Here is a 108,455-nt window from a genome sequence, read left to right as displayed (position 1 = left end):
CCTTGGAGAAAATAGCCCATGAAAGGCATTGTGACTGCGGAATATACAACCTGCCCGCTCTAAGTGTTCATTGGCACCCACTAATCCAGTTATACATTATTTAAGAGTAATCCAGATCATATCCATAATGTATGACTTTTTGGATGATACATATCTGTAGAGGAGATTTTTGAGGATGTTGCCTGGATTGGAGTTATGATGAGAGACCTTGGTCAGACCCCACTTGGAGTTCTGTGTTCAGTTCTGGTCACCTCACTACAGGAAGGATGTGGATACTATAGAGTACAGAGGAGATTTACAAGGATATTGCCTGGATTGGAGGGTTTACCTTATGAGAATAGGTTGAGTGAACTTGGCCTTTTCTCCATGGAGTGATGGAGGATGACAGGTGACCTGATAGAGGTAAAATGATGAAGGGCATTGATCATGTGGATAGTCAGAGGCTTTTTCTCAGGGCTGAAATGGCTAACACGAGGGGGCATAGTTTTAAGGTGCTTGGAAACAAGTACCGAGGGGATGTCAGGGGTAAGTTTTTCACACAGAGTGGTGGATGCATGGAATGCACTGCCAGCAGCAGTGGTGGAAGCAGACACAACAGGGTCTTTTAAGAGCCTCTTAGATAGGTACAAGCTTAGAAAAATAGATGGCTATGTGCTGGGGAAAATCTAAGCAGTTTCTAGGGTAGCTTACATGGTTGGCACAACATTGTGAGCTGAAGGGCCTGTAATGTACTGCAGATTTCTATGTTCTACAAGAGACTGGATGAACTGGACTTGTTTTTGCTGGAGTGAAGAAGACAGAAGGGTGACCTGATAGCAAATATATTAAACTATAAGAGGCACAGAGCAGGTATATAGTCAGAATCTTTATTCCAATAGCAAGGCAAGGTATCGAAAGATGCAGAACTATACCAGATAAATGGGCAAAAAAAAGGTCTGCATGGTCATAGAGGGTTGACGCGCCAGTTTCTGTGTGGTTCAACTCTGACTGTTACCTGGATGGAAGATGTATGCCTTATATTCTAAATGGAGCCATTTATCACTGAACCAACCTCAACACTTGCCTTGGAAGCCATACCTGTGATTCTTGGTCCTATACATGAGTGAAGTCAAATGAGCTGTGCCAATACCAGGCATTTCTTGCAGAGTCAGTCAACTGTTTACTCTTTTCTATAGAAGCTGCCTGGCCTGCTGAGTTCCTCCAGCATTTTGTGTGTATTCCTATCAGAGTCACGCCTATGACCCATGCATTCCCAGAAGACGCACCAGTAAACTGTACGTTTCCAGAAGACTCACACCAATTAAAATGGCTTGCAAATTTGATGCTGGTTTGCAGTTCTGACCTAAAATGGCTCTCTAATCCAAAGGTCTCATTTATATACTGCTTCAAAAGAACAGGCCAAATGAAGTAGGGAGGTGGTGTTAATCAAAATATTTCCAGAGCAGATATAGAAGTAGTGGAAAGTGATGTGGAATTGATTGGATTTAAAATCATGAGCAGCAGGAAAAGAAAGATAAGTATGGGAATAATTTATAGACCACTAAAATAGGACTTCTCAGCAAGGCAAAGCACAAATATGGACTACCAAGGACACCTTTAAAGAGCACTGCAATTATCTTGGGAAATTTTAATCTACATGCTGATATGATGAAACTGACAAAGACATAGTAGAAGAATTTGTGGAATGTATCATGGACTGATTTTTAGAGCAGTACATTGTGGATTGTGTCCAGGGAATGGGATATGTTTGGCTTGGTCTAATTTTAAAAAGGGATTTTCTGGTTAAAAAGAAAAAATAAACTCTTGACCTCACAATCTACCTTGTGGTTAGTTCTTGCACCTCATTGTTTGCCTGCACTGCACTTTCTCCAACTGTTACTGCTTTTCCCTTGTCCTACCTTGATGTACTTGTGTTTTGAAATTATCTGTGTGAGTGGCATGCAAAACTAAAATTATCACTGTACCTCAGTATGTGTGACAGTTAATAAATCAATTACCAATTAAAAGATCCTTCAGGAGGTTTGTGACTACAATTTGATGGAATACCAAATGAAATTTTAGGATGAAGCAGTTTTCAAAAATGGTGTGCAGGCTGGAGTTGCCTAAGCTGGACTGGGTACAGACAAATCAGAATCAGGTTTATTATCATTGGCATGTGACGTGAACTTTGTTGACTTAGCAGCAGTAGTTCAATGCAATACATAAAATAGAAGAAAAAATAAAATAACATTAATAAACAAATCTTATTCAGTATACCTAATACTATATATATATATATATATATATATATATATACACATATATTGAATAGATTTAAAATAATGCAAAAAACAGAAATACTATGTATTTTTAAAAAGTGAGGTAGTGTCCAAGGGTTCAATGTCCATTTAAGAATCGGATGGCAGTAGAGAACATTGGAAGACATTCAAACAGTTGATCTATAACCGAGACCCAAGAGACTACAGATGCTGGAATCCAGAACAACGAATAATCTGCTGGGGGAACTTCAGTGGGTCAAGCAAGAATTTATTGGGGTGGGGGGAGAGAAGGAATTGTCAACATTTCAGGTCATAATCCTGTATCAGGACCCTGCTCAGCAAGGGGTTATCTCAATTCTTATCAATGCACTATCTTTGCTGGATGCTTCATAGCTTGATATGTCAACTGCTCTACACGTGACCACAAGAAACTGCCGAGTTGTTGACACAGCACATCACAGAAATCAGCCTCCCTTCCATGGATTCTGTCTACTTCTCTTGCTGCTTCAATAAAAAGGCCAGCATAATCAAAGACCTCACCCCAGACATTCTCTCTTCTCCATTCTCCCATAAGGCAGAAGATACAAAAACAAGAAAGCACATACTACTAAGCTTAAGAACACCGTTATCAGGCTCTTGAACAGACCTTTGTACGATAAGATGGATTCAGCCTGACAATCTATCTCATTATTATCTTGACCCTTATTGTTTACACTATTATTGATTTACCTTGTTCTACCTCCAAGCACTATATGATTTGATCTGTATGAACAGTATGCAAGAAAAATTTTCTCTATATGTTGGTACATATGACATTAATAAACCAATGCAATGCCAATCAAAAAGAGCAATTCCATGAGAAAGAGGTACGATCATGTTAATAAAAACGTGAAATTGAAAAGTGGGCATACAAAGTGGGTCAAGGGTTTGTCGTACACCAAGGGGTCTAAGTGTTCCAGAGAATGAATCATTAAAAGCTAGATGTCAGGTCCAACAAGTACTCTAAGAAGACAATCAGCATCTTGGCCTTCATTGCAAATGAGTTGGAGTTTAAAATTAGGGAGATTTTGTTGCAGTTGTACAGAGTGTTGGTGAGGCTACATCTGGAGTACTGCAGTTGGTTTCCTAATCTATAAATAAAAGATTTTAAAATAAAAAAATAAGCAGTCCAAAGGAAATTCACCAGAGTAATTCCTGGGATGAGAGGTTGCCTGAGCAAGACAAATTATACATTTTGGCTTTGTATTCATTGCACTTTCAGAAGAAAGAGGGGTAACCCTAATGACGATGAAGAAGTATGGTACCTTAACCTTTATTGGAAAGAGCATTAAGTACAAAGGTCAGGAAATAATGTTTCAGCTGTACAGAACATTGGTAAGATCAGATCTGGAATATTTTGTGCAGCTCTAATCAGCATACTATTGGAAGGATGTGATTAAGCTGGAGAGGGTGCAGAAAAGATTCACAAGAATGATGCCTGAATTGGAGAGTTTGAGGAATAAGGAGAGGCTGGGTTGGCAGGAGGATGAGGGATGTTGATCCCAGGGGATCATGGGTTTATGCTTGCGGTGGACTGTGACCTCTCAAGGGCACAAGCCTGGGCGGGAAGATTTCAAGAATCAGCTGTTGCCTATGCAGCGGGTTCCTCCTCTCCACGTCACTAATGTAGTCCAAGGGAAGGGCAAGCGCTGGTACAGCTTGGCACCAGGGTTGTTGCAAAGGTTGCCAGAGTGAGGTTGTAAACAACATCAAACTGCCTTAAGGACACCAGCTCCGGATTTTCCTCGAGGTTTATTCCCAAAGCCTTTCCTTTGGGCGGAGGTTTAAAATCAGTTTTCCTTCTCTAAGGCTGATGAGCCCCACCTGCCTGAAGCAACTGGTTTTGAGGCTTCAGGTGACTTGATAGGGGTTTATAAAATCATTAGGGGCATAGGTAAGATGGATTTACATCATCATTTTCCAAGGGTAGGAGAGTATAAAAGCATAGGTTTAAGGTGAGAGAGGAAGGTTTAAAGGGGGCCTGAGGAGACAGGCTTTTCACTCAGAAGATGATGGATATATGGAATGAAGGGCCAGCAGAAGTGGTAGAGGCAAGTACTATTAAACATTTTCAAAATACATTTGACAGGTACATGAATAGGTAAGATTTTGCCTACAGATCAAATGCAGGCAAATGGAACTACATTAGAAAGACTAAAGGGAAACAGCAAACACTAAAAATCTGGAACAACACACAAAATACTGCCTGGAGGAACTCAGGAGATCTGGCATCATCTATGAAGGGGAATGGACAGATAGAGACCCTTCTAATGGACACCTCTCAGAAAGACACTTTTGAAGGGATGGATGAGGTATGCTAAAGAAACCTTTGACTCAAAACATGAGGGCTTGGGTAACTGTTGGGATGTTTTCGCTGGTCTCAATCAAGGAGGTATAACTACAAGATATGGAGATGGTCATTTAAAACTGAAGTACATTGAAACTTATGGATTCTTTGCCCAAGTGTGTGGGTGGTGGAAACTGGATCATTAGAAGTATTTAAAATGGAGATGAATAAATATTTGATAGTTTGAGGAACAGACGGGTATGGAAGTAATGGCACCGAAAAGGAGCTGAGGCCAGTAGAGAAAACCATGAGAGTGTTGAATGGTGTGGCAAGCTTGAGGGGGCTGACTCCCCTCTGTTCCCGTGTCCTTGTGTTCAGCCTCCCTGGGACAGAAAGTAAAACTTCAGCCTGTATCCACTTCTGGAGGTTATTGAGGGGAGAGGAAGAGGTAGTTGTTGTCGTTGTCCCTGGCTCTCAGGGTTGAAGGGAGCGGTGGGCAATGGCCATCCTTGGGGGCTGGTCTCACAGGTGTGACAGGAGGGGGTGGTGTCCACGGGAAGTGGGGTTGGTCGGCGTCCACGGGGTGTCTGGGAGGCATTTGGCCACGCTCTGGAGCGGGTCCACCGGGTGTGAGGTTGATCGGCCACCCTGGGGTGCGGGTCCCGGGGTGGGCCACGTCACGTTTAAAGTGTCCCCTGGGGAGCAGAGACAGTGCTGAACGCCGGACAGCACCTTACCGACCAGCACGGAGCCAACAGGCCGAATGGCCTCGATAGCTGAGCGACCGGCTCCACGGAGCGGTCATTCGGTGCCAGAAGAAGGCCAAGCTGGAGCCCGGGGCTCGGACACGCTCCCGTGGCAGCAGCGTCGGCCCCGGGTGGGGCGCCGGGAGCGGGCGCGGGCGCGAGCGCGACGGCGCCTCTTCAGCCACGCTCGCTGTGTGAGGCCCGGACGCGGCCGCCGGGTGAGGGCCGGGGACGGGCGGAAGGGTGGGGGGAGCGCGGTGAGGGTAGCCGAGGCCCGGGGCTCCGGCTGGCTCCGCGTTGGCCTCCCGTCCGTCCAGGTACCGTGTTTAAGTTGGCGAAAAGCGGCGGTCGCGGCCACGGCCTTTCCTTGGCGAGAGGCCGGCAGCTCCCAACTGCTTCGGGGCCCGACGGCGCCTCGGCCTTTCGTAAGCCGCGGTGCCTAAGAGGATCAGGACAGCTCCGTCCCCTGGGTAGATATCGGCATCAGTCAACGGGTCCAGTCCGGTCCGGTCCGAGAGCGGGGGTCAACGCGTTAGGTCAGATGCAGATTACTTTGACCTATTTGGCTTATTTAATGTGGGCTAGTTAGTATTATGGATAGGGACTGGTTTGATCTATCAGGTCATTGGGACTCGTCAGGTCTTTGGGTCTGGTGTAGGTAACCTTACAGGCAAACCTGGGGGGTTGGGGGGAGGTTCGCACTGTGGGCTCAGCAGGTGGACTTAGCTTTGTCTGCCCGAGACCACGCACAGGATTCTGGCTCTGGAGTGAAGGAGCTCTGTAAATCTTCGTGCTCCGAGGGAACAGACTCGTGTGAAACTGTCTAGGTTATACAGACCTTGTTTTTATCTATTTTTCATTTGGGGACATGGGCTTTGCAGGTTGAGTCAGCCTTTAATTGTCAATTCCTGCCATTGCAGTGGTGAGCTACCTTGAACTACTGCAGTCTTTGAGGTACCCCAGTGCTGTTTGGGGTGGGGGGGGGTGTTCCAGGATTTTGACCCAGTTGCAGAGAAGGAACAGCAATGTATTTCCAAGTCAAGATGGTATATGACTTGGAGGGTCACTTCCAGGAGGTGGTGCTCCCTGTGCTTTTCCCACCCTTTTCCTCTCGGCTGGTTGAGGTTGTGGGTTTGGTAGGTGCTATCTAAGGAATCTTGAGAATTGCTAATGAGCTGCTGCTATTGTGTGGTGGCGAAGTGACCAGATAGTTGTAGATGGGTAGTTTATCGAATGGGCAGTATGATATTAAGCTTCTGAAGTCTCTGGAGCAGCACTCATCCAGGCAAATGGAGAGTGTTGCATTAAGCTCCTGTCGTGAGCCTTCCCGATGATGGACAGGCCTTGGGGAGTTAGGAAGGGAGTTGCTTGGGCAGGGGGACCCAGGAGTTGTTTGATTGCCAGGTATTTACTTGCACTGAGCTTGTGTGTTTTGCCTTTTCAGTCATTTCCTCGCCGCTCTGAGGAGAGCAGAACTGGGACAGTAATGGCCACCGTAAATGGGACATCAACAGTTTCCTCCTCCGTTCAGCCCATCACCATCAAGGAAGAGCCTGGTATGGTCTGGTGCTTCCATTTTCTAAGGAGGGCTTAGAGTAATTTTCCAAGTAACAACCAGGATGAGGATTGGATGGAGGAGTAGGGCAGGTAGACTTTTACCTCAGGTAGGGGAGGTTTAAGATAAGAGAGGAGAAATGTACCAGGGGGCATAGGTTTAAGATAAGAGAGGAGAAATGTAAAGGAAACCTGAGGGGTAACTTTTTCACCCAGAGGGTGGTGGGTATATGGAACAAGCTGCTAGAGGAAGTGGTAGAGATGGGTACATTACAACACTGAAAAGGTATTTGAACAGGTACTTAGACAGGAAGCAACTTGAGGGACTCCACCATCCAGGCCATGCTCTCTTCTTGCTGCTGCCATTAGGAAAGAGGTACAGGACCCTTAGGTTCCACACCATCATGTTTACAAACAGTTAGTACTCTTCAATTATCAGGCTCCTGAACCAGAGCATATAAATTCACTCACTTCAATACTGATCTGATCCCACAACCTATGAACTCACTTTCAAGGACTCTACAATTCATGGTTTTGATATTATTTGTTATTATTATGCTAGAAGGTGATAAATGAAGCAAGGTGGGTGGGAGAGGTGAGGGGCTGGAAAAGAAGAAATCTGATTGGAGAGGAGAGTGGACCAAGGGAGAAAGGGAGGCGGGGCACCTTGTTTTTCTGTTTTGTATTTGCACAGTTTGTTGTCTTCTGTACCTTGGTTGTTTGGTCATCTTTGATTGTGTGCAGTTTTTCATTGATTCTTTTGTGTTTCTATGAATAACTACTGTGAATGCCCACATGGAAATGAATCTTTGAGTAGTATATGGTGACATATACGTACTTTGAAGTTTGGATAGGGGCCTAATGCAGGCAAGTGAGATGAGACATCATGATCAGCAAGGACAAGTAAGGCTGAAAGGCCCTTTTCTGTGCTGTAGAATTCTGTGATATGGTTTAGATACCAAGCTTTCAAATCACATGATAGGGAACCTGGAGGTGCAGGAGTCTTGGGTCCTATGCCAGCAAATTCAGAATCAGTTGTTGCCATGCAGTCATTTGGTTCCTTGACCAGCTTCATTTGACTCAGCACCAAACTAACTGTGCTGCTATGGAAACACAAGGAAATTTGCAGATGCTGGAATTTCAAGCAACACACACAAAAGTTGCTGGTGAACGCAGCAGGCCAGGCAGCATCTCTATGAAGAAGTAGAGTCGACTTTTTGGGCCGAGACCCTTCGTCAGGACTAACTGAAAGAAGAGCTACTAAGAGATTTGAAAGTGGGAGGGGGAGGCGGAGATCCGAAATGATAGGAGAAGACAGGAAGGGGAGGGATGGAGCCAAGAGCTGGGCAGGTGATTGGCAAAAGGGATATGAGAGGATCATGGGACAGGAGGCCTAGGGAGAAAGAAAAGGGGGAGTGGGGAAGCCCAGAGGATGGGCAAGGGGTATAGTGAGAGGGACAGAAGGAGAAAAAACGAGGGAGAGAGAAAAAGAATGTATATAAATAAATAACGGATGGGATACGAGGGGGAGGTGGGGCATTAGCGGAAGCTTGAGAAGTCAATGTTCATCCCATCAGGTTGGAGGCTACCCAGACGGAATATAAGGTGGTGGTCCTCCAACCTGAGTGTGGCTTCATCTTTACAGTAGAGGAGGCTGTGAATAGACATATCAGAATGGGAATGGGACGTGGAATTAAAATGTGTGGCCACTGGGAGATCCTGCTTCCTCCACCATCAACTCTGCTCTCAAATGCATCTCCCCCATTTCACGCACATCTGCTCTCACTCCATCCTCCCGCCACCCTACTAGGAATAGGGTTCTCTGGCGGACAGAGCATAGGTGTTCAGCGAAATGATCTCCCAGTCTGCGTTGGGTCTCACCAATATATAGAAGGCCGCATCGGTGCACCAGACGCAGTATATCATCCCAGCCGACTCACAGGCGAAGTGTCACCTCACCTGGAAGGACTGTCTGGGGCCCTGAATGATGGTAAGGGAGGAAGTGCAAGGGCATGTGGAGCACTTGTTCCGCTTACAAGGATAAGTGCCAGGAGGGAGATCGGTGGGTAGGGATGGGGGAGACGAATGGACAAGGGAGTCGCATAGTCTGCTGAAAAGCCGGGGGGGGGGGGAGGGAAAGATGTGCTTAGTGGTGGGATCCTGTTGGAAGTGGCGGAAGTTACAGAGAATAATATGTTGGACCCGGAGGCTGGTGGGGTGGTAGGTGAGGACCAGGGGAACCCTATTCCTAGTGGGGTGGCGGGAGGATGGAGTGAGAGCAGATGTGCATGAAATGGGGGAGATGCGTTTGAGAACAGAGTTGATGGTGGAGGAGGGGAAGCCCCTTTCTTTAAAAAAGGAAGACATCTCCTTCATCCTAGAATGAAAAGCCTCATTCTGAGAACAGATGTGGCGGAGACGGAGGAATTGCGAGAAGGGGATGGCATTTTTGCAAGAGACAGGGTGAGAAGAGGAATGGTCCAGGAATAGCGAGGGACTACTGCATCCGGTGCTCCCGATGTGGCCTTCTATATATTGGCGAGACCCGATGCAGACTGGGAGATCGTTTCGCTGAACACCTACGCTCTGTCCGCCAGAGAAAGCAGGATCTCCCGGTGGCTACACATTTTAATTCCACGTCCCATTCCCATTCTGATATGTCTATCCACAGCCTCCTCTACTGTAAAGATGAAGCCACACTCAGATTGGAGGAACAACACCTTATATTCCGTCTGGGTAGCCTCCAACCTGATGGCATGAACACTGACTTGTCAAACTTCCATTCCACCTCCCCCTCGTACCCCATTGGTTATTTATTTATTTATATACACACATTCTTTTTCTCCCTCTCTCTATACCCCTTGCCCATCCTCTGGGCTTCCCCCTTGCTCTTTTCTTTCACCCTAGGCCTCCTGTCCCATGATCCTCTCATATCCCTTTTGCCAATCAATTGTCCAGCCCTTGGCTCTATCCCTCCCCCTCCTGTCTTCTCCTATCATTTCAGATCTTCCCCCTCCCCCTCCCACTTTCAAATCTCTTACTAGCTCTTTCAGTTAGTCCTGACGAAGGGTCTCGGCCCGAAAGGTCGACTGTACCTCTTCCTAGAGATTCTGCCTGGCCTGCTGCGTTCACCAGCAACTTTTGTGTCTGCTGCTATGGACTCACTTTTGGGGACTCTGCAGTTCACGGTCTCGGTACTATCTGTTTACTTTTATTCGTATGATTTTTTTCTTTTCTGCACATTGTATGTTTATCAGTCTTCGGTGTGTGTCATTTTCCATGGATTCTATTGTGTTCCTTTGTTTTGTGGTTGCCTGCAAAAAGATGAATGTGAAGGTTGTATATGGTATATATATTTGGATAATAAATGTATTTGAACATTGAGTTTTAAAACCAGGTTACATCTGCTGAATGTGATTCCTCAGGTTATGGTATATCTGATAATCTGTTTACGGTTGAGATGAGGGGAAATTTCATTATTCAAAGAGCTGTGAATCTTTGGAACTGTCTACGCTGGAGGGTTTGGGAGATCCAATGACTGAACATTATTCAGGGCTGGGATTAATAGATCATGTAGGAACATTGAACAGCCCAGCAAAGGGAGCTAGAGGAAGTTGATTCATCATCACCTTATTGAATGACAATACATTTGTTGGCAGGGAGTGTAAATACTCCAAGTAATAAAAACTACAGATTGGTGAGCCATGCAGAGCAACCATGACTCTGAGCTTCCTGTTGCCTGCCAATTTATTTTGCCTTCCCCCTCTAATCTCTCTGTCTGTGGTCTCCTGTCTGTTAGAGTGAAGCCCACTGTAAATTTGGGTCAAAGCAAGCAAATGTTGCTAGCTTAGATTGGCATCTTGGTCAGTAGGGACAGGTTGGGCCAAAAGCCCTGTTTCCTTGCTGTATTACCCTGTGACTCTGTAACTTGAACAATATCTCAGGATTTGTCTGGGCGTGTTGCAGCCTGCAGGACTCAGTGTAAACTTCTCTAGCTTCACATGACTCACTCGGTTTTCTGTCTTTATCAGGACCAGGCATTTCTGCTTACCATTTCCCATTTCAGGTTCAAAATCAGATTCATTTATCACATGTATATCAAAACTTTCAGTGAAATGTGTCATTAAGGTTAATGTTCAACCAACGCAACCTAAAGTTAACCCACTGAGGGTAACCCGCAAGTGTTGCCACACATTCCAACAGCAATAAAGGATGCCCATAATGTTCAGCAGAGCAACAGAAGACTTCAACTCCAGGACAATAAACAGGCCTCCATCCCTGGAACAGGCCAGGCCACCTCCAGGCTTCCAGCCCTTGGTCCGAGACTCTCAGACGTGCAGACATCAGGTCTCCAACCTCCAGTCCCTGGCTGTAGCCATAGACTCACAGCCATCCAACTTCCAGACAGGTTAACTCTGGAGTTTCAGTCTTCTGGCCTCAACCTCTAGACTCACTGACTTCAGTTTTCCACCTTTGTCAATTTTAAAATTTATTTGTATGTTCTGGTTTTGGTGTTCTAGGCTTATCTTTATGAGCTGGATCATATATCATCCAGATTTGACCATTTAAACAACACATTTCACAGACAAGGACTATACTGTCCATTTGCTGGTGACAATATTTCACCCTAAGACAGATATTAAATTTTGTTTTACCTATGGCAAGTAGCTGAAAGCCACATCAGATACAATAGACTGACTTTTCTGAACATCACGAAGATGACATTCACCCACAAAGCGCCACCTTTTCTACACTGGGACCTCCTGCTTACACAATCTTTGGGAGGCTCATTTATTACGCCGCCACTACCTTGGAAATGGCGCTGGAGGCGAGGTTGAGCTGGAGGTGTTCTGGTGAGGTTGAGATGGTGTGCTAATCGGCCGCTGCTCCCTAGCATACTCCTGGCTAACATTCAGTCCCTGGACAATAAGCAGTATGAACTGAGAGCCAGAATCTCCTATCAGCGGGAAACAAGAGAATGTAACATTTGTGCTTCATGAGACGGAGGAGGAGATACCGGAACATGCCGTTGAGCCCTCTGGGTTCTCCCTGTTCTGGGTGGACAAGTTAACAAACCTCTCTGGGAAGAGTAAAGGAAGTGGGGAATGCTTCATGGTCAATAATGATTGGTGCGACCCCTGGAACGTACATGCCCTCAAATTCTCTTGTTTCCCAGATCTGCAGCACCTTGTGCTGCTGTGTAGACCTTTCTGGCTGCCCAGGGAGTTCACGACTGTTATTATCACAGCTGTGTATATTCCGCCGCAGGCTGATACTGACCTGGCTCTCGAGGAACTGTATGAAACCGTCAGCACCCTGGAGACTGTGCACCCTGGAGACTGTACACCCAGAGGCTGCCTTCATTGTTGCTGGAGACATTAATAGAGCATTGCTATCTAAAGTCTCTCCGAAGTTTTGTCAACACATCCAGGTGAGTGCACAGGGTGATAGCATACTTGACCACTGCTACTCTCCATTCTGCTATGCTTACAAAGCGCTCCTCTGTCTGCCATTTGGAAAGACGGATCACTCCTCCATCTTGCTTTTGCCAATGTACAGGCAGAAGCTGAAACAAGAGGCGGCCATAGTTAAAACTGTCCACTGTTGGTACGACCAATCAGTCCTCCATGCTACAGGAGTGTTTTGGTAATGTCAACTGGAATGTCGTGATGAGGATGTCTGTGAGTTCACAGATGGGGTTACGAGCTTCATCCGGAAATGCATCAAGTATGTTGTCCCCCAAAAATTGGTTAGGGTCTATCCAAACCAGAAGTCCTGGATTAACAGTTCTATGTGACACAGAGCTTTCACTGCCAGTAACCAACAGGAACTCAAGAAATGCAGCTACGATTTGCGCAAAGTCATCAAAGCAGCGAAACGACAATACAGGGACAGGATCCAGACACAAATCTCCACCAACAACACATGCAGTTTATGGCAAGGTCTGCACACCATCGTAGACTTCAACATTGTGGCCTCTCTTCCTGATGAGGTGAATCTTTATTATGCTTGGTTTGATGTCACCTACACTGAGCCCCCGTGGAGAGCACCTTAGTTATTTCTAAGGCTGAAGTATGCAGGCGTTTCAAATGGGTAAACAGTTGCAAGGCTGTGGGACCGGACAGCTTCTCAGGGCGGGTACACAGTGTCCTCCTGCTTCAAAACATCCACCGTTGTTCCTGTACCTAAATAGACCAAGGCAACATGTCTGAATGACTGGTGTCCTGTTGCACTCACCTCAATAATAGGCAAATGCTTTGAGAGGCTGGTCAAGGACTACATCTGCAGCATGCTGCCACCCACACTGGACCCCCTACAATTCACCTACCGACACAACAGGTCGACAGATAACGCAGCAGCCACAGCTCTACACAATGCCCTTACATATCTGGAGAAGAAGGATGCTTATGTGAGAATGCTGTTCTTGGACGACAGTTCAACATTAAACACCATAATTCCCTCCAGGCTTGACAAGAAGCTCAGAGACCTCAGTCTTCACCCTGCCTTATGCAGATGGATCCTGGACTTCCTGTCAGATTGTTGGCAGGTGGTAAGAGTGGGCTCCTTCACCTGTGCCCCTCTGACCCTCAACACAGGTGCCCCCAGGGCTGTGTCCTAAGCCCACCTCTTTATTCTGTTTATACCCATGACTGTGTCGCCACCTACAGCTCCAATCTGCTAATTAAATTTGCTGACAATACCACATTGATTGGCTTTATCTCAAATAATAACGAGGCAGCCTACAGAGATGAAGTCATCACCCTGACACAGTGGTGTCAAGAAAACAACCTCTTCCTCAATGTCACAAAAACAAAGCAGCTAGTTGTGGACTACAGGAGGAATGACTACAGACTAACACCTATTGACATCAGTGGATCGGGGGTTGAGAGGGTGAACAGCTTTAAGTTCCTCAGCTTACACATCTCGAGGATCTCACTTGGTCTGTACTTCTATCACGTGTGGTAATAGAAGTACAACAGCGCCTCTTTCACCTCAGATGGTTGAAGAAGTTTGGTATGGGCCCCCATATCCAAAGAACTTTCTACAGGGGCACAATTGAGAGCATCCTGACTGGCTGCATCACTGCCTGGTATGGGAACTCTAATTCCCTCAGTCGCAGGACTCTGCAGAGAGTGACTCAGACAGCCCAGCACATCTGTAAATGTGAACTTCCCATTAGTCAGAACACTAACAGAGAAAGGTGCGTAAAAAAAGGGCCCAAAGGATCAATGGGGACCTGAGTCACCCTAACCACAAACTATTCCATCTGCTACCATCTGGGAAAGCCAAGACCAACAGGCTCTGGGACAGCTTTTTCCACCAGGCCATCAGACTGATTAATTCACATGGATACAATTGTATTTCTATGCTATATTGACTGTCTATAAATTGCACATTTAGACAGAGATGTAATGTAAAGATTTTTATTCCTCAGGTATGTGAAGGATGTAAGAAATAAAGTCAATTGAAATCCTCCTTTCTGCTTTTTTAGACTAACTTACTGTCTCCCTTTCTCTCTTGGAGACTGCAGATTTTGGAATCTGGAGCAGTAGACAAAGTGCAGGAAGAACTCAGTGAGTCAGGCAGCATCTGAGGAAGGAAATGATCAGTTTTAGGTTGAGATCCTGTATCTGCACCAGATGCAGGATCTCAACCCCTAATACCGACTCAACATTTCCCTCCATAGATGCTGCCTAACATACTGAATTCCACCAGTATTTTAAGTGTTGCCCTCTGTCTTTCTCAGTTCTGAAGAAGAATCGTTGTCCTGAAACATTAACTGTTTCTCTCTCCACAGATGCTGCCTGACCTGAGTTTTGCTAGCATTTTCTATTTTTATTTCATATTTGCAGCACCTGCAGTTTTAAATTTTTTTTATTTATAGTTGGGTTCAGAGCAGCATTGAGATTGAGAATTCATGTTGGGCAATGGGGTGCTGGGACTACATTAGTGGACTGAACAGAGGTGTTCACAGTGAGTGTGTGCATCTGATGAGTGTGCTGCTCATCAGCTCTGTAATTGTTTCAGATTTATGGAGTAAAGATGACCTGCTGTGGCTATTGGATCGAATAAAAGGCCTCATCCCTGAGGGAGACTGCATGAAGTACAAGACCACTGAGTCTCACTTCAACTGGGAGAAAGTCGCATTTGGACCCTTCACAGCAGAAATGTGCCGTTTGAAATGGCTGAAACTGGCCTGTGAGGTTAGTATGCATAAAATGTATAACAGGAAAACTCAGCTGGCCAGCTGTTTAGGGTTTTAGTAGGAGAGCATTGTAGGAACAGTGATGCAGTAAAGTTTGTTAGTGCTACTCAAGAGGCAATGTGGCAGTGGGGAGGGAACTAAAGCAACAGTTTAGCAGGTGACAGGATAGAGGAGAAGGTAGGGGTTAGGCAAAGTAAGACAAACAGGTCCAGGGAAATGAACACAAAGGGGTTGATAGGCTGCAGTGTATTTACTTCAGTGCGAGTGGTACTAGGCAGGTGAACAGAGCAAGGAACTATGATGTTGCAGCCATAACAGAGACTTGCTTGAGAGAGAGAGAGAGGGACTGGCAGCTCAACGTTTCTGGGTTCTGATGTTTCAGATGAGATAGAGAGGGATGTGAAAGAGGTGGAGTTGCATTACTAATCAGGGAGCATGTCACAACTGCACTCAGAGAGGATATCCTGGAGGGTTTATCCACTAAAGCATGTAGGTAGAGCTTAAAAATAAGAAAGGTGCAATCGCTTTGATGGGTTATACTACAGGCTGCCAAATGAGCAGCAGGTAAAGGAACAGTGATGTAGAGATTACGAAAAGATGTAAAAGCAACAGAGTTATTGAAGTGAGTGACTTTAACTTCCCCAATATTGACTGAGACTTCCTTGGTTCAAGAGGCTGAGATGAGACGGAATTTGTTAGGTGCATCCAAGAGTCCAATTGTGGATAGTCCAACTAAAGAAAGGGGCAATACTGGACCTTGTACTGGAAATGAGACTGGTCGGGTGGTTGTGGTTTCAGTGGGAGAGCATTTTGGGAAACGTGAACAGTAAGTTTTAAAATAGTTATGAATAAGGATGAACCTGGACCTTGGGGTGCAGGGGAGAGGGGAAAGGGATTGCTAAATTGGGGAAGACCAATTGCAACATTATTGGGCAGGAGCAACGGCGGGTAAATAGGGAGCAGCTGTTAATGGACAAGTCCACATACAACGTGGAAATCTTTTAAAAACCAGCTGATCAAAATTCAGTACCAACATGTTCCAGTGAGGACGAAAGATGAGGATGGCAAAGTTCAGGAACCTTGGCTGATGAGACATTGTAAGTTTAATCAAAAAAGAAAAAGCAGGTATGCGTAACATGTGCAGGGTTGAGGGAAATCCCAAACCATTTTATATGAACATTTAAAAATAAGAGAGTATCTGGGGAGAGAGTAGAACCACTTCAAGTCAAGTCAAGTCACTTTTTATTGTAATTTCAACCATAACTGCTGGTACAGAACATAGTAAAAATGAGACAACGTTTTCCAGGACCATGGTGCTACAGGAAAACAATACAAAAACTACACTGAACTACGTAACTACTCTGACGGTGGTGTCTGAAAAGAGGATGCTGTCCAAGTTGCATGCCATCTTGGTCAATGTCTCCCATCCACTACATAATGTACTGGTTGGGCACAGGAGTACATTCAGCCAGAGACTCATTCCATCGAGATGCAACACAGAGCGTCATAGGAAGTCATTCCTGCCTGTGGCCATCAAACTTTACAACTCCTCCCTTGGAGGGTCAGACACCCTGAGCCAATAGGCTGGTCCTGGACTTATTTCCTGGCATAATTTACATATTACTATTTAACTATTTATGGTTTTATTACTATTTATTATTTAAGGTGCAACTGTAATGAAAACCAATTTCCCCCAGGATCAATAAAGTATGACTATGACTATGTAAGAAAAAACACAAAAACTACACTAGACTACAGACCTATCCAGGACTGCATAAAGTGCACAAAACAGTACAGGCACTACAATAAATAATAAATAATAAACAAGACAGTAGGCACAGTAGAGGGCAGTAGGTTGGTGTCAAGCCAGGCTCTGGGTATTGAGGAGTCTGATGGCTTGCGGGAAGAAACTGTTACATAGTCTGGTCGTGAGAGCCCAAATGCTTCGGTGCCTTTTTCTAGATGGCAGGAGGGAGGAGGGTTTATATGAGGGATGCGTGGGGTCCTTCATAATGCTGTTTGCTTTGCGGATGCAGTGTGTGGTGTAAATGTCAGTGATGGTGGGAACAGAGACCCCGATGATCTTCTCAGCTGATCTCACTATCTGCTGCAGGGTCTTGTGATCCGAGATGGTACAATTTCTGAACCAGGCTGTGATGCAGCTGCTCAGGATGCTCTCAGTACAACCTCTGTAGAATGTGGTGAGGATGGGGGGTGGGAGATGGACTTTTTAAAGCCTTTGCAGAAAGTAGAGACGCTGCTGGGCTTTCTTTGATACAGAGCTGGTGTTGAGGGACCAGGTTAGATTCTCCACCAGGTGAACACCAAGAAATTTGGTGCAAGAAATTCTTAGTAGAATTAATGTAATTATGATGCTATTAGGCAGGAACTTGGAAGTGTAAATTGAGAATAGATGTACTCAAAGCAAATACACAACGAAAATGTGGAAGTTATTTAGGGAGCATTTGTACGGGTTTCTAGATAGGTTTGTCCCATTGAGGTAGAGAAATGATGGTAGGGTGAACACTACCCTAATGATAGGTTGACAAGAAATATGGAACATCTAATGAAGAGGAAGAAAGAAGCATACTTAAGCAAGGATCAGACAGCTTTTGAGAGTTATAAGATATCTAGAAAAGAGCTTATGAAAGGATTAAGAGTGAGAAAGGAACATGGGAAGGCCTTGGAGACTAAGGTTAAGGCAAATCCCAAGGTGTCATATACATAAGTGAAGAATAGAACGATGACTGAAGTGAGGGCAGGACCAATTATGGATAAAGAAGAAACATGCGCCTGGAAGCAGGGGAGGTCCGTAATGAACACTTTGCTTCAGTTTTTATTGCACCGATGCATGCATGCACTTGTGCAGATGACAATAAACTTGACTTTGACTTTGCCAACCCTCCCCCAAATCTGTTTCCACCAGTTATGTCACCCCTTTACCTATGTGCCAAGCAATAACCCCAGCTGAAAATGTGATGTTTTGCATTTTGAGAGCAACAAGAAGGTTTTCATTCACCCTGTAGCACAACTCTGACTCTCATTTCTCCAGATCAGAAAATATCGCACGCTGAGCGAACTGCTGGATGATGCAGAGGAGCTGGTGAAAAATCCATATAAGGGCAAGAAGTTGAAGGTATGTGTGAACACAGAAATATTGGCACAGAATCTGACACTGACAGGTACATGAATTAGGAAGCTTTTGCCTTGGTGTTGTGGTAGAATTAGTAATTAATAATCTACACGCCATCTTGGTAGTTTGAGAACTTGAGCACGGTTGAAGTAAAAATCCTATGCCAGGAAAAGTGATGGCAAAGCAGTCAGAGTGTGTTAAACACAAAAAAATCACTGTTACTTGGGTAAAGAAGTAGTGTCCTTGCCTGATCTGATCTGTCCTCATAGTTTAGAAGATGAAGTGATCTCGATGAAGGAGTGTAATAGGGTTAATAGAGGTATGTTCTTTCACATGACTGGGCTATCTAGAAACAGGGATCACTCTCACCATTCAGGATTTGGACATCATTGATGACGGGGTGGTGATTATTTGGAATTCTCTAGGCAAGAGCCCAGCGAGAAGCACAACTATTGAGAACGTTGGAGACAAAGGTTGTAAATGTTTTGTTGAATAGTGAGGGAATCAAGGTATGTGTAGCTACTGCAGAAGATTGGCTCTGAGGAAAAATCAGCCATGATCTCTCTGAATGGTGGAGAAGGCACAAGGGGCTGAATGTTCTACTCCACTTGTGTATTTTGTGAAGAGTAAGGGTAAGGATAGGGGTGTTGACTTGTAGAGCAATACAGCACAGATCGGCCCAACCTGTCCATGCTGATCACAGTACCCACTCAGCTAGTCTTAATATCCTGCAATTAGACAATATCCTTCTAAGCTCCATCCCTTCATATATTTATCCAAGTGCATCTTAAATGATTGTACCTATCTCAACCTCTTCCTCTGGCAGCTTCTTCCATACACACACCACCCTCTGCGCGGAACAAGTTGCCCCTTAGGTCCCTTTTAAATCTATCCCCCCTCACCCTAAATCTATGCCCCTAGTTTTGGACTACTCCACCCTCAGAAAAAGACTGTTTCAATCCACTTTATCTATGTCTTCCGTAATTTTAAACATTCCTATTGGTTGCCCCTCGTGCGCTTACATTACAAGGAGTGAAGACGGAGCCTGGCCAACCTCTCCCTATAACTCAGACACTGATCCTGGCAATATCCTCATAAGTCTTGTCTGAACTTCCAGCCACTGCAAGGGAGCACGAGTCCACAGTGAACACATCAGTGCATTAAAATGTCAATCTTTATTTCAGACTCATCCTGATTTTCCCAAGAAGCCACTGACTCCATACTTCCGATTCTTCATGGAGAAAAGAGCCAAATATGCCAAGATTCACCCAGAAATGAGTAACCTGGACTTGACAAAAATCCTCTCCAAGAAATACAAGGAGTTGCCAGAGAAGAAAAAGGTGTGAGAAGTCACTGTGTGATCTGGTATTAGAGAGCCATGGCATTATGAGTCCCTTAATAATCTCATTACCTCATGGTCTCCCCACATCCTGTATCAGTCCCACACTAATACTACTGCCTTGTGTTATCCTCACTGTCCTGGATCAGTCCCACATTAAACACTGTCCCACTCTCTCTCCATAGTCCCCTATCAATCCCACGCTATCCCACTGCCTCGCTCTCTCCACATAACCTGTGCCTTTGTGACTCTCTAATCCCCACTTCCATCCCCACCCATTGCTTTATGGACTCAACTGGCTGAGGTGATCCTGAGATTCCTATGGCCTCCACCTCAATTCAGAGTATCCCTCCCATTCTGAACTGCCTGTTGGCCTCCTCCACTTTCGCTGTGAGACTCAACATAAACTACCAGAATTACATCTTATCTTCTATTTGCCAATTTTGCAACTCTCTGGAATGAACACTGCAATACCAAACTTCAGGTTTCCCATTGTTCTGCTAGTGTCCTTCTCTCACCTTGTTCCTTAAATCTGCCTCGCTATTGGTCAAATTCACCTGCTCTTTACCATCTGACCTGCCATAAGCAATCTCTGTATGGTCTTGAGTCTTCCATATTACTCCAGTAACCCCCTAAACCCTCCATTCTCATTTTCCCTGTCCCTCCTCCAACACTCACTCACATCTTCCAGTGTTTTTGTTTTTCTTTAGATTCCATCGTCTATAATTTGTCCCTTTCCCTGTGATTTCTAACACTGCTTCTCTTCTTGTGCCTTTTCACAGCTCAAGTACATTCAGGATTTCCAGCAGGAGAAGGGGCATTTTGGGCAGGCAATGGCCAAATTCAGGTACCTTTATAGGGTTATCAACATCCTCTGCCTAATAGCCTACTGTTCCAATCTACAGTGACCTTGGTGCTAGACTGAATGATGCAAGCAATCATCGCATTGTCAAGGGGAAATGAGTATATGGGACCCATCTCCTAGTGAGAGTCAGTGTGTGTGTGAGACCTGTCCCGCAGTGAGGATCAGATGATGTGTGTGACCCATCATGCAGTGAGGTTCAGTATATGTTGGACCTGTTTCATTGAATAGGAGCCGGGATTTGGAATGAGAGGTGTAAGAGTTTTAAAGAGGGAGGTCTTGGAACTTGCTGATGGGTTAAAGAGCACATTTGCAAATTATTTTTTAGTCATTAGTTGATTGGTTAATTAACAGCAGCCAATAAAAAGAGGTTAGGGTCAAATAGAGTGGCAGTTCACTGAGCCTAATTGAGCCTGTTGGGAGTTTTCTGAGGCAGGAAGCGACAGAGAAGATGGAGGCAGCGAACGGGAGGTGGTATTGGGTGATGGGAGTTGTATGGAGGAGGGTGAATGGCAGGTTTCTGGGAAATGGAGAAATAAGCGGCTGATTGAGGATTGTAGTGGCTTGTCCTCCAGTGATGAAGGCAGTAAACGTGGTTTAAATAAAACAAGGAGTGAAGAGTTTAAGGTATTGCTGAGTTTTGAATGTGAACCTATTTCTGATATCAATCCAATTAGATTAACAAGGGATTTGAAAATAGCATTATGCGATATTGTAGGTGCAAAACCTTTATGAGATGGGGCACTCTTAGTGTTTTGTAGAGATGGTAAGAAATGTGAGAAAGCTTTGGGGTTAAAAGCTGTTGGAGGAAGGAAAGTAACACTAAGAATAAGCTTTTCTCGGGCTTCCAGCCGGGTACGAGTATTGGTAATGAGCTTTGCCATCTGCATCCCTGTTTATTTGTCGTATATGCTGGGAAAGCACTAGATCCTTTTTTTAAACAACAATAAATGATATTGAGCAACAGTAGTTGTAGTCTTGGGGAATAATCTCGAAGTGCCTCTAGATGTATCCCATGACAAAGTTGAAAATCAATTCTGTCGAGGGAAAAGTTGAGGCACTAAACATTTAAGGGGGTTTTGTGGTGGAGTTAGAATAGATAGCTTATCAGTGTTGATTAAATTTGATGGAAAACAGTTGCCGGATAGGGTTAATTTATGTTATGTGAGTTATGTGGTTCGAGTCTATGTGCTGCTCCCTCTGTGATGTTTCCATTGCTAGAAGTTTGGTTGTGTAGCAGTGGTGTGTAAGGGTAGGTATTGGTGTGGTAAATGTGGTGAAGAGCATGATTATGTCAATTGTAGAGAAGGTGTTAGGCTAAATTGTAGCAACTGTGGAGAAGAACATTGTTCTGCTTATGCAGGATGTTCTGTAAGTACAGAAGACAGTGTCAGTGGGACCTATTAATATCCAGAATACAGATAGTTTGACAGTGTATAAAGTGTATGTTTGTATAACAAAAGATTCTCTGGTTGTTGATAAACTAAAGTTTGTCACTTCCATGACATCATTATGTGTCATGTCATATGATATGGGCATTTATGGTCAAAAACCATGATTGTTCTTGGTAAATTCCACAGAAGTGGTTTAACATTGCCGTCTGAGCAGTATCTTTACAAGATGGGTGACCCCAGCTATTATCAATACTCTTGGTGCCTGGTGTCAGTGGTTGCATAACCAGGACTTGTGATATGCACCAGCTGCTCATACGACCATCCACCACCTGCTCCCATGACTTCATGTGATGCTGATCGGAGGCTAAACAGGTGCTACACCTCGCCCAAGGGTGACCTGCAGGTTAGCAGAAGGAAGGAGGGCCTTACACCTCCTTTGGTAGAGACATATCTCCACCCCGCCACTCATGGCAGATGTGGTAAATTGTACAGCGCAAAAAATAAAAAATATATTAAAAGCCAAAGAAAAATATCTAGAGATACAAGACTTAACTCTAGAAATTATTAATGATGCGTTACAAGGACAGGTAAATGATGTTCAGGTTTCAAAGGAGAGTTGTTATAGTTTTTCTAACCTTACAATAGAATGCTAGAAGCCTGTTAGCTAATTCAGGTCCACAATACCTTACCCGAAATCCTTGCGGCCAGTTGCATTTCGGAATTCAGAATTTTTTGGATTTCAGAAAATTAATAATTATATTGATAATTAACCTGTCTCAGTGCGGGTGGACTTTCGGACCCAAGGGAGCTCCGGACCTACGCACATCCTCCCGTACACCTTAAATCACCTCTAGATTACTTATAATACCTAATACAATGTAAATGGTATGTAAATAGTTGTTATACTGTATTGTTTAGGGAATAGTGACAAGAAAAAAAGTCTGTACATGCTCAAACAACGAGTGCTGGAGAGAGAGCTCCTGGGTTTTCCCGATCCGCACTCTTTTACAAATACTATTACAGTTTATTTATAGAGTAATATACTGATAAATGAAATAGTGGGATAATTATAGACCATAAATACACTAGTACATTTTATTTCCAAACAAAACATTCAATAAAACATAAAAATATACAGCTTCAAACGAACCGAATCAAACACATGGTAAATGACTTACTAGAATAAATGTAGAACGTAAATACTCTAGGACATATACAGGTTCAAAGTAAGCTAAGTACGTACAAGTGCCTCTAGTTGAGTTGCATTACGTCTGGCAAACAAAGTTAAATACTCTACAGGTACCTGATGGGCCAGGAACAGGATTCTCAAGTTATGAAGCAGCACTACAACAGATGGCGTTTTTAAAGACTTCTTCAAGTGTCATCTGTCTCATTAACATAAGATTATGCCTAAGCAATCTCTTTTTAACTGAGTAAACTGCCATAATCTCTTGCTCACTGATAAAGGCACGTTGTTCAAGGCTAGCAATTAACCGATCACGCATTTTCACCATATCGTCTATGGGGATTTTTTCACCTGTGTTCACTGTCGTCATCATCATCATCATCACTACTGTCTTCATGCTTATCTGCATTTAACACCATTTCAGCAATTTCCCCATCACTCAAGGAATGCACAACAGGTGCATCATTGTCAATACTGAGCATTTCTTTGATGTCAGCTTCCTCTAACTTATTTACACTTTCGTTCCATAACATTTTAGCATAAGTTACGAGGTTTGATATCATCATCTTCTCATTAGTGATACGAAATCCTTCAAAGTCTTGATCTGTAGGTTCATTTACATCAAACATCGTTGTAGGCCAAAGTCTGTGCCAAGCATTTGTTAATGTTACTTTATCAACATCATTCCAACCATTAGAAACTGCGTAAATGGCATCCTTAACATTGAACTCTTTCAGGAAGTCTTGGATTTCTACTCCTCTGTTGACTGCAGAAAGCATACAATTCAAAAAATAGTCTTTATACTTGCTCTTCATGGAGCGTAAAATTCCTTGGTCACAAGGCTGTAATATAGATGTCACATTGGGGGACAAGTAAATTGCGAAAACATTACTTTTCACAAGAAGTTCGGCGGGGGGATGTGCAGGAACGATAAAATTTTACTGTTTTCTTCCAGTCCAGCTTGCCTGCAATGAGGTCATGCAGCTTGTACAAAGTGGTTATTGAACCAGTCAGAAAACATTTCTCGAGTTACCCTTGCTTTCTTGTTTGCATAATAATGCACAGGGAAATTGCGTACACCTTTCAGACATCTCGGATGTTGGCTTTTTCCAGTCACTGTCAACTTCACCTTGTGTGTGCCTGCTGCATTGGCACTCCCAAGAATAGTTAACCTGTCCTTAGCATCTTTAAAACCTGTTGGTGCTCTTTCATCAGCCGTTGTTAATGTTTTTCTAGGGATGTAGCGCCAGTACAAAGCTGTTTCATCAGCATTGTAGATTTGTTCAGGGCTAAGGTTTTCATCAGATATTATTTTGGCAAATTCGTCAATGTAATTTTCAACACAAAATATCAGCGAAGAGCAAATGCACGTGTAACCAGTACGAGCACTGAGCCACAAGTGACGTCTGGCGGCCTCTGCTAGCGCTGCCACGTCACACCTGAGTGACGTCAGCTGTTAGCGCGTCAAACAAGCCTTGTTACGGCATGCTCCACACTCCACGAAAAAGACCGGTTTTCGGAGCTTTTTGGATTTCAGAATTTCGGATAAGGAATTGTGGACCTATAGTCAAGAGTTTTAAGAAATTTACTGAAGACTTACCAAATAATCCTGATGTTATATGTGTACAGGAAACCTGGTTGAAATCTTGTTTGAGTCTAAAGATACAAGGTTATGTTGATATAAGACACAATTGGAAAAGGGGCGCTGGATGAGTAGTGGCTACCTTTGTCTTAAAAATGGAATAGTACATTGTATTTTGGAGATTGGGATTGTTTATGAGTCAATTATGGTTGAAATTTGGGGAAAGAATAGTAAAGTACAGATAGGAAATTTTTATAACCCTTGTGAAAAGTCAACACCTGATGTATTAAAAAGTGTGGGTGGAAATGGAAAAAAATAGCATCATGTGATGTGGGTTAATGCTCACTACTATGGGGTAGTAGAGACACGAATGTGAAGGATTTTCTGGAAGAAAAGTGGTTCGTGTGCTTGAATGATAGAAGGAGTACAATGATAAATCTATTTAACAACGATGTTTCTACTATAGATCTTACAATGGTTTCTGAGGATATAGCAAGGGTGTGTAACTGGGAAGTGTATAAAGATACAACAGAGGGGAGTGATCATTTCCTCATCATCTGTACAATGGGAATAGATAGTTTTCAGGGGAACGGTACTCTATCCCCAGATGAAACTTTAAAAAAGGCAAACTGGGATGAATTTGATGATTCTTATTTGGAAATAGATTTCTGATCATTTGGTTTTGGAGGATATCGAGTTGAGTAATAATACCTTGTTCTCTGTACTGAACTCAATAGCAAAGGAATCAATTCCCAGATTATTGAGAATACAAGGAAAGTTGTTCCTTAGTGGATGGATGAATGTAGAAGGAGCAGAGTAAAGCTCGTAGGAAAGTTAGGCAGTGCTACTCCTATTCATATCTCATAAGCTCAAGCTATAGTTAGAAAAGTAATGAGAAAAGCAAAGAAAATGTATTGGAGAACACAAACCCGAGGAATTCTGCAGATGCTGGAAATTCAAGCAACACACATCAAAGTTGCTGGTGAACGCAGCAGGCCAGGCAGCATCTCTAGGAAGAGGTACAGTCGACGTTTCGGGCTGAGACCCTTCGTCAGGACTAACTGAAAGAAGAGATAGTAAGAGATTTGAAGCTCAGGAAGTTCAGCATATATGCAAGGCAGACATTATGGATTCTTACATATTATCAGACAAAGCATCAGTATTCACGTCTGGTGTTTGTGAAGAAATGAATTTCAGGATGTATATTGTATACAGTTCTCTAACATTAAATGTACCTATTGAAACCTATTGAGATGGTTGCTATCATTTTAGCCTTGGAACGGGTTGAAGAATTACAGCTTGATTATGTACTTCTGTGCTGTTATTCGTTCTCAGTCTTGACATTTATTAAAACAGATACTTCTAATTGTAGGCCAAGCATTCTTCTTGAGATTGGACATGTGTTGAGGCTGTGGGGTTTAGTCCTGTGTATATATTTCATGTGGGTTCCTGCCCATGTTGGGGAGTTGAAGGTGACAGACATGCCAAGCAGTCACTTAAAGTTAAGGAAGTAAATGTAGTGATTCCTTTGCTTAAGAGGAAGCTGAAAGCCATAATTTAAAAAGTCTATTCCATCACTGTGGCAACAAAGTTGGGATAAGGAAAAGAAAGGACGGCATCTATATATTTCAGAGGATGGTGGGAACTCAACTGGTAGATGAATATAAGAGGATGGAAGAAGGTAAATTTACACATCTACTTTTTGGGCATACAAGGTTGAATAATTCCCTGTTCAGAATTAATATGCATGATACTGGCATCTGTAGGGAGTGTACTTGTCAAGAAATGGTGTAGCATATATTGTTTGAATGCAATTCCTATGAGGTGCAAAGGAAGCATCTAATTGCTAAATTGAGATCTTTGGGACAGACACAATTTAGCATGGAAAGTTTGTTCAGATATCACTGCCGTTGTAATGTATACAAGTGCATATTTGACTTTCTGAAAAGTATTAAACTTTGTGATATTATTTTGAGTTTTTGAGAAGGAGGGATTTAGTGGCTATACTTTCTGTCTCTGTTCCACACTCCAATTCAGTAGGTGGCGGTAATGCACCTAATGTTGTTCTGCCAACCACCATTAAACATTACAAGAAGTAGCAGTAGTGGAGTGGTCATTTTGCAAAGAGTTGCTGTCCGGTCTTGTCAAAGCACTGCTGGTTGTTTAAGTGTTACCTTTATGAGTAAGGTGAGGAAAAGCTCTTTTCCTTCAAAGCTTGTCACAAATAGATGGTGAACTCAGACTGTCATTAGACTCCGCTTGAATGTGGGAACGCAGAGTCCCCAGTGACTACGTGTGCAGGAAGTGTCAAGTTACAGCTCCTGACAGACTGTGATAGTCCTGGAACTGTGCATGGGTTCACTTTGGAGCATCCACAAAGCTGAGAATGTTGTGGAAAACATGTTTAATGAGTTGGTCAGATTGCAACTGAAGGGTCTCAGGAAAGGTGGGGAGTGAATGACCAACAAGCAGAGCAGTAGCAGGAAGATAGTACAGGAGATCCCTGCAGTCACCTCCCTCCAAAGCTTTGGATACCACTGGGGGAGATGACTTATCGGGGGAAGGCAACATAGCCAGGATCATGACTCTATTGCACAGGAGGGCAGGAAAAAGAGTGGCAGAGCTACTGTGGTAAGGAATTCCATGGTGAGGCAAATAGACAGGAGTTTCTTTCGCTGCAACCAGTTGCACAGGTCAGGGCTGTCTCAGCAGCTGCAGGACATTCTGAAAGGAAAAGGTGAATGGCCAGTTGTCGTGGTGCCTGTAGGTACCAGTGATGTAGGAGAAAAGCGAGAGGAGGTCCTACAAACTGAATTTAGGGGCTAGGAGATACTGTCAGTATAAAAAGTGGGCCCTCAGAGGTAGAGATCTCATGATTGCTACCTGTGCCACGTGCTAGTCTGTGCAGGAAAAGGAGAATAGTCAGTATGAATTTGTAGCTTGAGCAGTGATGCAAGAGGAGAGGTTTCAGATCCCTGGGGCATTGGAACCGGTTCTGGGAGAGGTTGAACCAGTATAAACTGGGTGGTCTACACCTGGCCAGGACCAGGATCAATGTCCTAGGGGGTGAGGAAGGGGAATCCATACAGAGAAACAGAGAAATAATGCAGAGACCAGAGCAAAATTTAGAAAAAAGTAAGATTGGAGTACAGAAAAGTCAAATGCTAAAAGATATAAAGATTTCTAGATTCCAAAATGACTCTGAGTATAAGAGCATTTTATCTGAATGCCCTTAGTATTCAAAACAAGGTCAGTGAACTTGTGACACAAATGAGTATAAAGGGGTATGATTTAGTGGTCATCGAAGAAACGTGATTGCAGGTTAGAGATGATTGGGGATTAAACATCCAAGGGGATCAAGTAATACAGGAGGATATGCAAGAAGGTAAGGGAAGTGGAGTAGTGCTCTTCATTAAGGCTGAGATCAGGGGGATAATGAGAGATGATCTAAGCAGAATGTTTAATCCATCTTGGCGGAGATTAAGGAATAGTAAAGGGAAAAAAATCGTTGGTGGGAGTTGATTTATAGGTCGCCAAATAATAACAGACAATAAACCAACAAATATCTAATATATGTAAGAATGAAACAGCTGTTGTCAAGGGTGGGGAGAGCCAGCTTGGGAATCTAAGGAAATAAAGGCATCAAACTAAAAGTTCATGGATACAAAGTTACCAAGAGTAGTGGCAAGCTAGAAAATTGGGAAGACTTTAGATAGCTAAAGTGGACATAGGTATCTTGAAAGGTGAGAAGGGGAATTAATTTTTGGTAATACAGAAATTGCCAAAGCTTTGAATGATTGTTTTGTGGAGGACACATCTTACAGGACATTGGGCAGGTCCTGGCTGAATGGAAGATGGGTGTAGGCAAAGGTCTGGTAACTATAGGCCAGTTAGCTTAATACCTGTAGTTGGGAAAATGCTTGAAGCTATCTTTAAGGAAGAAATAGCGAGGCATAAGACTATAAGATATAGGAGCAGAATTAGGCCAGTTGGCCCATCGAGTCTACTCCACCATTTCATCATGGCTGATTCAGTTTTTCTCTCGGGACCCAGTCTCCTGCCTTCCCCCGTATTTCTTCATGTCCGGTCCAATCAAGAATCTATCAACCTGTGCCTTAAATATACATAAAGACTTGACCTCCACAGCTGCCTGTGCAAAGAATTCCGCAGATTCACCACTGTCTGGCTAAAGAAATTCCTCCCCATCTCCATTCTAAAAGGACAACCCTCTATTCTGACGCTGTGTCCTCTGGTCTTAGACTCCCTCACCATTCGAACATCCTCTCCATATCCACTCTATCCGGGCCTTTCACCATTTGATAGGTTTCAATAAGGTCACCCCTCAGTTTTCTGAATCCTAGTGAATACAGGCTCGGAGCCATCAGACCCTCTTCATATGAAAGCCATTCAATCCTGGAATCATTTTCATAAACCTCCTTTGAACCCTGTCCAGTTTTAGCACATCCTCTCTAAAATAAGGGGCCCAAAACTGCTCACAATATTCCAAGTGAGGCCTCACCAGTGCTTTTTAAAGTTTCAACATTACATCCTTCCTTTTATATTCTAGTCCTTTTGAAATGAATGCTAACATTGCACTTGCCTTCCTCACCATAGACTCAACCTGCAAATTAACCTGTAGAGAATCATGCACAAGGACTCCCAAGTCCCTTTCCACCTTAGATTTTTGTATTTTCTCTCCATTTAGAAAATAGTTAACCCTTTCATTTCTTCTACCAAAGTGCATGACCATACATTTTCCAGCACTGTATTCCATCTGCCATTTCTTTGCCCATTCTCCTAATCTGTCTTAAGTCCTTCTGTAGCTTCTCTCTTCCTCAAAACTACCTGCCCCTCCACCTATCTTCATATCATCTGCAAACTTTGACAGAAGTGGTTCCATCAGGCAGGAACAAAGGACAAGTCCTATTTGATAAATGTGTGAAATGGTGAAAGATTGCGGCATGCTGCTATACAAAGAAACTTGGGAGTTATTGTGCATGAATTGGGAAAAGGTTGGTGGAACGGGTTATGCTGCAACTGTACGGGTTACTGATGAGGCCAAACCTGGAGTCCTGTGTACTGCTCTGGTCTCTTTACTTGGGAAAAAACATACTGGCCCTGGAGGCAGTGTACAGGAGATTCACCAGGTTGTTTCAGAAGATGAAGAGGTTAGCCTGTGAGGAGTGATTGAGTTTCCTGGGACTGTACTCATTGAAATTCAGAAGAATGAGAGGGGATCTTACAATGCTTTTCCCAGAGAGTGGTGAATCAGTGAAATTCTCTGCTTGGGGAAGCAGTAAGGGCTACTTTATTAAATATATTTAAGATGGATAGATCTTTGCATAGATAGATGGCAAGAGAATTAAGCACTATGGGAACAAGGCAGGTAGATGGAGCTGAGTCCATGGCCAGATCAGCCATTCAGCCATCATCTTATTGAATGGCAGAGTAGACTTGACAGGCCAGGTGACTCTTAGTTTTTATGTTCTCGTGCCGTGTGTGTGTGTGTGTGTGTGTGTGTGTGTGTGACCCTATCCCAGTGGTGTGGGACCTTTTAACTTTAGTCAATATAGAGCAGGACCTTCAGCCTACACCACGATGGGTGTGTCATGCATGGCAATTTAAATGAATCCCATCTGCCTATATATGGCTTATACCCCTCCATTCCCTGCCTTTTCATAAGCCTGTCTAAATGCTTCTTAATTGTTGCTGTTTCAACTACTTCCATCATTATCTCGTGGCAGAACATTCTGGGCACCAACCACTCTCCCTATATGGAAAAACTGCATTGCAAATTTCCTTTATACTTTCTCCCTCTCATCTTATATCTATACTCTCTAGTCAAGAACTTGACTTTTTCATGTTGGAGAAAAAGACTCCACCTACCTATGACTCTCATAATTTTATAGATTTCTGTCAGGTTGCCTCTTAGCTTCCGACACTCCAGAGAAAACACCAAGTTTGTCCTGCTGATTCTTATAGCTAATACTCTTGTGATGTGATCCTGAATTATCCTTTGTGGACTGTGCCTTTAAAAAGAGAGAGAAGGTGCAGCTGTACAGCACAAACAGCTTGTTACCGAGAGAGAGAGGGGCGAAGACTGCTCACAGTTTGTTTGGGATTTCTGCAAGGACACTGCCAGCTTCCGAGTTCCTACAGAGAGAGAAGGGAGGAGCTACGTGATGGACAGCTGGTGTTCAGCATGCAGAGATAAATACAAGGTCAGCTGGTTGTTAGATACACACATGGTTTTGGACACTGGATGAGCTTTGTTGTATACCTGCAGAAAAGCGGGTTTCTGGAGGATCGATCAGGAGAATCGATCAGTGGCTCTCGCAGTGTGAGAAAAGGGTGACCGGTGAGAAGTTGTTAGTGTTTCCAACCCTAGCCTGGGTTGATAACTCCACTACAGAAGACTGTCCCCTTGTGGTCACATTCGGTGACTTCCAAAGGATTTCAGAGGACAACAAAGAATCAATGGCATCAACTTACCTGAAGAACTAAATCAATCCCTCTCCTCCCCCCCCCCCACTCCCTCCAACACTACCCAACTCAATAATCCGAACTGAACTTTACCCATCATTGTATGACTGTATCCATTTACCTCCTAAGCTTGAAGAAGCTTGGCTCTTATATATTTCCACACTTGTATATAATCTTTCCTAACCTGTTTGATATATCTAAATTTATATTACTGTATTGCATAGTTACTAATAAACGAGCTGTAGTAAATAGCAATACCAGACTCCAAGGTGTTTTCCATTTCTGCTGGTTCTTTAACCCGTTACGGGGTACATAACACTCTGCAATCCAGTCAATATTCTGATTAGCCTCCTGTAGATGCTTTCCAAAGCCTCCACATCCTTACTACAATGCTCCGGAGGGCCCTGCTGTTTACTTTGTTCTTTCCTCTTGCATTGGATCTACAAAATTCTTTCCTATCCAGTCCTCTATGCTCTCTCCTTTGGCAGAAGAGTGTTCAAAGATCTCTGTCAAGGCACCAGCAATTCCCTCTCTTGTCTTTCTCAATAACCAGTGTTCTACCCCATCAGATCTTGTGGACTTATTCACCCTAATGTTCTTCAAGAGACCCAACAGCACCTCTTTGATAACAAACATGTCAGAAAATATCATTATACCAGTCCCTGATCTCTTTAGTATCCTTCTCTTTAGTAACTAACAGTGCAAAAAAAACTCATTTAGTACCTTGCTTACTTCTTTAGCTTCCAAGTATATACTCCCTCCTTTGTAGTTCATTGGTCCTAGCTCTCTTGTTTTAATGTATAAAAAGCCTTGGTATTCTCTTTAATCCTACTCTGCAAAGGTATTTTTTAGCCCCTATTAACCCCCCCCTCCCCACCATATGAGTTCTTTCTTGTTCCTCAGTGAACCTGTCTGATTTCAGCTTTCTCCCTAGAGCTTGACCCCAAAGCCTTTTGGAGGAATATTTAAAAAAAATAATCTCTCCCAACCAGCCTGATGTTAGATACTGCACTTTGGGAGATTAATTGTAAAGGAGCATGACACTGTTCACAGCAAGGTCTTCAAACAGTGTTGATGTACAAAGTCCGTACCTCCTTGAAAGTGGCTACACAGGTTGATACGGTGGTAGAGAAGGCATATGGTATGCGTGCCTTTATTAGTTCAGCCACTCAGTTTGAGTTGGGATGCTTTGTTGCAGCCTTGTTATGTTATGCCCCAACTGGAGTATTGCAATCATTTCTGGTCACCCCATCATAGCAAAGATATGGATCTTTGCAGGGAGTCCTGAAGAGATTTATCAGGATGTTGGTTGCATTAGCGAGCATGTACTAAAAGGAGAGGTTGGACAAACTTGCTTTCTCTGGAGTGGCAGAGGCTGAGAGGAGATGTGATAGAGGTTGATAAGATTAGGAGAGGCATAGATAATCAGTATAATTTTACTCGTGTTGAAATGCCTAATGCTAAAAGATATGCATTTAGGGTGAGTGGGTACAAGTTCAAAGGAAATCTGTGGGTTACATTTTTTTACACAATGGTAGGTGCCTGAAATGCACTGCCAGGGGTGGTACTGGAGATGGATATGACAGAGTCATTTAAGGGGCTCTGAGATTGGCGCATGTATGTGCAAAGAGTGGACGAATATGGACAGAAGGGATTAGTTTAATTATTGTGGGCCGAAGAGCCAGCTCCTATACTGTTCCATGCTCTGTTTTGGTGCTGGCTCTGAATTTAATAACTGCTCTTTATTTCCAGAGATGAACACCCTGATCTTCTTGCTGAACGCAAAAAGTCAGATATTCCAGAAAAGCCAAAAACGCCACAGCAGCTGTGGTATAATCATGAGAAGAAGGCTTTCCTTAAAGTCCATCCTGAGGTAAAGATGGTCAATGGGTTGGGATTGTGGCCTAAACAGAAATGTCCTTGGAAAGTGGCTTCATGGTTACATTTATATCTTTCCCTTTAGTGGTATTTTGGGCCCTGGGTGGAAACCCTGTTGAATTGGATTGGAGTGGTGTGTGTAGGCAGTGTTAACCCAATTGGAACTGCTTCACAGTCTGGCACTTTTCATGCAGGCCTGTCTTGCATGATATGAAGTCATAACCCCTATGATTCCAACCATGGTCAGAGAAATTGGTTATCTCAATTGATCCTTTTGCATTCATTCCCATCCACCCCCACGCCCCTCACCTTGCTTATTCTTGCCTATTTCCTTCACCTTCCATTCCTGGCAAACTTCCCCCTATCTAAGCCACTTCCTAGTCTCTCTCTTTATCTTTCCTTTCTTCCCCTCTGCTGTTCTCACTATAGCCCTCTCCCGGCTCTGGATTAGTGATGTTTCTTTCAAACTGGAAGAGGTAGAGTTAACAGTGATGGGGGGATGTGTGGTGGATAGGTTAAGAGGAAAGGGAATGCATGTGATAGGGTGGTGTTTTGGAGAGGCTCAGTGGAGAAGGGCATGAAGGTGCAGGGAAAATCAGTATATTTCTGGTCAGAATATTGCAAGAAAGATGTAATAGTGCAGGAAAAGGTGCAAGGAGGACACAGAGTAGTACAAGCCCTTCGGCGCATGATGTTGTGCTGACCTTTTAATCTACTCTAAAATCAATCTAATCCTTCCCTCCCACATAGCCTTACATTTTTCTTTTATCCATGTGCCACATCCCATGGGCCAACTACCCTATGTTTTATATTTTTTAAAAAACTACCTCTGACATCCTCCCTGTACATTCATCCAAATGCCTTAAAACGGTGCCCCCTCGTATTAACCATTTCTGCCCTGGGAAAATGTCTGGATGTTGCCAAATGTGAAGAATATTAGCCACGAGGGAGACTGCTTGGCCTGGATTGCTCTCCTGGAATAGAGGAGATTGTTTACAATTATGTGAGACTGAGAAGTGATAACTGGGCTTGAGCTACTTCCTTGGTGTTGTTGTCAATGATGGGGGGGGGCAGGGGGACATCAAGCTGGAGAAATGTTTTCTCCAAAGTGAGGTGGTGTAGGAGAAAACCGCAGTAGATGTACATAATGCTAAGACAAAGACATGAAAAGATTTGGCCTACAGGTCATGAAGAGAATTCCCTTTAAGCCAACATGGGGCAGGATTTTAATTCCCATTATTTGATGACTCTGCAGAAGACTCTTAGATCACGTGTGTGAGAATTTACAATGAATGGACTGTTTGTTTCTATCTGCAGGTAAGTCCAAAGGAGCTGAAGGACGCCTTGCGCAGGCAGTGGTCTCAGCTGGCCGACAAGAAACGTCTCAAGTGGATCAGCAAAGCCCTGGAGTTGCAGAAAGAATACGAGGCAAGCAATGGGTGGTGACCACACCAAAAACAGACAATGGTGCCAAGGGAGGACTGGTACTGTGGGAGGGCCGTATTGTTATGAAACATAGAAACATAGAAAATAGGTGCAGGAGTAGGCCATTTGGCCCTTCGAGCCTGCACCGCCATTTATTATGATCATGGCTGATCACCCAACTCAGAACCCTGCACCAGCCTTCCCTCCATACCCCCTGACCCCCGTAGCCACAAGGGCCATATCTAACTCCCTCTTAAATATAGCCAATGAACTGGCCTCAACTGTTTCCTGTGGCAGAGAATTCCACAGATTCACCACTCTCTGTGTGAAGAAGTTTTTCCTAATCTCAGTCCTAAAAGGCTTCCCCTTTATCCTCAAACTGTGACCCCTCGTTCTGGACTTCCCCAACATCGGGAACAATCTTCCTGCATCTAGCCTGTCCAATCCCTTTAGGATCTTATACCCCTCAATCAGATCCCCCCTCAATCTTCTAAATTCCAACGAGTACAAGCCTAGTTCATCCAGTCTTTCTTCATATGAAAGTCCTGCCATCCCAGGAATCAATCTGGTGAACCTTCTTTGTACTCCCTCTATGGCAAGGATGTCTTTCCTCAGATTAGGGGACCAAAACTGCACACAATACTCCAGGTGTGGTCTCACCAAGGCCTTGTACAACTGCAGTAGTACTTCCCTGCTCCTGTACGCGAATCCTCTCGCTATAAATGCCAGCATACCATTCGCCTTTTTCACCACCTGCTGTACCTGCATGCCCACTTTCAATGACTGGTGTATAATGACACCCAGATCTCGTTGCACCGCCCCTTTTCCTAATCGGCCACCATTCAGATAATAATCTGTTTTCCTATTTTTGCCACCAAAGTGGATAACTTCACATTTATCCACATTAAATTGCCATGAATTTGCCCACTCACCCAACCTATCCAAGTCACCCTGCATCCTCTTAGCATCCTCCTCACAGCTAACACTGCCGCCCAGCTTCGTGTCATCCGCAAACTTGGAGATGCTGCATTTAATTCCCTCATCCAAGTCATTAATATATATTGTAAACAACTGGGGTCCCAGCACTGAGCCTTGCGGTACCCCACTAGTCACTGCCTGCCATTCTGAAAAGGTCCCGTTTATTCCCACTCTTTGCTTCCTGTCTGCTAACCAATTCTCCATCCACATCAATACCTTACCCCCAATACCGTGTGCTTTAAGTTTGCACACTAATCTCCTGTGTGGGACCTTGTCAAAAGCCTTTTGAAAATCCTAATATACCACATCCACTGGTTCTCCCCTATCCACTCTACTAGTTACATCCTCAAAAAATTCTATGAGATTCGTCAGACATGATTTTCCTTTCACAAATCCATGCTGACTTTGTCCGATGATTTCACCGCTTTCCAAATGTGCTGTTATCACATCTTTGATAACTGACTCCAGCAGTTTCCCCACCACCGACGTTAAGCTAACCGGTCTATAATTCCCCGGTTTCTCTCTCCCTCCTTTTTTAAAAAGTGGGGTTACATTAGCCACCCTCCAATCTTCAGTAACTAGTCCAGAATCTAACGAGTTTTGAAAAATTATCTCCAATGCATCCACTATTTCTTGGGCTACTTCCTTAAGCACTCTGGGATGCAGACCATCTGGCCCTGGGGATTTATCTGCCTTTAATCCCTTCAATTTACCTAACACCACTTCCCTACTAACATGTATTTCGCTCAGTTCCTCCATCTCACTGGACCCTCTGTCCCCTACTATTTCTGGAAGATTATTTATGTCCTCCTTAGTGAAGACAGAACCAAAGTAATTATTCAATTGGTCTGCCATGTCCTTGCTCCCCATAAACAATTCACCTGTTTCTGTCTGTAGGGGACCTACATTTGTCTTTACCAGTCTTTTGCTTTTTACATATCTATAAAAGCTTTTACAGTCAGTTTTTATGTTCCCTGCCAGTTTTCTCTCATAATCTTTTTTCCCCTTCCTAATAAGCCCTTTGTCCTCCTCTGCTGAACTCTGAATTTCTCCCAGTCCTCAGGTGAGCCACTTTCTCTGGCTAATTTGTATGCTTCTTCTTTGGAATTGATACTATCCCTAATTTCTCTTGTCAGCCACGGGTGCACTACCTTCCCTGATTTATTCTTTTGCCAAACTGGGATGAACAGTTGTTGTAGTTCATCCATGCAACCTTTAAATGTTTGCCATTGCATATCCACCGTCAATCCTTTAAGTGTCATTTGCCAGTCTATCTTAGCTAATTCACGTCTCATACCTTCAAAGTTACCCCTCTTTAAGTTCAGAACCTTTGTTTCTGAATTAACTATGTCACTCTCCAGCTTTTTTTTTGTAATATAATTTTTATTGAATTTTCAAAAGGAATACAAGAAAAAATAGAATCTACCCTCCCCCCTCCCCTTAACCCTCCCCCCCCCATATAAAGTCCTACCTAAAAAGAAAGAAAGAAAAAAGAAAGAAAGGAAGAAAAGAGCCACCTGGGTATTGGAAGGTTTCCACATGGTCCATGGGATTCAAAATAAATTTGGTATAATTATTCGTTACTTTCCCCAAGTGACCAAAGTCTTTATCGGAGCACTTAAATATGCCATCCTATCTTTTGTAAATAAGGGCGCCAAATATTCAAAAATGTTACATATTTGTCTCTTAAATTATAAGTAATTTTTTCGAGTGGAATAGAACTAGCCATTTCATTATTCCAACGATCCATACTTAAATAAGAATCAGATTTCCAAGTGACTGCTACTCTCCATCTTAATGAAGAATTCCACCATATTATGGTCACTCTTACCCAAGGGGCCTCTCACAACAAGATTGCTAATTAACCCTTCCTCATTGCTCAAAACCCAGTCTAGAACAGTCTAGTTGGTTCCTCGACATATTGGTTCAGAAAACCATCCCGCATACATTCCAAGAAATCCTCTTCCTCAGCACCTTCACCAATTTGGTCCACCCAATCTACATGTAGATTGAAGTCACCCATTATAACTATGGTCAATCATTCAGATTAAGTAAAAAAACCAGTGTCCCACTTCACTCTCCAGTAGATATAAAGGTCACAGAACATCATTTGAATAAGAGCAGTGGAGATGTCACAAAGTCCCGACATATGTTTACCCTTGGCAAAGGCAGGTCATATTAAAACCAGGAAATGCTAGAGTTGCTTAACAGCTTGGGCAAAGACAAGCATTCTGGCCCGACTGACAGAAGTTTGAGTTTTAACAGTGGAATCTAAAACTGATCGTCCAGTCATTATCAGTGTGGGATCTTGGTGTGCATAATTTCAATATCAAGTTACCTAATTACAGTATTGGCTGAATGCACTTTGGGTGTTGCTGGGTTGTGAAAAGAGCAGAGGATTTCAAGTGTCGTCTGTGATATCTTTTGCTGTCATTTTGCAGGCTGCAATGAGGGCTTACATTGAGGCTCACCCTGATCTCACCTTCGAGGAACCCACCAAGTCTGTTCTCACCAAAGCTGAGCGACAGTTGAAGGATAAATTTGATGGACGGCCGACGAAGCCACCACCGTGAGTGTGCAGTGGATGGGTGGTGACATTGAGAGGGTCCCTGTCCACCCTTCCCTGGGACACCAGTCTTTTCCGAGGCCGTGTTTCTGACCATCCCTGATAGAGGCGTTCTGCAGTTTGACTGTTGCAGGCAGCACTGCCAAGAAACAACGTTAAATGGAGGAGCAGGCTTAAGGGCTGAGCTGTCTGCTTCTGCTTCTGAGATTTCTTCTGTAATTGTATGAATGTGTTTGTGTGTGTGTAAGCCAGGTCCTGCCCTGCTCAATTCCCACCTCTAAAAGGAGGTAGTAGATGGCTCTAGGGAATAGTTTTGTCAATTTCTACTCTAACCTGAGTTACTGAGACAGTTGGCCAGCATAGGCCAATGTCGGAACCACCTGCACAGTTGCTGCTGTCACTGAATGCAGAATAAAGCTCCCTCTACACCACCCAGTCACCATCTCCAACACTTGAGTTTAACAATCAACACTCAACCTTCAGCAACTTAAGTTGTGTATCCTGTGACAAGTGTGAACTATGATCCTGGCTACAGCTGCCTAAATTTGAATCGTAAATCTTGCAAGTTTATTGATATCTAATCTAATCTAATCATCAATAACCTCTTTGTGTGTGTTATTGGCAAAAATAAATCAAGGGGGCATTGTTGAGCATGTGTGAGAGAGATATGGTGCAGGGAAATCAGTAGAGGGGCAGTGGGACTGTTGGGATTACTTCACCGGATGCCAAAAGTGACATAATGGACCAAACATTACACAAGAAGATGGGAGCAGGCCATTCAGCCCCTCATTCAATATGATTGTTGCCTCCATTCCTGTTCTTCAAAGAACCCCATAGCACACTTCCCTAATCTTTCAAAAATATATCTGCTGTGGGCCGGCTGGTGGCACAATGACCTGGGCGCTGGACCCGGGAGTGGAAGTACCCAGGTTCGAAACCAGTTGGGTCCGCTCCCGAGTACGCTTTCCATCCATGCTGGGTTGAGTGCCGAGATCGCAACTCGACCTCGTAAAATAAAGGGAAAAATACTGCGAAACTGTCTGTGTGAGGAGTGGCGCGCCACACAGTCTCTCTCTCTCTCTCTCTCTCTCTCTCTCTTGCTCCGCGCCTTATAAAGGCATGAAAAAGACATCATCACAGATGCACGCACACGCATGTACGCACATGCATAGACTCGCACGCACGCAGGCACACACCAAAACAAAAGCAAAATATATCTGCCTCCAGTTTAACTACCTTCAAGTTTAAGTTTAATTCTCACATTAGCCAAATGAAACCGTGTTAATCCGGGGCAAAGGTGCAAAACACAGTTCCAACAGTCATACACAGCACAAGGCACATTTAAAATAACAATAAAATACAGTCACACAAAAAAGAATCGTCCAAGACCCATAGTCCACGAATGTCGTGGCAGACTGCAGTCAAACACAATGTGGCTTATCTTCTGTCGAGCGAACACCGGGGGGCCAACTGACTCCAGCATGGACGCCACACCACACCACACCACCCCCCCAAACCCTGGTGGAGCACACCAACTCCAACACCTCTCTTCTGGGCAGCATAAATAGGCAACTCCGTCGCTTGAGGCCTAGTCCTTGCTCTGACTGAGGCCACGCAGGTCCCCATCACCCGCCAATAAAGCAGTGAATTGGACTTGCAGCATTCCACATTGACAATATCCAACGCGGTCTCGCGATCACAAGATAAGAGACTAAGATGATCACTCGCTGTTAGTCTGTATGCTGCCTTCGCACACTGACGCGTCTAACGCAGGCAGCAGCACGATCCGCACCAAATTCAGCTCCTTCAGTTTCTCTTCCAATGAGCAACTTGATGGGGTGGTTCTGCGATAGTTTTAGTGTCCAGCAGGGTTTTGCAATCGTTAAAAATACTTTTTAAAAGGACAGTAACACTTTTGGTTGGCCCCATAGAAACCACTGCATCTGAGTACGCCACCATCTTACCTGTAATGATGTGGCCTGCAAAACATTCTGGGATGGAGAAATCCAAAGATTCACACTCTCTGCAAGAAGAGATTTTTTACATATCATCATTTTAAATGACCGGTCCCTTGTGCCTCCTCATTCAAGGATCTCCCTGAGTTCAAGACTCTGGCTTCCTTCTGTGTGCTTCAGGCATGAAGATTTCTCCCAAACCAACCTGGTCAGGTTCAAGTCATTCTCCCCTGCTGAATCAACTGCCATTACCCTGCTATCTCTCCTAGGCAATTCCCAATAGCCCACTGCTGGTCTGATCTGTTCCTGCTGCCCTGCGGTCAGTCCGGTGTACCCCTTTGTCTATCCTTGTTGCCCCAGGCTGAAGATCTAAAGTTTTTTTTTTTAATTTCAGGAATGGCTACTCTTTATACTGTGCAGAACTGATGGTTAACATGAAAGATGTCCCCAGCACTGAACGTATGGTGCTGTGCAGCAAGCAGTGGAAAGTTATGTCACAAAAGGAGAAGGACATGTACCAGAAACGGTGTGAGCAGGTGAGGTAGCTGGTCAGGGCTTGAGACACAGCACCAGTTCCTCCAGCACTAACACTGGCCGGTCCCCAGAGAGTGTTGCAGAACAAAAGCACCTTGGAGTTCAGATACATGGTTCCCTGAAAGTGGAGTCACAGACAGGGTAGTGAAGTTGGCATGCTGGCCTTCATCAGTAAGGGCATTAAGTAGGAGACAGAGGTAATTTTATAGCAACACACATCAAAGTTACTGGTGAATGCAGCAGGCCAGGCAGCATCTCGAGGAAGAGGTACAGTCGACGTCAGTCCTGACGAAGGGTCTCAGCCTGAAACGTCGACTATACCTCTTCCTAGAGATGCTGCCTGGCCTGCTGCATTCACCAGCAACTTTGATGTGTGTTGCCTGAATTTCCAGCATCTGCAGAATTCCTGTTGTTTGCGGTAATCTTATAGAGTGTGTTTTGTGAAATCATGGGGGCATAGTTAGAGTGAAAAAGACCATAAGGTATAGGAGCAGAAGTAGGCCATTTGGCCCATCAAGTCTGCTCCACCATTCAATCGTAGGCTGATCCAATTCTCCCAGTCATCCCCACTCCCCTGCCTTCTCCCCATTCCCTTTGATGCCCTGGCTAATCAAGAATCTATCTGTCTTTGCCTCAAATGCACCCAACAACCTGGCCTCCACAGCTGCTCATGGCAACAAATTCCACAGATTTACCAGCCTCTGACTAAAGTAATTTCTCTGCATCTCTGTTCTAAATGGACTTCCTTCAATCCTGAAGTTGTGCCCTCTTGTCCTAGACCCCCCCCCCACCATGGGAAATAACTTTGCCATATTTAATCTGTCCAGGCCTTTTAACACTTGAAATATTTCTGTGAGATCCTTCCTCATTCTCCTGAACTCCAGGGAATACAACCCAAGAGTTGCCAGATATTCCTCATACGGTAACCCTTCCTGGAATCATTCTCATGAATCTTCTCTGAACCCTCTCCAATGTCAGTATATCCTTTCTAAAATAAGGAGCCCAAAACTGCACACAATACTCCAAATGTGGTCTCACAAGTGCCTTATAGAGCCTCAACATCACACCCCTGCTCGTATATTCTATACTTCTAGAAATGAATATCAACATTACTTTCGCCGCCTTCACCACCGACTCAACCTGGAGGTTAACCTTTAGGGTATCCTGCACAAGGACTCCCAAGTCCCTTTGCAAATCTGCATTTTGAATTTTCTCCCTATCTAAATAATAGTCTGCTAGTTTATTTCTCCCACCAAAGTGCATGACCATACACTTTCCAACATTGTATTTCATTTTCCACTTCTTTGCCCATTTCCCTAAATTATCTAAGTCTCTCGGCAGGCTCTCTGTTTTCTCAACACTACCTGCTCCTCCACCTATCTTTCTATCTTCAGCAAATTTAGCTACAAATCCATTAATCTACAGTCCATATCATTGACATACATTGTAAAACGCAACAGTCCCAACACCGACTCCTGTGGAACTCCACTGGTAACTGGCAACCAGCCAGAATAGGATCCATTTATTCGCAATCAGCCAATGCTCCACCCATGCTAGTAACTTCCCTGTAATTCTTGCTAAGCAGCCTCATGTGCTGCACCTTGTCAAAGGCCTTCTGAAAATCCAAGTACGCTACATCTACTGCATCTCCTTTGTCTACCCTGCTTGTAATTTCCTCAAAAAAAATTGCAGTCGGTTTCTCAGGAAGGATTTTCCTTTCAGGAAACCATGCTGGCTTTGGCCTATCTTCTCATGTGCCCCCAGGTACTCCATAATCTCATGCCTAATAATTGATTCCAACAACTTCCAACCACTGATGTCAGACTAACAGATCTATAGTTTTCTTTCTGCTACCTCCCACCCTTCTTAAATAGCGGAGTAACATTTGCAATTTTCCATTCATCCGGTACAATGCCAGAATCTATTGATTCTTGAAAGGTCATTGTTAATGCCTCCGCAATCTCTCCAGCTACCTCCTTTAGAACCCGAGGGTGCATTCCATCGGGTCCAGGGGATTTATCCACCATTAAGCTTCCTGAGCACCTTCTCAGTTGCAATTTTCACTGCACATACTTCGCTTTCCTGATGCTCTTGATTGTCCGGTATACTGCAGATGTCTTCCACTATGAAGACTGATGCAAAGTATTCATTCAGTTCCTCTGCCATCTCTGCATCTCTCATAACAATATCTCCAGCGTCATTTTCTATTGGTCCTATATCTACTCTTAACTCTCTTTTACCCTTTATATACTTAAAAAATCTTTTAGTATCTTCTTTGATACTAATTGCCAGCTTCCTTTTATAATTCATCTTTTCCTTCCTAATGACCTTCTTAGTTTCCTTCTGCAAGTTTTTTAAAGCTTCCCAATCTTCTAACTTCCCACTAGCTTTGGCTTCCTTATATGCCCTCTCTTTTACTTTTACTTTGTCTCTGACCTCACTTGTCAGCCACGGTAGTGTCCTTCTTCCATTCAAAAATTTCTTCTTATTTGGAATATATCTGTCTTGCACTTCCCTCATTTTTCGCAGAAATTCCACCCATTGCTCCTCTACTGTCCTTCCTGTAGTGTCCCTTTCCAGTTAACTTTGGCCAGTTCCCCTCTCAGGCCATTGTAATTTCCTTTATTCCACTGAAATACTGACACATTGGAATTTGGTTTCTCCTTCTCAAACTTCAAAGTGAACTCGATAATATTGTGATCACTATTCCCTGAGTGTTCCTTAATCTTAAGCTGTTTTATCACCTCTGGATCATTGCACAACACCCAATCCAGCACAGCTGATCCCCTTGTGGGCTCAACAACAAGCTGTTCTAAAAAGCCATCCCTTAGACATTCTAAAAATTCCCTCTCTTCACAGAGACTCTACACATTGATCCTATGACATCCCTTTCTAATGATTTAATATTATTTCTTCTCCACAGAGCCACACTACTCCCTCTGCCTACTAACCTATCTTTCTGATACACCATATATCTTTGGACGTTCAGCTCCCAATGGCAGCCATCCTTTAGCCAGGTTTCAGAGATGGCCACAACTCCATACTTGCCAATCTGTAGCTAAACTTCAAGATCATCAATTTTGTTTCTTATGCTGTGTGCATTCAATCCAGTATTTGTTTTCTGTTTTAACTGCACCATGTCTCTATTCCCCTGTAACTCATCCCACTAACTGTGATAATGCCTGTCTTTTTTATTATCTCTGTTACACGCTATCTTTGATTTATTTCTGTTTTCCCCTTCCTCAGCCCCATCACTTCAGTTCCCATCCCCCTACCAAATTAGTTTAAACCCTCTTGAACAGCTCTATTAAACCTGCCTGCTAGGATATTGGACCACTTTGGGTTTAGGGGTAACCCGTCCGTTTTGTACATGTTGTACCTCCCACAGAAATGGCCCCAATGATCCAGGAACCTGAATCCCTGCCCCCTACACCAGTCTCTCAGCCACACATTAATAATGCCTGATCACGCTATTCTTGCACTCGTTAGCACGTGGCACAGGCAGCAATCCTGAGACTGCTACCCTGGAGGTCCTGCTTTTCGGCTTCCTACCCTGCTCCCTGAGTTCTCTCTTCAGAACCTCCTCTCTTTTTCTACCTATGTCATTGATACCAACGTGTACCCAGACTCCTGGCTGTTCACCCTCTCCCTTCAGAATACCCTGCACCCGATCCGAGACATCCTGCACGATCCGAGGCACCTGGGAGGCAACACACCATGCAGGTATTTCTAAACACAAAATATACCTCATGTACCGTCTGGGTAGTCTCCAGCCCCTTGGCATGAACATTGAATTCTCCAACTTCCAGTAATTCCCTTCCCCCACCCCAGTTTCACTCTGCCCCCTCCTCCAGTTGCCTATCATGGTTCCACCTCCTTCTACTACCCATTGTGTTTTCCCCTATTCCTTCTTCACCTTTCCTGCCTATCCCCTCCCTGCTTCCTCTCCCCCACCCCTTGATCTTTCCCCTTACTGATTTTTCACCTGGCACCTACCAGCCTTCTCCTTCCCAGCCACCCCCACCACCTTCTTTATAGGGCCCCTGCCCCCTCCCTCTGCAGTCCTGATGAAGGGTCTCAGCCCGAAACATTGACTGTTCATTTCCACGGATGCTGCCCGACCTACTGAGTTCCTCTCCAGCATGTTATGCAGGTATTTCTGTCAGGCTGACAGAACCTGCTGTCTGTTCCCTTCACTATGGAATCCCCGACGACAACTGTATTCCTCATCTTCCTTTATCCCTTCTGCACCACGGAACCGGGCTCAGTGCCAGAGACCCAATTGCCATGGTCATCCTCTGTCAGGTCACCACCCTCAACAGCATCCAAAATGAGAAAACAGTTACTGAGGGGGATGGCCACAGTGGTGCTCTCTACTATCTGAGCTCTTCCCTTCCCTTCCCTTCCCTTCCCTTCCCTTCCCTTCCCTTCCCTGATGGTCACAAAGTTGTTTTTTTGCCAGGAGTTAGGGAATCAAGAAATTGAGTCATAGGTTTAAGGTCAAAGGGGAATGATTTGATTTTTTTTTTACACAGAGGCTGATATGCATGTGGAATGGTCTGCTAGAGGAATGGGTTGAGGCAGCTTTCAAAAGACAGTTGGACAGGTACATGGATAGGAAAGGTTTAGAAGGTTATGGGCCAAATACTGGCAAATGGGACTAGTTTGGATGGCATCTTGGTTGGTATAGACTGGTTGGCCAAAGTGCTGTCTCCATGTTGTATGACTCTAACTCAATGAGTGAGAAATATATTGTATGTTTGAAAGAAGTGTGTAAAAACTTACAAGGCATTGCCTAATCAATGTACTGCCATTAGTAATGTATTGAGCTGTATCCAGGTGAATCTGCAGTGGATTCTCTGCAAACCTGTTGCATACTTCCCATTTGTCTTTGCTGCTATGTTTGAACTCCAGTTTTCCAAGCTTAGACCAGCAGAGCTTCTGATTTTACTGGTTGAGAATTTTAAAATTAAATCATTGCTAATCAGGACCTCATCCAATAAAACTCAGCCTCTGTATTTCAACATCACATGTACTAATTATCCCCCCACGTAGAGATAAAAGGAAAAGCAACAAATCTAAGAAAAATGGGAATAGTGCATGAACAGGTTGTGAAGCTGGAGCTGTTTATTCTTCCATCAATGAGCCTTATAGCCTCTGCAATTAAATTCCAGCTCTTCACTCCACTGTTGGGGAAATTACAGGCTCAGATCCTGGCAGGTCAGATTATGAAACTGAACTGAATAATTATCTAAATATATGTGCTGTTATCAGCAAAGATCACCAAGGCAACTGCACCATGGTCATTAATGACCTTGAAGCTGCTACTGCCTAGTTTGGTTTATGCACTAGTCCGGTCTGGCATTGCCCTGGAGGCATTGATGTTGCGTCATGGCCTTGGGCTTCATTGGGTTGTAACAACGTACAGTGCAAATGTTTAACTTGCTGCGAGTAGTGGGGGGAGGGGTGGGGCTGGAAATTTTTGGGGTAAAAGCTAGTTGTGACTTACTTTCTGTTCCTCCCTCAGAAGAAGAAACAGTATGAGTTGGAGATGCAGAGGTTTCTTGAGGTGAGTAAACTGCTGTGGTACTGCTAACCGTCCCCATCTGTGCTCTACCTTCTGTGGGAGGCCAGGGAGGACAGTGTAGAGGGAGCTCTATGGAAACACAGATGCTGGAATCTGCAACAACAAGCTGGAGGAACTCAGGAGGTCTGGCAGCGGCAATGGGATAATAGACAGTCGCCATTTCAATTGAGATCTTCATCTGGACTGTAAGATTGAGGGGAGATTGCCAGTATAAAGAAATGATGCAAAAGAGTAGATCCCTAAAATACTGGATCTGAACCTGTGGTTTTTGAGTCACTGAAGAGCAAGTTAGTGGGCAACTGGAGGCTGATCAGAGAGGTTACAAAGCTGCCAGTTATCCTTCCTCACCTGGCATCACTGATCCCCTGCCAGCTCTTGCTCCATCCTTCCCCTTCATCTTTCAGTACAGATGAAGCGTCTTGAACCAAGAAGTCAACTACCTGCTTCCCTCCATGGATGCTACCTGACCTGCTGAGTTCCTCTAGTGTCTTGTGTGTTGCCAGCAGGATCTGTACTCTGTATCCTTTGTGTTCTCCCTGTGATGGGGAAAGAGAGAAAAGACATTTATGAAACTCTTGGGAGGGTGGGGGTGTCTCTGCTGGATTAAATCCAGGATGACCATGGGGATAAGATGTGATCAAAGTTATCTGGCCAACGAGTCAGTGGAGAACAGTTAGAGAGTGAGAGTATGGACTAAAGAATGTAGGAGTGTGCGAAATGCAGAGCAGGAGAAAGAATGATAGTGGAAAATGATCTTTCATAAGGAAGACTGATAGGTTTTTCACTGGTTACAAATGAGACTCCAATTTGGTATGTTGCCTCCTTGGTGCTCGGGTCAAGGATGTCTTGGAGGACATTCTGAAAGGGCAGGGTGAACAGCCAGTAGTTGTGGTCCGTGTAGATATTAGTGATCTGTGTAGAGGAAGGGATGAGGTCCTGCAACATATGTTTAGAAAGATGGGTCACCACTAAAGGGCAGGATCTCAAAGGTTGTCATCTCTTGGTTGTTTGTGGTACCATGAGCCAGTGAGTCAATATATGGAGAATGGTGGGTGCCTGGAACACTTTACTGTGGGAGGTGGTGAAAGAAGCTATGATGGTGACATTTAACAAGAAGGCTCTAGTACCACCACCCTGATGATAGTAATGAGAAGAGGACATGTCCTGGATGGTGAGGGTCCTTCATGATGAATGGCCATGATGCAGCTGACTGAGTTTGCAACTCTTTGCAGCTTTTTCTGATCCTGTGCATTGGTGCCTCCATATCAGACAATGATACAATAGTCAGAATGCTCTCTATGGTATATCTGTAGAAGGTTGCTAGTCTTTGGTGACATATCAAATCTTCTTCAAACTCTTAGTGAGATGTAGCTGCTGGCATACCTTTTTCATAACTATATCAATATGTTGTGCCATAGATAGATCTTCAAAGATGTTGACAACCAGGAACTTAAAACTGTTCACCCTTTCCACTACTGAACCTTCAAAGAGAACTGCGATTACCCGATTTCCCCTTCTTGAAGTCCACCATCAAATCCTTGACATTGAATGCAAGGTTGTTGTTGTTGTGACACCACCTAATGGATCACAGTGTTAATTGTCATGATGGTTGGCATAAACATCCCACTGTCCTCCTTTGGGTGTGTGTATTTAGGTGTGATTCTAGCACTTCATCTGTTATTTTCTGCTCCCCTCCTCTGCCTAAATCCCTGGACACACCTCCTCTCTGTCCCTTTTGCCACCTGCTGTGAGATTCTGTTGGGAAGTTTACATGAAGAATAAACTATTGCTGTGTTGCTTAGAGCTTGCCAGACGAAGAACGGGAAAGAGTGCTGTTGGAGGAGAAGATTGGGGGAAACAAAGTCACAAACAATGTTACAGCAAGTGCACAAAATAATGGCTCCCAGCGGCCAAAACCCAGCACTCCAAGCTTGCCAGCATCACCAACCAGCAAGGTGAGTCTCCACGTCCAACTCTTCACTTCTGTTTTACCTGGTCTGGCCTGATCTGTAAATTGGTTTATTATTGTCATGTGTACCAATGAAGAACACTTGTCTTGCCTACCATCTATACAGATCATTTCAAGTTTATTGTCATTCAACCATACACCTGAATAGAGCCAAACAAAACACTGTTCCTCGATGCATTGAGATAGTACAAGGGAAAAACAATAACAATGCAGAATAAACTGTTACAGAGAAAGTGCTGTGTAAGTGAACAATAAGGTGCAGGCAGTGACAAAGCAGATCATGAGATAAAGAGTACATCTTATAAGGTTCAATAAACTTGTTGTTCAATATTCTTTATCATTCTATTGTCCTCTAACTCAATAGCTTTATAACATCAGGATAAAAGTTTTCCTTGACCCTGGTAGTATGTGCTTTAAGGTTTTTGTACTTTCTGCTCAATGGGAGGTGGGGTCTTTGATAATGTTGACCACAGTTTAACACTAAAGCAGTTGAATCAGTAGTGTTCAAAGTGGTTGGAGTCAGTTGTTCAAGGAGACACCCCCACATCACAAAGAGAAAGCTCGAAAATGGCAGGCTGTCAGTGACTCAGGATCCAGAACTGACTACATCCAAAGACAGGCAGAAAGGGAAGTTGCTGAGAAAGGATCTCATCCTGGATGTAGAAGGCTTCCTATTCTCTACAGCTCCTGTGTGGAGGCTGGGTGATGATTGAATCCAGATCAACCCATTCTTACTCTTCCCGTATGTATCTGTGGACCTGTCCTCCAGTGAGAGGACTGTAACAATGGAGAAGAGAATCTTAGAACAGCACTGAGATCTGAGAGTGAGTTGTCATGCCTCGCCTATCTTTGTGTTGTTCACTTCTCAGATGTTCTACACCAGAGAAAAAGGCTATTCAACACTCAGATGTGTTGCTGCAAATAGTTAGACAATGCTGTTTGAAAATAAGTAAATGTGTTGAAGGGTCTCAGATTTGAAATGTAACAGTTTCCCTCTCGATAGACTTCTCACAACCTGTTGAGTGTTTCCAGTATTTTCTGTTTTTATTTCAAATTTCCACAGTGTGGGCAGTTTATTTTCATCACAACAGTTGTTGATTTAACCTGTAAGCCCTGCTGATGGTTCTCGCCATCCTTTCATTTCCTGAATCTCTTTTCTGTTGCAGAGTATCCCTGACCGGCCACTGCAGCCCATTTCCGCCATGTTCCTTTTCTTCCAGGAGAAACGGAAGAAGAACCCCAATCTGACAGAAAGTGAACTAACCCGCCAGTTGGCCAGGATGTGGAACGAACTATCAGAGAAGAGGAGGGTAGGGCTGGTTAGACTGGGGCTGTTTGAGCAGTGAAGCTTCAGTCTTTATGTACTTGCTGCTTCTCTTTGATTTTGTCCCAGGCAGAGGCAACTCCAAGGTCATTTCTCAGTGAGATTAGAACCATTATTCTTTCAGTGCCACTGAATTCGTACAGCTCAGAAAGAAGCCTTTCAGCCTAACTGGTCATTCTGACCAGTGTCCCATCTAAGCTAGTCCCATTTGCTTGCATGAAGCCCATATCCCTCTAAACACTTCATATGCACATGCCTATCCAAGTATCTTCTAAATCTTGTTAATACATCAATGACTTCTGCTGGCAGCTCATTCCATCCACTGACCTTGTAGAGGTGATTTTATACACCTCTAAGATCACCCCTAATTCTCCAGCACTCAAATGAAAAATGTCCCTGTTTAACCTTTCTCCATTTCTCAGTCTCTCTGATCCACACCACTCAATATAGGGCACATACCTCAAGGTTTGTAACTCAGACAAATAAAGCACATCATATCTTGGCATGCATGATTTATTTGTGGGGGGAGGCAATGAACATAAACCATTACAATGCAAGAACAAGTCCCACAAATGGCCCACAATATCTGTGCTAACCCTGAAGTCAATTTAGAATGGCATGTGTGAGTATCACTTGCAAAGTCAGCATTAATTATCCATCCATGATGATCCTGAATATAGTCTTGCTCAGCTATTTCACAATACTTTTTACAGTCAGCCGCATTGCTGTATGTTTGGAGTTGCATTATACCGGAGAAGGGTGGCAAATTTTTCTTAAGGACGATGGTCTAGTTGACCATCACAGTGCTGTGCTCACATCCGTCACACTGGGTTCAATCCTGACATTGTGTGCTATCTGCATGGTGTATGCAGGTTCTCCCTATCACTGCGTGTATTTTCTCAGGGTGCTCTGGTTTCTTCCCCAATGAAAGGTGTGTTGGTGGGTTGTCTCCTTTGTGCAGGTCGGTGGTGGAATTTGGAAGAATTGATAGAATATGCGGAGAATTTAAGAAAAAGATGAACATGGAATGAGTATACGTGAGCGGTTCACACATTCTCAATGGGCTGAAGGGCCTATTTCCATACTGTTCAGAATCAGAATTGAATTTATTGTCACTGGCATAAGTTGTGAATTTTGTTGTTTTGTAGCAGCAATACAGTTATAGTGCTCAAAGATCATTCAGAAATCTGATGTTGGAGGGAAGAAGCTGTTCCTAAGACATTGAGCCTAGGTTTTTAAGCTCCTTTACTTCCTCCTTGATGGTTATATTGAGAAGAGGATATGTCCTGGATGGAGAGAGTCCTTCATGATATATGCCACCTTCTCAAGGCACCACATTTTGAAGATGTCCTCGCTGGTAAGGAGTCTTGTGCCCTTGATGGATCTGGCTGAGTTCTCAATCCTTTGAAGCCTCGTATGATCCTGTACGTTATCACTTCCATACCAGTCAGTGATGCCACTGGGTACACCTAGAATGCTCTCCTGGGTACATCTGTAGAAATTTGATAGTGCATTTGTTGACATACCAAATCTCCTCATACTTCTAATGAAGTATAGCTACTGGTATGCCTTTTTTGTGATCGCATCAATCTGTTGGACCCAGGAACTTGTAACTGCTCACCCATTCCACCACTGACCCCTCAAAGAAAATTGGTATGTGTTCTCCCAGTTTTCTCTCACTACAAAAGAGAGAAGTTGCTTCAAATATTTCAGGGACTAGAGGTCACATGTTGGATAAAAGATGCAAGACTAATGGGTGGGACATGGTGACTGTCTGCTATTCAAAATGTGGTCAACACAATCAGTGAAAGATTTTCCAGGGAGATTTGGCAAGGTGCAGAGTCATAGAGCACAACAGAGAAACAGGCCCTTTGGCCCATCTATTCAAACTTCTATAAATGTTACAACTGAACCTGCATCTACCAATTCTGCTGGCAGCTTATTCCACGTGATGGGAAGTAATTTCTTGGACTAAAGGGAAAGAGTGGGGGCCGAGGGGGGGGGGAGTGGTGTGTGGACTTCTGCATAAGGGCTGAACTCTGTCACTTTGACTTGTCCCTTATTCACATCATCCATATTTTAATATACATGGCAGATCCTGTTGTTCTCTTCACCATGCAGTGAGAGCTCTAGTGTCTAGTCAAGTGGTTCTCAGTGTAACTCACTCACAACAAATTCCTCATGGCCCAGTCCCCACCCTCCCCTCATTGTGGTCATCTCTTGCTGGACATTTGGGACACCTGATTTCACCCTTGACACCTCCCCATAAAGCCTGCCCCTCTAATGATATGCTTTGCCTAGTTCTCCTTTTGCCTTGAATCCATGCTATCGCTCTTCCCCAGGGTCTGGGCAGAGTGGGAGGGAAATTGATAAATTGGTTTGTTATTGTCACACATACAAAGGTACAATGAAAAACTTGTCTTGCATAGCGTCCATGTACTTCAATTCATTACACTGTGCATTGAGATGGTACCAGTGAGAACAATATAATAATGCAAAATAAAGTATTACAGTTAACAGAGAAAGTGCAGGCAGACAATAAAATGTAAGGTCATCACGAGATTATAGATTGTGAGGTCATGAGTCCAATTTAAATTACTGGGAACCATTCAATCATCTTATAATTGCAGGTTAGAAGTTGTTCTTCAGCCTGGTGGTATATACTGTCAGGCTTTTGTATATTCTGACCGATGGAAAGGAGAAGAAGAGAAAATGTCCAGTGTGGCTGGGGTCTTTGATAATGTTGGCTGTTTTACAAAGGCAGTGAGAAGTAGAGACAGAGTTCACGCAGGGAAGGCTGGTTTCTGTGACATGCTGAGCTGTGTCCACAACTCTCTGCACCTTGATGTGCTGATCTCTTCCATTCCTGTTTTCCAGGAGAAGTACAAGAGGATGGAAAGGGCCCTGAAAGCAGAACACGAGCAGAAAATGCAGAATTTCCTAAAAGAGGCGAAGGATGCCGGGGTCTCGCGGAAAGCTCCGCTGCCCGAATCCCCCAAAACAGCTGAGGAGTTATGGGGGCAAGCGGTGCTTAGAGATTACCTCATCAAGTACCAGGTGAGTAGATGGTTCCAGCAAGCCCTGATTATGTCTGATTTCAGGATTGGGAAATCACTAGCACAGGTATAAAGGTGGTGGTGATCTGCCCATTGAGGATGGTTGTCTCCTCAGTGAAGGTAACCCAACCTGTATTGTATTTATTTAGCACCTTCACATCCCAGAGGTCTGTCATTCACTGTCAAAGGCTCTACTCAACCATCATTGAGTTGTGTCCAGCTTGAAAGAGATGGGCTTAAGCCTTCTGCTACACTCTCCTGCTGATGATCCATTCCTCACACTACTTTATTTCTTTGCTTGATCCACTTCAAGCAACTATTTTCCATTTTTTTTGTCTTTGATAAGTACTGGAATCTCAAACGTGCAGGAGTGGTCCAGATGAGGACAGGAGTGAAATGTACAAGAGAGAGGAGGTTTCAGAAATAAATAAATTCAGATTTATTTGTCACAGGTTCATTGAAACATTGTGAATTGTATCTTTTTCATTAAGAACCAACACAACAGTCAAGATGTGCTGGGAGCTGCCTGCAAGTGTCACCACATGTTCTGGCGCCAACAAAGCACACCCATAATGTTCATCAGAACAACACAAACAGCAGCAGCAACAACAAAAGAAGTCAAGAATGGCAAAATAATCTCCTTTTCAACCCTCTCACAAACCTTACACACAGGCACATACACACACACCTGGAAGTTTGCTTCCAGGCCTCCAGGCCTTGACCACGGACTCTCAGACTCAGAATATGAAAGCAGATCCCTCAACCTAACTCATCCATGCCAACCAAGGTGCCCGTCTAAACCAGTCCTATTTGCCCATGTTTGTCTCATATCTCTCTAAACCTTTCCTGTCCATGTACCTGTCTGAGTGCCTTTTAAATGTCGTTCTTCCTGTCTCAACCACTTCCTCTGGCAGCTTGCTCCATATGGTCACAACCATCTATGTGAAGAAGTTGCCCCTTGGGTCCATTTTAAGTAGTTAAGTATTTATCCTCTTATCTTAAACCTTTCTGCTCTAGTTTTTGCTTCCCTATCCCTGCAAAAAATACTATGTGCCTTCACCCTATCTACAGTGCCTATTAAAAAGTACTGTGCATTGGAAGTTTTCATGTTTTATTGTTTTGCAGTATTGAATTACAGTGGATTTAATTTAACAGAAAATACCCTTTTGTGTTAGAGTGAAAACAAATTGGTCTAAATTTATTACAATTATTAATTATATTACATAATTACAAAATAATTTATTGCATAATTACTCACCCCCTTCAAGTCAGTATTTAGTAGATGCACCTTTGGCAGCAATGAGTCTCTGTGGATAGGTCTTCATTAGCGTTGCACATCTAGACACTGCAGTTTTTCCCCATTCTTCTTTACAAAACTGCTCAAGCTCTTTCAGATTGCATGGGGATCGTAAGTGAACAGCCCTTTTCAAGTCCAGCCACAAATCCTCAATTGGATTGAGTCTGGACTCTGACTTAGCCACTCAAGGACATTAACTTTGTTGTTTTTAAGCCATTCCTGTGTAGCTTTGTGCTTGGGGTCATTGACTTGCTGGAAAATAAATCTTCTCCCAAGTCGCAGTTCTCTTGCAGACTGTACCAGGTTTTCCTCCAGGATTTCCTTGTATTTTGCTGCATTCATTTTACCCTCTTTGGAAGCCTCCCAAGGCCTGATACAGTGAAGCATCCCCACATCATGATGCAGCCACCGCCATGTTTCAGGGTAGCGATGGTGTGTTTTTGATGATGTGTGGTGTTTGGCTTATGCCAAACATAATGTTTAGTCTGATTACTAAAAACCTCAATTCTTTTGTTTCATCAGACCACAGAACCTTCTTCCAGTTGACTTCAGTGTCTCCTGTATGCCTTTTGGCAAACTCTAGCCGAGATTTCCTGTGAGTTTTTTTTTTCAACAGACGCTTTGTTTTTGCCTTTCTCCCATAAAGCTGCAACTGGTGAAGCGCCTGGGCAACAGTTATTGCATATGCAGTCGCTCCCATCTTAGCCACTGAAGCTTGTAATTCCTCCAGAGTTGTCATAGGTCTCTTGGTGGCCTCCCTCTTGATAGTCCCCTTCTTGCATAGTCACTAAGTTTTTGAGGACTACCTGCTCTGGGCAGATTTACAGCTGTGCCATATTCTTTCCATTTGTTGATGATTGACAACTGTACTCCATGGGATATTCAGTGACAAGGAAATTCTCTTGTATCCCTCTCCTGACTTATGCTCTTCAATAATCTTTTCACAGAATTGCTTGGATTGTTCTTTTGTCGTCTTACTGTAGTTTTTGCTAGGATACTGACTCACCAGCAGTTGGACCTTCCAGATACAGGTGTATTTTTACTACAATCAATTGAAATACCTTGGCTGCAGAAAGGTGATCTTCATTTAACTAATAATGTGACTTCTAAAACTAATTGTCTGCACCAGTGATGATTTGATGTGTCATAATAAAGGGGGTGAATACTTATGCAATCAATTATTTTGTGTTTTGTATTTGTAATTAGTTTAGCTCACTTTTTAAAGATCTGTTTTCACTTTGACACGGAAGAGTTTTTTTCTGTTGATCAGTGTCAAAGAAGCCAAATTAAATCCACTGTGATTCAGTGTTGTAAAACCATAAAACATGAAAACTTCCAAGTGAGTACTTTTTATAGGCACTGTGTGTCCCTCATGATTTTATACCAATTCTGTAAGGTCACCTTTCAGACAAACTGCTCCCACCCTCCTCTGTAACTGGGGCCCTTGAATCTGGTAACATTTTCATGTTTCCCTTGCACTCTTTCCAACCTTGTGATGCCTTTCCAATTACAAGGTGACTGGAACTATACACAATAACTCAGGTACAGCCTCACCAACAGCATACCATCCAACTCTTATCCTCGATCCTCTGACTGATAAAGGCCAACGTGCCCACTGCCTTCTTCACTGTCCTGTCTACCAGTGTCCCATGGACAGAGCAGATCAAATAAAGTAAAGAGTTTGTCACCCAGCCCTTGTATCTGTCCTACCATTGAGTGAGATAGCTGGTCGGGGACTTCCGGTAGAGCTCATGGAGTGAAGTTGTGTTCTTGACTCGCTCCATTACCTCTGAGTTTTTCTTCTTATGATCAACAATATTTTAATTAACCATTAAGGCATCGACTTTTACAATATTTTGAAATAAATTGGGCTCTTTGATAATCGGATGCGTTTAAGGTCTGCTATGTCTAAGAATGGAAAAAATGGGAAGGACGGCAAACCTCCGGTTAGACCGAAAGGTACCGATTTTCCTCCGACTGAACCACCGTTGACTTTGAAAGCTATATCGGTGCTAATTCAAAGGGAAATTTCAACCTCTGTTATGGAGCTGATTCGTGCGGAAATTTCAATTAATTTCCAGAAAATTGCCGATTCAATCGATAAGATACAAACATCTATTACGGAACATCAGTCGGCTATATCTGATCTTCAAAAATCCACGCAACAAAATGAACTTAAGATGGAGAAAATCGAAGAAACAATTAACGTAATGAAGAAGAAACTTGACTTTCTGACCTTTAAAAACTCTGACTTAGAATCCAGAATGCGACGGCAGAATCTTCGAACGATTGGGGTGCGTGAAGCTGTTGAATCTGATAACCCTAAGAAGTATTTTTCTCAACTTTTAAAAGATGCATTTCCTACTGTATTTCCTGACCAACCACCGTTATTGGATCGGGTTCACAGAGTTCCATCATACTCGTCTAAGTCAGATAAACCTCGACATGTCATCTTACGCTTTCATTACTTTCAAGACAAGGAGAAACTGTTTCGTTTCGTTTGATCTAAAGGTTACATTGATTTTTTGGATCTTAAGTTTCGATTTGTGGAGGATTTCAGTAAACCAATTTGGGATCAATGGGTTCGTTACAGATCTGTGATGTCGGAACTCTACAAGATGGATTTAAAACCAGCGCTGCTTTACCCTGCACGTCTAAGGATTCGTACGTTGGATGGAGCCCTCCGTTTTTTTGAATCTCCATCGGATGCCCAGAGTTATCTGGATCAATTTTCACCTTCAACATCTTAATCGTAATTTTTAACTATCTCCGTTTGATCGGAGGTTGTGAATTTGTCAGTCTTAATTTTTTTTGCCTTATATGGGCAGAAAAGTTTATTTTTGATTAATTAATATGGTTGCTAAACTTTCTTTCTATCTGCATCATTCCTTTCTTTTTCCCAGGGGATTCTGGGTGGTTATTCCCTCACCGTCATTCTACGTATTTCCTTTGAGGCCTTAAATTTTGTAGTTTTTAAATCTACTTCTTTTTGTAGGTTTTCATAACTAGTTTATGTTAATAATTTCATTTCTTTTTTTGTTTACTCATAGGGTCTGGGGTTTGTTGCGGTTTTTTTATATTTTCTGGCTTTTTCTCTGTTATATTAAGTGTTTTTTTAAATTGATTTACCTTTTTTATTCTTTTACTGTTTTATAACTAGCTGATCTTTTTTAAATTTACACTTTTTTTAGGGAGCGTATACCGGAAGTCATGGGGGTAGTTTTAGTGCTTGCTTCTTTCTGGCTGGTCTGTGTTAGATTTAGCCTTAGGGTCATGGGGTGGGGGGTGGTGGGAGGGGCTTCACGTTTTAGTTTCTTTCTTCTTGGGCTATGTACACTATTGAAGTATTGGTTGCGTTCTCCTTCCCGGTATCTCTTATTTGTTCTGTTCCCTTTCCGGGTTCATGGGTCGAGCCTATCGTCAATCCTCCTTGTTGCGGGTTGACTTTAGGGTTTATGGAGTCTATTATTAATTTTGTCTCCTGGAATACTAATGGTCTTAATCATCCTATTAAAAGGAAAAAAGTTTTTAAAGTGTTTCGGAGACTTAAAGCACAAATTTTATTTTTACAAGAGACCCATGTGCGGAGGGGGGACAGACTACGTTTGTTTAAATTTTGGAAGGAACAACAGTTTCATTCGAACTCCAATGCTAAGATTCGAGGCATCTCTATTTTTATAGACTCCTCAGTTACTTTTATACAACATGATATTATTTCTGATCCGAATGGTAGATTTCTACTGGTTAGTGGTCTACTATTTAATAAAAAGGTAGTTTTGGTTAATGTTTATGCTCCTAATGTGGACTGTCTGGAATTTTATAAATCATTATTCAATCAGTTCCCAAATTTGAATGAGTTTTCATTGATCTGGGGCAGAGATCTTAATACCTGGTTATCTCCAGCTTTGGACCGTTCGGCTCCTCTACGGACTTTACCTAATAAATCTGCAACTTTGATTAACTCATTCCTCTCTGATTCTGGGTCGACGGACATTTGGCGTTTTTTGCATCCTCAGGAAAAAGATTTTTCTTTTTTTTCACATGTTCACTATTCCTATTCAAGAATTGATTATTTCTTTATTGACTCTCGTCTTATTTCTTCAGTGATTAAATGTGATTATGACTCTATAACCATTTAGGATCATGCTCCACTTAAGCTTTCTATTAAAATTCTGGCCAATACACAAAATAATAGACAATGATGTTTTAATTCGCTGTTGCTTCAGGACTCGGACTTTGTTAACTTTATGAATGAACAGATTGACCTTTTTTTTACAATCAACTATACAGAGGATATTTCTGTGAACATTCTTTGGGATACCTTTAAAGCTTATATTCGTGGTCAGATTATCTCGTATTCTGCTGCTTTGAGAAAGAAGCTGAAGCAGGAGGAGTTGGTAATTGTGGACAAGATTAAGGAAGTTGATAAGAAATATGTTACAGCTCCCTCTGAGGAGTTATATAAACAAAGAACTGAACTTCAAATGGAACACAGGTTATTACTTTCGTCCTCAATTGTAAACCAATTAAAGAAATCAAGAAGTGAATTTTATGTACACAGTGACAAAATTGGCAAACTGCTGGCTAACCAATTGAAGTCTAATTATGCTAAATCTCAAATTAATCAGATTTATAGTCAAAATGACCGACTGATACTTGATCATGCGGGGATTAATCAAACCTTCTGTGATTTTTTATTCTTCCTTATATCAATCAGAGTCTCCTCGAGACTCTAAATATATGAATGATTTTTTAGATAACCTAGACTTCCCTGAGATTTCACAGGATATGTCTTCTATGTTAGATACTCCCATTACCACTGATGAGATTAAGAATGTTATTTCCTCTATGAATTTGGGGAAAGCTCCTGGCCCTGATGGGTTTACCGTAGAATTTTATAAATGTTTTGCACCTTCATTAATCCCTTGGTTCTGTAGGGTTTTCGAGGCTTCATTAAAACTTGGTAAACTTCCCGAATCTTTCAATAGAACGTCAATCTCTCTAATATTAAAGAAGGATAAAGATCCTGCTCAATGTGCATCTTATAGACCAATATCTTTATTAAATGTTGATTCTAAAGTTTTTTCTAAGTTATTAGCAAACAGATTAGAAAAAGTACTTCCTTTTATTATTTCGGAAGACCAAACGGGTTTTATTAAAGGTCGTTACTCTTTTTATAACATTCGCACACTGTTAAATATTGTTTATACCCCTCACAAAATGTTCCTGAGTGTGTTATCTCTTTAGATGCTGAGAAAGCTTTTGATAGAGTAGAATGGCCTTACTTATTTAAGGTGCTTGAAATGTTTAATTTTAGCTCGAAATTTATATCCTGGATCAAACTGTTATATCATTCTCCTGTGGCCTCGGTCCATACTAACTCTCTAAGCTCACCTTTTTTCCCTCTTTTTCGAGGCACTCGACAAGGTTGCCCTCTTAGTCCTTTATTATTTGATATTGCATTAGAACCTCTTGCAATTGCCATTCGAGAATCTCCAAATATTACTGGGATAACTCGGGGCTTAAAAGTCCCATAAAATATCACTCTATGCTGATGACTTACTTTTATATATTTCTAATCCTCAAAAATCCGTCCCTGCTGTTTTAGAGTTATTAGCACAATTTAGTCTCTTTTCAGGTTATAAATTAAATCTTAGTAAGAATGAATTTTTCCCGATTAATAAACAACTTCCCTTATATCATAACTTTCCATTTAAATTGATTAATAATTATTTTTCATATCTTGGGATTAAAATTACCTGTAAATACAAAGATTTATTTAAGATTAACTTTTTACCCTTAATTGACCATATTACTCAACTTTCATCTAAATGGTTTCCTTTATATTTAACTTTGATTGGTCGTATTAATGCAGTTAACATGTTTTTTTTGCCAAAATTTCTATATATATTTCAGGCATTACCAATCTTTGTTCCAAAATCTTTTTTTGATAAAGTTGACTCAAAAATTTCTTCATTTATTTGGCAAAATAAAAACCCGAGACTGGGTAAAATACATTTACAGAAAGCTAAGAGAAATGGAGGTTTAGCATTACCCAACTTTAGATTTTATTATTGGGCAATTAATATTCGACATATGAAATTTTGGTTACTTGACCAGGATATACTATCTATTCCTAAATGGGTAGCATTGGCATTACAATCTGTTCAGGGCTATACACTTGGCTCTATTTTAGGTTCCTCTCTTCCTTTTGATTTGAAACGCCTCAAACAGGTATCTAACCCGATAGTTAAATATACCTTACGTATGGCCTACTCCTGCACCTATTTTCTATGTTTCTATTTGGTTTCAATTCAGAAAATTTTTTGACCTTAATCAATTTGGGCCAGCGATTCCTATTTTAGGTAACATATTTTTTCCTCCCTCTTTTACGCATCGTGCTTTTCAAATTTGGAAGACTAAGGGTATTTCACGGTTTTTGGATTTATTTTTAGATGGTTCCCTTGTGTCTTTTGAACAATTATCTAATAAATATAATTTATCAAGAATACATCTTTTTTAGATATCTACAAGTTAGAAATTTCCTAAGTACTATACTTTCTTCTTTTCCAATGCTTCCTCCTACATACATTTTAGATACTATAATTAACCTTAATCCATGTCAGAAAGGTGTATCGACTATGATTTATAATATTATTATGAAACTTAGGAAAGCTCCATTTGATAAGATTAGGGTAGATTGGGAACAGGAATTGGGGTCTATCATTTCCGTGGATGACTGGGGGCAGATTTTACAATTAGTCAATACTTCCTCTATTTGTGCCAAACATTCCCTAATTCAATTTAAAGTTGTTCATAGAGCACATATGTCCAAAGATAAATTAGCTCACTTTTATTCTCATATTAATCCTTTTTGTGATAGATGTCCGGGGCAGATAGCCTCTTTAACTCATATGTTTTGGTCTTGTCCTACTCTGGAAACTTTTTGGAGAGACATTTTTAATATTATCCCCAAGGTATTGAATATAGTATCTCTCCTCACCCTATTACTGCTATCTTTGGACTACCTAAAATTTCCAGTAATCTTTCTCCTTCAGCCCGTAGAATGATTGCATTCCTTACTTTAATGGTGAAAAGATGTATCTTACAACATTGGAAAGAGCTTAATGCTCCAACTACCTTTTTTTGGTTTTCTCAGATGATATTATGCTTGAATTTGGAGAAAATTAGAAGCAATCTTTATGATTCCTCACTTAAATTTGAACAGACCCGGAGATCTTTTATTCAATATTTTCATTTAATGTAATTTTTTTTCTCCTCTTTTTTTGCTCCATATTTGTATACCCTTCTTGTTTTTTTTACTGTTTTTAATGGAGGTCGGGATTGAGGACGTGATTTTAAGTTTTTTAACTCTGCTTGGTTCCAAGTTAGCCCATTGCTTTGCTTTGCTTTTAGTTAGTTGCACGGTGGTTTTTTTTGGGGGTTTTTTTTCCTTTTCTCTATTGATATATATATATATATATATAAAATTAGTATACTATTATGTTACCTTAGTATGTTATGTTTAAATTACATTGTTTGTATCATTTTTTTCTGTATTAATATCTCCTGTAATTTTATTATATTCTAACAGTGTATTAGTGCCTTTATGGCTTACCTTTTTGTATACTTATTCAATAAAAAGATTTAAAAAGAAAGAGATAGCTGGTCTTTTAGCTCTGCATCTTTTACATACGTTAACCCCATTTCCTTTCTTTTACTTCCCTTATTATCTAAACTTTTACTAATACCTGTCTGGAACATAGTCACAGCCCTGCTGAGGAGTTCAAGCGTTCACTGTGTAGAAAATGAGGGATCATCCATGGTGGATGGAGATGAGGAAGATGTATTCTCTTGGTAGGGAGTCTTTGGAAATTCTTCCTTAAAGGGGGATGGAAGCGGAGTCTTTGAATATTGCTATTGGAATCAGTTTATTATCGTCACATGTACCAAAATGCAGTGAAAAGCTTGTTTTCCATACTGTTCATACAGATCAAATTATTACACAGTGCATTGAGGTAAAATGAGATAAAACGGTAACAATGCAGAGTAAAGTAAGAGCTATTGATAAAAGTGCACTGCAGGTAAATGATAAAATGCAGGATGGCAACAAGATAGATCGTGAGGTCAAGAGTTCATCTTATTGGACTTGGTCCATTCAAGAGTCTGATAACAATGGGTAGGAGCTGCCCTCGATCCTGGTAGTAGAGGTGTCCCCCGCTTTTCGAACGTTCACTTTATGAAACCTCACTGTTACGAAAAAAGCAGTGCGCGAAAAATGGCGGCGTGCAAAAAAAAAGCAGTGCGCCCCGAGCAGCCAAGTTCCTCCCCCAGAACTGCATTCTAGCTGCCATTGCTTAAACACATGCTTTATCTCGATTTATTTTGTGCATCCGTTAGCAAGATAAGTTCTAAGGTATTGGAAAAGTCTAAAAGAGCTCGTAAGGGTGTTACACGTAGCGTAAAACTAGACATAATTAAGCATTTCGATTGTGGTGAACGAAGTAAGGACATTGTCCGTGCGTTGAACTTGCCTGCATCCACCATTCGCGCTATTTACACGCAGAGAGAAAAAATCTTGAAAGCTGCCGATGTTACTGTTGGTTCTGCTCGTAGCAAAGTGGTCTCTCGGCATCCAGTAATGGATAAAATGGAAAGTCTGTTGCTTGAGTGGATTGATGGGTGTACAAAACATGGTGTTCCTTTAAGTTATCTTATATTTAAGGAGAAATCAGTCAGTCTTTTTAATAAGCTGAGACAGAAAGCACTGGCTGATGGTGATGAAAGTATTGCGAAAGTGGAATTTAAAGGTAGTCACGGGTGGTTTGATCGGTTTCTGAGGCGAGGGCAGCTTCATAGTTTAACGGTTACAGGAGAGAGTGCTTTGGCTGATACTGAAGCTGCTGGAAGGTTCCCAGCAGAACTGAAGAAAATAATTACAGAAGGTGGTTAATTCGTATAAGCAGGTGTTTAACTGTGACAAAACTGCAATTTATTGGAAAAAATTGCCGAGTAAGACATTTATTTCGAAAGAAGAAAAGCAGGCTGAGGGACACAAGGCATCGAAGGACAGGTTTACCCTAATGCCTATTATTAACGCCACTAAGCCTCTACTAGTGTACCACTCAGAAAATCCGAGGGCACTTAAAGGCGTTGATAAGAAAACACTTCCCATTGTGTTCCGTTCACATCCAAGCAGTTGGAACACCCAAGTGCTTTTTTCTGAGTAAATGAGCAGATGCGTTAGTCCTTTTGTTGAAAAATACTGTAGAGAAAATAACCTCGATAATAGGTGTCTTGTGATTGTCGATAATTGTGCTGCTCATCCGCCTGCCATTACCGAGTATGGCGGTAACATTCCTGTTGCGTCCTTACTGCCGAATATGACATCGTTGCTGCAGCCTTGTGACCAAGGCCTAATAGCCACAATTAAGGCTTACTATACGCAAAATGTGATGCGTTTTATTGTAAGTGCTATTGACAGAGAGGGCAACTCTGAAGCATCTTTGCGAGAGATCTGGAAAGACTATAATATGAAACTGGCAATCGCCAACGTTGGAGATGCTCTTGATAGGCTAACAGTCTCGATGAGAAATGGCGTTTGGAGGAAACTATGTCTCGAAGCAGTGAACGATTTTAAATGCTTCGAACCGTCAACAATAAATACGACAATAGTGAGCTTGGCTAAGGAGGCTGGGTTTGTGGAAGTTGATGAAGATGATGTTGAAGAGGTTTTGGCGTCCCATGACCAAGAATTGACAGATGAAGAGCTGATGCAATTGCAAGAGGAAAGATTAACAATCGAAACCGAATGCAGTAGCGAAAATGAAGTCGTCCAGGGACTGAACGTGAAGCAGTTGCATGAGATTTTTGCTGCGATTGACAGCACTGCAATGATTGCAGAAAAGTATGACTTTAATTTTGAAAGGGCACATAGGTTTAGGGCAGGTTTGCAGGATGTTTTGAGTGCTTACAAAGAACTCTATGATCTAAAAATGTGCGAGGCTCAGCAGTCAAGTTTTTCAAGCCTTGCACATCAGCCACAGCAGACGACGAACTTTGACCTTCGACACCGAGGCAGGCAGACATAGAAGATGATGACTTGGCTGCCCTATTGGAAATAGACTATGATGAGATGACACCCCGGTCTCCTCTACCTCCCACCACCCCAATTTCCGACGACTCAGCCTAACACACCATCCCGATTCCCGTAAGTGAAACTACACTGTACATACATTATTTCTACTTTATATAGGTTGTGTATTTTTGTGTTATTTAGTATGATTTGTTATTTGGTATGATTTGTCAGCCTCATAGCTTAAAGGTTACTGGAGAGAGTGCTTCCGCCGACAGTGCTTCCGCCAACAGCGCATGCGTGAGATTTTCACTGTGCTAGACTGTGCTTCAATGATTGCAAAAAGTATTTCTACTTTATATAGGCTGTGTATTTGTCATATCATTCCTGCTTTTACTATATGTTACTGTTATTTTAGGTTTTATGTGTTATTTGGCATGATTTGGTAGGTTATTATTTGGGTCTGGAAACGCTCAAAAATTTTTCCCATATTAATAAATGGTAATTGCTTCTTCACTTTACGACATTTCGGCTTACAAACCATTTCATTGGAACGCTCTACCTTCGGATGGCGGGGAAAACCTGTATGTGCTTTCAGGTACATATCTTCTGCCTGACAGGGAAGGAAGAAGAGAGAATGTCCATGGTGGGTAAGGTCTTTGATTATACTGGCTGCTTTACCAAGGCAGCGAGAAATGTAGACAAGAGTCCATAGAGAGTTTCATGATGTGCTGAGCTCAGTCCTCAACTCTGCACTTCCTTGCGGTCATGATCGGAGCTGTTGCTGACCAAGCATTGCTAAAATTTGGTAAGGGTCAACAGGGAGATGCCGAATTTCTTTAGCCTCATTAAGAAGTAGAGGCAATGGTGAGTTTTCTTGGCCGTGACATCAATGGGGTTGGAGCAGGCAGAGATGTTGTTAAGGCAAAGGTGAACAAGTTCCTGAAGCACAAGTTGGTGATGGATTACTATAGATAGTCAGACAATCAAATCAGTGTGATGTTACAACAAACTTGAGGGGCTGAGTGGTCTCCTGTTACTCCAAATTTCTACCAAGTCCTTGCATTCCTGGGTGCTTACTCAACTCGCAGACTGATTCCTCACTGTGGCTGGGAGGCAACTACACTGTCACAACCCATGCTTCAGAAGCAGAGCATGGGTCAAGTCTGCTTAATCTCTCCTCAGAGAATAAACTCCCTCCCACCCCACCCCTTCAAAGCAGTGTTCAGCGTAATGAACCTTCCCTGCCTTTCTTTTGTCCGAAATACCATCTTCCTTTGGGTAGGGGTTGTGAAAAATGAGGGCTCTGGTCTGATTGCCACATTGCCTGGATCAGGGTGTGGCTGTGTTTGTCTGGAGGAGACCTCTTGCTTATGTTGATCCTTTTACTCTGTGCTCTTCATGCCTACAGAATGATCGCAAGAAGGTGCAGTCAGCGATGAAGGCAGCCTGGAAGGCCATGGAGAAGGAGGAGAAGATTCCTTGGATTAAGAAGGCAGCAGATGACCAGAGGAGATATGAGGTATGTGCCTCTGTCATTGGGCTTCCAGTTTGAAGAACGTAAAGCACAGGAACATCAGTTGGTCAGTCACACCCTTGAGCCTGCTCTGCTATTGAGTAAGATTATGGTTGATCCAGTCTTGGCCTCCCACAACTTTCTTGCTTCCTCCACGTGTGTCAGACAAATTCACTGGATAATGCAGTCAGTATGGACAAGTTGGGCTGAAGGGCCTGTTTCTGTGCTATACAACTTTGACTCCACATGCTCTTTATTTCCTTGTAGTTCACATGTTTGTTGTCATTTCCTGCCATGAAAGTTTTCAGTGACTCTGCCACCGCACTCAGAGATAGAGAAGTTTCAAAGAATCACAAGCTTCCAAGAGGAGGGATTTCCCTACCCTTCTGGCACAGTCTGGCTCTGTGGCTCAGAAGGGTAGGGAAAGGAAAAAGTCGCAGTAATTGGGGACTCTATTGTTAGGGGGTCAGCCAGTCAATTCTGTGGACACAGGAAAGAAACATGGATTGGGGAGCATGCCTTATGACAATAGGTTGAGTGAACTCGGCCTTTTCTTCTTGGACCTGATAGAGGTGTAAAAGATGATGAGAGGCATTGATCGTGTGGATAGTCAAAGGCTTTTTCCCAGGGCTGAAATGCCTAATATCAGAGGACACAGTTTTAAGGTGCTTGGAAGTAGGTACAGGGGAGGTGTCAAGGGTAAATTTTTTTTATGCATTGAGTGGTGACTGTGTGGAATGGGCTGCCAGCAACAGTGGTGGAAGCGGATACAATAGGGTCTTTTAAGAGACTCCTGGATAGGTACAGGGAGTTCAGAAAAAGAGAGGGCTATGGGTAACCCTAGGTAATTTCTAAGTACAGCAATGTGGGCCGAAGGGCCTGTATTGTGCTGTAGGTTTTCTATGTTTCTATGTTCCGCTTCATCTAAAGTGAGTGACTTCTCATTCTGAACTGGTATCCCTCTGTTTTAGGTAACCCCAGTGGGAGACGTCCTCCAAGCGTCTGTACTGGTCATCCCACCTCCTCAGATTTTGTACATCTTGATAAGGTGCCCTCTCATTTTACCCAATTCCTGTGAGTATCAGCCTAACCCCTGTTCACTCACCAACTCCTTCACCATGGGATTGACCCAGTGACGCTTCTCTGTGCAGCCTGCAATGCAAGCACATCCTGCCTTGAATACAGTGAATGTGAAGCATACAGTACTCTGGGACATCAAAAATTCCTTACTTTTACACTCCACAGGTCTTGCAATAAATAACAATGTTCCATCAACCCTCCTAACTACTTGTTGTAGTTGGATGCCAACACTTTTTGCTCCAGATCCCTTTGTACATGTACATGTCATAATCTCAATCCATCTCAATGATGGTTTTCATCTCCCAATTTCTAACTCATTCAGTCAACCTATCTATATCCCTTTATTTCTCCTTTGTGTTCCTTGTATAACTTGCTACATGCTTACCTTTCTATCATCAGTCTTGGCTATTCTGCTTTTGATTACAGTTCAAGTCATTGACAATAAGCACCTCACTAGTTACCGATTGTCAATCTGAAAATTATTTATTCTAACCCTGTTTTCTGTTAGCCTGGCATCTCAATATTATCTACCTTCACAGAGGTGCATGAAGATGGGACTGTGTGTATTCATGTTTTCCCAGGAAAAGGGAACTAAGTATTAGAGGACCTAGGTTAGAGATGAGAGGGGAAGGATTTAAAAGTAACACTGGGGACAACCTTTTCACACAGGGTGATAACTATATGGAAAGAGCTGCCAGAGAAAGTGGTTGATGCAAGTACAATAACAACATTTAAAATGCATTTGGATGCATACATGGATAGGAAACATTTAAAGAGATCTGGGCTAAACACGGACAGATGGGACTAGCTTGGAAAGGAGTCCTGGTCAGCTTGGATGAGTAGGGCCAAAGAGCAACTTCCCGCTCTGTAGCACTCTTTGACTCCGATCCACGGCTAAGCCCTATGCAGCAACATTTATGTGGTACATTATCAAGTGTCTTCTGGAAATCCTACACACCTGGTTTTCCTGCAGGCACCTTATTTGTTACATCATCAAAACTTATAACAAATTTGTCCAATACAATTCTCCATTCACTGAAATTAATTTGCTCTGCTTGATAATCCTGTGGTTTTTTTTTCTGAATATTTTACTAATCCCTCCTTGATGAAGGTCCTCCAGACCTTCTCAGTGACTGAGGCTAACCCAGCTGACAGTTTGCTGCTCTCACAAACTTCTGAACTCTGGAGGGGTTCAGTCATGGTGCCAGGAGCATCCCTCCCTGAGGTTCCTCAAACCAGTGAAAACCAGACACCGGGGTGCTCTCTTAGCATGTATACTCCCCCCCCCCCCCCCAAAACCACCGAGATACACTCTCAGCATGGCTCACTCCCCATCCGCAGGGCACTCTCTCAGCAAGCCTTTCCCACCTCATCACTGGGACACTTCCTCAGTGCAGCTCTTGTAACAGGAACAAGCAGGTCATTGGTTGAATAAATGAGTTCAGGACCCAAGACCATACACTTCACTATCGTGGGGTGATAGTGAGATTAAAGATTAGCTTTGTTTGTCACATGTGCATTGAAAGAGAGTGAAATGCGTTATGTCACCAACCAACATGGTCCAACGATGTGCTGTGGGGAGCCCACAAGTATTGCCATGCTTTCAGCATCAACATAGCATGCCCACAACTTACTAACCCTAACTGTACATCTTTTGAACGTGGGAGGAAACCGAAACATCCCGAGGAAACCCATGCGACCTCAGTGAGGATGTACCAACACCTTACAGACTGTGGTGTGAATTAAACCCCGATCGCTGATGCTCTAAACGCTACAGTACCAATTTGTACTGAGTCACAGTCACAGCAGTGTTGAATGTCGGCTTACTCTATCAGTCAAGTTGCAAGCACACATTGTGTCCTCGAATCTCAGTGATGCCTTGTTGTTTTGGAAGTGATGTTCAGAAAGGGGACACCGATTGATGACCTACTCCATGAGCTCCCAGCTCAGAGAGACCATCAACTGTGCCCACAACATTAGCCTACGGTCCACTGTCAGCTCACCTCCGTGCTCCCTCATAGCCAGTGTGGATGGATGGTATCTGACAAGAGTTGCCATTGTGTTACAGAGGGAACTGTCAGAGAGTCGGTGTACAACAGGCACAGCTCCACCAAGCAAGAAGCTGAAGTTTGATGGGGAACCGAAGAAGCCACCGATGTAAGTAACAGTCAACACTGTCCCTCCATTCAGTGCCAGAGTTCTCACACTGACCCCAGTGCTTCCCGTTCACAACCAGCGCTCCCCATTTGCTGCTAGTGCTCTGACACTGGGCCTAAGGATGACGACTCCCGCCCCAGTTCACTGCCAGCGCTCTGACACTGGCCATAGTTGCTGCCAGTGTCTTCAGACCATCCAGACGTGAGGGGACCAAGCTTGATCTGTGCTGTACTGACCTGTTGACCTGTGCCCTGCAGGAGTGGTTACCAGATGTTCTCCCAAGAGCTGCTGACGAGTGGCGAGCTGAGCCACTTTGGGCTCAAGGAGAGGATGGTGGAAATTGGACGCAGGTGGCAAAAGCTCAGCCAGGCCCAGAAGGATGTGTACAAAAAGCACGTGGAGCAGCAGCAGCAGGAGTACAAGGCGGAGCTGGAGGTCTGGCTCAAGGTGGGTACCTTCTAATTGTTCACAGATCTCTCCCCACCGGTACTGTGCCCCAGTGCTGTACAGTGACAGCCCCGTCCCCACCGGTACTGTGCCCCAGTGCTGTACAGTGACAGACTTGAACCCACCAATACAACTTCTTGGTGTTTTACAGACAGACTTGCCCCACCACTACAGTACTCCATCGTTATACAGTGACATCTAACCCCACCAGTACTGTACCCTAGTGTTGTACAGTGACAGAACTGTACCCTGGTGTTACTGTTTTAAATCTATTTAATCGATCATTTGAATATCTTTTGTCTGTGTAAATTTGAGTTTGGCAGCTTTTCTTCTCTTTCAGTCACTCTCCCCACAAGAGAGGGCTCTGTACGTGGAGTACACCGCCACGGTGAGTAACTCAGCATGTAGAAGCAGCATTCCCAGCAGAAATTTTAAAAAATAACAAGTGGCACACCGCTGGTCACGGGCCTTCAATGCACAAGTCCTCCACTCCTTTCACCAAGCCAGCTTTGTATCCAACAGCTAGTTCACCCTGGATTCCCTGGATCCAGTATTCTGGTCCAGCTGATCACAAAGGACCATGTCAAAGTCCTTGCCAAAGTCCATGTAGACAATGACCACTGACCTGCCCTCATCAGTCCACTTGGTCACCTCTTGATAAAGCATTTGTAAGACTGGTAAGACGTATTCTCCCACATCCAAACTGATATTGACTATCCCTAATCCATCCTGTCCTTTAGAATCTCTTTGAGTAACTTCCCCACCACTGACTGCTCGGTGGCTTGTGGATCCCTGACTGTCCTTGCAACCCTGCTAAAATTATAATCAAATTTCACCATCCTGCAATCTTCCAGTTCCTCACCAGGGCTCCTATATCTTCTTCTTTTGCTACCCATAATTTTCTTGGACAAACTTGATTGGGCCATGGGATTTATCCACCTCAAAACCATCAGCACCACCATTTTTTTCTGACGTTTGAGGCTTCTGTAGAACAGAAGCTTAAAGAACTGAGGCAAAAAAGTAGTGAGGTCATGGACTGTACCCAGATCACGGAAGAAGAGGTACTGGCTGTTTTGATGCAATTAGGATGGCTAAGTCCCCAGGGCATGACAAAGTGTTCCATCAGACTTTGTAGGAGGCTAGTGCAGAATGACAAAAGCCCCGACAGAGGTATTTAAATTAGCTACGGGTGAGGTGCCGGAAAACTGATTGTTTCAAGAAAGGCTCTAAAAATGAGCTGGTAAACTATAGGCTCTGGTGACACTGACATTCGTCATGGGTAAATTACTTGAAGGTATTTTAAGAGAAAGTATATATAGGTGTTGGGAAAGACAGGGCCTGATTTACGGATTGTCAGCATGGTTTTGTATCTGGGAGGCTCTATCTAACTAATCATATAGAAAAGGATCTGGTGTTGTTTTTTTTCTGTATAGAGTCTTTTTTTGAGGAGATTGTCAGGAAAGTTGATGAAGGAAAGGCAGTAGATGTTGTCTACATGCACTTTAGCAAGGCCTTTGATAAAATCCTGCATGGGAGGCTGGTCTAGAAGGTTGAGTAGCTTGACATTTAGATGAAGTAGTCAAATGGATTTAACAATGGCTTTGCAGGCAAAGCCAAAGCATAATAGTTAATGCTTGCCTCCCTGATTGGTGGTGTGCCATAGATATCGATGATGAATCTGTTGTAGTTTATCATATGTATTAATCATTCAGATAATTATGTGGTAAACTGGATCAACAAATTTGCAGATGACACCAAGATTAGAGGCATAGTGGACAGAAAGGAAGGCTATCAAAATTTGGAAAAAATGGGCTGAGAGGTGTCAGGTGGAACTTAATATGAGGTGTTTCAATTTAGGAGGACAAACCAGGATAGGACTTGCACAGTGAACAATAGGCCACCGAGGAGTGTGGACGAATAAGGGGATAATTTCTTGAAAGTGATTCGGAATAATATGATTAGGAGTAGTCAGCATGCCTTTGTCAAAGGCAGATCGTGCCTTACAAGCCTGATTGAATTTTTTGAGGATGTAATTAAACACATTGATGAGGGTAGAGCAGTAGATGTAGTGTATATGGATTTTAGCAAGGCATTTGATAAGGTACCCCATGCAAGGCTTATTGAGAAAGTAAGGAGACATGGAATCCAAGGGGACATTGCTTTGTGGATCCAGAACTGGCTTGCCCACAGAAGGCAAAGAGTGGTTGTAGATGGGTCATATTCTGCATGGAGGTCGGTGACCAGTGGTGTGCCTCAGGGATCTGTTCTGGGACCCCTGCTCTTTGTGATTTTTTATAAGTGACCTGGATGAGGAAGTGGAGGGATGGGTTAGTAAATTTGCTGATGACACAAAGGTTGGGGGTGTTGTGGATAGTGTGGAGGGCTGTCAGAGGTTACAATGGGACATTGATTGGATACAAAACTGGGCTGAGAAGTGGCAGATGCAGTTCAACACAGATAAGTGTGAGGTGGTTCATTTTGGGAGGTCAAATATGATGGCAGAATATAGTATTAATGGCAAGACTCTTGGCAGTGTGGAAGATCAGAGGGATCTTGGGGTCCAAGTTCATAGGACACTCAAAGCTGCTACGCAGGTTGTGTGTGGTTAAGAAGGTATAAGGTGCATTGGCCTTCATCAATCATGGGATTGAGTTTAAGAGCTGAGAGGTAATGTTACAGCTATATAGGACCCTGGTCAGATCCCACTTGGAGTACTGTGCTCAATTCTGGTCGCCTCACTACAGGAAGGACGTGGAAAGCATAGATAGGGTGCAGTGGATACTTACAAGGATGTTGCCTGGATTGGGGAGCATGCTTTATGAGAATAGGTTGAGTGAACTCAGCCTTTTCTCTTTGGAGCAGTGGAGGATGAGAGGTGACCTGATAGAGATGTACAAAATAATGAGAGGCATTGATCATGTGGATAGTCAGAGGCTTTTTCCCAGGGCTGAAGTGGCTAGCATGAGAGGGCATAGTTTTAAGATGCTTGGAAGTAGGTACAGAGGAGATGTCAGGGGTAAGTTTTTTTTTTACACAGAGTGGTGAGTGCATGGAATGGGCTGCCAGCGGCGGTGGTGGAGGTGGAAACGATAGGGTCTTTTAAGAGACTCCTGGATGGCTGCCTGGAGCTTAGAAAAATAGAGGGTTATGGGTAAGCCTAGGTAGTCCTAAGGTAAGGACATGTTCGGCATAGCTTTGTAGGCCGAAGGGCCTGTATTGTGCTGTAGGTTTTCTCTGTTTCAATGAAAGGGGTGTCACTGGTAGATAGGGCTGTAAAGAAAGCTTTTGCCACATTGGCCTTCATAAATCAAAGTATTGTGTACAGGAGATGGGATGTTATGTTGAAGTTGTATAAGATGTTGGTGAGACTGAATTTAGAGTATTGTGTGCACTTCTGGTTGCCTGCATTCAAGAAAGGTATCAATAAGCTTGAAAGAATACAGAGAAAATTTCCGAGGATTTTGCCAGGAATTTGAGGACCTGACTGAGTTACAGGGAAAGGCTGAATAGGTTAGGACTTGATTTCCTGGAGTGCAGGTGAACGAGGGGAAGATCTTACAGGGATGGACAAAATTATCACGGTTATAGACAAGGTAAATGCTTGCAAGCTTTTCCCCTGAGGTTTGATGAGACTAGAATGTGTGGTGATAGGCTTAGTATGAAATGATGATGCTATCAGGCAGGAACTTGGGAACATAAATTGGGAGCGGATGTTCTCAGGGAAATGCACGGCAGGATTGTGGCAAATGTTCAGGGAACATTTACATGAAGTTCTGCATAGGTATATTCCATCGAGGCAGGGAAAGGATGGTAGGGTTAAAGAAACATGGTGTACAAAGTATGTAGAAAATCTAGTTAAGAAAAGCTTACAAAAGATTCAAGAAATTAGGTACTATTAGAGCTCTAGAAAGTTACAAGGATGCTCGGAAGGAGCTTCAGAATGGAATTAGGAGAGCCAGGAGGGGTCATGAGAAGGCCTTGGTGAGCAGGATTAAGGAAAAACCCAAGGCATTCTACAAGTATGTGAAGAGCAAGAGGATGAGCTGTGTGAGAATAGGACCAATCAGGTGCAATAGTGGAAACGTGCATGGAGTCAGAGGGTGTGGCAGAGATATTTAATGACTACTTTGCTTCAGTGTACACCAGGGATAAAGACCTTGGCAATTGTGGGGATGACATACAGCAGACTGAAACACTTGAGCATATAGACATTAAGAAAGAGGATGTGCTGGAGCTTTTGAAAAGCATTAAGTTCGATAAGTCACCAAGACCGGATGAGATGTACCCCAGGCTACTGTGGGAAGCGAGGGAGGAGATTGCTGAGCCTCTTGCAATGATCTTTGCATCAATAATAGGGATGGGAGAGGTACCGGAGTGTTGGAGGGTTGCAAATGTTGTTCGCTTGTTAAAGAAAGGGAGTAGAGATCACCCAGGAAATTTTAGACCAGCGAGTCTGACTTCAGTGGTGGGCAAGTTGTTGGAAAAGATCCTGAGAGGCAGGATTTATGGAGAAACATAATCTGATTAGGGTAGAAATACTCAGTGTGACTTTGTCGAGGGCAAGTCGTACCTTACGAGCCTGATTGAATTCTTTGAGGATGTAACGAAAGGCATTGATGAAGATAGAGCAGTGGATGTAGTGTATATGGATTTGAGAAAGGCATTTGATAAGGTTCTTCATGCAAGACTCTTTCAGAAAATAAGGAGACATGGGATCTAAGGAGGCCTTGCTTTGTGCATCCAGAATTGGCTTGACCACAGAAGGCAAAGAGTTGTTGTAGATGGTTCGTATTTTGCATGGAGGTCGGTGAACAGTGATCTGTTCTGGGACCCCTCCTCTTTGTGATTTTTATAAATGACTTGGATAAAGAAGTTGAGTTTGCTGATGACACAAAGATTGGGGGGTGTTGTGGATAGTCTGGAGGGTTGTCAGTGGTTACAGCAGGACATCGATAGGACGCAGAACTGAGCTGAGAAGTGGCAGATGGACTTTACTCCAGACAGGTGTGAAGTGGTTCATTTTGGTAGGTCCAATTAGAAGACGGAATACAATATAAATGGTAAGACTCTTGGCAGCGTGGAGGATCTGAGAGATCTTTGGGTCCATGTCAATAGGACACTCAAAGCTGCTGTGCAGGTTGACAGTGTTGTTAAGAAGGCATATGGTGTGTTGGTATTCATCAACTGTGGGATTGAGTTCAGGAGCTGTGAGGTAATGTTGCAGCTAAATAAGAACTTGGTCAGACCCCACTTGGTGTACTGTATTCAGTTATGGTCACCTCACTACAGGAATGATGTGGCTACTATAGAGAGAGTGCAGAGGAGATCTGCAAGGATGTCGCCTGGATTGGGGAGCATGCCTTATGAGAATAGGTTGAGTGCACTTGGCCTTTTCTCCTTGGAGCGACAGAGGATGAGAGGTGACCTGACAGAGGGGGTTTAGTTAAGATGATGAGGGGCATTGATCGTGTGGATAGCCAGAGGCTTTTTCCCAGGGCTGAAATGGCTAAGATGAGGGGGCATAGTTTTAAGGTGCTTGGAAATAAGTACCAAGGGGATGTCGAGGGTAAGTTTTTTTACACAGAGCGGTGGATGCATGGAAAGCATTGCCGGCAGTGGTGGTGGAAGCGGATACAATGGGGTCTTTTAAGACAGCAGTCCCCAACCACAGGGCCGCAGAGCATTTGCTACTGGGTTGTGAGGAAACGATATGAGTCAGCTGCACCTTTCCTCATTCCCTGTCACGCACTGTTGAACTTGAACATAGGACTGCCAACTGTCCCGTATTTGCTGGGACATTCCGTATATTGGGCTAAATTGGTTTGTCCCATACGGGACCGCCCTTGTCCGGTATTTCCCCCGCTAAGGTAGAGTGTTCCTATGAAACCTTTCGTGCCGAAATGGCGTGAAGCGAAGAAACAATTACCATTAATTTATATGAGAGAAATTTTTGAGCGTTCCCAGACCCAAAAAATAACCTAACAAATCATACCAAATAACAAATAAAATCGAAAATAAATAACACTAACGTATAGTAAAAGCAGGAATGATATGATAAATACACAGCTTATATAAAGTAGAAATAATGTATGTACTGTATAGTCGGGAAGATGAAGGCAAAAGGATTTGTGGGAGAAAGAAAAATCGGCATGTACGCGCATACGCACATCACGCATGCGCACACAGGTGCCCGCGTAAGGCTTCGTGGTCATGGTAGTCTTTCCTGGGGTAAAGTGTCCCGGGATTTGACTGCTACTTTTGTCCCTTATTTGGGAGTGAGAAAGTTGGCAACCCTAACTGTAAAAGACATGTTGAGGTGAGTTTAACACTACTTGAACACCCCGCCGGTTGGCCGGTCCGCAAGAATATTGTCAATATTAAACCGGTCCGCGGTGCCAAAGAGGTTGGGGACCCCTGTTTTAAGAGCCTCTTGGATGGGTATGTGCAGCTATGCACCAAGGGAAATTCTAGACAGTTTCTAGAGTAGGTTACATGGTTGGCAGAACATTGTGGGCTGAAAGACCTGTAATGTGTTGTAAATTTCTATGTTCTAAAAGAAAAATATTTAAGGAGAACCTGAGGGTGAACTTATTCACTCATAGGATGATGAGAGTGTGGAATTATCTGCCAGGCAGAAAACCAGTGATATGCACTAGATGGGCTGAAGGGCTGGTTTCTGTGCTCTATTCTCCTAGAGACAAGGTTCTTATGTCCAACATAAGATGCTGGAATTGATCCTAATGCAGGGTTTCAGTCTGGAACAGTGACAAGTCCTTTCCTCAGCTGGTGGTTTGGTCATTCCAGAGTTCCCTGGCTTACATGAATAAAACAGACAAGGGCCAGCATTGTAGCAGCCATTGTCTGAGTGGACAGAGTTAGAGTGGTGCTCTTCGAGCTTCAGTGAAGAGGGGTTTCAGTCAGAGAAAGCAACAAAAAGATAAGCTCTAGGTAAAGTTTTTTTTTTCCTTCCTACTTTATATCTGCTCAGCTAGGACAGTAGAGATGCCAGGCAGGATAGTGGAATGTTCCTGACAACTGTAATGGTGAGAAGTGCATCCAGCTGCAGCTTCTAACAATCCCTGTTAAAGAGTTGAGCTGGAACTGGATGAACTCTGGATCATTTGAGAAGCTGAAAGGGTGAGTGAAGAGTCAGTTACACCCAAGCCCAGGACACAGGAAACTGGGTGACAGTCAGGAAGAGGTAAGGAGTTAAGGAGCCAGTGCAGAGTTTCCCTGTGGCCATCCCCCTCAAAAACAGATCTATCAGTTCAGATACTGTTGGGTGCGTGACCAAACAGAGGAAAGTCACGGTGGTCAGGTGACTCAGCACTGAGTCTGGCTCTGTGACTCAGAAGGGAAGAGAAGAGGCATGCTGTGTAATAGGGGATTCGTTAGTTAGGGGAACAGACAAGAGGTTCTGTGGGCGAGAATGAGATTCATGAATGGTATGTTGCCTGCAGTGTACCCTGGGACATCTTGGATCAAGTCGTCAGCATTCTTATGTGAGAGGGTGAATGGCCAGAGGTCATGGTCCACAAAGGGTTCCAATGAAATGGGTAGGACAAGTGATAAGATTTTGCACAGGGAGTTCGGGAGTTAGGTGCTAAGTTAAATGTCAGGACCTCTAGGGCTGTGATCTCAGGATTGCTACCCGTGCCATGTGCGAGTGAGGCCAGAACTAAGAAGATCATACACTTTAGCACATAACTAAGGAGTTGATGTAGGAGGGAGGGCATAAGATTTTTGGATCATTGGGCTCTCTTCTGGGGAAGGTGGGACCTGTACAGGATGGATGGTTTGCACCTGAACTGGAAGGGGACTAATGTCCTAGTGGGAAGGTTTGTTAATGCTTCACAAGTGGGGTGTAAACTAGAGTTGCAGAGGAATGGGAACCAGAGTGCCAGAACAGTTAAGGGAGAGGTTGTGGAGACAAATGTTAGTAAGACCTCATACAAACTCAGGAATTAAAAGGTTTGAGCATGGTGCAACTAGTATCCTGAAATGTGTATATTTCAATGTAAGGTAGCATAAGAAAGGTAGATGAGCTCAGGGCATGGATCAACACCTGGAATTATGATGATGTAGCTATTAATGAGACTTGTTTGCAGGAGGGGTGGCTTTACTAGTCAGGGAAAATGTCATGGCAGTGTTCTGTCAGATCAAATTGAAGAATTCAACTCGTGAAGTGTTATGGGTGGAACTGAGAAATAAATGTATGACCACGTTAATGGGGTTATATTACAGACCACCCAACAATACCAGAGATTTAGAGGAACAGATTTGCTGAGAGATTGCAGACTGGTGCAAGAAACTGGTGTTATAGTAGGTGATTTTAACTTTCCACATATTGACTGGGAATCCCGTACTTTTGAACGACTAGATGGGATAGAGTTTGTCAAATGTGTTCAGGAAAGTTTCCTTCATCAGTACATAGAAGTCCCAAGAAGAGAGCATGTGATGCTGGATCTGCTGTTCGGGAATGAGACAGGGCAGGTAACATAAGTTTATCTAGGGAAATACTTTGCATCCAGTGACCACAATGCCATTAGTTTTAAAGTAAATATGCACAAAGATAGGTCTGGTCCAGGGGTTGAGATTCTAACCTGGAGGAAGGCCAATTTTGATCTGGAAAGTGTGGATCGGGACAGGAAAAGATGTATTTGAAAAGTGGGAGCCCTTCAAAAATGAATTTTTGAGAGTACAAAGCTTGTATTTGTCTGTCAGAATAAAAGGTAAAGACAATAGGTGTAGGGAACCTTGGTTTTCACGAGATATTGAGGCCCTGGTTAAGAGAAAAAATGAAGGTGCATGGCAGATATAGGCAGGTAGGAACAAATGAGGTGCTTATGGAGTATAAGAAATGCAAGAGAACGCTTAAGAAAGAAATCTGGAGGATAAAAGAAGGCATGAAGTTGCTCTAGCAGACATGGTGAAGGAGAATCCTAAGGGATTCTACAGACATGTTAAGAGCAAAAGGATTGCTAGGGACAAAATTGGTCCTCTGGAAGATTAGCATGGTAATCCATGTGGGCCAAAACAGATGGGGGAGATCGTAAATGAATTCTTGGCATCTGTATTTATTCAGGAGACAGATACAGAGTCAATAGAAGTGTGGCAAAGCAGCATCAACTTTATAGACCCTGTACAGATTACAGAGGTGGTGGTGTAGGACCAACCAGGGTAGATCTTCCACGGTGAACGGTAGGGCAACAAGGAGTGTGGTAGAACAAAGGAATCTGGGAATACAGGTCCATAATTCATTGAAAGTGGCATCACAGGTAGATAGGGTCATAAGGAACGCTTTTGTCACATCGGCCTTCAAAAATCAATGTATTGAGTACAGAAGATGGGATGTTACATTGAAGTTGTCTAAGACGTTGGTGAGGTTTAATTTGGAATACTGCGTGCAGTTTTGGTCACCCACCTACAGAAAAGATGTAAACAATGTTGAAAGAGTACAGAGATATTTGTAAGTATGTTTGTTGGGTCTGGAGGACCAGAGTTATAAGGAAAGATTGAAAAAGTTAGGACTGTATTCTTTGAAATGTAGAAAATTGAGAGGAGAGTTGATAGAGTTATATAAAATTATGAGGGATATAGATAGGGTAAATGCAAGCTTTTTCCACTGAAGTTGGGTGGGACTACAACCAGAGGTCATGGGTTAAGAGTGAAAGGTGAGAAGTTTAAGGGGAAATTTCTTCACTCAGAGGGTCATGAGAGTGTGGAACGAGCTGCCAGTGCAAGTGGTGGATGTGAGCTCGATTTCAACATTTAAGAGAAATATAGATTGGTACATGAATAGGAAGGGTATGGAGGGCAACCTGGTGCATGTTGATGGGAGGAGGTGGTTTAAATGGTTTGGCATGGACTAGATGGGCTGGATTCTATGATTTGATGTGTTGTACACAGAGCTGGGAGGGTGGGGTTGGAGTCGGGGTGACATCCCCACCCCCCCACTGGAGGTTTGGAGTCCAAGAGAGCTGTGACTCGGTCTCATTCTCTCTCCGTTCACTGCAGAAGCGCAAGGGGTCGGGTAAGATCGGGGGTCCCTCAGTCAAAGCCAGAGCCATGGGCCACGTCAGCTCGGTGAGTTATCACATCCTGATTCACATCACCCAACCACAGCCCCACCCTACCAAATAATACTCTCCCTCAACCCTTCCCTCCTTACAGTTTCCCCCATTCCCCCCAGCCCGCCCCTCCCCCATCCTCCCCAACTTTATCTTCCTTACCCAGCAACTTTCAACTCCATCCCTCACCCTCTCTCCCTCCCACACCCAACCTCCCTCCTTACCCAGTGACACTGAACTCCTTCCTCATCCTTTCCTGCCCTCCCAAATTTCTTCACCCTCCATCCCTTTGTCTCCCTTACTAACCCCTCCTTCTTTTCCACACCTTCACCCTGTCCCTCACTCTCAATTTGCCCTCCGACCTCCCTACCCCACAACCCATTCTCACCTCTCTCTCTCTCCGCCCTACCACTCAACACCACCTTCCCTCAGGAATCATCAGAGGATGATGATGATGATGGTGAGGAGGACGACGAGGATCCTGACAGGAGTGACTCTTCTGATTCCGATGACGATGGAGTTGATTCATCGGGAACTTCTGACAGTGGATCCAACAGCGATGATGCGGTGAGTAAAACTCCAGTGCCACCCCTCCTGTGGTGGGACACTCCTCCTATATCACCCCCTCCCTCACTGGAACGCTCCTTCAATATCACCCCTCACAGGGTGGGATGTCCCCTCGCTTTCGCCCGTGTTCTGATGCAACTTGAAGCTTCTGCTGTCATGGCAACATGGGGGGGGGGGGGAGAGAAGAATAAGGGAGTAACTGAAGGTTGGGTGTCTGAGATGAGGATTTGGGAGGGAGGTAAAGCAGAAATAAGAACGAGAACGTAGTGAATGTGAATCAGGGAGAGGTCTGAGGAGGGAAATAATTAATCATTTTTGACCGTTTCTTTGTAGAATGAGGAGGAGGAGGATGACGACGACCAGTCTGAGGCCAGCTCTTCTGCCTCGTCATCGTCCTCTTCCTCTTCCTCGGATGATGAGGGCTCTGACTCTGATTCCGACTGATACCTGTTTCGGAGGGTCGGTGCAATAGTTGGTGAGCGCAGCACTGGACTCGTTACTGTGGCAGACGTGGATTGGGCTCTGGATATTTGAGAAGCTCCTGTCATGCCTCCCAATCTCACCAGGACCTCAGCTCTCTGGACGTCTGTGTCACAGCCTGTGGTCTGGGTACGACCTACTGGTTTCTCCTTGTGACTGGCAGCTCCTCGACCATGGATATTTACAGCTCTTTTAATGTTTTACTCTACTGCCATTGTTTGGATCATAAATCCTGTCTGCAGTGCTGGGTGAGGATCTCAAGCCCTGAGCCATATGGATCAGTAACACCTTGACCAAGTGTGACGTTAACCCAGATGCCCGGTCCTCTACTCCAGATCTGTCCGGCATGTCATTTCACTGCCTGGGGATTCAGTTCCTTGAGTTTGACCGCACTGCAGTTGTTGCTGGGGGTGATTTTCAGGGGGAGGGACAGATGAGTTTAGATTTCCCAGTGGAATTGAACTTGGAAATTTGAGGCTGATCGTTGCTTTATCTGCTCCTGGGTGAAGTTACTTCGGCACAGAGCAACTTCAGTAATGGGACCAACGAGGGTTGTACTGTAGATGAACGTTCAGCATAATATTTCTTTGTTTAATGTTGTTGCCTGAGGATTCTGCTGACTGAACTGCCCTCAAGATATTTAATGGGTAGGCTTTGGTTTGGAGAGTTCCTCGCAGTAGGTTTTGCCTACAGGGTTGCGGTTTAGTTCCATGTTTACAAGAGGTAGGTGTGGCAGATGAGCCCAGCCTTCATCACCCAGCCCTGTTTGATCCTGAGGGAATGGGCGTAAGTTGGGTTCTGGAGCCCATGTTGCCTATGTTTGTATTGTGCTGTTCAGACCCAGAGATGGTGTGGGATCGGAAGTGAGGGTTCCAGCAGGAGGTGGGTTTGGAGGGTATTGCTGCAGTATCCTCATCTGGAAACTGTGGTATAAAATGGAGGGAGGAGTGACAGGGTGGCCAATAACTAGTTGCTCTGTATTGGACAGTGACAAAGCTTGAGTGAAACATGCTGTCACCCAGGCAAGTAGAGAGTGTTCCATCACACTCCTGACCTGTGGATGCTCGACATGTCTGGGGGTGACATGAGCAGAGGTGAGTGGGGTAGGTATAGGAGATGAAATGAGAGTGGGGGGGGGGTACTGCTTGACTGGACAATGTTGGGGCAGATTCTAGGGACAGGAGGGGAATGGGTAGAAGCAGAAAGCACCCCAGGGAATGGGGTTGATTTTATGTTTCTCTCTTGTAAAAAATCATGATCAACTTAGCCAGATGGTGTAGCAAAGGTTCGGTGGGCAGGAGAGACTTCAATTACTGGCATTAAATGACTTTTAATGTGTTTAGTTACAAATCTGTATCATTTACTTTTATGTAAAGGACCAGGTGGTCTTCCCAACTTTAGACACTCCATGCTGGACCACAGGCTGTAAACTTTGTTCACATCTTGTGTTTGAAAGTTTGACTGTGTTGCTGTGATTTTTTTGCGGCAGTTTTATGTAGAAAGTTGCTTAATGTAATTCCAAAGCTGCTTGGGGAGCAGATCCTGGGGCCAAGCAGTACTGTGAAAATCCTGTAATTCGTCCAGTGGGACATTGTGGAAAACAGGTTTAAAATGGAGTTGTGAACTATCAGTGCTTCTATTGAAATGACAAGATCCTACATAGTTTCTGATGCTAACCAAGGCAGCTGGCAACTTCACAATAAACCTCAGTTGAAAACTAATGTTGTGTGCCTCCTGTTAAACATACTTTAACATAAAAACCAGCACCAGCCAATACTCCTGGCAGTGCAGAAGCTAAAACATCAAACATAGTTCCTGGTCTGAGTAACCTGTACCTATCAGTGTTGCAAGCAGACAGGCAAGTTATGAGCACCATGGCCTTTCAGTCTTTGCAATCTGCACCACCTCTCAGCAATGTCACAACTGATCCTAGTGTTCAAGGCCACTTTCATACCTTTCTTCTGTTCTTTTTTCTAATAGTGCAAGCACCAGGCTCAGCCAGCAAGTGCTCGTCTGGGGGAAAACAACTTCTGGCCCTACCTAACTGAGAAATCTCATTTGTGTGGATGTGTTGCCCGGTTATAAATCCGCATCGGGAAATATCCCGACAGTACACCATATGCAATGAAATGATTGAACTTTATAAATCTTAATCTGGATAGAGGGTAAGTAAAGAAAATAAAAAGTAAAAGGGCCCATTTTATGGAAAAAGTCGAAAGTGCACATTGGAGCTCACTGATACGGTCATTCATTAACCTCCTCCGAGTGTCGCTGAACTTCGGACCCTTGCTCCCAATCCACTCCATCCGGTGGTCTCCCAGCTCTCTCCACACGCGTCTTCCTTCTTCTCCACTCGCCGACAGAAGACCGCAAAAATCTCTCTTCCAGACTCTCAAGAAAGAACAACATTTCTTCCATTGGATAACATACATTCTAAAGCCCCGTTATCTCTTATCATAACCCAAGCATTGCTGCTACAGAGAAACCATTACATTAGCAGTGAAATATTGCAGAGGGGCCATTACACTCTTTTCCCCCACCAAATTTAGTCATGGCCGCATGACATTGAGATAATTCGCAAACCCTTCCTGCAAAACACAAAGCCCAATCCAGGTGTAAAAGGCAGTGACATAGCTCCCAAAACAGTAGGAGTCACACTCTGTTCCCCTGGTGCTACTTAGGCCAGCCTATCCGGTGGTCTCCTAAATCTCTGAGACCTCCGCACTCCCTCATTTAACTCTTCAGGTTCCAACACTACTGGGGATCCCTCCCCCGACCTATCACTCGTGCCCACCTGCAACTCGGAGCCCTCTGTCCCGTGGCCAAACCCCGCCTCCTCCCCTGCAGAGTCCCGCTGCAACCCAGGCTGCCCACAGGTAGCCTCTCCCCCGCCCCCCCCCCCCCAACCTCACCTGTCTGAATGGGAGAAGGGCCAGGAGTCTCTTCCTCAATCAATGGGGAGTTAGCAAAAGGCAGGTCCTCATCCTCCAAATCAGTATCCCTCTCATGGGTGGGGGGTCAGCCTGACCTCACCTGTTGGGAGCCCTTAAGTCGCCCCGCGTTTCCGCAGAGTCCTCTTTCTAAGTGTTGGCTCCAAGTTGGGCTCTGGGTCCACCTGCACCTCTTGTCTCGGGGTAGCAGGTGGTTCTGATGGAGAATCTTGACAGGCCCATTCCCCTCCTCTGGTTTAAACCAGAAAACTGGTAGGTTTGGCATCTGACTCTCCACTACATAGGGCGTTAGTCCCAAAACAAAGGTCAATGGGCAACATCGCCTCACGCCCAAACATCAGATAATGTGGCGAGTACCCAGTAGCTTCATTTCGTGTACAGATATAACTGTGAATCATGTTGACTGCACCTGCTCTTCTTGCTTATCTCCAGGATCCTAAGCATGTCTAGCAAGGTCCGATTAAATCTCTCGGGTTGGGGATCACCCTGTGGGTGATAGGGTGTGGTCCTCGACTTCTCGACTCCAAGCACGCCCAGTAACTCATGGATGAGTCTGCTCTCGAAATCCCATCCCTGATCACTATGTATCTGCCTGGGAAGGCCATAATAGATTAAATACTTCTCCCATACAACACTGATTCCACCGTAGACACCCTCTGGTCCTCAGTAGGAAAAGCCTGATCATATCTGGTATAGTGGTCCATGATGACTAAGACATTCACTGCGTTGCTGGCATTGGGTTCTATTGACAGGAAATCCATACACGCCAGGGCCAGAGGCCCCACACTCTGCAAATGGGATAAGGGAGCTGCCTGCGTAGGCAGTGTCTTCCACCATATGCATCAAATGCACGACTTGCAGTATTCTTCGACCTCTGACTTCATCCAGGGCCAGTAAAACTGATCTGTGAACAATCCATAGGTCTTCTCCACCTCCAAATGTCCAGAATCATCATCAAGTGATTTCAATCACATCCTCTGATACTTCTCGGGCAGAACCAGCTGGCAACGCCAGGGAGGGTCTGGGGGGGTGACGCAGTCCGGTTCTTCAACTCCGAGGCCATTCTAATAGTAGTGGAGGCACCGCTGTGTGTGTGTGTTTCATCCTCTCCACCTGAGCCAACTCTCCCTTTTCAACTGCCGCCCAAATGGTACCAATGCCCAAATCATCTCGCTGAGCAGCAGCCACTTCCCCAGAACTCAAATCTGGCAGCTGATATGTTTTCAGAGGAGTCAGGTTACAATAAACTTGGGGGATGGCATCATCAGAAGCCCCAATTGATCCACCGCTCGCCCCTGCCCCTCCTTTTTCTCTGCCTTCACGGTGATGGCCAACTGACACAGGGCCTTCACCCTTGGGGCAGGAACGCTTTTCCACTCCTCGTCCCTGTCCGGTCCCTCATGCGCCCGTCAGGACAAAGCATCAGCATCAACGTTCCTGCTTCCCGGCTGGTACATCAGGCTGAAGTCATTGGCAAACAATGCCACCAACTACCGATGGCCTGTGGCATCCAGTTTCGCTGAGGTCAGGATATAAGTTAGGGGGTTGTTGTCCGTCTTCACCTCAAACTTGGCCCTGTAGAGATAGTCACTCAGCTTATCACCACCACCCATTTCAACGCCAGAAATTCCAACTTGTTTGTAGGATAGTTTTTCTCGGAGGGCAACAGACTCTGGCTGACAAACGCAATGGGCCTCAACCCAGAGCCCTGATCCTGATACAGGACGCCCCCTAAACCCTGCTGGCTGACATCCATATGTAGTAATTAAGGCAATAGGGGGTCTGTAAAAGCCAGCACTGGCACTTGGGTCAGCAGCTCCTTCAAGGACTGAAAGGCCTCTTCACAGTTTACATCCCACCTCGGTCCAAAGGGCTCCGATGGGTTAAAATACTCTCCACCCCCCTGTCCTTTTCTCCCCCTCCCTTTCTTCCCCAAGGGAGGGTAACCGCACAAAAGATGATTCAATGGGTGACTCACTTTCACGAACCTCCGATAGTAACCACAGAACCTGAGGAACAAGTGCAAAGTGCTCACAGTCTGGGGTGTTGGCCAAGTGGTAACCACCTCTATCTTAGCTGGATCCATAGCTACTCCATCTCATGAGACTATGTGCCCAACATAGCTAACAGACGTTTGGCAGAACTGGCACTTTTCCAGGGAAAGCTTTAACCCTTCAGCTTTCAGGCGGCCTAGCACCTTCAGCAGCCTCACTTCATGTTCTTTCAAGGTGGATCCAAGTACAATGAGGTCATCCAGATACACCAATACCCCCCACCGTTTTCTCCATGACCCACTGGAAGGTTGTAGGGGCTCCCGATATGTCCTGGGGCATCCTTTCAAACTGGAAGAATCCCAGGGGACATATAAATGCCCACTTTGTCAGCCTCGCTCATGGGGATCTGGTAATATCCACTTCTCAAGTCCAGCACACTGAACCACTTGGCACCACTCAGACAGGCCAGCGCATCTTCGATCCTTGGGACCGTATACTGGTCAGGGACAGTATGCCTGTTCAGAGCCTGAAGTCCACACACATCTGTACCTTCCCATTCTTCTTCTGTGGGGACACATAGGGGGTTCAGGACTCAGTGATGATCCCAGCTTCCTTCCATTTACACAAATGCTGCCACACGTCTTCCATGTCTGCAGGGGCCTATCGCCACGACCTCTTTCTAAACGGGGTGTCCTCAGTCACCCGGATAGTGTGATGAGTGCTCTTGGAACAACTCACATCAAACTCATCAGTGGAAAAGACACCTTCCAGCTTCAACATCTTCTCTACCAACCTCCTTTTCTACACTGCAGGCACTGGGGAGTCCCTCAAGTTGAATGACTCAGCCCTTTTTCCAGTTGTTTCTCCCTAGCTTGTCTCACAGGGACACTGGACATTTCCATCACCGGGAACAGGTGCACCAGGGGCATCCCCCACTTGAAGGTGACCTCCCTCTTTATAGTGTTCCTGACATTCATTGCCATTACCATTGCCTGTACAACCGAGAGCTTCTGCAGCTCGGGCCTCACCAGTACCCCAGCAGGAAATCCCGACTCTCCCTCAAGGTCTTTCGGAGCGACCACTAAGAGAGCCTTGCCCTCAGGCACTCCAGGAAATTTGGAGGTCCCCATCACTCTTGCCACCTCCCCGGGCCGGACCACCAGTGGCTTCGACTGAGTGAACCACACAGTCCCTCATTTAAAGTCGGTATTGGGCCCAATGAGCCACGCTCTTCCTCCAAAGCAGCTCGAAACCGCGGGTGCACCGACAATGCTCCCAGAAAGCTCTCGCCAGCCTTCTCCTTGCAGGCCCCCATAAGCCTCCTCACAAGAGGGGTACTGGTTCCCACCAGAATTGAAATGCCGCCCTTCTCAACGGGGTCTGGACAAACTTGTATTAATGTATGAAGGACCTCAGACACGCCCACATCGGCCTCTGAGAACTCTTCACTGAAGAACAGGGACTAATTAAACTTTCCAAATCCGACCTCTCTTTCCCCTCATTCCTCAGAAACGATAGAACTCTACCTTTGAAGTGCTCACCCCCAACTACATCCATACCAGCACAGATTTAAACACACAACCTACTGGTTCAATGCTCAGGGCAATCACACAGCAGCCAACAGAATCAATCCCGGATGAGCCCCCACAATTGCAAGCCTCAGAAATCTCAGTTGTGTGGATCTGCGTGATGTGTTGCCCGGTTACAAATCCACACCGGGAAATATCCGACAGTATACCATATGCAATTAAATGATTGAACTTTATAAATCTTAATCTGGATAGAGGGTTAGTAAAGAAAATAAGAAGTAAAAGGGCCCATTTTAAGGGAAAAGTCAAAAGTGCACATTGGAGCTCACTGCTACAGCCATTCATTGACCATCAACCTCCTCCAAGTGTCGCTGAACTTTGGACTCTCGCTCCCAGTCACTCTGTCCAGAGGTCTCCCAGCTCTCTCCACACGCATCTTCCTTCTCTCACCGACAAAAGACCGTGAAAATCTCTCTTCCAGACTCACAAGAAAGAACAGCATTTCTCCCATTGGATAACATACATTCTAAAGCCCCATTATCTCTAGTCATAACCCAAACTTTGGTGCTACAGAGAAACCATTACATTAGCAGTGAAACATTGCAGAGGGGCCATTACAATAGGAACAGAAATCTATGGTTCTTGGTCTTGAATGAACCCTGTGCCTGATATCCCACAGCCTCTAACTGGAACTTCCTGAGGATTCTTTGTCCTTTGCATGAAGAACTTTCTATTCACCCAAGTCCTAAATGGGCTAACCTTTATGCCGGAAAAGGGTAGGTTATGTTGGCTCTGGATCCCACAGAGGTTACACAGAGTCAGTCACACAGCATAGAAACACCTTATCAGACAACAACCCATTTATATTAAATCCAATTAGTAGTACAGCTTTGGGATTCAAGTCCTTGTCCAGATACTTGTCCAAGTCTCTGCCTCTACGACCTCCTCAGAAAGTGGGTTTGAGATTCCAAATCCCCAACTGGGTGAAAACATTCCTTTGTTCTCCCCTTACACCTCATTTTTAAACTTAAACCCTTTAGTTTTAGACATCTGTTTTGTAGAAATTTCTCACTGCCCACCTAATCTCTGCCTCAGCATGTTGTACACTTCTCTGTTTTCTCCACTCCACAGAAAACATACAATCTCTCCTCGTTTCTAAAACACTCTATCCCAGGCAACACCCTGGTGAACCTTTCCAAATCTTTTCCATTGTCTGGCAACCAGTAAGTAAAGGCATCCGTTAATTTTGCGAGACCATGGATCTGCACCTGGAAAGTCTTCACTCTCCAGGTCACAGGCCTGGCCAAGGTTGTATGGAAGGCCAGCAGTTGCCCATGCTGCAAGTCTCCCCTCTCCACGACACCAATGTTGTCCAAGGGAAAGGCATTAGGACCCATACAGCTTGGCACCAGTGTCGTCGCAGAGCAATGTGTGATTAAGTGCCTTGCTCAGGGACACAACCCGCTGCCTCGGCTGGGGCTCGAACTCATGACCTTCAGATCGCTAGTCCAATGCCTTAACCACTTGGCCACGTGCCCACACAGTACAATCATAATATTCCTGCTGTCTCCTAACCAGTGTTTTCTATAGTTGTACATCATTTCCTACACTTGTATTCAGTGCCCCAGGTTATATAAGGTACCTTCTTTATGCTTCTTCACCATGTTATCTACCTGTGCTTCTACTTTCAGAGATCCTTGGACTTCTCACCAAGGGTCTTCAACACTTCATAAGGCCTGATCTTAGTGCTATGAGACACAAGATGCATCAGCTCACATTCATTGGAATTAAATTCCATCTGCTATTGCTCTGGCCACTCTTATCAATTCATCAATATTCTAAAACTGTCATTCCTATCAACGTCACCACCAATTTCAATCTCATTAATCCTTTCTTCTTCATTCAACTCCAAATCATTAATGTAAATAATGGTAGGGCATCCCAGCTCTAAACTCTGTGATAGATTACTAGTCTCAGGCTTCCAAACACAAAAGCAACTTTCCACCACCACCTAACATAACTTTGGATCTAACTTGCCTTGGCTCCCATAGGCCCTAACCTTTTGAATCAGCTTCTCATGTGGCACTTTGCCAAGTATGCTACATTAACTGTGTTGCCTTGATGTATTTTAATACTTCAAAAATGTCAATCAAATTAATTAGACAAGATATCCTATAAACAAAGCTTTGCTATCTAGTCATAATCAATCCCTGCCCTTCCAACAGTATTTTAAAAGTTGCTATTGTACAGATCTCTACCACATCCTCTGGTCACTTTTTCCATCTCTGTGAAGTTCTCTCTCAATTCTTTTAAATTTTCCCTTCGTATCTTAAACCTATGCCCTGTAGTTTTTTTGATTACTTTTCCTGGAGGAAAAATACTTGTTCATTCAGCCTATCTCTACACCTCAAGATTTTACACACATTTATAAAGTCACCCCTAAACACTCCAGTGCTCCAAGGAACAAAACTCTAGCCTGCCTGACCTCCCCTTAGGACAGAGTTCTGGCAACATTCTCATAAATCATCTTTATGTAATGACATATTTCCTATAACGCAGTCCTCCAGGTATGGCCTCAACAACATCTTGTACAACTGCACCACATCATCCCAAAGCCTCCATCATCTCTGATCCAAATGGATGTCCCTCTATTCTGAGGCTATGCTCTCTGGTCCTAGTCTCCCCCACTGTAGAAAACATCCTCTCCACATCCACTCTATTTATGCCTTTCAAAATTTGATAAGATTTCAATGAGATAACCCCCCACCCCCTCACATTCTTATAAATTCCAGCAAGTAAAACCCCAGAGTCATCAATTGCCTATCAAACGATAAGCCTTACATTCCTAGAATCATACTTGTGAAACCTCCCGAATGTCAGTACGTCCCTTCTTAGATAAGGGGACCAAAATTGTTCACAATAGTCCAAGTGAGGCCTCACCAGTGCTTTATAAAGCCCCAGGTAAAGGAGGGTAGCAGGAAAATCGTGGATGGAAGAGAGAAATGGGATAGGTGCAACCAGTAGCTTGATGAGGTGGGCCCATGCACCTGTTTCAGTGATGAATGACCTTATCCCTACTTCCATTCTCCCCACATATCACGTGCCAATCCTACATGAAATTTCTTGTCTCAGTTACATCCTCTCTCATTCTAAATGGAAAAACCTCTCATCACAGAAAACGATCAATGAACTCCAATGCCCTAACTCCCAGGCTGTTTCTCTCTGACTCCCACTGCAATTTCACCAGCTGCAATAACTGTTCTTACACTGTGGTTAAGGACAAGTGTCAATTTGCCATCCTAAATGTTGCAACTGTTTGTAAACTGTGTTTTGTGCCAGGAATAAAAATCCTTTTGAACAGCAACAGCTCACTAGAACTAGCTGAGTGGTGAGGTGAGACAGGTCAGGAGGATGTGTAAAGTAGGGTTCACTGAAAACAGGGTGACAACATAGAAAGGTCACTCCAAGCTTGCTGACAACCCTGGCTAGTGTCATTGTAAACACAATTAATGAAGCACATTTCAGAGATTAAGCAAACAAGAAAGATCATAGTAAACAGGAAAAGAACAGAGCTGCTACCAAATAGTAAAGTTACACGAGTTGTGCATTAATCTTTACACTGTCATGATGAGATGCTGACTGATCAAACCCATGACCGAAAGCATTATACTCATTGGACTGGGTTACACTGGGCAGAGATGAAAGTTCAGGTTGGGCCATACCTGGAGTACTGAGCACTGTTATGGGAAGCCCGCCTTAGAAGTGCTGAATGATTGTAAGTTACAAGTTTATACAAATTCAATTTGCAGAAAGAAATGGTCTCTTCTGACTGGGGAGTCCAGGACTGAACTTTCAGAGCCCACACAGAGGGCACAGGAAAGTCAGAAGAATTTTCCATAATTTGTAATTGATGCTGGGTCAATTTTTAATTTTACCTCAGAACTTTCCCTCAATGTCAGCAAAACTAAAGAGCTGGTCATTGACTTCAAGAAGGGGACAGTACCGATGCTCCTGTCTACATCAGTGATGTTGAGGTTTGGAGCCTCAAGTTCTTGGGAGTAAACTTCACCGTCCTGGCACTACCACTTAGACACCATTGCCAAGAAAGCTTACCAATGCTTCTACTTCCTCAGGAGGCTAAAGAAGTTTGGCATGTCTCTGTCACCCCTTATTTATTTTTATTATAATATTTATCAATTCACTATATTTATCCTCTATCCTATATCCTGTGTACTCAGCCCCCTGCTGTACTCACTGTACACCCGTGATTGTGTGGCCAAGTTTCCATCGAACTCAATATATAAGTTTGCTGATGACACAACAATTGTAGGCCGTATCTCGGGTAATGATGAGTTTGAGTACAGAGAGGAAATTAAGAATCTGGTGGCATGGTGCGAAGACAATAACCTATCCCTCAACGTCAGCAAGATGAAAGAATTGGTTGTTGACTTCAGAAGGAGTAGTGGACCGCATGACCCACTACTCGGTGGTGCGCAAGTGGAACAGGTCAAAAGCTTTAAGTTCCTCAGGGTCAATATCACAAATGACCTGACTTGGTCCAACCAAGCAGAGTTCACTGCCAAGAAGGCCCAACAGCACCTTTACTTCCTAAGAAGACTAAAGAAATTTGGCCTGTCCCCTAAAACCCTCACTAATTTTTATAGATGCACCGTAGAAAGCATTCTTCTAGGGTGCATCACAACCTGGTATGGAAGTTGTCCTGTCCGAGACCAGAAGAAGCTGCAGAAGATCGTGAACACGGCGCAGCACATCACACAAACCAATCTTCCGTCCCTGGACTCACTTTACACCGCACGCTGTCGGAGCAGTGCTGCCAGGATAATCAAGGACATGACCCACCAGCCAACACACTTTTCATCCCCCTTCCATCCGGGAGAAGGCTCAGGAGCTTGAAGACTCGTACGGCCAGATTTGGGAACAGCTTCTTTCCAACTGTGATAAAACTGCTGAACGGATCCTGACCCAGATCTGGGCCATACCCTCCAAATATCCGGACCTGCCTTTTTTTGCACTACTTTACTTCCCATTTTTCTATTTTCTATTTATGATTTATAATTTAAATTTTAAATATTTACTATCGATTTGTAATCCAGGGAGCAGGAAGCACAGAATCAAATATCGCTGTAATATATAAATATAACTCCACAAAGTATGGTCTGACCAATGCCTTATAAAGCCTCAGCATTACATCCTCATTTTTATTTTTCAGTCCTCTCAAAATGAATGCGAACATTGCATTTACCTTCCTTACAACCGACTCAGCCTGCAAGTTAACCTTTAGGGAATCCTGCACAAGGACTCCCAAGTCCCTTTGCACTTCAGACTTTCGAATATTCTTCCCATTTAGAAAATATCTACACTTTTATTCTTTCTACAAAAGTGCATGGTCATATACCTTCCCTACACTGTATTCCATCTGCCACTTCTTTGCTCATTCTGCCAAGAAGTCCATCTGCAGACCTCCAGCTTCCTCTCCATCCACCTATATTCATATCATCCACAAACTTAGCTACAAAACCATCAATTCTGTCATTCAAATCATTGAGATATAATGTGAAAAGCAGTCCCAACACCTGCAAAACACCACTAATCACCAGCAACCGAACCGAAAAGGAATCCTTTATTCCCATTTGCCAGTCAACAAATCTACTATCGATCTTTCCTGCCATATGTGCTCTTATCTTGTTAAGCAGCCTCATGTTAAGTGGCACCTGTCAAAGACCTTCTGAAAATCCAAGTACACAACATCCACCTATTCTCCTTTGTCTATCCTGCTTGTAATTTCCTCAAAAATTACTGGTTTGTCAGGCAAGATTTTCCCTCAAGGAAAACATGCTGATGTTGGCCTATTTTATCATGTGGGTCCAAGTACCCCGAGACCTCATCTCTAACATCTTCCCAATCACTGAAGTCAGGCTAACTGGCCTATAAGTTCTTTTCTTCTGCTGCTCTCCCTTCATAAAGAGAGGTGTGACATTTGCAATTTTCCATTCTTCGGGAACCATTCCAGAATCTAGTGATTCTTGAAAAATCAAAACTGATGACTTCACATTCAGCTACCTTGTTCAGAACCCTGGGGTGTAGTTCATCTGGTCCAGGAGACCTACCCACCTTCAAGGCTTTCAGCTGCGCAAGCATCTTCTCCTAATGTTGTTGTTCGTCCTTCGTAGTCGAAGATGACCATGGCTTCAAAGTCAAATGGGAGATTGGTGGCTGTGGGTCCGGAGGTGACTGATGAGGCCAATCCGGGCCCTGAAGGCTCGCCCACTTGTGGGACACAAGTGGGTGGGTGCTGTCGTCGCAGTGGATGCTGCTCGGGCCTTGCGCACAGCACGCTTTCGTTGCGCCTCGATGATGCGCCTGACTTCAGCTGCACGGGCTCCTGTGGTGATCTTGCTGCGCCAAGCTGGACGGTCGAGGGCAAGCGTCTCCCACGTGTTGATGTCGACACCCAGGCCTTTGAGGGACGCTTTAAGGCAGTCTTTGTAAAGTTTCTTCTGCCCCCCGACTGAGTGCTTGCCCTGACACAGTTCTCCGTACAGCAGCTGCTTAGGCAAACGGCTGTCTGGCATTCTGACCACACGTCCAGCCCACCTCGTTTGGGCTTTCAGCAGGAGGGTATAGACGCTGCAGAGCCCAGCTCGTTCCAGGATTTCCCTGTTGGGGACTTTGTCCTGCCACCTGATGTGGAGGAGTCTGCGGAGACAGCTCAGGTGAAAGTGGTTGAGCTGTTTGGCGTGTCTGCTGTAGATAGTCCAGGTCTCGCTGGCGTAAAGGAGGGTGGTAAGGACCACTGCACAGTAGACCTTCAGCTTGGTGGTAAGGCTGAGTCCTCTCCGCTCCCAGACGTTCTCACGGAGTCTCCCAAAGGCGGCGCTGGCTTTGGCAATCCTGTTGTTGACCTCAGCGTCTATGTTCACTATGTGAGAGAGTATGCTGCCCAGGTAGGTGAAGTTATCGACTGCCTGGAGGTTCTGGCCCTTCACCGTGACGTGCGGCTCCTGGTATGGCTTTCCTGGGGCAGGCTGGTACATAACTTCGGTCTTTTTGGTGCTGATAGTGAGACCGAAGTTGTCGCAGGCTTGTGAGAAGCAGTCCATTTCACGCTGCATCTCCTGCTCTGTGCTGGCTTTGAGTGCGCAGTCATCAGCAAACAAGAAGTCTCTGATGACAGTCTCTCGCACCTTTGTAACTGCCTGCAGGCGCCTAAAGTTGAACAACCTGCCGTCAGTCCTGTACCTGACGTGGATTCCTTCTTCGTAGTTACGGAAGGCATCTGTCAGCATGGCAGAGAATACCATGCTGAACAGAGTCGGGGCACCATCAACACTCTCTTCTGCCCCCTACACTTCTAAATTTCTAGCATACTGTAGGTTTTCCACATTGAAGACTGACACAAAATATTCATTCAGTTCATCCTCTATTTTTTTAATCCATTACTATCGCTACAGTGTTACTTTACAGTGTTCTGATATCCCCTCATTTCCTTTGACACTATATATCTGAAAAGAAAATATATTTGGCATCCTCTTTTATATTATTGGCTAGCTTACCTTAATATTGCATATTTTTTCTGCTTACGACTTTTTTAGTTGCCTTCTGTTGGTTTTTAAAAGCTTCCCAATCTTTTAAATTCCCACAGTTTTTTTTCTTTTATGCTGAATTTGATTTCCCTTGTCAACTACGATTGAGTCATTCTTCTTTTACAATATTTTTCATCTTTGGGATCTATCTATCCTGCACCTTCCAAAATGTTCCTGGAAACTACAGTCATGGTACATATTTTCAACAATGACATAGGCGGGAAAAGTGAAAGGTCCTGAAGAGAGAAATTAGAGAGTTTGGTAGAAAGCTGAAAAGCCGGACCTCCAGGGTAGCAGTCTCTGGATTGTTGCTTGTGCCACACACCAGTGAGGATAGGAATGGGATGATTTGGCAGATGAATGTGTGGCTGAGAAACTGGTGCAGGGACTTCTCTGGAGCATTGACATCTCTTCTGGGGAAGGTGTGACTACTACAAAAGAGACAGGTTACATTTGGACCCGAATGAGACTTGGGCAGGTTTGCTAGAACTGTTGGGGAGGGCTTAAACTAATTTGGCAGGGGAATTGGAAACAGTGATAGGGTTGTGGCTTATAAGCAGAGGCAGTGTAGTGAGCCCGTTGGGAAGGACAGGCAGGTAATAGGGCAAAATTGGAGTTGGTGGGATGAGTCACAGTGTAAAAAGGGAACAACTCAAAAAGGGTGAGAGGTATGGAGCTGAAGGTGCTATATTTGAAATCAAATCCTTAGAAAGAGGTCACAGATGACTGAAGGTGTAGAATCATAATGGGTAGAGACAAGAAATTGCAAGGGTAAAAAGATCCAGGTGGGAGTTTCATATACAAGTTTCCAAACAGTAGGATGTGAGGCTACAAATTACAACAGGAGATAGAAAAGGCATGTCAAAAGGGCAATGTTACAATAGTCTTGGGGGATTTTCAATATGCAGGTAGAATGAAAAAAATCAGGTTGGTGTTGGATCCCAAGAGAGAAAATTTGTAGAATGCCTTCAAGATAGACTTGTGGTTAAGCCCATTAGGATCAGCTATTCAGTTCAGGTTTTGGTGTGGTGTAATGAAGCAGAGGTTAAGGTAAAGGAACCCTTTGGAGGGAATGATCATAATATGATAGAATTCACCCAGCAATTTGAGATTGAGAAGCTAAAGTCAAATGTATCAGTATTACAGTGCAGTAAAGAGAATTACAGAGGTGTAAGGGGGGATCTGGCCAAAGCTGATTTGGAGGGAACATTGGTAGGGATGATGGCAGAGCAGCAATAGCTGCTCTGGGAGCAGTACAGAAGGCGCAGGATAGATACATCCCAAAGAAAAAGTGGTATTCAGAATCAGGTTTATTATCACCAGCATGTGACATGAAATGTGTTAACTTATCAGCAGCAGTTCAATGCAATACATAATATAGAAGAGAGAGAGAAAAAATAATAATAGATAAAATAAAAATAAGAAAATCAATGACAATATATGTATATTGAATAGATTTTTAAAAGTGCAAAAAACAAAAATACTGTATATTTTAAGAAGTGAGGTAGTGTCCAAGGATTCAATATCCATTTAGGAATTGGATGGCAGAGGGGAAGAAGCTGTTCCTGAATCACTGAGTGTGTGGCTTCAGGCTTCTGTACCTCCTACCTGATGGTAACAGTGAGAAAAGGGCATGCCCTGGGTGCTGGAGGCCCTTAATAATGGACGCTGCCTTTCTGAGACACCACTCCCTAAAGATGTCCTGGGTGCTTTGTAGGCTAGGACCCACGATGGAGCTGACTGGATTTACAACCCTCTGCAGTTTCTTTTGGTCCTGTGCAGTAGCCCCTCCCCCCCATTACCAGGCAGTGATGCAGCCTGTCAGAATGCTCTCCACAGTATATCTATAGAAGTTTTTGAGTGTATTTGTTGACATGCCAAATCACTTCAAACTCCTAATGAAGTATAGCTGCTGTCTTGCCTTCTTTATAACTACATTGATATGTTGGGACCAGGTTAGATCCTCAGAGATCTTGACACCCAGGAACTTGAAACTGCTCACTCTCTCCACTTCTGATCCCTCCATGAGGATTGGTATGTGCTCCTTCGTCTTACCCTTCCTGAACTCCACAATCAGCTTTTTCGTCTTACTGACATTGAGAGCCAAGTTGTTGTTGCGACACCACTCCACTAGTTGACATATCTCACTTCTGTACGCCCTCTCATCACCACCTGAGATACTACCAACAATTGTTGCATCATCAGCAAATTTGTAGATGGTATTTGAGCCATGCCTAGCCACAGAGTCATGTGTATATAGAAAGTAGAGCAGTGGGCTAAGCACACACGTCTGAGGTCCACTGGTGTTGATTGTCAGCGAGGAGGCGATGTTATCACCAATCTGCACAGATTGTGGTCTTCTGGTTAGGAAGTCGAGGATCCAATTGCAGAGGGAGGTACAGAGGCCCAGGTTCTGCAACTTCTCAATCAGGATTATGGGAATGATGGTATTAAATGCTAAGCTACAGTCGACATAGCCTGACACAGGTGTTAGTGTTGTCCAGGTGGTCTAAAGCCGTGTGGAGAGCCATTGACACAAAGGGAGGATGACACAACCGTGACTGAAAATGAAGTCAAAGGCAACATAAAAGCAAAAGAGAGAGCATATATTCAAACAAAAATTAGTGGGAAATTAGAGGATTGGGAATTGTTAAAAAACCAACAGAAGGCAACTAAAAAATCCAGAAGGGAAGAAAAGAAAAAAATATGAGGGTAAGCTAGCCAAGAATATCAGAGGATACCTGAAGTTTTTTCCAGAGATATTAGGAGTAAAAGAAGTCAAGAATAGATAATGGACCGCTGGAAAATGATGCTGGAGTAGTAGTAATGGGGGAGAAGGAAATATTGGGTGCACTGAATAAGTATTTTGCATCGGTCTTCACTGTGGAAGACAGTAGCAGTATGCCAGATGTTTGAGTGTCAGAGGACAGAAGTGAGTGCAGTTGCTATTACTAGGGAGAAGGTACTTGGGAAACTGTACTACACCTCAGGATTCTGTTAGAGGTGGCTGAAGAGATTGTGGAGGCATTAGTAATTAGTCACTAGATTCTGAAATGCTTTCAAAGGACTGGAAGATTGCAAATGTCACTTCACTCTTCAAGAAGGGAGGGAGGTAGAAGAAAGGAAATTATAGGCCATTTATTCTGACCTCAGTGGTTGGGAGGATGTTGGAGTTGATTGTTAAGGATGTAGTTTCTGGTGCTTGGAGGCATTTTTCACAGTAACACGTCGAAGCTGCACCCTCTCTAACACGCTGGTAGAGAGAGTTTTATTTGGGTTTTTTTAGCGCTGGAAATAGTTACATCCCGACACACGGGACAGAAGCAAGGTCGCATTGTGTATTCCAGGGACCAGCTGTTTGCGCTAATGCCGGCCGGTTTAGCGAGCAGAGCGGCGGACACCCCTGCTGAAATCCGGAGGAAAACACATAGAGGATGCAGAGGGGGATCACAAAGTCGAGGAAAGAGGACCGGGTCGAGACAACTGAGACTTACGGAGAAGAGGAGTTTGGTGGGTAATACCGTTCCGGCTGACTGGAACTGCACTGAGAGCGGTAAGCGTAAAGGAGTTGGGTGCTTACTGACCTGGTTAACAACAGACGGTGCAATCCTGGTCATATTACAATCGAGGAACGTGTTTGTAGACCGGATATTGAACTTTTTACTGTTGGACTTCGGCCACATTCCACCGTGATACAACACTGGGTGGCACGGGAGGTCGTTCCTGCCTGTGGCCATCGAATGTGCAGCTCCTCCCGTGGAGGGTCAGACACCCTGAGCCAATAGACTGGTCCTGGACTTATTTTCCATTTGGCATAGTTTGCATTTTGTTGTTTGATTGTTTGTGGTTTTTGTATTGCTATATTTATGCTCTATTCTTGGTTGGTGCGGTTGTAATGAAACCCAATTTCCCTCGGGATTAATAAAGTGTATCTATCTATCTATCAATGTCAAAATCAGCTTGGTTTCCTTAAGGCAAAATCTTGCCTGACTGATCTGCTGGAATCCTTTGAGGACATTACAAGCAGGATAGACAAAGGAGAATAGGTGGATGTTGTGTATTTGGATTTTCAGAAGGCCTTTGATAACGCGCCACACATAAGGCTGCTTAACAAAAAAAGTCATGGTATTACAGGAAAGATACTAGCATGGATAGAGCATTGGCTGATCGGTAGGATCTGAAGAGTGGGAATAAAGGGAAACTTTTCTGATTGGCTGCCAGTGTTCCGCAAGGGTCGGTGTTGGGGTTGCTTCTTTTTACGTTGTACATCAATGATTTGGATGATAGATGGCTTTGTGGACAATATGAAGATAGGTGGAGGAGCAAGTAGCATTGAGGAAGTAGGGAGGCTGCAGAAAGATTTCAGATTAGGAAAATGGGCAAAGAAGTGGGAAATGAAATATGGTGTTGGGAAGTATATGGTCACGTATTTTGGTAGAAGGAATAAAAGAATAGTCTGTTTTCTAAATAGGGAGAAAATTCAAAACTTCAAGGTGCAAAGGGACTTGGAAGTCCTCCTGTAGGTTTTGTCAATGGTGAGGAAGGCAAATGCAATATTACCAGTAATTTTGAAAATATAAAAGCAAGGATGTAATGCTGAGGCTTTCTAAGGCACTGGTGAGGCTTCACTTGGAGTATTGTGTGCACTTTTGGGCCACTTATTTAAGAAAGTATGTGCTGACAAGGAAAGCATTCACAAGAATGATTCCATGAATGAAAGGCTGATCAAAAGAGGAACAATTGATTGCTTTCACTCACTGCAGTTCACAAGAATGAGGGTTAAATCTCATTGAAGCCTATCAAATGCTGAAAGGCCTAGATAGAGTAGATGTGGAGAGGATGCCTCCTATGGTGGGTGATTCTAAGACCAGAATAAAGAGGTCCATTTAGAACAGGGATGAGGAGTAATTTCTTTAGCCAGAGGATGGTGAATCTGAGGAATTCATTGCCACAGATAGGCCAGGTCATTGGGTGAATTGAAGACGGAGGTTGATAGGTTTGTGATTAGTCAGGGCATGAAAGATTATGGGGAGAAGGCAGGAGAATGGGGGTTCAAAATGATAAAAGCAGACATGGTGTTGTTATACTGAGGTAATGATCAGGGTAGGGTTGTTCTAGTAAAGCCAAAACAGACTGGTTGAAGAAAAGTAGTTGTTCTTGAACTTAGCGGTGTGGGACTTCAGGCTTCTGTGCATCCTACTCAATGGTAGCAGCTAGGAAATAGCATGACCTTGCTGGTGGGCATCTTTGATGATGGATGTTGCCCTCTTCAGGCAGAACCTCCTATAGATCCTACTGATGGTGGGGTAGGATATGCCAGTGATGTACTGGGCTGATCCCACTACTGACAAAAGTCCAAGTGCAGAGAGAGAGACACAGAAATGGAATGAACCATTCACTGAGTTTTAACAAGAACTGTACAGAACAAAAGCAAAATAATAACTGCTTGGCCAACAAGGCTGAGAACTACAACTCTCAAAATAAAATCTCACACCGTCACTGTGGCTTGGAAGCAGTAACTTAAATACTAAATTTGTTATGTATTCATGTATATATTGACCCTCATGGGTTGCTATCAAGCTTCCCTGTGTGTAACGGTCTGAATGTAATGTGAGAGGGCATTCTGGGTAGATGACTAACAAGTAAAATAAACAGCAGCACATTTAGAACATAGAACCATAGAAACATTACAGCACAGAACCAGGCCTTTTGGCCCCTCTTGGCTGTGCTGAACCATTTTTCTGCCTAGTCCCACTGACCTGCATCTGGACCATATCCCTCCATACACCTCTCATCCATGTACCTGTCCAAGGTTTTCTTAAATGTTAAAAGTGAACCTGCATTTACCACTTCATCTGGCAGCTCATTCCATACTCTCACCACTGTCTGTGTGAAGAAGCCTCCCCCTAATGTTCCCTTTAAATTTTCCCCCCTTCACCCTTAACCCATGTCCCCTGGTTTTTTCTCCCCTAGCCTCAGTGGAAAAATGCTGCTTGCATTCACTCTATCTATACCCATCATAATTTTATATACCTCGATCAAATCTCCCCTCATTCTTCTACGCTCCAGGGAATAAAGTCCTAACCTATTCAACCTTTCTCTGTAACTCAGTTTCTCAAGTCCCGGCAACATCCTTGTAAACCTTCTCTGCACTCTTTCAACCTTATTAATATCCTTCCTGTAATTTGGTGACCAAAACTGTACGCAATACTCCAAATTCAGCCTCACCAATGCCTTATACAACCTCATCATAACATTCCAGCTCTTATACTCAATACTTTGATTTATAAAGGTCAATGTACCAAAAGCTCTCTTTACGACCCTATCTACCTGTGACGCCACTTTTAGGGAATTTTGTATCTGTATTCCCAGATCCCTCTGTTCTACTGCACTCCTCAGTGCCTTACCATTAACCCTGTATGTTCTACCTTGGTTTGTCCTTCCAACGTGCAATACCTCACACTTGTCTGTATTAAACTCCATCTGACATTTTTCAGCCCATTTTTCCAGCTGGTCCAAATCCCTCTGCAAGCTTTGGAAACCTTCGTCACTGTCCACTACACCTCCAATCTTTGTATCATCAGCAAATTTGATGTTCCAATTTACCACTATCATCCAGATCATTGATATAGATGACAAATAACAATGGACCCAGCACTGATCCCTGTGGCACACCACTAGTAACAGGCCTCCACTCAGAGAAGCAATACTCCACTACCACTCTCTGGCTTCTTCCACTGAGCCAATGTCTAATCCAATTTACTACCTCTCCATATATACCTAGCGACTGAATCTTCCTAACTAACCTCCCATGCAGGACCTTGTCAAAGGCCTTACTGAAGTCCATGTAGACAATATCCACTGCCTTCCCTTCATCCACTTTCCTGGTAGCCTCCTCAAAAAATTCTAATAGAATGGTTAAACATGACCTACCACGCACAAAGCCATGTTGACTCTCCCTAATAAGTCCCTGTCTATCCAAATACTTGTAAATCCTATTTCTCAGTACTCCTTCAAATAATTTACCAACTACTGACGTCAAACTTACTGGTCTATAATTTCCCAGATTACTTTTAGAGCCTTTTTTAAATAACGGAATACCATGAGCTATCCTCCAATCCTCCAGCACCTCACCCGTAGATACCGACATTTTAAATATATCTGCCAGGGCCCCTGCAATTTCAGCACTAGTCTCCTTCAAGGTCCGAGACCCTGTCAGGTCCTGGGAATTTATCTACTCTGATTTGCCTCAAGATAGCAAGCACCTCCTCCTCCTCAATCTGTATAGGTTCCATGACCTCACTACTTGTTTGCCTTACTTCCATCGACTCCATGCCAGTTTCCTTAGTAAATACAGACGCAAAAAAACCATTTAAGACCTCACCCATTTCTTTTGGTTCCATACATAGCCAACCACACTGAACTTCAACAGGACCAATTTTATTCCTTATTATCCTTTTGCTCTTAATATACCTGTAGAAGCTCTCTGGATTATCCTTCACCTTGATTGCCAAAGCAACTTCATGTCTCCTTTTAGCCCTCCTGATTTCTTTCTTATACTCCTCAAGCACCTTATTTGCTCCCTGTTTCCTATACATGTCATACATCTCTCTTTTTTTCTTTATCAGAGTTCCAATATCCCTTGAGAACCAAGGTTCCTTATTCTTATTCACTTTGTCTTTAATCCTGACAGGAACATACAAACTCTGCACTCTCAAAATTTCACCTTTGAAGGCTTCCCACTTACCAATCACATCCTTGCCAGAGAACAACCTGTCCCAATCCATGCTTTTTAGATCCTTTCTCATTTCTTCAAATTTGGTGTTTTTCTAGTTTAGAACGTCAACCCGAGGACCAGATCGATCTTTATCCATGATCAAGTTGAAACTAATGGTGCTATGATCACTGGAACCAAAGTGTTCCCCTACACACACTTCCGTCACTTGTCCTAACTCGTTTCCTAATAGGAGATCTAATATTGCATCCCCTCTAATTGTTATTTCTATATATTGATTTAGGAAACTTTCCTGAACACATCTTACAAACTCTAACCCGTCTAGACCTTTAACAGTATGGGAATCCCAATCAATATGTGGAAAATTAAAATCCCCTATCACAACTTTATGTTTCCTGCAGTTGTCTGCTATCTCTCTGCAGATTTGCTCCTCCAATTCTCGCTGACTATTGGGTGGTCTATAATACAACCCCATTAATGTGGTCATACCTTTCCTGCTTCTCAGCTCCACCCATATGGCCTCGGTAGACAAGCCCTCTAATCTGTCCTGCCTGAGCACTGCTGTAACATTTTCCCTGACTAGCAATGCCACCTCCCCCAACCCTTCATTCCTCTGCCTCTATCACCTCTGAAACATCGGAACCCTGGAACATTAGGCTGCCAGTCCTGCCCCTCCTGCAGCCAAGTTTCACTAATGGGTATAATGTCGTAATTCCATGTGTCAATCCACACCCTCAGCTCGTCAGCCTTCCCCACAATACTCCTTGCATTGAAATAGACACACCTCAGAAGATTATTACCACCACACACAACCCTTCTAATTGTGCCTTTGCATGAACTTTTAACACTATTTATTTTCACCCCGCTCCACTATCTGCTCTGGCACTCTGATTCCCGTACCCCTGCAGATCTACAACGTTTGTAGTTTAAACCCTCCCCAAAAGCACTAACAAACCTCCCTGCAAGGATATTGGTCCCCTTGTAGTTCAGGTGTAACCCGTCTCTTTTGTACAGGTCCCACCAGACCCAAAAGAGGTCCCAATGATCCTGAAATCTGAAACCCTGCCCCCTACACCAGTTCCTCAGCCACGTGTTCATCCGCCAGAGCATCCTGTTTTTACCCTCACTGGCACGTGACACAGGTAGCAATCCTGAGGTTACCACCCTCGAGGTCCTGCATTTTAACGTCCTACCAAGCTCTCTATACTCACTCTTCAGGACCTCCTCACTCTTTCTTCCTATGTCATTGGTACCGATGTGTACCATGACATCTGGCTGATCACCCTCCCACTTCAGAATGCTGTGCACGCGATCAGAGACATCCCTGACCCTGGCACCTGGGAGGCAACAAACCATCCTGGATTCTCTGTCACAACCACAGAACCTCCTTTCTGTACCTTTAACTATCGAGTGCCCTATCACTACCGCTCTCCTCTTCTTCCACCCTCCCTTCTGTACTGCAGAACCAGACTCAGTGCCAGAGATCTGGCTGCCCGCAGCTTGTCCCAGCTAGGTCATCCCCCCCAACAGTATTCAAATCGGTATACTTGTTGTTGAGGGGAATGGCCACAGGGGAACCCTGCTCTGCCTGCCCTCTCCCCTTCCCTCACCTGATTCTCCCGAGTGATCCGCAGGTCATCCAGCTCCTGCCCCAGTTCCCTAACACGGTTTGTTAGGAGCTGCAGTGGGATGCACTTCTTTCAGGTGTTGTTGTCAGCGACACCGGAGGGCTCCCTGACTTCCCACATCCTGCAAGAGGAGCATTCCAACATCCTGCCTGGCATCCTCTCTACTCTAAATAAAACAAAACTTACTGAAACCTACCCTCGCCTCTGCCTGTTCACACTGAAGTCTGTTGAGCCAAAGCTCTTCATCTCTTCGTCTCTCATGTGTGTAATTCACGGCCACCCAGCTTCCCAGTACCACAAACATAAGAAAATTAATATCGCTCATTTACAGCATCAATCTAAATTGCAATCTTCTTTCTCGGAACGTGGACTATGTTAAGCAGAGAATGCTGCTGTTGCTGTACTTCTGTCAAGACCTGACAAGCCTGAAATGAAAGGAAGTCAGTTAAATACTTTTACGAAGAAACCCAAATTGGCTGGAATGTGCACTCTCACATGTGAGATTGCCAGCTTCTTCCAGCTGCCTGCCTGCGAGAGCACCTGGATTCTGTGGCAGTGTCTGCACTTGTGACAGCTACTCTCAACAGCTCCTTCCATAACATGGGGCTGTACTGTACAAGGGAGGGCAACGTATTACACAAGAAATCGATGTGCTCCTTCTGTGCGATGTGGGACATCGAGGTCACTTCCGGAGTGCCTAGCAACCATTTGTGCAGAAAGTGTGTCCTGCTGCAGCTCCTGACATTCCTCCGGGAATTGTGGAACGATTCACTGCTGGAGCATCCATGATGCTGTGAACACTGTATATTCATTGTCAATAATGAGAAAGGTAAGAAGGGGAATGAGGTCCTCACACAGGTTTAGAGAACAATGGTTTCAAGAGATATTGAGGCCCTGGTTAAGAAAAAGGAGGTGCATAGCAGGTAGGAACAAATGAGGTACTTGAGTATATGAAATGCAAGAGAACACTTAAGAAGGAAATCAGGAGAGCTAAAAGAAGATATGAGGTTCCTTTAGCAATAAGGTGAAGGATTCTTCAGCCCATGATGTTGTGTTGACCTTTTAACCTACTTCAACATCAATCTAACCTTTCCTTCCCACTAAGCCCTCCATTTCTCCTTCATCCATATACCTATCTAAGGTCTCTTAAATAGTCCCAAAGTTTCCGCCTCTACCATCACCCTGGCAGTGTGCTCCATACACCCAGCACTCTGTGCAAAGAACTTACCTCCGACATCCCCCCTATACTTTCCTCCAGTTACCTTAAAAGTATGCACCCTCATATTAGCCATTTCAACCCTACAAAAGAGTAAATATCTATGCCTCTTATCATCTTGCTCTCCTGTGTCCCAAAGAGAATACAGCTAGCTCACTCAACCTATCCTCAGAAGACATGTTGGTAAACCCCCTCTGCACTGTCTCTAAAAACATCCTTCCTATTAATGAGCCAACCAAAACTCTAAGTGTGGTCTAACCAGAGTTTTGTAGAGCTGCAACATTACCTCACCACTCTTGAACTTGATCCCACGACTAACAAAGGCCAAAACACCAAATGTGTTCTTACCATAATATCAATGTGTGGTATTTTTGAGGGATTTATGGATAAGGAGCCCAAGATCCCTCTATTTCCCCGCACTGTCTCTTCTAGATCACAAGCGTGACTGCACTGCTATAGGATGTCAGTGCTGTAAAAGATTTGGGATGTCCTGAGAAGGTGGGGGTGCAAGTTCCTGTCACTTTAGCTGTGTTTAGATAATCGAAAGACAAAAACATCAAATCTAAACTTGCAGCTTTGGTTAGAATTATTGACCACATATAACAGAGAGTCAGCTCATCAAATCCATGCTGGCTCCCAGCAAAGCCACACATATAAATATACAGAATGGAAACAGGCCTTTCAGCCCAACTTCTTCATGCTGACCAAGTTGTCAACTTGAGCTAAATCACATCTCCCTGCATTTGACCCTTATCCCTCTCATTCTTTTTGATCCATGTACCTGCCTAAACGTATTTTAAACGTCATAACTTCCACTTGAACCTCATTCCTCAACCCACCACCCTTGGTGTAAGAAATTTGCCCTCAGGTCCCCTTTGAATCTGATGTAGGGTTTCAACTGGAAACACTGACAGATTCTTTTTAAAGTGCCATTGTTCTAATAGTTAAACTTTCCTTCTGGTTGCTTATATGTTTGCATAATTACCTATGTGTAAATATTCAGTGGATTTTCAATAATTTGTAGTATAGCTGGTTCCATATTTTTGTACTTATGTATTTTTTTGTAGATTTTTGTCTGCAGTTCGAACGTTCTTAACAAATATCTTAATCTGTGTAATCTGAGCTATCTTTCAGTATAAAGAGAACAAGGCAAAGTTCTGTCTTTCTTCATTCTTCCTTCCGTACATGAGAGTGAGTTTGTTACTACTATTTATTTGTTAAGAATACCTAATAAATCACTTGCAAGCAATAATATTTCCAGATCCAATGACAGGTTAGTTGATTGTATGGTGCAGGATAGAAGGGTTTAGATCTCAGGATCTGAGGAAGTGGAGGGATGGGTTAGTAAATTTGCTGATGAAACAAAGGTTGGGTGTGTTGTGGATAGCTTGGAGGACTGTCAGAGGTTACAGCAGGACATTGCTAGGATGCAAAACTGGGCTGAGAAGTGGCAGATGGAGTTCAACCCAGATAAGTGTGAGGTAGTTCATTTTGGTAGGTCAAATATGATCGCAGAATATAGTATTAATGGTAAGACTCTGTGGTTAAGAAGGCATACAGTGCATTGGCCTTCATCAATCGCGGGATTGAGTTTAGGAGCTGAGAGGTAACGTTGCAGCTATACCTGGTCAGTACTGGTCACCTCACTACAGGATGGATGTGGAAACCATAGAAAGGGTGCAGAGGAGATTTACAAGGATGTTGCCTGGATTGGGGAGCATGCCTTATGAGAGTAAGTTGAGTGAACTCGGCCTTTTCTCCTTGGAGCGATGGAGGATGAGTGGTGACCTGATAGAGATGTATAAGATGATGAGAGGCATTGATTGTGTGGCTAGTCAGAGGCTTTTTCCCAGGTCTGAAATGGCAAACACGAGAGGGCACAATTCTAAGGTGCTTGGAAGAAGGTACAGAGGAGATGTCAGGGGTAAGTTTTTTCACGCAGAGAGTGGTGAGTGTGTGGAATGGGCTGCCAGTGACGGTGGTGGAGGCGGATACGATAGGGTCTTTTAAGAGACTCCTGGATAGGTACATGCAGCTTAGAAAAATAGAGGGCTATGGGTAACCCGAGGTAATTTCTAAAGGAAGTATATGTTCAGCAGAGCAACATGAGCCGAAGGGCCTGTATTGTACTGCAGGTTTTCTATGTTCTATCACTCTGATCACTCAAGGAAATTGGAACCTAAACAAGGCAGAGAGATTGCACCTGGACTGAAAAAGGACTAACATCCTTATAGAAAGGATTCCCAATGGCATTATAGAGGGTTGAAACTAGTCTAGCAGGGGATTAGTGCACAGGAGTAGAAGTGCAGTGAGGGCTGGTGAAATCAAATATTGAAAAGAAACTAATTGAGTCGGGATAAGCAAAGCAAACAGCCCTGTCCTGGTCCAATTAAGAGGTGGAGGCAAAGATGATAGAGGCATTTAAGAGTCTCTTCGATAGGCATGTGAATATGCAGAGAATGGAGGAACGTGGACACTGTGCAGGCAGGATGGATTAGTTTAGCTTGGCAATTAATTACTAGTTTAATTAGCTCTGCACAACATCATGAGCCAAAGGGCCTGTTCCCGTGCAGCACTCTTCTATGTTGTACATAGAACAAAAAGAAAGCCATCGCTGTGCAGTGGTTATACTAGAAGTCGAACAATAAACATAAAAGAGAAGAGCAGGTATTAGACAAATCATAGAGTACTTTGGTAAAGTGCCAGAAGATGTCGATTTCCCAAGGACTATTCTTTGTGGGAATGTGGAATTTTTAAAGTGCATACAGGCAAGATTTCTAATCAACGTGTAGCTGTGTGCTGCTGGAGAAGGAATGGGACTGGACCTAATCATTAGCAATGCACTTGGGCAGAGGTTACAATGTCAGTGGGAGAGCATTTCAGAGATGGCGACCATAACTATAAGTTTCAAAGAAGCTTTGTAAAAGATAAGGATGTCCAAAAATTAACATCTGAATCTGGTGTAGCAGATTTCAATATCATGAGAGATCTTGGCAAAGTAGAATGAGGACCTGCTACTTGCAGGTAGATTTACAACCAACTGATGGGAAGTTTTTACATGGGTCAGTGTGAAATGAGTGAAATGGCAGATATGATGAATTGTGAATAGGGAAGCACTTTGGAGTGTAGAATGTGCTCTTCTTGTTAATACCACTGGGGAGGAGGCATTGGAGCGTGAAGACCCACACTCAATAATTCAGAAAGTTTCTTCCCCTCTGCTATCAGATTTCTGAATGGTCCATGAAACATGAATGTTACCTTGTTAATCCTTTTTTTGCACTATTTATTTTTTTAAATTATTTTATTTTAATGTCTTTACACTGTATTGTTGCCATAAAACAACAAATCTCATGCCATAAATGTCAGTGATAATAATTCTGAATCCAGTTCTGGTTCAGATTATGATGATCAGCAGGTTTTTGTTAGTAGGAGATCCTGGCTGAACAATTCAAATTAATTTTTTGAAGAGGTAACAAAAAGCAAGGGGAGTGGATCTAAAACTGGCTTGATGACAGAAAGGAATTGTGATTCGAAGCCTGTGACTAGTGGTATACCACAGGCATCCGTAGTGGGACCTTTACTCCTTGGGTAAAGATTAAAGATTTAGATATTGTGTGATTAGCAAATTTGCAGATTGCACAAAACATGGTAGTATGTAGATAGCAAGAACAGTTTTTGGTTACAGGAAAATATTGATCAGTTGGTAAAATGGCAGATGGAAGATAACCCTGTTAAGTCAGAGACAATCGTCGGGAGGACCAATATGGG

The 108,455-nt window shown here is 43.8% G+C and overlaps 1 protein-coding gene across 8 annotated transcripts; it reads left to right on the top strand.

The window, feature by feature from the left end:
- The first annotated feature begins 5,154 nt into the window (after positions 1 to 5,154).
- LOC140197103 (nucleolar transcription factor 1-like) lies at positions 5,155 to 82,223 on the top strand. 8 transcript variants are annotated; one of them, XM_072257029.1, is made up of 21 exons: positions 5,155 to 5,548; positions 6,775 to 6,886; positions 14,913 to 15,088; positions 18,143 to 18,226; positions 19,408 to 19,563; positions 20,345 to 20,409; positions 32,822 to 32,942; positions 34,265 to 34,375; positions 37,792 to 37,919; positions 40,266 to 40,407; positions 45,933 to 45,974; positions 47,795 to 47,947; positions 49,128 to 49,271; positions 52,163 to 52,342; positions 65,125 to 65,235; positions 68,378 to 68,466; positions 68,724 to 68,913; positions 69,254 to 69,301; positions 78,931 to 78,999; positions 79,416 to 79,550; positions 82,011 to 82,223. In XM_072257029.1, the coding sequence occupies exons 1-21, from the start codon at positions 5,348 to 5,350 to the stop codon at positions 82,113 to 82,115; spliced, it is 2,562 nt and encodes an 853-aa protein (XP_072113130.1). In that variant the 5' UTR covers positions 5,155 to 5,347; the 3' UTR covers positions 82,116 to 82,223. The 8 variants fall into 8 exon arrangements, with proteins under 8 accessions (XP_072113130.1, XP_072113131.1, XP_072113122.1 ...); XM_072257021.1 differs by lacking the exon at positions 82,011 to 82,223 and adding an exon at positions 79,884 to 81,742 and having other exon boundaries at positions 5,156 to 5,548; XM_072257031.1 differs by lacking the exons at positions 5,155 to 5,548; positions 82,011 to 82,223 and adding exons at positions 5,573 to 5,800; positions 79,884 to 81,742.
- Positions 82,224 to 108,455: the final 26,232 nt, after the last annotated feature.

Source organism: Mobula birostris, chromosome 1, assembly GCF_030028105.1.
Source record: "Mobula birostris isolate sMobBir1 chromosome 1, sMobBir1.hap1, whole genome shotgun sequence".
NCBI lineage: Eukaryota > Metazoa > Chordata > Chondrichthyes > Myliobatiformes > Myliobatidae > Mobula > Mobula birostris.
Note: the sequence above shows the minus strand (reverse complement) of the source record. Positions and strands in the feature narration are given on the sequence as shown.

Excerpts from the sequence above, each read along its gene's own strand:
- LOC140197103 (XM_072257021.1), top strand. The coding sequence starts at position 5,348 with ATGGCCTCGATAGCTGAGCGACCGGCTCCACGGAGCGGTCATTCGGTG. Across the intron at positions 6,887-14,912 it reads CACCATCAAGGAAGAGCCTG|ATTTATGGAGTAAAGATGAC; the intron begins GTATGGTCTGGT and ends TAATTGTTTCAG. Across the intron at positions 68,467-68,723 it reads GAACCGAAGAAGCCACCGAT|GAGTGGTTACCAGATGTTCT; the intron begins GTAAGTAACAGT and ends TGTGCCCTGCAG.